General features: G+C 37.6%; 2 protein-coding genes and 1 long non-coding RNA gene across 8 annotated transcripts in view; 2 read left to right on the top strand and 1 right to left on the bottom strand.

Annotated features, from left to right (window-relative positions):
• Window positions 1-18,525, bottom strand: part of ATP13A4 (ATPase 13A4) — a 123,421-nt gene extending 104,896 nt beyond the window's left edge. For 2 of the 3 annotated variants that reach the window (XM_061412685.1, XM_061412678.1), the window contains exon 1: window positions 18,193-18,275. In XM_061412685.1, the coding sequence (XP_061268669.1) occupies window positions 18,193-18,255 (63 nt within the window). In that variant the 5' untranslated portion in view covers window positions 18,256-18,275. Of the gene's footprint in view, window positions 1-18,192 lie in introns of all 3 variants that reach the window. The other variant, XM_061412668.1, reaches the window with a different exon arrangement.
• Window positions 18,526-18,692: 167 nt separating this feature from the next.
• On the top strand, window positions 18,693-36,114 carry LOC133244916 (uncharacterized). The gene is made up of 3 exons (XR_009735550.1): window positions 18,693-18,776; window positions 24,397-24,492; window positions 35,767-36,114. It is a non-coding gene; the product is annotated as an uncharacterized LOC133244916 (long non-coding RNA).
• A 19,606-nt stretch (window positions 36,115-55,720) lies between these two features.
• Window positions 55,721-142,235, top strand: OPA1 (OPA1 mitochondrial dynamin like GTPase). Of its 4 annotated transcripts, XM_061412627.1 has the most exons (31): window positions 55,721-55,805; window positions 60,124-60,442; window positions 61,102-61,198; window positions 62,822-62,929; window positions 63,564-63,617; window positions 64,280-64,347; window positions 73,112-73,222; window positions 78,021-78,074; window positions 80,940-81,044; window positions 83,076-83,162; window positions 83,781-83,894; window positions 84,601-84,681; window positions 84,808-84,882; window positions 85,210-85,281; window positions 85,364-85,463; window positions 86,016-86,146; window positions 89,017-89,089; window positions 89,176-89,248; window positions 90,426-90,541; window positions 91,700-91,764; window positions 92,523-92,599; window positions 101,119-101,284; window positions 103,225-103,377; window positions 104,657-104,765; window positions 105,235-105,314; window positions 109,100-109,240; window positions 111,026-111,142; window positions 113,352-113,445; window positions 113,922-114,032; window positions 136,914-136,985; window positions 139,162-142,235. In XM_061412627.1, the coding sequence occupies exons 1-30, from the start codon at window positions 55,774-55,776 to the stop codon at window positions 136,976-136,978; spliced, it is 3,048 nt and encodes a 1,015-aa protein (XP_061268611.1). In that variant the 5' UTR covers window positions 55,721-55,773; the 3' UTR covers window positions 136,979-136,985; window positions 139,162-142,235. The 4 variants fall into 4 exon arrangements, with proteins under 4 accessions (XP_061268611.1, XP_061268620.1, XP_061268630.1 ...); XM_061412636.1 differs by lacking the exon at window positions 63,564-63,617; XM_061412646.1 differs by lacking the exon at window positions 73,112-73,222.
• Window positions 142,236-144,179: the final 1,944 nt, after the last annotated feature.

Here is a 144,179-nt window from a genome sequence, read left to right as displayed (position 1 = left end):
AAAGTCAATCTCAAAGTTTGTATATTGTATGACTACATTTATATAACAGTCTTGAGATGACAAAATTATTGAAATAAGGAACAGATTAGTGGTTGCCAGAAAATAAGGAGGGAGTGCAGATAAAAAAGAAATGGACGCGGCTATAAAAAGGCAAATGAAGGATCTCTTGGGTAATGGAAATATTCTGTACCTTGATCATATCAATGTCAATTTCCTGATGTGAGACTGTATTATAGTTTTACAAGATATTATCAATGGTACACAGAATTTCTCTGCATTATTTCTTACAACTTCATATGAACCTACAATTATCTTTACCAAAGGAAAAAAAAATTGCTTTAAATGACTATGTCAGACTAGAATATTTCTGAGTAATTTTCTATACTTGAAATTCCATGATTTGAGGGGTCTAAGGATCCATTTGACTCTTGGCTATAAATGGCTACACTATGTCCAGCAGGCAAATCTTACAGATCTGGGCCCCGTGTTCATGCTAGTAAGAGTCTAAGCAACCTCAAATGAGGACAGGTATGAAACTGAACCAGACAGATCTTACACATTTACATCTACCTAGAGATGGAAGAAACAGAGGCCAGACAAGGGACATTTCTCACACAAAATGAATGATTAATGGAAGTATTTGTATTAGAAAGATCCTGGACTTCTAAACAGGCCCTTTCAACTAGAACAGTTTGTAAATATCTACTGCTCTCACGGACAGCCTGTCCAAACCCTTAAACACCACCCAACCCCAGGCCTTTTGGAACTCTACTAAACCAGTACTGGTGGAAACCAGTATTGGTGGATAAAGAAAATGTGGGCAATCTTAACAAGTAACATTTTACTATGGCAGTGAAGGAAAAGTTGTTCTTTAAAAAAAAAAAAGAATAAGACCAGAAAAGAAAAGAAAGGAAAAGAGCTTTTCTGTAAAGTACCAGATAGAAAATATTTCCAGCTTTGTGGGCTATATGAACTCCCTCACAACTACTCTGTTCTGCTGAGTATGGCAAAAGCAGCTAGAGGCAATCTATAAACAAAAGCAGGAATCTGTTTTCCAACAAAACTCTATTTCTAAAACAATCAGTGAGCCAGATTTTACCCACAGTCCATAGTGTGGAGACCGCCGCCACAGCAGACCATCAGAAACATTTAATGGTTGCACCTGTAGAGACAGTACCTACCTAATAGGGTTTTTATAAATTCAAAATGAAGTATCACTTGAAAAAGTGCTTATGAAAGGACATAGGGCCAAGTACATAGTCAATAAATGCTACTGTTACAATTATTAGGCAAGAATTATAAGTACTTTTTTTTAACGCCTTTTCTGTTTGTCCATCTCTATTTCCCTCAGACTTTAATTGTAAAAATGAGATCACCAGGTAACATTTAACCTAACACATGTTTTATGCTCTACAGAATACACACAACGCTTTGTCTAACTTATTGCTTTCTTTCCTGGATTAAAAGGAGTAAGAATGACAACTTAAGTAGTTAAAGAATGACTGATTCTTCAAACAGAGAAGGAGAAATATCGTATGACATCATTTACATGTGGAATCTAAAAATAAATAATACAAATGAACTTACAAAACAGAAAGAGACTCACAGATTTCAAGAAGGAGCTTACAGTTGCCAGGTGTGAGGATGGGAAGGATAGAGCAAAGGATAATTAGGGAGCTTGGGATGAACATGTACACACTGTTATATTTAAAATGGATAACCAACAAGGACCTATTTTATAGTATGTGGAACTCTGCTCAGTGTTATGTGGCAGCCTGAATGGGATGGGAGATTGGGGGAGAATGGATACATGAAAATGTACGGCTGAGTTCCTTTGCTGTTCACCTGAAACTATCACAGCATTGTTTGTTAATAAGCTATACCTAATACAATATAAAAAGTTTAAATTAAAAGAAGAAAGAGTGACTTTAACCACAGCACTGTTGTTGTTCAGTTTCTAAGTTGTGTCCAGTTCTTTGCCACCCCGTGGACTGCAGCACATCAGGCTCAGCTGTCCTCCACTATTTCCCAGAATTTGCTCATATTCATGTCCACTGAGTCAGTGATGCTATCTAACCATCACGTCCTCTGCCGACCCCTTCTCCTTTTACCTTCAATCTTTTCCAGCATCAGAGTCTTTTCAAATGAGTCAGCTCTCCCCATCAAGTGGCTAAAGTACTGGACCTTCACCTTCAGCATCAGTGCTTCCCATCAATATTCAGGGTTGATTTCCTTTAGAATTGATTTGTTTGATCTCCTTGCAGTCCAAGAGACTCTCAAAAGTCTTCTCCAGCACAATTCAAAAGCATCGATTCTTCAGCTTCCCTGGTGGTTCAGACTGTAAAGAATCTGCCTGCAATGCAGGAGAACTGCTTTCAATCCCTGGGTAAAGAAGATCCCCTGGAGAAGGGAATGGCTACCCACTCCAATATTTTTGACTAGAGAATTTCATGGACAGAGGCTACAGTCCATGCAGTTGCAAAGAGTTAGACATGGCTGAGTGACTGACACTTTCAGATTTCTTTATGGTCCAACTCTCACATCTGTATGTGACTACTGGAAAAAGCATAGCTTTGATTACGTGGACCTTTGTCAGCAAAGTGACATCTCTGCTTTTTAATATATGTCTAGGTTTTTGATAGTTTTCATTCCAAGGAGAAGTGTCTTTTAATTACATGGCTGCAGTCACTGTCCATAGTGATTTTAGATCCCAAGAATATAAAATCTGTCACTGCTTCCACTTTTTCCCCACCTGTCTGCCATGAAGAGATGGGACCGGATGCCATGATCTTAGTTTTTTGAATGCTGAGTTTTAAGCAAGCTTTTTCACTCTCCTCTTTCACCCCCATCAAGAGGTTCTTTAGTTCCTCTTTGCTTTCTGTTGTTAGAATGGTATCATCTGCATATATGAGGCTGTTGATATTTCTCCTGGCAATCTTGACTCCAGCTTGTGATTCATCCATCCTAGCATGTCACATGATATACTCTCCAGATAAGTTAAATAAGCGGGGTGACAATATACAGCCTTGTCTTACTCCTTTCCCAGTTTGGAACAAGTCAGTTGTTACATGTCCGATTCTAACTGTTGCTTCTTGTCCTACATACAGGTTTTTCAGGAGGCAGGTAAGGTGGTCTGTTATTCTCATCTCTAAGAATTTTCCACAGTTTGTTGTGATCCACACAGTCAAAGGCCTTAATGTGGTCAATGAAGCAGAAGTAGATGTTTTTCTGGACTTCTTTTGCTTTCCCTATGATCCAGTGAATGTTGGCAATTTGATCTCTGGTTCCTCTGCCTCTTTGAAACACAGCTTGTACGTCTGGAAGTTCTCAGTTCATGTACAATTGAAGCCTAGCTTGGAGAATTTTGAGTATTACTTTGCTAGTGTGTGGGCTTCCCTGGTGGCTCAGAGGGTAAAGTGTCTGCCCGCAATGTGGGAGACCTGGGTTCAGTCCCTGGGTCAGGAAGATCTCCTGGAGAAGGAAAAGGCAATCCACTCCAGTACTCTTGCCTGGAAAATCCCATGGACAGATAAGCCTGGTAGGCTACAGTCCATAGGGTTGCAAAGAGTCAGACATGACTGAGTGACTTCACTTTCACTTTGCTAGTGTGTGAGATGAGTGCAATTGTACGGTAGTTGGAACATTCTTTTGCATTGCCTTTCTCTGTGATTGAAATGAAAACTGACCTTTTCCAGTTCTGTAGCCACTGCTGAGTTTTCCAAATTTGCTGACATATTGAGTGCAGCACTTTCACAGCATCATCTTTTAGGATTTGAAATAGCTCAGCTGAAATTCCATCGCCTCCACTAGCTTTGTTCCTAGTAATGCTTCCTAAGGCCCATTTGACTTCACATTCCAGGATGTCTGGCTCTTGGTAACCAATCATACCATCGTGATTATCTGGGTCATTGAAGTCGGACACGACTGAGCTACTGAACTGAACTGAACTGAACTGAAGACCCTTTTTATAGAGTTCTTCTGTGTATTCTCTCCACCTTTTCTTAATATCTTCTGCTTCTGATAAGTTCCTACTTTTTCTGTCCTTTATTGTGCCCATCCTTGCATGAAATGTTCCCTTGATATCTCCAGTTTTCTTGAAGAGATCTCCATTCTTTCCCATTGTGTTGTTTTTCTGTATTTCTTTGCATTGTTCATTTAAGATGACCTTGTTATCTGTCCTTGCTATTCTCTGGAAGTTGGCATTCAGCTGGTTATATATTTCATCCCCCTTAGCTAATCTGTAGGTAAGATAGCATCAAAAGAAAGCTCAGGGGGAGTCAGCAAAACTGCATGGAATGGAAACATGACAAAGAATCTGACCCCTTTAGTGATTAACTGAGATTGTTTTCCCCTTTTTCCTTTACTTGGAACAAGCAGAATCTTCCGTTGATTTGGGGGCACAAAAACCACCTTCCACCCTAATTGCCAACTTCATGAATAAACCAACCTTTCCTTTCCAACTAAGACTTGTCTCTTGAGTCTTGATTTTTCAAGTGGCAAGCAGAGGAACAGAAGTTGGTAACAGAATAAGCCTGTTCTAAGACCTGTCTGGATCTGAACAGGCTGCTCTGAACTCATTATCATCAACAACCTTAGTGACACAGTAAATGGCACTTCTGTGTTCCTCCTGGTAGATGCACCTTTACCCAAGAATCTCTGTTGATTTCAAAGAAAGAATTATGTAAGAGAAGGTAGCTTCTTCTAATTATCATTCCAAGATTTTCAAAGAACATGAAGAATGATTGAAGAAATTGTATAGACTGGAGAAGAGATACCTGGAAGGGTAGGGCAGGAGAAAAACAAGAACAATTTTTAAATACCTGACTTGTAGAACTGAAAACTGGTTTTTTTCCAGGAAGTCACCAAAAGCAAAAGAAGTAAGACTAATAAATTCAGATTAATAGAAACATATTTCAGTTCAACACAAGGAAGAGTTTTGGGTTTTTTTTTTTTAATAGTCAGCTCTGTCTTACAAGGAAATGATTTGTCTTATTATAAGTTTCCTTCTCTCTGAAGGCACTTAAAGAAAGGTTGGATGAATGAAGAGGCAGGAAAAGGTCAGATAAACTTTGAAGATTTTGGCCTGAGGTTCTGTGGAACAAGTAAAGTGAAGTGCAGTAAACCAGGCATCTATTTCTCTCAATTCTAATCATTTTTTATCTTTTAATTTGTATGCTATTTTATATTATTTTGGAATTTAACTGTAACAAGCTACATTCATCCATCATTCATTCATTTATGTCTTTCAAAAATACATATTGTTTAGTTATTATGTGCCAGGCATTTTTCTAAGCACTGAACATACAGCAGTGAATAGTTGATTAATTAGCTATGAGAAATTAAATAGAAAAGTATATCCTCCTTGGGATAATGAAAAAGTATTTTATTTGCATATTCTTTTATTTCAATTTGCTAATTAATTTATATACAGATCCTTTGTAGGCAATTATTTCAATGATGTTAACTAACATAATTTTTTTTTCCTGCTTTGTGATCTTTGTAAAATTTCAGAAGGAAGATAATTGTTTTTTTCTCCCAGTAGTTTGAAAGCCCTATAATCAAGCATTTATTAAAGAACAGATTCTATAGCTGTGGCAAAGGGATTGGAATTTGTTACCAAGATATTAAGGATTCTAGCTTTTATTTATTCCTCCTAGGGTAAAAAGAGCAGGGAGAAGCTAAAGAAAACTTCTCTGAAATAAAATATGAAGTTTCCCTAACCTGTTGCTCCAGCTCTGTTCACCCTTGCACCATGGGACACCTTGTGGTCAGAACTGACCCTTCATATGCACATGATGTCTTTTGCCTGAAAAGCCTTTGGATAAACAGAAGCATCACAACTTTCTATTACTCACTTCCTCTTTATAGTTTCCTGAGTGCAGAATGGCAAAAATGGCATTTCTGAGCATCAAAATCATATCCCTTCCTGCAGCTCCACTTGAGTCTAAATCTCTGCTACTGAGAGGGGTTAGCCAATCTGGCCTTACCAATGTGCAGACCCCCCAAAAAACATGATTTTAGGAACTAGGAAAGACTTGTCTTTAAAAATATTCCTTTAACATACAAAACACAGAGAAGATTTATATGCAGAGATATTCACTACAGTATTATTAGTAGTAGCAGTAGAAAGAAACCTATGTATATAAGAATAAGCTAATCATTAAATAATATTATATAGTCATTAAAATAATGCTTACCTACTTTTAATAACATGGAAAAAATACATGTAATAATATTAAGTGAAGAGAAACACCATAATTATGCAGTGTGATTTCAAATTTAACTGAAAAAAGGTGAAGCACAAACAAAAAAGTCTGAAATATAAATGCATAAAATAAAAATACTAGTGGTATTTGCCTTGGGTGATGGCATCATTGTGATTCTTCTTTTATTTTTATATTGTGCACATTTTAATTATTGAACACAATTAAATTAACTTTTTGATAACAAAAATTATTTTATCTTTAATTTTCATTTTATATTGGGGCATAGTTAATTAACAATGTTGTTGGTTTCAGGTGTACAGCGAAGTGATTCAGTTATGCATATATATATATACGTTTTCTTTTTCAATTTTTTTTCCATTTAAGTTATTAGAGAATACTGAGCAGAGTTCCCTGGTCTATGCAGCAGGTCCTTGTTGGCTATTTATTTTGAGTATACTAGTGTGTGCATGTCAATCCCGAACTTCCACTCTATCCTTCCTCCCCACCTTTCCCCCAGTAACCATAAATTCGTTCTCTAAGTCTGTGAATCTGTTTCTGTTTTGTAAATAAGTAAATATGTTTAAACAAACTTTTTTTTTTTTCCCATAAGCTAACATTTCTTTTATTTGTAACCCATTTACATTATTTTTTTAAATTTTATTTTATTTAACTTTACAATATTGTATTGGTTCTGCCATATATCAAAATGAATCCGCCACAGGTATACATGTGTTCCCCATCTTGAACCCTCCTCCCTCCTCCCTCCCCATACCATCCCTCTGGGTCATCCCAGTGCACCAGCCCCAAGCATCCAGTATCGTGCATCGAACCTGGACTGGCGACTCGTTTCATATATGATATTATACATATTTAAAATCAGAAAAATAGCAATAAAGATGGAGCTAAGGATTGTCATACTAATTGAAGTAATTCAAAGACAAATATTATATGATTCACTTATACATGGAATCTAAAAAAATAAAACAAATGAACTTATTTACAAAATAGAAACAGAATCACTGACATAGAGAACAAACTTACCCTTACCAAATGTCAAAGGGAGGATAAATTAGGAGTACAGGATTAACAGATACACATGGCCATATATAAAATAGTTAAATAAAAAGGATTTACTGTATAGTACAGGAAACTATATTCAATATAACAGCCTATAAAGAAAAGAATTGGGGAAAAGATACATATACAGAGAGAGGGAACATAATTACTTTGCTGTACACCTGAGACTAATACAATATTGCATATCGATTATACTTCAATTTAAATAACTTTTAAAAATAAAAATAAAATTGGAAAAACAAACATATTTTTAAAGTCCTTTTCCTCCTCTTCTTAGATATGTAAAATATCTTCAGAAAAGCTCTATATTTTACATTTACTCAGGCAAAAAAATCACAGGGGATCTAACCACTTTAAACTTTATTTGTTCAGTTCAGCTACACTACTATTTATTGGCTAGAAGGGAAATTCCATTTGTCCATTTGTACTTTTTTGTCTAGACCTTCCAATTCCCATTTATTTTACTCCAGGTAATAGCATCCAGTACTCCAATTTTCTTCTGTCAAACCTCCTCCTACCACCCTCTGCTGATGTGCTTCATGTAAAATTGCCTCTGACCCTGACTCTTGGACTGGGAATGTGATTAAAACCATGATATTCTCCTGTCCACACTAATAAGTTTGAAAAGAGGAGATGATCCGATCAGAGCCAATGAGAAAATATGAGTCTTTTTGCTCTTCTATTTTATTGAGAAAAGAGAAAAATTCTATATATTATTGAGAAATAATTTTATTTTTTCCATTGACTTAGTACCTGGAGATATATAATACTGGAGTTGTTAGAAAATCCCATACAAAGTCTGAGACTAAAACAAGCAGGACCAAATGAACAAAGATCACTTACTTGAAAGTAGGAAATCCTCTCTGACACAGCAAAAATGCACTGATGCTGGGTGGATCTTCTACCACTTACCAAGCATGGGTCTACAAAATCACACTCAGGCAACTGTGAAGGGAGGAGCAAGAAAATCCCACCTAAGGCCAATGACAGACAGAACTGGCTGCCATGGAAAGGACAAACAAGAATATTGACAAAGCATCATTCCCTGAAGCCCAAATACAAAAGGACTGGCTAGGATCACCCTCTGTGCCCCTACTAGAAGCCTAGCACCAAGCCAAGTAGTAAAAAGCCAAGGAAGCCACACTGGTGGAGGGACAAGAGCATCACCACTTCTGTGAAGCTGGCAGGCATGGATGGCTGGAAACTACAGGGGAATCTGGGTGACCTGATTCCACAGCCTGTGCCTCTGTTCACTTCTATGCCCAAAAGATCAGAAAGCTATGACTTTATAAAAGAGACCTGGAGGTTTTGTTTCTCACAAGTTCAAAATGAACACTAAGTGTGAAATAGCAGCTAAACTAGTACACACTACCTTGGGCTTATTTTCTAGTTGTAGTGGTGCTGGTGGTGGTGGTAGTGATAGTTATGGTTAGTGACAGCAGTAACCGAGGTGGTAACAGTAATGGCATCCAGGAAACTATTGGAGTTAGAGTGGGAGTTTGGGAATCAACCTGCGAAGTTTCAAGATCTGTTTTTACTGCTTCTTAGCTTCCAGATCTGGACAAATTATATATTCTCAGTACTTGCTTTTGTAAAATTCGGTGTAACAACTTAATTCAGTTAGGAAAGAAGGAAAAAACTTATAATATTTGCACAGTCTTCATCTTATCAGAAACATATTAAGCAATGTTGGTGTTCTATGTAAGATGTAGACATGAAATAAGATGCAGTACCTGCCCATACTAACTCACAATCTGTTGGAGGAGAAAGACAAACACATTATTACAAAATATAATAAAACACTCTATTACAAAACCCAGTGAAATTGCTATAGTAAGAGTTCAAACACATTCCAGGCAAGGAAGGGACCAACTGTGACCCAGGGACTCCCAGATGGCTTAAAGGAGGAAGTCAGATTTGGGATGAGTTCTGATGGATGGGCAGAACTCTGAAGACCAGATATTAGGGTGAAGACATCTTCCTGGCAAAGAAAGTATATAAAATATTCTGGGAAGAGCAAGAAGGCCATGTTAAGGTGATCAGAGAAAATGGAAAGTAAAAAACTGTCTCTTAGAAGTGACTAAGGGAAAGACCTGCACAGGGTAATGTGGCATCTAAGCTAAGAGATCCTTATCATGCTTGGTGATCAAGCCTGATCTTGAGACTCAAAGTTTCAAAAATCCAGAAATTCAAAATCCTGCAGCCATGGTTCCCCCAAGAAGCTAGCAAATTATGGAAATACTAAGGTGATTATGGTCTCAGCCAGAGCCCTGTGTGCACAACCACTACAAATCAGAAAGTGTCCTGGCCCGAGGGACATAACATTTCTCTGGAAAGCACATTTGGGCCTCCTTCTGCTCTTTATCTTGAAGGGATATCTAGGGCCTAACTGTGTTCATTGTCCATAAGAATAGCCTCAGGCTGAGGACAGATTTGAGGAGGCGATGTTCAACCCAGCCGTGATTTTCAGGCAATTCAGCGAGATTTTCATGATGGGCATCTAGAAATACGTGTAGCCCATTTAGGTAGGTGGTCTCACTCTGTCTAGTCTTCATAAGGCTTTGAAACAGACACAAAGCGTTGCAGCTGGCGCCTAGGGTGACTTTCCTCTGGACACAACGCCAGATCACCAACTCTTCTGAAGCCCAAGTCCCTGTGCTCTGTGTCTTCTGTGGCCCTGAGGAAGCTGTAGATTCAGCCTTGGTTAATTATTTACTGATAGTTTTACTCTTGATTCCTTTATTCATGAGTAATTCATAAAGCAACTGCCATAAATTTCCAGTTCCCACTTACTGTAACGTCTCCAGAAAAGTCCTTCTTTTCATGACTAAAAACAATTCACAGTACTTTTAAAAACTCAAGAATATCACTTAAATTTCTTAAGACATTTCACAGAGATTTTATCCACTTGTTTTAAAACTTTTTAAACCATATTTTTATGTGTGTTGGAAAGGACCCCAAGAAACCATCTGCATTGGTCCCTGGCTCAAATCAGTAAAGTATTATTATCTCCATCTTGTAAATGAAGTGACATCAAAGAGAGGTGCCCATGATCTACTGTAATAATGACAGAGCCAATACCACGGTGCTGGTCTCCAGATTCCTAATGTGGTGTTTCTTTAAACTATGCCCTGCTGTTTTGCAACCATTAACAACTAAAGTAGTGTGTCCAAAATTAAACAAAACCAGAGGCAGTAAGCTACATGTTTAAAGCAGGAACCCAGGCTATAGCCTTCTATTTCCTGAGCCAGATGAACCTAGACATGTCATTTAATTTCTCTGTGCCTGTTTCTTCATTTGTAGAAGAGAGATGCTCGTTCCTCCTAGGGTGTTGAGAGGGTTAAAGAAGTCATGACCTTGTAAAGTTCCCAGTCCAGATCAAACACCATGTAAGTATTTGCTACAGCTATTGCCATCCTCACTCCCAACCTGTTCCTATTTTTCCCTGTGGGATTAAGTGATGGCACCATCTTTCTCCCATTGGAAAAGTAGGAACTTTAAAGTCTTCCTTAGTAACTACTCATCCTGTTTACCCCTTCTCTCTTATCCCATGATCTATGGATCATGAAGTCTTTTTAATTCTAATTTCTAAATATCTCTTAAATCCGTTCTCCACTCAGCATCCTCTTTAACAAGCTATAGTTCCATCCTGAATCTCTTACCTGGACTGTTTCAAACACTCCTTCCTTGACTTTCCTCCTCCAACCAAACTTCCTAACCCCTGATGTAACATCGTTTGGAAAGGAAAATCCTACCATATGAATTCCCTGTTTCAAATTTTCCAGTGGCTTCCCCATTGTGCCCATCAGGCTGATATCACAATAAGTTCAGCTCGATCATCAAAGATTCTAATTTAGTAGGTCTGGAATGGGGACCTATGGATCAATTTTTTTAATGCACTCTCCAACTTTATTCTGGTATTTTTTTTTCATGGACCGATGTTTGGGAATCTGTGGAAAAGACAAAATGTACACTCATTAGGATGTCTCATAAAGTCCTTCACAATCTGGCCTTAATCTACCCCTCCAGAGAAAATGAATGCCCTCTTTTCCCTTTGGATTGCTCTTTGACTGAATTGTTCCTTCTTTGTGCTCCCACAGCTCTGTATGCATAAGTCTCACAACAATACCTATTTCAGCATAATTTCACTACATCTCACCCTTACTTGACCCAATTGTAGGACCAACTTCATGAGCATGTGGCTGGTGCAGTCACAAAAGGCCCTGCTCTTGGAAGGATGCTCTGCTAGAGTCATCCTAAAGTTCATAATAATTGTTGAGCCAGAGGTACCTCATTTTTATTTTGCACTGGGCCCCACAAATTACATACTTGGCCCTGCCCATTCATCTTTGAACTCCTTGAAAACAGAAACTGTTTGCTATTCACTTGAAATCCTCTTTAGTTAGCACAGAGGATGCTTGGCACAGAGGAAGGGTTTGGTAAATATTTGTTGAATTTATACATGAATGGATAAAAGAGTAGAATAAGGTATCTCATAGGAAAATAATGTAGTATGGCTAATTAACTCCAAAGAATAAGCTTTGTTTATGATTGATAGAGAGAGCAGTCGATTGATAAATTCACAAGATGACTGACAATCCCCAATAAACGACATAAATTTCCTAGGTTTCTCTTTATTCAAACCATCTCATCCTTTGAGCCCTGCTGCCTCCCTGTTCTTCTCAGAATACAAAATTGCAGGTTAAGGGAGCTTGGTCTTGTGCCATCAGCTATGCCCTGAGTGTTTGCGCCAAGCACTGTACTATATTCTGGGGACTGGGGAAAGGGGAGAAGGAGGCCATAGAAAGGTGAACCAAACAGGTCCTTATTATCAAGAAGCCATTAAATCTTCCTCTTCAAGAGTTTCAATCAAAGATGAGTTGACTTCATGGGAGTTCTACAGCAATGAATCAAGAATAAAGACACTAGACTTGGCCAGTGGCCCGGCTTCCTGAACACTTCAGCTGACAAAATGTCTCAGTCTGAACACAATTCCTCCACTATGAGACCGGTGGGTTTGCTAGTTAACATTGGCAACCAACTCGGAGGTGCTCAACGAGCATAATAAATAAGTGGCTATTGAGGTGGGGGAGGTGCTGTTGCTCCCTGGTGTTAGGGAAGAAAGGGCCAACATCAGCTATCAAAGTGAGCCCAATAATTGCTGAGGACAGATGCCCCTGACTCACGCTGAAGGCACGACAGGACTTCCAATGTGGCAAAGACCACACACCACCCTGCTGCCATATTATGTGCCTGTGGCACTAGCTTCTTGCTGCTCCCAATGACGTGGAAGTTCAGAAAGAGTTGCTCTTGCTTTTCCATATTCACTGGGAAAAGTTACCCAGTCTCCTAGGTTACCCAGTCTACCAGTCTACTGGAAAATTTATAGTTACCCAGTCTACTGGTTGATATAATATCAGTGATAACAGTAAGATAATCTAGTTAGAATAAATGCTGACAAACATATAGATGTGTGATAACTTTCAAATAAAGGAAATGAAAATATAATACGGCCACAAAATATCACTTTCACATTCCAGATGAGACAAAGGTTAAGACTGATAGTGCTCAACAGTGGCAAGTATGATAGAGAAAGTAAGCATTCTCAAAAAAGACTGCTAGTCAGAGTATAAACTGGTACAATCACAATCTTAGGGAGGGCAGTTTCGTATTAAAATCACGTATCAATCAAAACTTAGAATACACATCCCCTTTAAAGCAGCAGTACCTTTTTCTAGGACTTTTCCCTGAGGAAATGCTCTGATGAATATATAAAAATACACACACAAAATTGTCCGTCACAGCCAAAAAATATTTAGAAATGACCTAAGCGTGCAACATTAGAGATGTATTTGATTTAGTGCAGTCCATCCAAACATAATTTAAACATTAAAATGGCTATATGAAGCTGTAAATATCAAAAGGAAAATATGTCCCTAACATTTTAAGTGTAATGAAATGGCCAGCTTTAAAAAAGAGTATAAGTGGAATGACTCCATTTTTTTTTAATGTATTTATGATAATGTGTATATATTCTTTTAAGAGTAGATTGTGACTGTCTTTTGATTCAGCATGATAATAGTACAAAAAAATGGATGATATACAAATATAATATTCTTATTTATTTTATTTTATTTTTAAAAAATATTTATTTATTTGGCTGGGCCAGGTCTTAGTTGTGTCATGCAGGATCTTCAGTATTCACTGTGGCATGTGGGATCTAGTTCCCTGACCAGGGATTAAACCCCTGCCCCTGCCATAGAAGTGTGGAGTCTTAGCTACTGGACCACCAGGGGAATCTCAGTATTCTTATTTTATTCAGGCAGTCTCAGTGAACTCCGGGAGTTGGTGATGGACAGGGAGGCCTGGCATGCTGCGATTCATGGGGTCGCAAAGAGTCGGATACGACTGAGCAACTGATCTGATCTGATCTGATCTGATGGAGGAGGGAGAAAAGTCTTGAAGAAATAGTATGTGCCGTAGTGTATGGGTATAAAGTTAACAACCGGTCTTCAGGTGGGGCAGACAGAAGTTCTCTGCAGCACCTTTTGATTTCCATGGCATAAATACACCCAACATTACTAATTTCAAGCTACTAATGTGGCATCACTGAATGCAGAGTTGAGAAGAGATGCACAGTAGCATACCAATATGTTGTATTTCCATGATACAGATACAACAAATAAAAATAATTGCAAGAATATAGATAACATTAAAATGTAGTGAAATGCTAGCAAGTGATAAGTTTTGTATATGCATTTTTTATAAGTCTGGAAGGAGAGTCACCAATATAATAATATTGATCATGTCTGGTTGGGAAGTTCATGAATCATATTTACTTCATTCTTTACACCGTTTGTATGTCATTGCAACATATTTTACAATAAACATATGTTACCTTTATAATCAGAAAAAATTTTCAAGGCTTTTTTTTCTTTTTTAATTGCTAAAATCCAGGAAGGAAAAAAATCAGGGAACACAATTTTTAAAACAAGTCTCAGACTTCCTTGGTGATCCAGTGGCTAAGTCTCTGAGTTCCCAATCCAAGGGGCCCAGGCTTGATTCCTGGTCAGGGAACCAGGTCCCACAAGTCAGAACTAAAGAGTCCACATGCTGCAGTGAAGATGGAAGATCCTGCATGCCGCAACCAAGACCTAGCACAGCCAAGTAATTAAATAAACAAACAAAAATATTTATTTAAAAAAGTCTCACTGGAATAAAGCACTTCCCCATGAAGGAGTCTGATTTCACTAGAGTGTAACTAAATATGATAGGGAGTAAAGTTTGAATCAATTAAATCATATCTTTGTACAGTCATGGTATAAGGAAATGAGCACTCAGTGTTTCTAAGACCGTTCCAAATATAAATATGTAACATCTGCATTTGAGATCCCCGGCCATCTGATGCTCTCCTTTTACAAATAAGGAAACTGAGTCCTAAGACTGGTGGGTATTTTCCAAATTAAGCACTACAAAGCTGATTATTAATAAAGAAACTCGGCACCTCTCCATTTATAAATGGTTTCTATAACTTGTGAATAAAAGTATATATTCTTCACTTGTCATTTTTTAATGAGAAGAGATGACCTCATTCGGTGAGGAGGGAGGTGGCAGTATGCATTCAACTGGTTAACTGCTGAAGCCCTGACTTTTATCTTTGGATAGACACCAGCTTATGATTCTCCAGAATTTTATATTTCTTCAAACACTTCCACATAAGAACCCTGTGAGACAAGTAAGAAAAGGACTACACCCGTTTTACAGGCACAAAAACAGGCTAGAGCAGGCAAGTGGCTAGCCCAAGGCTAGTGAAAGCCTGATCTCTGGTCCCACTCAGGTGATGTCTGGGAGACCGTCTCCTTTCTGAGGCCTCTCAGAGGCAGTCATTTGGGGAAATCTTCTCTGAAGTTCACTTTTCCCCCTTTTCTGCCTTATCCTCCTAACAAGTGCTTTCTTCCATGGGCTTCTGTCTCAATTTACACTTGAGGATATTAATTTTAGGTCACCTAGAGTGTCTCTTTCGGAGAAGGCAATGGCAACCCACTCCAGTACTCTTGCCTGGAAAATCCCATGGACGGAGGAGCCTGGTAGGCTGCAGTCCATGGGGTGGCTAGCAGTTGGACACGACTGAGCGAGATCACTCTCACTTTTCACTTTCACGCATTGGAGAAGGAAATGGCAACCCACTCCAGTGTTGTTGCCTGGAGAATCCCAGGGATGGGGGAGCCTGGTGGGCTGCCGTCTATGGGGTCACACAGAGTCGGACACGACTGAAGTGACTTAGCAGCAGCAGCAGCAGCAGAGTGTCTCTTTAGTTTTTAGCTTATTAGTTCTAGAGTGGAAGATAGTCCCAGGCATCATTAGGCCTGGAAATATTCCGTTCTTCTTTATTTGACGTGAAGGCTAAACCCTAGAATGTTATTTTCCCTGGAAACTTGCAGTAATTAGAAAGCCAGAAACTATAAACACTTGGTGTGACACATTTCTAGACAATGCTGATTTGCTAAAAGGAACTAACATTGAGGCCAAAGGAGACAGACTGACTCAGGAAATACAAACCATATATAACAACAGATCCTGGAGAATCTAAGCAGATCAGATGCTCCTAAACTTTGTTCGGTTAAAGGAGGAAGTGTGTTCTCCTATTAAGAGTACCATATCCAGGACTTTCCTGGCTACAGTATTGGTCCAGCCAATACTCTGTGCTTCCACTGTAGGGAGTGCAGGTTTGATCCCTGGTCAGAGCACTCCAGTGTTCTTGCCTGGAGAATCCCAGGGACGGAGGAGCCTGGTAGGCTGCCGTCTATGGGGTCGCACAGAGTCGGACACGACTGAAGCAACTTAGCAGCAGCAGCAGAGAACTAAGACCCCACATGCCTTGCAGTACAACTTAAGAAAGAAAAGGAGTGCTATATCCTCTGCAAAAGCTGAAAAAGGCATCACAGGGTGTAGTGAAAACTAAGTTAGTTAGCGGGCAAAAAAACTATTTTGTAAACTAAAAATCACTCTTAAAATGTGTGGCATACATTATCTTGCTAATTTTTGATGCTTGCTGTTCTGGGTGAAGGGAGCGGGGTGGTGTGTTTAAAATGGACAGTGTCAGACACAGTAATAGGCAGGTGGCCAGGTTTCTCCAGGCTGAGCAGGCTAGAGAGCTCAAGAGTGCATACTAATTGCTGCACCTCCGCCGAGACTGGCGGCTAGATGACTCCTCTCCAGAAAACACAGTGTGCTTTCCACGTCAAAGGCCCTCTCCTAACCGGGCTTTCAGTTGCATGCAAAACTAAGCTGACACCCGAATGTGTTGACTGAGTGATACCATTGTGAAGGTGACCTACTGACAACATTGCTTCAGTAGACTAGGTAGGCTACGAAAGGGAGACTAGTTTCCCTGGAACTAGAAATGTCCCGCCAGCAAGTAGATAATTCTTCATGACTCTGGAATGACAAGCTGTGGAAGAGAAGAAATGAGTGTACAGGAAAAGAGTAGTTGTATTTCCAGCTGAGGATTTGAGGGAGAATAAAAAAAACCCTTAGAGGGAAGCAGACTTTGCCTTCTTGTGAATAATATTAAAAATGAGGATCAGATTTTCAAGTTAATATAGAGAATTTTCTCAAGTTTCTAAACATAGAGAAAACACTTTGGAGGGAAAGGGATGAATCAGAAAAAGGGATGGATCAAAAACATGGATCAGAAGGTCACTTCTGGTGACATTTGTGTAGGGCCTAAAGGCAATTGTTATTTGGTAGTCAAATCCAAAAGAACTAAGGAGACAGTTAAGAAAGCCATATAAACTTGGGAGACTTTGATTCACTTATAAATGTTTCAGCTTTGATAGTAGAAGGGATCTACTTTTGAAGTTCCAAAAAATGTTGTTGCTATAGGAACAGGTAAGCAGATTAGACTTGAAAGACCAGTTTAAGGAACAAAGAATTTAATAGTCAGGGCTAAAGCAATTAACCAAGAAAACAATTTTAAGTAAATATCTTTGGGGTTTGTTACTTATATATTTACTCCAGGAAAATAAAAATGCTACTGTAGAATGAGAATTTCACATTTTAACATTTTAATTACACCATTTCTGGCATAAAAGACTATGCTCACACAATTAGCAGAACGGCCTTATTAACAGAAGTACACATTTCTAACTCTCTCTTGATTAGATTGTAATTGAGAAATACAGCTTTAATTTCAGCAAGAGCATAAGAATCATCTTTGATTTTCCTACAGTTTCTCAGATGGGAACATACCTAAAATAAAAGAGACTGTGAACTCCGGAAAATTTTCTGTAACCAATCTGTATGAAGGGAACAACAAGTAAAATTCTAGAAGTAAAGAGAAACGTACGTAGGCTGATAATTGTTACTATTTTTATATGTTTTCTGCCCAGACATCTTTGTGAACACAGATATGTGAGCAGAGGAGGTCAGGACCCCATTGCCCTCTTACCTCTCTGAAGATGTGCTAGTCCTTCCTATCAGGACATATGCTGCTCCCAACATCAGGGATTTGCTAAAATTAGTAGGTTTTGGCCAGAACTGGCTATACTGATGAGACTCGAAACAAATCATAAAGTAGCATTGTATTTCTCTCCCTTTCAATTCTACTTCAAAACGTTCTTGATAAAATGAATACAATATTTTTAAGCCTACCAGATTTCTGGAGTCAGAGGTTACATTTATGGGAAAGGAAGGTTTCTTGTGCATTGTCTTTTCTCACATTGTGCCAAAATCAAATCGCACAAGTGTGTGTATGAGCATGTGTTTGTGTGCATGAGTGTATGTAAGCGTGTCAGCGTGTGAGTGTATATGTGTGTGAGTGTGTGTGTGTGTATGTGTGTGTGAGTGAGTGAGTGTTGGAGGCTGGGCAGTGGAAATGGAAAGAGGCGGAATGTGGCAGGAATCTTACCATCTCATTTTCTTCTCCTTCATTGAGCAAAGCGTGCTGGCCCTTCTCAAAGTGGTCCCCCATGGAAAAGCGATTCCACTCCTCCCCGACCTTCCAGAACAGATGCGTCCAGGTTGAGTTTGAACTCGCCCAGCCACCGCCGCTCTCCCTCTCCAGCTGACTGAAAGAGTTAATGCGTTAACAATCCTCCAGGTTAAAACTCGCTCTGGAGCACACACCTTCTCTCAGCAAATGACAGTACTTAGGAAACCGAACTCCTCCCACGAGCCACCCTGTGCTTGGAGGAATTTCTGCCGGCTCCTGGCTAACTGCATTCTCTCTCAGCCGCTGTCCCAGAGGAGGCTGCTCCCATGCTGGTCTTTTTGTACCCAACTTACAGGGAAAGAACTCATTGCCTGCACAGTGCCTGCCAGCCCAAGACATCTGACTGCAAATCCGGCGGGACAATGCAGAGTTGGCAGGACCTCTCCGAGGAGTGGGCAACAGGCAAAAGGACTCTAACAGAGCTGCAGATTTTATCTGATTCATGAAAGCCCCAATCCATCGACTTTTAATAGGATCTTCATTCATTTTGCTTACAAAAGGTAAAAATTGTGACTAATCCTCTTCAAAAGGTATTTGAAATCACATTTCTCTGTGTGTGTAAAAAATAGTCCACTCAACGTGTATGTGGAATTAAGTTTACTTTTTTGAGAAACTTGCAGGGAAAAGAAAGCATAATCAAACTATACCATGCAGTCTCCTCTCACTAAAATACTGGTGGTTGAACTCATAAGGAGTCTAGACTCATTTTTAAATTTTTTCACACATTCATTCAACATACATTATTTGAGCACAGAGACTACATATATAAATCAAGTCATATATTACACTCCAACTGATGTAAGTATTCAAATATACAAACAAATGTGGTAAAAGGTGTTTAGTTATTTTGAGAGCTGGACTAGGAGTCTAAGACAACTGTCAGAAGTCCCAGTACTGTGGAAGCAACACACATTCATGTCTGCTCTGAAAGAGAAAAAAAAAGCAATCTAGCTGCCCATCTGTGCCAGCCTCACTATAAGCATTTTACCTGCAGAAGCTGGCTCTTCTCAACCAATAACTGGAGGAATTGAATGGGGGCTTGGGGAAGCACGTTGTAGAGCTCTGATCAAGGACTGTCATCATAATTAAGCTAGACATCCAATTTAACAGCAGTCACTAGAGCACAGTGTTTAAGGGCAAGTACTCTGATTTTGGAGGTTCAGTCACTAAGTTATGATTCTTTGTGACCCCATGAACTGCAGCACACCAGATTTCCCTGTCCTTCACTATCTCCCAGAGTTTGCTCAAACTCATGTCCATTGAATCAGTGATGATGCCATCCAACCATCTCATTCTCTGCCACCCTCTTTGGAGGGCCTGGGTTCAAATTTGGCCTTTCCTAGTTATGCCATGTGGAGAAAACAAGTCTCATAAGCTCCAGAAGCCTCTATCTGCTCCCATGTAGAATAAAAAATGATAGCAATAGAACTTACCTCCTGTGTGAGGGGTAGTCCCTGGGAAACAGTGTGTGTTCAATAAAGGGGAGTTATTTTTACCTTCAGTGTGTCCACCCACTCTCCTTCAAGCTACCCACAAATGTTGGCATTGATCACCAACCTAATATGAAAAATCCTAGCAAGTCAAAGACTGAAGTGTGTGTGTGTGTGTGTGTGTAAAACATTGAACAAATGGTAAAGTATCATTAAGATAAGCATTCAAAAATAGCCTATTATAATATTAATTACTATATTTATACATACATGCAGCTCTCTGAATTTCTAAAAATTATTAGTGCAACTTAACCACATAAATAAAACATTTTATCACAAAATCAAAATATGAAGAGTATGAGATTTCTTTTTAGGAGGATGAAAATCTTCTGGAATTGGTGGTTATGGCAGCAAAACTTTGTGAAAATACTAAACTCACTAAATTGTACACTTTTTAAAGGGTAGACTTTATAAATGTGAATTGTTTCTCAACAACAACAAAAAAAATTATATCTCAAAAAAGGATAAGTGACTATTTTAGAGCTCTAGCAAGAGTCATGTAAATATTTAAGAGACTTCAAACTTCATCTCCACTTATGAGGATTGAGGAATGTTTCTGTGTGAAGTGGTAAAACTATACCCATGCTACTGGGCAAGTGAGAAACAAGGGTTTCATTCTGTTGTCTAGAACTGGCAATTCCTGCACTTCTTCCTTCTGACTGGGTTCCTGAATACATTTGGCAATTCATGTGCCACTGTGGGGTTAAGATGAGTGTGTAATTGATTAAGGGCTTCAGGAAAAACTGCACACGAACTTAACCTCATTAAACAGGTCTGATTATGCCATAGCAATATTTAAGGCGAACTTGAATAGCAAAATCAGTCCTTAAGAATGTAAAAAAAAAAAAATGTTATTGAAAACCAGAAGTCCGTGGAAAACCATTTCAACGACATGGTCCAGGAGAACTGAGGACTTTGAAATAATGAGTTTCCTCACATCCCTCCAGAAGTTCTAATGGTAAAATATCCAAGTGCCTCTACAGCCCACATGACTCATGGGCAGCCTCCTTCCTTGTCTAGAACTGTTGGTCTGTAAGCATTGAGTGTACCTAGAAACGGAGCTACATTCCATGAAAAGGAAACAGAATATTTACAGAACACTTCCATGTACCAGGCACTATTCTGAGCATTTTATGCACATATTTACAATCCTACAACCTCTGTAGTCATTACTACTCTAGACCTTCCCACTTAGCAGACTGGGAAATGCCAGCACAGAAAATAAATAGCGAATGCAAGTATTTGGATATGGCAATGCTGCTCTCCCAATCCACGTTCCTCATTGTTAGGTTAATACAGCTACTACAGGTTCATTTGGCATAATCGAAGTGCTTTCTGAGAGATATTAAATCGATATGACCAGGAGAGCCTCTTCGGGAAGGAAGTATTTGAGAAGGACCTTGAAGTCAGACAGGAAAAGCTTCAATAGGTGGAGATGCTGGGGCTTAGACTGGAAGTGGGTCATAGGAAAGAGCATCTAAAGCAAGGGAGCCATCAGGAGAAACACACAAGCTGGTCCAGAAGTAATCCATCGCCTTTGCTGCAATCAAGGAGTGAGTGAAAGAAAAAGGGAGATAGGGCAGGAAATAGAGATTAAGGTCATTACCTGAATGGCCTGAGTCTGAACTTCATACAGTAAGTAATGATGTCAGTGAAAATAAACTAGCATCACAAATAGGCATATTTTCCTTGATCAACCTGTACTTGACTGTTACAGGAATCACTGAATAAGCAAGTTCTAAAGTAACTCAGTCTTTCTAGACAATAGAAAGAGTTTTTGAACCCTCTAGGTTAAATGTACTTCCTTTTACAACATTGTTGGAAAATTAGTTATTATTTATTAAATAATTTTTAACTTAAATAAATTTCAATAGACTTTTTTGGAGCATTTTTTAGGTTTGTACTAAAGTTGAGCAGAAGGTACAGAGATTTTTCATATACTTTTTAAAAATATACATCCTTCCTCCCACATGAGCATTCCCCACCAGAATGGTACATTTGTTACCAATTAAACCTACTCTGACGCATCATTTTTACTCAAGGTCCACAGTTTACACTAGAATTCATTTTTGGCGTTGTCCGTTCTGTGAGTTTTAACTCCTGTAGTATCATATAGTTTCTCTGCCCTAAAAATTCTCCCTCCTCCCACTATTCATCCCTAACTTTCCAATGACCTCAGGCAATGGCTGATGTTTTACTGTCTCCATAGTGTTGCTTTTAGAATGTTACATAGTTGGAATCATACAATATGTTGCCTTTTCAAATTGATTTCTTTTGCTTAGTAATATGCATTTAAGTTCTCCTGGTCTTGTTTTGATGGCTCATTTCTTTTAGAGTTGGATATTATTCCACTGTCTGGATGCACCACAGTGCATTTATCTGCTCACCTACCAAAGGACATCTTGGTCGCTTCCAAGTTTTGGCTATGAGAATGGCAGCTATAAACATTTGTGTGCAGGTTTTTGTGGAGACATACGTTTAGGAACAAGGAATTTAATAATCAAGGCTAAACTAATTAACCAAGAAATAATTTAAGTAAATAACTTTTGTGTTTGTTATTTATAATCACCTCATTTGATTATGCCATCAGGGAACTGTAAATTCAAGCAACAAGGAACTATCCCTATACACCTATTAAAATGGCCAAAATCTGGAACATTGCCAACACCAGATACCAGCAAGGATGTGGAACAGAAGGTGTCATTGCTGCTGGGAATGCAAAATGGTGCTTTGGAAAACATTTTGGGAGTTTCTCACAAAATTAAACATCTTATCATATAATTCAGTTATTACACTCCCTAGAATTTACCCAAGGAGTTAAAAGTTTCATTATTTAAATCAGTCTCTCTCTTCCTTAATATCACCCATTTGAAATATATTCTCCACTGGATGTGCCTCACAGAGTATAGAGTGACATGGTGAGCGCAGCAGATGCGGGTTTGGCGTGATCTGAATTCAAATCTTGACACTTTTCTAGCAGAAACCATTCATTCATTTATTTAACACTTGTTTGATTCACTTCATTGTACCAACTTGTACTAGAAGGAGAATGTGAGTTAATATACCTTGGAAGAGCTAAGTCATTAAGAAGCAAGACAAACACCAAAATATGAATTTCAAAACAAGTGCTAATTACAAAAGAGTGGCAGAGAAAGTTGAGGTAGGATAAGGACAAAAAGACTTCATGGAGGTAGGAAGCTCCATGCCAACCTAGATAAATGGAGATGGAGAGATAGAGAAAACATTACTGACAAAGAAGACTGAAAGCAAAGGCCCACTGAAAAACACACATGTGAGCCCATTCTTAGGAATCTGAATAATACACACATATTTATATATTGATAGCTTAGAATTGAGAGGAATTCCCAAGAGAAAATGTTGCTTCAGCCATTCCCTCTCAAATACTCCATTTCAAATAAGAACGGAGAAGAAAAACAGAAGAAAACCAAAAATTAGCTGCCTCTTTGCTGATCTGGTGTTTCAGTTTGCTTTCATTTATCCCAGGAGCATGACCACTGCTCTATTTTTCAACCTTTTTGGGTGTTTATAATGGATGCAAAATAGAAATAATGACACTTCCAGTTTCTGCCAGGACTCTGGGCCTGTGTCTTCTTCACATCCTAACCCATTTAGATGGTGTGAAGATAAGTGGTAATCAGCATGTATTAACCTCCACCTTTCATCTGAGAACTCCACAGCAGTTACAAATATTATTCCTTGCAACATCTCTATGAAGTAAGTGGATGAGTAATATTACTGCCCCCACTTGAGAGCTGTAGGAGCTGAGTCACAAAGGGGTCACAAAGACCAGTTCAGGGTCATGTGTCCTCAACACAAAGTGGAAATCAAAATGAGCGTGATGTCTCTGCTTGTCATCATTGGCAATGAGCTGCCTCAAGCTTCGTCTCCAGTCTTCGTTCCTCCAGTCTGCTTATTTGCAAAGCACTTGAGACCTTTAACTCTAGAACTTCATCTAAACTCATCTCATTATTAGTTGTCCTAATCTGCACTACTGTATAATCTGCACATGACATCGTAGCAAGCAAAGATGTGATGTCCCACAGAGGAATTACCTACCTCAAGGTGGTGCTGTGAAGTTTAATTGAATTAATTTCATTTATGAAACATTTAGCAACCCTAGGAAAAAAGAGTCTAATACAAATATACAGGGACTCCCCATTAATTACAGTAGAAAAGAGCAGGTTACCACTGTCTCTACTTCTCAGAAGTATTGCTCTCAAATATCCCTGCTTGGCATCGGGTTCTGACCTTCCTTATGGTGACTTGGCCCATTGGTCCACCTTCAGAAGCAACCACCTGGCTTTCTGTTATTTTCAAAAATGAAAAACTCCTCTCTGGAGGTAAGGCAGCTTCTCTTCTGTGAAGTGCATCTCAGTTGGCAACTATTACAACAATACCAGGTCATTAAGGACAGTCTATAAAAATGGAAGCCAGAAGAGTAAATCCCCAGGCAGAAACTTCATGCCAGCGTACTTACTTTTGAGAACTTCTAACAGAAATTTTGAACATGCAAAATCATGCATGCTAAGGTAGAATTATTAAGAATCACGGATTGTTACAAGTAGACTGGATCTTAGAAATTACTACATTACCTTCATTTTTTTCTCAGATGAAGAAAAAGTTCCAAGAAGACTGTACAATGATTTTCTGAGGTCACAGTCTATGAAAAGTGGGCCTCAAATAAAGAACTCGAGTCTTATATAAGGTACTTTGTTATTGTTATTATCGTTTAGTCACTCAGTCGTGTCTGACTCTCTGCGACCCCAGGGACTGTAGCCCACCAGGCTCCTGTGTCCGTGGGATTTCCTAGGCAAGAATTCTGGAGTAGGTTGCCATTTCCTTCTCCAGAAGATCTCCAGAAGACAGTTCTCCAGAATACACGCCTAACCTGTGTCGCAAGAATTCTGGAGTAGGTTGCCATTTCCTTCTCCAGAAGACAGTTCTCCAGAATACACGCCTAACCTGTGTCGCAAGAATTCTGGAGTAGGTTGCCATTTCCTTCTCCAGAAGACAGTTCTCCAGAATACACGCCTAACCTGTGTCGCAAGAATTCTGGAGTAGGTTGCCATTTCCTTCTCCAGAAGACAGTTCTCCAGAATACACGCCTAACCTGTGTCTCGTTCATTGCAGGTGGGTTCTTTACCACTGAGCCACTAGGGAGGCCCATAACGTACTTTACGCTGCACCATATTGCTACCCACTTTTTTGCGAAGGAATCAGAATAGGATTCTTTGAACAGTCTCTCTAGTATATTTAAAAGAGGATTTCATTTGGAAAGTCCAATTTAAATAGAACAATTGCAGAATCCACTAACTGGGTAACTGCTGCTATTGCTAAGTCGCTTCAGTCATGTCCGACTCTGTGCGACCCCATAGGCAGCAGCCCACCAGGCTCCCCCGTCCCTGGGATTCTCCAGGCAAGAACACTGGAGTGGGTTGCCATTTCCTTCTTCAATGCAGGAAAGTGAAAAGTGAAAGTGAAGTCACTCAATCGTGTCCGACTCTTAGCAACCCCATGGAGGAGCCCACCAGGCTCCTCCGTCCATGGGATTTTCCAGGCAGGAGTACTGGAGTGGGGTGCCAAAGCTATGGCCATATCACAGAATTGTAGGATGTATCCAATTACAGATTTAGGCAGAATAGAAAGGATCGTGAACATATCCAATGGACTTGATATCTGTACATAGCAAACTGCTGAATTTGCAGGTGCTAACAAAGGAAGTTCAATCTAGCCAATTGTCTATGGCAATCTTTGCCTACAGCTCAGGAGAGCAGTTGGCCGTAGAAAGGAGGCCATAAGACAAAAGTGGAAATGTTTCCAAAAAGCAGCTAAGTCCAGCCATGAGGAACATGGGGCAGGTGATACTTGGAAATCCAAACAGGAAGCTGGCTCCAGGAGTCTATTCTCTAGTGGCCAAGCCCAGCCAGAGACTTTGAGCCTGGGGGAGTGTTCCAATTCTGGGTAGGAGCCTGGCAAGAGAAAGCCTAGTCCTTACTCCTAAGAAGGATCTAGGGCTTGAGGCAGGCTGCCAAACAGGAACTTGGGAACAGTAGTACCCACAGGAGATCTTACGTTTGGGAATGAGACAGAAGCCCAGTTAGCAGAATCAGAGTGAAACTGTTAGGTGTCATTTCCAGGGTTTCAAAGAGCTCTGGCCCCACAGTCTTGTATGTCTCAGTGCAGAAAAGAATTCAGCAAGAGACAAAGTAATAGGTAAGAAGTGATTTATTAGAATAGGATGCTTGACTCAATGGACGTGAGTCTGAGTGAACTCCAGGAGTTGGTGATGGACAGGGAGGCCTGGTGTGCTGCTATTCATGGGGTCGCAAAGAGTCGGACACGAATGAGCGACTGAACTGAACTGAACTGAACTGAAGGCTCATAAGTGGGAAGGCAAGTGTTGTGCTGCCCTGGGTACTCAGTGAGTTACATTTTTATAATCAGAGGAAGAGAGGGGAGGAGGAAAAGGTCTTCATTGTCTCTCTTGAGTAGACATCACATTTCCATCATCAGTTCCTCCACCATGTAGAGCAAGGAAAGTTTGCTAGTCCTTCCCTGTATGGTCAGGCCAGGTTTGTCATAGCACTTTGGAAAAAATATTTTCAAGTCTCAGTGCAATGAGAGTCTTTCATTTTGAAAAGTCACTTTCCCATAAGTGATTATTTTTTGTGTACACAGACCCTGTTTTGGGAGTCATTAACTTGATGACACCACTGGGCAGATCGTAGTCCTTATTTTCTGCTATTGTTTTATTGTTTTGGTTGCATGGTGCAAAGAACATGTCTTGGGGCCAAAGAACATGTTTAGGGTGTTACTAGCTCACTGAGCTCACTGAGGAAGATATAGGTCTCATGGCACCATAGTTTTTTTTGGGGGGGCGTCATGTCTCATGCTTCTGTTGCATGGTTTTGTTTTCAAAGCAAGTTAGCTTGATTTTACCATAAAGCAAGCCTATCTGACTGTGATACTAAGTGACTTATTTTGCTTTATGAGTCAAGCAAGCCCACATTGTTTCAGAATTTTTCCATTACTTTCTTGAGTGACCATTAGTCCTACTGTGGTCTCCCCAATCCCCTAAATTTCCCTCTCTATCTACAATTCCCTAATGGGGTTTCTAAGCTAACTATTTGACCATCCTATTCTGTCTCTACCAAGAGAACTGCCTCTGGTCAGACTGGAGGGGTGTGACTTGGAGCTCCTGGTGTAGAGTGAGGCTGGTCTGGGTTTGGTACCCCCGCTGTGGGATGACCCAGGAACAGGGCTGAGCCTCCTGGTGGGAATCCAAAACAGGTCCCTGCTGGAGATGGAGTTCAGTTCAGTTCAGTTCAGTCACTCAGTTGTGTCTGACTCTTTGCGACCCTATGGACTGCAGCATGCTAGGCCTTCCTGCCCATCACCAAATCCCAGAGTTTACTCAAACTCATGTCCGTTAAGCTGGTGATGCCATCCAACCATCTCATCTTCTGTTGTCCCCTTCTCCTCTTGCCTTCAATCTTTCCCAGCATCAGGATCTTTTCAAATGAGTCAGTTCTTTGCATCAGGTGGCCAAAGTATTGCAGTTTCACCTTCAACATCACTCCTTTCAATGATTATTCAGGACTGATTTCCTTTAGGATGGACTGGTGGGATCTCCTTGCAGTCCAAGGGACTCTCAAGAGTCTTCTCCAAACCACAGTTCAAAAGCATCAATTCTGCACTCAGCTTTCTTTATAGTCCAACTCTCACATCCATACATGACCACTGGAAAAACCATAGCCTTGACTACATGGACCTTTGTTGGCAAAGTAATGTCTCTGCTTTTTAATACACTGTCTAGATTGGTCATAACTTTTCTTCCAAGGAGCAAGCGTCTTTTAATTTCATGGCTGCAATCACCATCTGCAGTGATTTTGGAGCCCAAGAAAATAAAAGTCTGTCACTGTTTCCCCATCTATTTGCCATGAAGTGATGGGACCAGATGCCATGATCTTAGTTTACTGGATTTTGAGCTTTAAGTCACCTTTTTTACTCTCCTCTTTTGCATTCATCAAGAGGATATTTAGTTCTTCTTCACTTTCTGCCATAAGGGTGGTATCATCTGCATATCTGAGGTTATTGATATTTCTCCCAGCATTCTTGATTCCAGCTTGTGCTTCATCCAGGCTAGTGTTTCTTATGATATACTCTGCTGTCGCTGCTGCTGCTACGTTGCTTCAGTCATGTTCGACTCTGTGCAACCCCATAGACAGCAGCCCACCAGGCTTGCCTGTCCCTGGGATTCTCCAGGCAAGAACACCAGAGTGGATTGCCATTTCCTTCTCCAATGCATGAAAGTGAAGTTGCTCAGTTGTGTCCGACTCTTCGCCACCCCATGGACTGCAGCCTACCAGGCTCCTCCATCCATGGGAGTTTCCAGGCAAGAGTACTGGAATGGGTTGCCATTGCCTTCTCCAATGATGTACTCTGCATATAAGTTAAATAAGCAGGGTGACAATATACAGCCTTGACGTACTCCTTTTCCTATTCAGAACCAGTCTGTTGTTCCATGTCCAGTTCTAACTGTTGCTTCTTGACCTGCATACAGATTTCTCAGGAGGCAGGTCAAGTGGTCTGGTACTCCCATCTCTTTCAGAATTTTCCACAGTTTGTGGGGATCCAACCAGTCCAAGGATTTGGCATAGTCAATATACCAGAAATAGATATTTTTCTGAAACTCTCTTGCTTTTTCGATGATCCAACAGATGTTGGCAATTTGATTTCCAGTTCCTCTGACTTTTCTAAAACCAGCTTGAACATCTGGAATTTCATGGTTCATGTATCGTTGAAGCCTGGCTTGATGAATTTTGAGCATTACTTGCATGTGAGATGAGTGCAATTGTACGGTAGTTTGAGCAATCTTTGGCATTGTCTTTCTTTGGGATTGGAATGAAAACTGACCTTTTCCAGTCCTATGGCCACTGCTGAGTTTTCCAAATTTGCTGGCATATTGAGTGCAGCACTTTCACAGCATCATCTTTCAGGATTTGAAATAGCTCAACTGGAATTTCATCACCTCCACTAGCTTTGTTCATAGTGATGCTTCCTAAGGCCCACTTGACTTCAAATTCTGGGATGTCTGGCTCTCGGTGAGTGATCACACTATCATTATTATCTGGGTCATGAAGATCTTTTTTGTATAGTTCTTCTGTGTATTCTTGCCACCTCTTCTTAATATCTTCTGCTTCTGTTAGGTCCATACCATTTCTGTCCTTTATCAAGCCCATCTTTGCATGAAATGTCCCCTTGGTATCTCTAATTTTCTTGAAGAGATCTCTTGTCTTTCCCATTCTATTGTTCTCCTCTATTTCTTTGCACTGATCACTGAGGAAGGCTTTTTCTTTTATCTCTCCTTGCTATTCCTTGGAACTCTGCATTCAGATGCTTATATCTTTCCTTTGCTCCTTTGCTTTTTGCTTCTCTTCTTTTCACAGCTATTTGTAAGGCCTCCTCAGACATCCATTTTGCTTTTTTGGCATTTCTTTTTCTCGGTGATGGTCTTGATCCCTGTCTCCTGTACAATGTCGCAAACCCCCGTCCATAGTTCATCAGGCACTCTGTCTAGCAGATCTAGTCCGTTAAATCTATTTCTTACTTCCACTGTGTAATCATAAGGGATTTGATTTAGGTCATACCTGAATGGTCTAGTGGTTTTCCCTACTTTCTTCAATTTAAGTCTGAATTTGGCAATAAGGAGTTCATGATCTGAGCCACAGTCAGCTCCTAGTCTTGCTTTTGCTGACTGTATAGAGCTTCTCCACCTTTGGCTGCAAAGAATATAATCAATCTGATTTTGGTGTTGACCATCTGGTGATGTCCATGTGTAGAGTCTTCTCTTGTGTTGTTGGAACAGGGTGTTTGCTATGACCAGTGCATTCTCTTGGCAAAACTCTGTTAGCCTTTGCCCTGCTTCATTCTGTACTCCAAGGCCAAATTTGCCTGTTACTCCAGGTGTCTCTTGATTTCCTACTTTTGCATTCGTCTCCTATAATGAAAAGGACATCTTTTGGGGGTGTTAGTTCTAGAAGGTCTTGTAGGTCTTCATAGAATTATTCAACTTTAGCTTCTTCAGCATTGCTGGTCAGGGCATAGCCTTGGATTACCGTAATATTGAATGGTTTGCCTTGGAGACGAACAGAGATCATTGTGTCATTTTTGAGATTGCATCCAAGTACTGCATTTTGGACTCTTTTGTTGACCATGATGGCTACTCCATTTCTTCTAAGGGATTCCTGCCCACAGTAGTAGATATAATGGTCATCTGAGTTAAATACACCCATTCCAGTCCATTTTAGTTCGCTGATTCCTAGCGTGTCGACGCTCACTCTTGCCATCTCCTGTTTGACCACTTCCGATTTTCCTTGATTCATGGACCTGACATTCCAGGTTCCTATGCGATATTGCTCTTCACAGCATCGGACCTTGCTTCTATCACCAGTCACATCCACAACTGGGTGCTGCTTTTGCTTTGACTCTGTCTCTTCATTCTTTCTAGAGTTATTTCTCCACTGATCTCCAGTAGCATATTGGGCACCTACCAACCTGGGGAGTTCATCTTTCAGTGTCCTATCTTTTTACCTTTTCATACTGTTCATGGTGTTCTCAAGGCAAGAATACGGAAGTGGTTTGCCATCCCCTTCTCCAGTGGACCGCATTCTGTCAGAACTCTCCCCTATGGAGATGGAAAGAGAAAGGCAAAACTGGGAGTGGCTACTGGGCTCCTTGTTTGCCATTCTCCCTCACGTCCACTTTAGGATGACTTTTGCTAGTTATGGTTTTCATAATTCATCAGCAAGTGACACTGCACAGAAGGAAAGAGATTCTCAAGTGTATCAACCCATGATATTTGGGAAGGGAGAAGAAACTGCAGTGAATGCCTCATAAAGTTCAGAGCTTACAGGTGTCTCCCAATGCCTTAAGCAAATGGGAAGTGTTATTTCCTGATGGGAAACTGAGTGGAAATTGGAACTGAAGCACTTCTAGTACTCAAACCTGTCCCTCCATTGTGAGGTATCAAAGGGAGCTTGCTGAGGTCTTCGGCTTGCCCAGGCCCTCCACTAACTCTACTCAATCATCTTAGATTAATAATCTAAGGAAAAACTGAGTTTGTCATGCAAACGCAACTTCAAAACAAGTTCCCCTGCTTCCAGCTCAATCTCTGTTCTAATAGAGGTTTTTTGGGGGGCCTTCTCTGTCTTGCCACTGACCTCCTCTGCAAGGCTCCGTGAAACATTGCTTTCTTCCCGTGTCTGTCACAGGAATGTCCCTGTACTTCTCCTTGCACTGGGGCCTTAGCAGCTTACTACCCCTTTAGTCTTCCTCTGGTCCCAGGACACTTGTCATTGTCTGCCTACTTTGTGTCTCTGTTTGTTTATATCCCATTCACCCTATAGGGCATTAGTTCACTTTTTCATTTGTGAAATGGAATAATACTCATGCTCTACACTGTGAGGTGGTTGTAAGGATGAGTAAGATAGTGTATACATACATACATAGTGTCAAACAAATTATAAGAATATTTTTTAAAGGAAAAATTAGTGGAAGTTAAAGATAACTATACCTGGGAATTTTTTCTTCCCTAAAAATATTTTTATATGAAACAGATATATACATATAATATACATACATATACAAAGCACATATAAATACAAAGCATATTATAAATACTATTTGTATATTTATTCTACATAGACACAGAAAATGGGGAAAAAAGACAAATCTTTTTTATTCTAGCAGGGAGGGGCAAGATAGGGGTATGTGATCAGGAGATACAAACTACAATGTATAAAATAGATAAGCAACAAGGATATATTGCACAGCACAGGAAAATACAGCCATTATTCTGTAATAACTTTAAGGGAAGTATAATCTATAAAAATACTGAATCACTATGCTGTATACCTGAGATTAATACTGTAAATCAACCATACTTTGATAAAAATAAATAATAAGAAAAAATAATTTTATTAATCTTTTAAAATACACACACACACAAACCAATTGGTTGAAAGATGTCATCATTTGGAGTAGGCCAAGTTAAATCAAAGACATCCCAACCCTGGCCACTGAGCCTGCCTCACTAGGCCTTGCTCTGGGCACTGCAGCCTGCCACCCACAGGCCTGGCTGCACCCTGTGTGCTCTGTGACAATAGTTGCATGGCTTTTTGCAGATTGAAAAATCATCCAGATATTCAATTACCTGGGCAAAATCAGTGTGGGAGGGTTAACAAGCTGATAAGAGAAACTCAGTTATGTCCCATGAAGTGCTTTGGTAAGAACTCTCAAAGGTACTTGAGGAATAGAAAAACAGAAGATTTAGGAAGCACAGGTTGGTCATCTGACTGCTTGTCATATAGGATGGAACTGACACTGATCTGGTGAAGCCAAGAGAAGAATTAGGATTAATAGAGAGAAGCTGCTACCCAGTGTTGATGAGAAAGGGCTTCAGTCCTTTTGATTGTGGTGATCATCTCACAGGTATACACTTGACATATTTTATACTTTATATATTCTCAGTGTATTGTAGTCTATTTATATGTCAATAAAGTCAAAAAGCATATGAGCTTTTATGTCCAGTGTCTTGGGCTCCAATTATTACCTTGCCACTTAAATTCAGTGTGATCTAAAACAAATTCCTTAACCTCTAATAAATCTCTTGCATTTTGATAACAAGACAGGTGAGATAATGCATATAAAGTGCTTAGTGCAGAGTCAATGTGGCAAATATTTGCCTAGGAGCTTCTTTTGAACTTCACAGAAGGCCTCCTGCCAGGCCTACTAGGGGCCAGATTTGGAGTGGTAGATTTCCAGGGACTTTTGCAAGGCCATCAAAGAGCACCGCAAAGTGGGAGAATCCCAGCCAAGTTTTGTTAGCTTCACTATCCAAGGTGGGCAACCTCAGAGTCAGATAATCTTGCCATTAGAAGGAACTCTTGGGATTGCTGCTTGTGCAATTCCAATCTAGACGTCCCACTCTGTACATGAGGCGTCCCAGCCTGCCCCTCCTCTCTACTTCTGGTACATCTGCATGGGGTACCTTCCTTGTCAGCACTCTTCTGGCATCTGGCAATCAGGAGCTCACATACTAAGTGCCTATTAATAGTCAAGTATTTGGGACAGGAGGTGGGAAACACATTAACTTCCTGTCTCTTGTTCTCTTGCCACGTGATCTTGACAAGTCACTTCACTGCCGTGAGCCTCAGTTTCCTCGTCTGTTCGATGAAAGCTACAATTTGCCTCATCCTTGTGATCTTGTAAAGCACTTAGTCCTGCTCAGAATAAGATCAAGTACTCCATGAAGGGCAGATCACAAGACCACAGTGAATGAGCATCATGGGAAGTAATAAAGGTAAAATCCATGCAGAAGGGAGTGTCCAAGTCCTCAGTTCACAAACCTGTGTGGCTGTTGAAAGGAGCAAATCAAAGCACTTTCTTCCCCTCCAGGGGAAGAAACACAGACTCATTTTATTTTGTTTTTTTCCATTTTTATTGGAGTACAGTTGGAGTACAATGTTGTGTTTCATGCGTATAGCTAAGTGAATCAGTTATACATATATCCACTATTTTTTAGATGCTTTTCCTATAGAGGCCATCACAGAGTATTGAGTAGAGTTCCCTGTGCTATACATTAGGTCCTTATTAGTTATCTAGTTTATAAGTAGTGGTGGTGTTGGGTTTGAGCAGCACAAACCTACAAGGCCTGTGCTTGCCCAGCTTCAAGACTGAAGAAGTAGCCCAGAGTCAGCAAAGAACCAACAATGATTTAATGGATGGGGGCAGTTTACACGTCCAAAGCAAGGTCCTGGAGCAACACCCCACCATGTGTGGGGCACAGCAGGCAGGACATGGTGGCACTTTTTGTTCCCAGGGGGAAGGGGGTTGAGGAGAGGGGAGATTATCAGTTATAGGGGGAACTGAACTCAGATAGGCTCATTAGTTACCAGGGAAACCAGCAGAGGGGCATGCCCCTCATCACTGCATTGATAAGCCATCATTAGCTGGGGCCTGGGTTAAGTACACAGGAAAGTCAGTCGTGTGGGTAGAGTGCAAGTGAAGCAAGCCCTGGTTGGGCAAGGGATGCACAGAGAACAAAAGAACAGCCATCTTGGGTGGCCTGACCATACACTCCACCTCTAAATACCCTGTACAATCCTTACAATCTCGGACCGCCAACCCAGATGCATTTTAGACTGTGAGTCCCTAGAGGCAATGCTCCCACCCTTGTTGTCTTAACCTACTCTTTGATACCTTCCTAAATCCCAGTATCCTTTACTGAAATTTAATTCCTCAACAATCCTCCTTAGTTTAAGATCTCCCGGATTTTCCTTGCTGTGATCTTTTAACCTCTATGTTAGAACAGATGGTCCCCAGCTTATACCTTCTCCACAACTGAATATTCCATTCCGATCTGGACAACAGCTGGCCTGCCTCCTTCCTCAAAGGACTGACCCCATTTGGCTTGTTTTCTGCCTTCAATAATCTGTGACTGCTCCCGGGTGCACAGCCCCAAACCTGATCTGCTGGGGACCCCCAGCCCCAGGAAGATGTTAGGCATCACAAGAGCCTTGCATCTCTTTCCCTCAGGTGCCACAGTGTCACACACGCACACCCACACACATACCATTCCAGCATGAGCCCTGGTCACATTTCCATCAAGATGCAATGGGGACATTTGTCTCACGATTCCATTCCATGGTATTTCTCATCCCGTTAATCTAGTCTTGGAAGGCCTATTGCTAATTTCTTCAATTCCCTTTTGCCAAAACCGCATTTCTTACCCCAGATGTCATTCACAAAGCTTAGAATTCTGATTCACAGTATTTTCAATTACTATTAAAATATTTAATGATGTGCTTAATGTTAAGAATGACAAGGGGTCTTCTGGAAGGTTAGTTTTTAATATTGACCAAATGGAATATCCTTGCAGCAATTATACTTAACATTCATTGAATATTTGCCATGTACCAAACACTGTTGTGAGGGGTTTAATTTCTCTGCTCTCATTTTCCTGACATCAACTGTCTGGAACACATACTTTTGTTGTTGTTGTGTTGTTGTTCAGTCACTCAGTTGTGTCCGACTCTTTGTGACCCCATGGACTGCAGCACACCAGGCTTCCTTGTCCTTCACCATCTCCCGGAGTTTGCTCAAACCCATGTCCATGGAGTCAGTGAGGCCATCCAACCATCTCATCCTCTGTTGTCCCCTTCTCCTCCTGCCCTCAATCTTTCCTAGCATCAGGGTCTTTTTCAATGAGTTGGCTGTGTGCATCAGGTGGTCAAAGTATTGGAGCTCCAGCTTCATCATCAGTCCTTCCAATGAATATTCAGGGTTGATTTCCTTTAGGATGGACTGGTTCAATCTCCTTGCTGTCCAAAGGACTCTCAAGAGTCTTCTCTGGCACCACAGTTCGAAGGCATCAATTCTTTGGCACTGAGCCTTTTTTATTGTCCAGTTCTCACATCTGTACATGACTACTGGAAAAGCCATAGCTTTTGTTATAACCACTTTATTCCACTTCTAGAAATTTTTCCTAAGGTAATAATCTTGGCCATATTAAAAATGTACATATACAAAAAATTTAGCAGAGCATACTTAAAAGTGAATATATCCAATATGATGTAATATTATACATTTATTAGATATCAAAATTTTCACAAATATTTAATAAGATGAAAAGGTCGTCAAATACTAAGTGAAAAACAAGGTGTAGGGGACTTCCCTGGTGGTTCAGTTGTTAAGATTTCACCTTCCGGTGAAGAGGATGTGGGATCAATCCCTGGTCAGGGATCTAAGATCCCACATGCCCTGCAGCCAAAAAACCAAACCACAAAGCAGGAGCAATATTGTACAAATTCAATAAAGACTTTAAAAATGGTCCCCATTAAAACACCTATTTAAAAAATGCAAGATGTAAATTTTTACATGCAACATGAACCACATGTTCATGTTTTTTTATCCACAGATGCATAGACGAAGAAAAAAAGAAGAGGAAACACAGCAAAATTCTAAGAGTAAATACCTCTAATGGGAGAGTTTTTGTTTGTCTGCATCTTCTGGAAAAAAAATGGAAAGTGAAATTCTTCTAAATTTCCACAACAAACATGCCTTAAAGTCATAATCAGAAAAAAGTAAATGTTATTAAAAATATCTTTTGCTATAGCATAATTTCTTCAAGTTCTACTTCTACTAGACTAGAGCAAGTCTCTTACTTGCCTTCATTGAGAACTTTGCATTGTCAACGTCTTTGATGGGACCATCTGCTAGAAGTTAATATTATTACCAAAGATAAGGAGTTGGAAAGGTAATGCAAATTTATTCCAATTACACAGAAAATAATCCAAATAAAGAACCTGTGTACCTTACTCTGTGGCAGGCAGAAAATTTATCCTCTTTAAGGAGCCACTCAATCTCCTTAAGTGCCCAGAGAAATGGAAATTTAGCATTAGATTTTCTCTTTTCAGCCAGAATGTTTCCTCCTTCCAGGTTTTTCCTCTCAGTGATGTTCTTTGTTTCTTTCCTCCCTGCCATCCCCTGACCCTCCAAATCAGACTGGCCCAGGTCCTGTTCAAAGCCTACCAAGCATTCTCCAGAGAGACCATCTCCCTCTAATCTTGTAAGCCAGGTCAGCATAGCCTAACTGAGGTCCTTGGTCCATGATGGTGCCCTCAGTAAATTGGGGGTGCTAGAAATACCACTTTTCTTTAACTACCAGAAAGCTTCAGTGAACAATTAACTGCAAGACAAATTCTTTCTCTGGGTGGAGTAAAGAGAAAATCTTTCATCCAACTGCAGGGAATAATGTATACTCCTTTTCCACTTTAACCATTATTTCTGGGCATACTGAAAGGAATATGGGTTTGTAGTCACTTCACATCCGGACATGAGGTCAGGCTCTGCTATAAAAGCAGGGGGAGCTTTTGCATGGCTATGAAGAATGCTCATCTATATGCTAAGTCACTTTAGTCGTGTCTGACTCTGTGCGACCCCAGAGATGGCAGCCCAACAGGCTCCCCCGTCCCTGGGATTCTCCAGGCAAGAACACTGGAGTGGGCTGCCATTTCCTTCTCCAATGCATGAAAGTGAAAAGAGAAAGTGAAGTCGCTCAGTCGTGTCTGACTCCTAGCGACCCCATGGACTGCAGCCCACCACGCTCCTCCATCCATGGGATTTTCCAGGCAAGAGTACTGGAGTGGGGTGCCATTGCCTTCTCCAATGCTCATCTATAAAATAAGACTAATAACTTTATAAGTTGTCATTTAGTCACTAAATTATGTCTGATTCTGATTCTTTTGCAACCCCGTGGACTGTAGCCAGCCAGGCTCCTCTGTCCATGGGATTTTCCAAGCAAGAATACTGGAGTGGGGTTCCATATCCTTCTCCAGGGGGAACTTCCTGACCCAGGGATCGAACTTGTGCCTTCCGCATTGGCAGGCGGATTCTTTACAGCTGAGCCACCAGGAAAGCCACAGCTGGAAGAATAGAATTATACAAAATGTATAGCTAAGTGAACATAAATCTAGCACCCTGATTTTTGCTTCTAATACCATTCTCCAACAACAGGGACCAGGGCTTCATGGGAAGAAAAATGGCTGATTCCAGAACTAGGATTTCCCAGATGTTGCTAGTGGTAAAGAATCTGTCTGCCAATGCAGGAGATGCAAGAGGCATGGGTTCCATCCCTGGGTTGTGAAGATCCCCTGGAGTAGGAAAAGGAACCCACTCCAGTATTCTCACCTGGAACATTCCATGGGCAGAGGAACCTGGCGGGTTATAGTCCATGGGGCTGCAAAGAACCAGACACTACTGAGCACATAATCTTTCTTTTCCAGAACTAAGGCAGCAAATATACAAGGTGAACTGGGAGCCTCTTTTATGGTCAGGAAGTTATGAAGTGCTCACACAAAAACACACAACAAAGACAAAAAGAAAGATGATGGGTATATTGAAAGGGCACTGGAGAAACTGAAAGAGTTTTCAAGGGCCGAAACAATCTGAGAAACAAAATTTTTAAATTGGATTTGGATTATAACCCAAAGTATAAATTAACTACCCATGAGTCCACATTGATATAAACAAAGGATAAAGTAAATAAATAAATGGGGAAGAAGAGACAAATCTCTGAAACCGAAGAATCCACATACTGTGTGTAGATACTGCCTCCTTCAGGAGGGTTACACAGCTCCCTACTCCTTAAGTGTGGGCAGCTCATCGTGACTACCTTTCACAGTGACTGCAAAGTGAGGGAAGGAGTCAAAGAGCAACTTAGCAGTGGAGATGCTTGACAAATACTAGCCCAGTCAGGTGATCAAGGTTCAACATCAACAGTCCTAAATCATGTTCACAGTATGTACTCTTAATAAGATGAGATGAGAGTGATACTTTACCTCTGTGATATTCTTCTCTCAAATTCATAATAAAAGTCTAATAATGAGAAAAAAAATAGCCAAATCTCCATAGAGGGACAATGTACAAGATACTTGACCAGTATACCTCAAAAAGATCATCAAAACAAAGAAATTTCAAGAAATTGTCACAGCCACGAGGAACCTAAGGAGCCACGACAACTACGTGAAATGTGGTATTCTGGAACAAATACAGAACACCACTGACTCGATGGACATGGGTTTGGGTGAACTCCGGGAGTTGGTGATGGACAGGGAGGCCTGGCGTGCTGCGGTTCATGGGGTTGCAAAGAGTCGGACATGACTGAGCGACTGAACTGAACTGAAGGAGACTTCAATAAATTACAGACTTTGGTTAGTAATAATGTGTCAATACTGGTTCATTAATTGTGATAAGTGTACCATGCTAATGCCAGATGTTAGCAGTAGAGAACAATGGGTTTGGAACATATGGGAACTCTCTATACAATTTTCACAATTTTCCTGTAAATCTAAAACTGTTCTAAAATTAAAAGCTCATTCTTTAAAAAGTAATATGAATAAAAGTTTGAGTCACTGGAAACTGCTTATTTTAAATATATAGCAACTCAACCTTAATCATCTTGTTAAAGTAATTGAAGCCACCTTGGTGGCAATGTCAGGATTTAGATCTAAATTGATAGTATAAACTGGTTTCAGAAACAAATAGTACCTTAGTTTAGTGGGATAGCTCTGCCCTCTAGTGGCTTAATATAATGTCTACAATTTGTGTCAAAGGACAGCCTTCAGCTCCAGTTTTGAAGTTTCAAAGCCTAGACAAGCGTCAGAGCCCTTGACCTCCTGGAGCATATCTCCACTTCATTCATATACATAGATCTTTGCCCTTTGAGTGGTATCTGAAGAAAGGGACATGAATAAATCAGCTGATGGGAACATAAATAGCATGAATAGGCAAGAATTGTGTTAGTCACTCAGTTGTGTTCAGCTCTTTGCAATCCCACGGACCATAGCCCGCCAGGCTCCTCTATCCTTGTAATTCTCCAGGCAATAATACTGGAGTGGGTAGTCATTCCTTTCTCCAGGGGATCTTCCAGACCCAGGGACTGAATCCAGGTCTCCTGCATTGCAGGCAGATTCTTTGTCTTCTTTACACCATTGGACAATGTGAATAGAAAGTTTCAAAACTATTTCTATACCTTTACCCAGTCATTTCATTTTTGGAAATTGTTCCTCAGAAAGTAATACAAGTTATAGTAAAAGGCTTAAGCTATTTTAAGAAATGTTTCATATAACAGTGAAAAATTACAAACAAAGTAAATATCGAACAATCAGGGAAGTATGGAAGGAAGTAAAGAAGGAGGTGAGAGAGAAAGGAAGGAAGGAATGTAGGAAGGGGAAAGGAAACTATACCTACATGATAGTTTTATTACACAGTCAGTAAAAACATACCCAAGAATATTTAATGGCATGCTTAAACTGCTTGTGATAGAATGTTCAGTAAAACTCTATAAACAGTGTGATAAAAACTTTAGGGACTAGCATAGATGATCACACATACACATACATGCTATGCTATGCTATGCTAAGTCACTTCAGTTGTGTCCAACTCTGTGCGACCCCAGAGACGGCAGCCCACCAGGCTCCCCCGTCCCTGGGATTCTCCAGGCAAGAACACTGGAGTGGGTTGCCATTTCCTTCTCCAATGCATGAAAGTGAAAAGTCAAAGTGAAGTCGCTCAGTCGTGTCCGACTCCTAGCGACCCCACGGACTGCAGTCTACCAGGCTCCTCCGTCCATGGGATTTTCCAGGCAAAAGTACTGGAGTGGGGTGCCATTGCCTTCTCCGTACACACACACACACACACACACATATAAACAATGATACGTATTTCTTAGGTCACAGTGTGCAGGAAATGTAACTTTATGTTTTTATATCTCAACTTGATTTTTTCTTTTACTACCTCATTGTGCCTGATGGCAGGAAATGAATCTAGTCCACTATGAGTTAGCTAAGTCATGCCAGGATACTCCCAAGCACTTTGTGTTTAAACAGTCAATTAAGGATTTCCCCCTTTCCGCTTCCTTCCATCAGATTCCGTTCCCCAGATGTTCGTGTCCCAGAGCGGGGAAGACTGGTCTTTCACTGTCCTCCGTCCTTCACTGGCACAGGTTGAGCCATCGTTTGCATACACAGTCATTTGCATTTCTAGGCTTGCATCTTTTGAGACATCTGTGGCTCCACTGTGGGTTGTACCTCAGCCTTCCCTCAGCCCTTCTCCACACCCTTAGGCCAAATGAAACACTAGGGACTTTCCAAGCCTCCTGGACCACCGTTGATGTAGGGGCTGGGCCCCTGCTAGGCTTTTCCTGCCTCATTCGCTTCTTCACTTCTGCTGTGAACTCCGGACTTCTCTGTCAATGTCATTATCTTCTCAGACTTCCCCAGGGCTCAGGATCCAGTTCTCTGCTTGAGGTGCCCAGCCCCACTGCCCTGAGCCATCTGTCATTCCACAAGGTACAGGTGTGTCTCTGGGACTGACAACAGCACGAAACTCAGACTTCCCAAATCTCTCCTTCCTCAGCTGTGAAATGTTTGTCAAATCTGTGACCCAAAAACTAGACCTTACATCATTTGTTCTGCCAAAGTCTACTATTTATAGAGTAAAATTTAGCTTTTGTACAAAAAAATCAGACTCTAAGACACAGAAGGACTTCTCTGGTTGTCCAGTGGTTAAGACTCAATGATTCCACTGCAGGGGACACAGGTTCGATCCCAGGGCAGGGAACTAAGATTCTGTATGCTGTGCAGCATGGCCAAAAAGGAAAAAAAAAATCATTGCTTAAAAAAAGGGGGGAAAAATGACTCAGAAATCCTTTTTCTCTAAGTAAAGTGTCTTTCGGAAATGTCAAGTCTATTTCAAAAACCTAAGTACTGATGATTGTCTCGTTTCTTTCTCTTTGCTTTCCTATTGTAAACTTATACTGACTGCCCATGGAAAAGTCTCGCTGGTGATTAAGCAATTTGGGAAAGGAAAGGAGTAAAAAGAAGTGAATATATGTACACATACACAAACATTTATGGATGCTTAAACATATGTATTTATATAAAGAACAGGAAAATCAATTCAACAAAAGGTTTTGATGGTTACTTATACATGTATCCCCACATTTCCTAAATTCCTAGAAGGAATAGGTTTCGACTCATCAGAAAAAGAAAATGGTATATAAAATAGTATATAAAATGGTATATAAAAATAAATCAATGAACAAAGTCTCTGACTCCCAGCATCACCACTCGCAGTGGAGGAGGAAAAGGATGGTATCCAATCCATCTGTTGGCCTCACCCAAAGGCCTCTTCTCTTCAGTCTCTGTGTTACATGATCTTTGACCACTTTCTTCTTGAACCCTCTCTTTCCCTCAGCTTTCACAGCACCAAGGTCTCTTAGCTTTTTTCCTAGTTCTTTTATCCACCTCAATTCTGAGTCTCTTGCTGTAATAAAATGAGATACTTGCAGGTTCTTGGAGGGAAACAGGGCAATCTACCTGAGGGAGTACTGTCTAAATTTGTGGCCAGAGGCTGTACTATGGTAATAAAGAGGACTGCACATTTACTTGAATCGGACAGGCTCTGTGACTACTTTATCCAATATGCCAGACGTGACACTGACAAGGTCACACTTTAAGAGACTGGCAGCTTCTACCTCTGTCAGGAGGAATCTTTTCTCTAGGAGTTCTGAGCCACAACATGAAAGGTGAACTAGCCTGAGAATAAATACTCTGCTGCAAGGAGCCCAAGCTAACCATGTGATATGCCATTTGGAGACAGGTAGGGAAGATTGAAGCAAGAAGAGAAGGGGATGACAGAGGATGAGATGGTGGGATGACAGAGGATGAGATGGTTGGATGACATCACCAATTCAAAGGACATGAGTTTGAGCAAGCTCTGGGAGTTGGTGATGGACAGGGAAGCCTGGCATCCATGTGGTCACAAAGATTCGGATGAGACTGAGCAACTGAACTGACTGACTGACTGAGGATGAAAGGGTGGTTGTTTTAAGTCACTAAATTTTGGGTAGCGTCTATGCTGCAATGGATAATTAGAAAAGATTCCTTCCAATAAAAGGGGGCTAATACTATAGTAGCTCTAGGAGGAGCTGTGGTGAGAACTACCTTCACAATAGGTTCCAGAGTTTCTATGGGGGGCTTTTCTTTTTAGGAAATTACCTTGATAAGCCAAAATAAGTCCCTAAGAGGATGAGGTGGTACAGAGAAATAAAAAGATATAACTAAAACACCTTGAATTGAAAATGGACAGGAATTTGGAGACAGGGAAGAGCAAAAACAAAAAAAAAAGAGAGAGAGAGAGGAATGCAGTGATAAAGGAAGATAAATGGGAAAAGGGGCAAATAATGTGGTCAGAAGCTAGAAAGCAAGTTGCAGAAATGACCAAAAGATTTTTTGAAAACATGAGCATCTAACAAATTTGATTTATTTACATATTTGTGATGAAAATCTATTTCTCCAGAACTTCCATAAAATTCGGTATTAGCATTAGATTAGAAATTAAATTAAAGATTAAAAAAATTTTTTAATTTACATTAAAAAATTTTGATGGAAATTGAGAACAATGATAGCCGCATGTATACAGACTTGGTGAGAACAGAGACAACAGGTGGCAGTTCCTACATGGTATTAAGTTAGAATAGTGGTTCCCAACAGGGAGTGATTTTGCACCACCACCCCATGAACTACAGGGAACATTTAGTATTGTCTGGGTACACTTCTGTCATGACTGGGGAAACGGCAGTCATGACATTTGAACTGGCATTAAGTGGGTAGATACTGGGGATGCTGCCAAAAATTCCTTCAGTGTACTATACAGCCACCCACAATAAAGAACTGTACAGTCCAAAACATCAATAGTCCCAAGGTTGAGAAATCTTGATTTGGGAGGATACAAAAGTTCTGAGTCAGATGTGTCTGTGAGAACCCAAATCTCCGACAGAATTAATAAAAATCTTGGAGAAGGTGTTAGACTCTGCAATCCATGGAGTAGAATTGCAGTCAATCTTATCTAAATTATCAGGGAAGGGTTATTGTAGTCAACATCTGGGTTATGACATCAAATAAGAAAATTGATTTAGTTATGGTTCTAATTTGCAAGTAACTGAAACTAACTCTGGGAAAATTAAGCAGGAAAGGAATGTATCAAGCAATAGTGGGTAGCTCATAGAATCTCTGGAAGAGGTGGAGAATATGGCCCAGAGGCTATGCAGAAAAGAACAGTCATAAACGCATACTGCAGAACGGGTCTATGGAGACAGTGGTGCTCCCGTCACTAGCACCAACACTGCTGGGATGAAGGGAGAAAGTATGGAGGTACTAGCAATTGTGATAGAATGGATGCTTCAAAAGAGAAAAGGAAAAAGAAACATGACGTCAAAAGAGTCTATTACAAAATATACAAATTATACAAATATACAAAATATACAAATACTGGGACTTCCGTGGTTAAGATTTCACCTTCCAATGCAGGGGGTGTGGGTTCGATGCTTGGTTAGGGAGCTAAGATCCGACATGCCTCATATAAAAAAAAAAAAAAAAACAAAATATAGAACAGAAGCAATACTGCAACAAATAAAATGTTCCACATCAAAAAAAAAAAAAAAAAAACTTTAAAAAAAGCATACAACTATCTTTAAGCCTTCACATTAAAAAAAAACCTCAGCCATTTAGGCTAAAAGCTTCACTGTCACCTTTGACCTCATAATCCTAATCCAAGTCAGAACACATTGGATGATTAAAATATCCTCCTAAATGGGCTCTCTGCTTTTGTCTCCCACCTTTAACCAATACTACCAGCCACTGGCAGGTTAACCTCCACAGAGCATCATATGGATCATGGTGCTTCCCCACAAAGAAATTACAAATTCCTTTTGCCTAAAGAAAAATACCCAAACATAATTTGACATCTTCAAAACGCTCTTGTGTTTTGCTCTGAACCTGCTTTTCTGTTTTCTCTTCCATTACTCTTTTAGGCAAATGGTTTGCAAATGGAGCTGTAAATATATTAATACCATACTTGAACTTGAAAAAGTTCAAGTGTGAGCTTGAGAAAATGAACATATTTCTCTGAACCCATAAAAATAGAACACGGAAGTCATATAGTCTACAATGCTCCTTGGGAGACTAGAACGTGGAAATCATATGGTCTACACTGCTTATCGGTGTCACTGGTAGCCCTAAATCCAGTGTCCAACATAATAGGAAGGTGAACATTAGAGCACAGTCTTTCTCATGTCTTTTCAGCTGATGCAGTGGGATTCATTTCCAAGTCCAATCTCTTATCAAACGGATCTCTAAGTTGCAACCCAGCATGTAGACATCTACATCCCACATAAACCTTTCTGTTAGGACTCTTAAAAGAACTAGGATTTATTAACAATTCTGAAAGTTGAAAATGCTTCAGTCTCTTTCAATCTCTCTGCATACAGTGTGTATTTAATGGAGCAGGTATAAATCACAGACTGTAAACTCAGGTATGTGATAAATATTGTGTTTATTTAAATCAACTGAATTTTAATTATGAGCCTTCATGTATTTGGTTTCTGAGAAATTCAATCACTTTCAATATGATGGTCCTGTTACAGAAAGTACAATAAAACTAGACTATAGGACTTGCCCAGTTGTCAGTGGTTAAGACTCTGCCTTTCAACGCAGGGGGCACAGGTTCGATCCCTGGTCAGGGAACTAAGGTCCCACATGCTGCAGAGTGTGACCAAAAAAAAGTTTTTTAATAAAAAATAAAATTAGGTTATTCTCTCTTTATGGAGAATAAAAGTAATAAAAGTAATAAAAGTAGGTTTTAGAAACAGAAGGGCATGGGTTAAAAAGTAATCTAAAACTATAGGTTCAATGGAAATATAGATAGCAATACTTAGAAAAAATATCTCATTTTTGGAGAGCAATGAATGACACTATTGTTATTATAGCTAATGCTTATAACATGAAGCATTAGCAGAGATAGGCACTCTCTCTGTCCATGTTCTCCTCAGTAGTTTTGAGCTTTACTGGTGGTTAAGTTGGACAAGGGACTATGTTCTGGCCAACAGAATGTGAGCAGAAGTGAACTTTGCCCCTTTTATCCACTCACATAGTGGTCATACTATGAAATCATTTCTAGCCCTTAAAAATACCAGACAATGCTCCATGCTCACCAAAGTGGCCTTGAAGGCCGCATGTTTCAGATGGTATAGGGTCAGGTGGGAAGCCACTTGGGCATCCAGGTCACCTGCCTTCAGGAGACCCTCCCTGCCCAGGGCACATCAGACTATCGTGTAAGAAGGAAATAACTCTATTGGGATTAAGTCCTTGAAATTTGGAAGTTTATCTTCTAGAGCAGCACATCTCAACCTATCTCAACCTACAATTATTATGTGTTTGCTCTGTACCTGGCTTTGCTTTAAATGCCTCATATGTATTAACTTATTTTGTACTCAGATAGATATATCAGCATGTACTATAATGCCATAGTAACAGACTAATTTGTTGTTTGGTTGCTCAGTTACATCTGACTCTTTGAGACCCCATGGACTGCAGCACACCAGGCTTTCCTGTCCTTCACCATCTCACAGAGCTTGCTCAAACGCAAGTCCATTGAGTCGGTGATGCCAATCATCTCATTCTCTGTCATCCCCTTCTCCTCCTGCCTTCAGTCTTTCCCAGCATCAGGTCTTTTCTAATGAGTCAGCTCTTCGCATCAGGTAGCCAAAGTACTGGAACTTCAGAACGGTGCAGAAATACAAACCTAAAATGGTCATTGACCCCCAGATTCACCACACACACCCTTATCGCATTTCTTCCCCCCATCCTTTCTGCTTGTCTAAATCTCACCTATCCCCTAGGAGGGAACAAAATGGCAAGCTGGGTAAGGTAAAGGAAACAAAAGAAGGTATTCTAATTTGTGTTCATTTTATACAAACAGGTAAATCTAATTCTGATTTATTAAGAACTTCTTGGAGGCTATGCATTCCTATCATCTCTCCTACCAGTATAAGCTGATAAATGAATCACCTGCACACAGATTCAGTTTGCCTTCTTTAAATGTAAGTGCCATTGCTGCTACGATGGTCTCCTGACCACGGGATGGTGGATCTCACTCTTCTGGTGGTGTTTGTAAACTGGATCAGCATTGTTGTAGCAGGCCGCTGCCTCAACCACCCATTTTGGCCTTTCCTGCCATGAAGGAAAGTTAAGGCGAACCAAAGTATGAGAGAATGAGGAGGCCGTTGACAATAACAAGCATGTGGGAGCTTATCCCTTTGCAAGGCACACAGTTCAATCTACTTCTGCTGAGAAGGACACCAGAAAGCTGGAAAACGTGGTTTACCATGCAATGTTACTTAACAGCTAATATATTTCTTGAACAGCTGAGCTTGGAAATCGGGGGGACGTAGGGGATACGTTGTTCATACAAAAGACAAGAAAGGAGATGTTTCAAAGCGTAGAGAAAAAATATCTCTAAGCAGGAGGAAGAAAGCTCAGAATCCCAGGAATGGAGAAAGGAATATTCTGCAGGCTTTAGACATGACATTAGCCCAAAAGAGGACACAGCTGCATAAGTGGCCAGAGGTATAGGAAACTTCAAAACAAAGAAAAAAAACTAAATGGCACAATTTTTTGTCGATTTGTTTGGTGGGGGAGGGGATTGGCCACACCACATACCATGTGGGATACCAGTTTCCCAACCAGGGATTGAACTCATGCCCTGCCTTCAGAGGAACATGGAGTCTTAACCATTAGACAGCTGGGGAAGTCCCATAAGTGGCACAAGTTTTCAATGATGGAAAGGTGGAAGAAGAGTAGCCTGTTACCCAAGCCCACATGTGCACACCAGTGTTGTCCTGGGAAATGTTTAGCAATAGCTCTTCCAAAAAAGCATTCATCCATATGCATAAGGTCATTATAAACTTTACTAGGAATAAGTGCTTGATTATCTTTATTACTACTGATACTGAAGAACGTACTATCAATTACTAAATGTACTAAAGAAGTTGCTTATATCGCTGGCCTATGAGTTCAGATCCGACACGAATATAAGTTGATATTCTCTATTCACTAACAAGTAAGAGAAATGTGAAATGACAAAGGCATGTCAGGACTTAGATCATCCACGATGATGTGTAAGATTTCTTTCCTGGATCAGATAACAGATTTTAAATACTGGAAGAGTATTTCCTCAATATTCTGTGCTATTCATAATGGAACAGCCACAGACACAACACACTTTTAAATCGAACTTGCAGTATTGCCATTTCTCTATCACCTACTTAAGACTAAGCAGTCAACAAAACAATAAATCAAGTCTTGATTAATTTATAATAACTAATATAACTAATTTCAACCTCCCAGCAAAATGTCACTGAAAGAAGAGTTGGGGAAAGATACACAGTAGCACACTGCTGCTGCTGCTGCTAAGTCGCTTCGCTTCAGTCATGTCCGACTCTGTGCGACCCCAGAGACGGCAGCCCACCAGGCTCCCCCGTCCCTGCAATTCTCCAGGCAAGAATACTGGAGTGGGTTGCCATTTCCTTTTCCAATGCATGAAAGTGAAAAGTGAAAGTGAAGTCGCTCAGTCGTGTCCGACTCTTAGCAACCCCATGGACTGCAGCCTACCAGGCTCCTCCATCCATGGGATTTTCCAGGCAAGAGTATTGGAGTGAGGTGCCATTGCCTTCTCCAAGTAGCACACTATTATATAGTATTTCCATCAGACATAAATAATAGACATAATAAATAACCACATGTGTAGAAAATAACTTTTTTTTACAATAAGTGGTCATAGATAACTTCTGGAGTCCTCCAATTTCCTAATCTTCATCATGCCTTTGAATCTGATGGGTCTGCTGTTTCCAATCATGTTTTCTCACTGTTTTTGTTGTTTAGTCTCTAAGTCATGTCTGACTCTTTTGTGACCCCGTGGTCTCTAGCCCACCAGGCTCCTCTGTGCATGGGAATTTCCAGGCAAGAATATGGGAACGGGTTGCTATTTCCGTCTCCAGGGGTTCTTCCCAACCCAGGGATCAAACCCACGTCTCCTGCATTGGCAGGCAGATTCTTTACCACCAAACCACCAGGGAAGCCTATGTTGAATAATACATTCTTTGCAATAAAAAACACAGTAAACCTGCTAGCCTAGTAAAGCAAGGAAGAAAAAGTGAAGCCTGTGAAAAAAATGTACGAAAGAATGGAAGGAGGTATGTGTAAAGACAGAGCTTGGTGCCCAGTGCATTCAAAGAGCATCCGCTAGTGACTGTAATCACAACAGTCATAATAGATGCAGAGGAAGATGTATCCATGATTTTACTATCTATGAGATTATTTACGAAAAGGATAAGAAAAAAAATTTAGACATAATTTTCATCTTCAAGATAATGAAAAAACTTGACCTCTAAGGTACAGGCAGAGAAAGCAATAAACATAAGTAAGGGCAATATCTCAAGATTTACAAGGCAAAAGAATATTAAAAATGACTTAGAAAACAGGAAACACAACAGTACCATTGCAGAAAATGACATTTGTGACATGGAATGCACACTTGAGATTTCCTTTTAGACTGCAGGAAAAAATATGACAAATGTATACAAACATTAAAAATAAGAAAATGATAAATTTGTAAACAAAGATTAGAAGTACAAATTTAAAACTACAGATATTTCCAGGTGTAGCTGGGTGAACAGGTGGAGCATGATACTTCAGACACACACACACACACACACATACACACATACATCCCATAGTATCAGAGAAAGATCAGTCAAAAAATTTAAATGGAGCTGTGTTGTAGGCAGGAGAATGTCTCCCACAAAGTCCATCCTAATTCCTGGAATTTGTGACTATGGAAAGGTGAATTAAGGATGCAGTTGAAATTAAGGTTGTTATCAGTCAATTTTAAAATAGGAAGATAAATGTAGATTATCTGGGTGGGACCAATGTAATCACAAGGGTCCCTAAATGTGGAAGAGGGAGAAGAGTTAGCATCAGAGTGTTACCAAAAGAATGTGTGGGGTCTGTCTGCTTGCCGTCCAAAAAGCCAATAAACAGACTAGGTTGGTGGAAAAGAAAGTTTGCTTTACTTCAGATGCTGGCAACTGAGGGTGATGGGCGAAGGACATCTGTCCAAAGGCCAGCTCGTTCCACTGGCAACCAGTGGAGCAAGAGCTTTTATAGGCTGAACAAGGGGGCTACATGCAGAAACAGCAGTCAGCTCTAACAGTCATCATCAAATTGGTCATCGGTGGTCTGACCAGAGTCATCTTGATTATTTTAGGTACAGTTATTCTTCAGTTCCAAGGTCCATTTGTTCCATTTCTCTGAGGCCAATTCTCATAAATGTGCAGCTCGTGTCCTAGGTACAGTCTAGTCATCATGCAGTTGACTTCTCCACTGGTGTTTCAGTATCTACAAGGCAGCTCACAGGATATGGCTCAGAATATTATCTAGAACCCTTGGGAAAGAACTAAAGGTCCCTGACCATGCTTGATGACTACATTATTATTATTATTATTATTATTTAGTCTCCTTTGACTGTTTTCCTTTGTTTCCGCATTTCTCATTTCTCTGATTAAACTTATTCTTTGACTAAAGTTTTCCACATACAAAAGGCAGACAGATGACATGGTGAGGGTGCAAAGACCATAGGGTCCTGCTCCATTTCAGCTATATCACTTAACATTACCGTCAGCAGTGCCTGAGAGTTCTGGTTGCTGCACATCTTCATCAAATGCAGTATTGTAAGTCTTTAATTTTTGCAGCTTTAGTGGAAGCATAATCGGTATATTGTGGTTTTCACTTGCATTACTCTGATGAATATTAGGGAGTCCCTGGTGGCTCAGTGGCAAAGAATTTACCTCCAGTGCAGGAGACACAACAGATATGGGTTTGATCCCTGGGTCAGGAAGATCCACTGGAGGAGGGCATGGCAACCCACTCCAGCATTCTTGCCTAGAGAATTCCATGGACAGAGGAGCCTGGTGAGCTATAGTCCACAGGGTCACACAGAGTCGGACACGAATGAAGTGACTGAGCCTGATGACTAGTAACATTGAGCACTTCGTTTATGTGTTCTATGGTGTGTGCTGTAATTTTTGGATTAATGACTTCTTCCTTTATCTTATACTTTGAATAAGATACAGTTTGATCCTTTGGTTCAAATACTTTCAGGGCTGCGGGTTGGCACTCTCTTTAAGCAAATTCACTAAGGCCACACCCATGGCCATTGATTTCACATCAAATATGGGTAATAATTGAAGAAAGAAATGGCAACCCACTCCAATACTCTTGCCTAGAGAATCCCATGGACAGAGGAGCCTGGCAGGCTACAGTCCATGGGGTTGCAAGAGTCAGATATGACTTAGCAGCTAAACCGCCATGGTGTGTGTGTATATATACATATATACACACATACACACACACACACACACACACACACACACATATATATATCCTTTTATGTAGTGTTTGTTTGAATTTTTGCCCATTTTTAATTGGGTTGTGCCTTAGTCAATTAGGGCTGCTATAATAAAATGCCATACACTGGGTAGCTTAAAAAGAACATTTTTCACAGTTCTGCAGGCTAGAAAGTCCAAGATCATGGTTCCAGCATGGTCTCTTTCTAGTCGATTAGATCCTCCGCTCTCTGGTTCATCTTCACACTGCCTCCTCCTCTGTTTGTACGTGTGAGGTCTTACTCTTGTCAGGATACATGTAACGGCATTTAGGGCCCACCTGAATAATCTAAAATACTCTCCTCAGATCAAGATCCTTACTATAACATCTGCAAAGACCCTTTCCCCAATTAAGGTAACATTTACAAATTCCAAGAATTCGGACCTGATATGTACACAGGTGTCTTTGCAAGTATATAAAAACACAATAATTTTTTATATATACTTTTGGGGACTCAACTCATTGAATATTTCTACTGGCTTTTTTTTTTTTCTTAAGGTTTTCAATGTAAGCAATCAATTGAAAATGTTATGCCTTGTATTTCTTTTTCTTGCATTATTTCACTGAAGGTAATACTTTTAGCCCTAAAATAGAAACGTTATAAAATAATGTGGATTTAATAATTTATAAACAATTTCAAGTTCTTGCATGGTTTTACAAAGGTTAATGTGATTCAGTTTCATGTTTAGAAAGACAATTCTCAAATCTGTATTGCAAGCTTTACCTCCCTCTGGAATTCCGGGATTTGATTTCTAAGAGCTTCATAGATTTTTCCACTTAGATAACTCATTAATGCCTCAGCATTAATCGTCAATCCAAAAGCAGCATGATCGTCTCTATTCCAAATTAGCTTCCCAGTATCTGTGACTATCACTAGCACTGTTCATTTACTACAGATTGAAATACCAATCATCTTTGACTCCTGTCCTGAATTTATGCATTCAGCTTTCCATTGCTTTAAATACTCAGAAATATTCTTTTAGATAATCTTTCACCTCTATCCGCACTGTTGTACCGGGACCTCTCACACTTACATTTCTCCATAGCTTCTTATCTAGCCTTCCCAAAATTCAGTCTCTCTTTACAAATTCATCCTTTTCTGTTTTCTCCAGAATTATCTTTCTTTAGCCCACTTGCTTATGCTATAGTTCTGCCTGTAGCAGAACTTCCATTCCTTACTCGGTCCTCAGTGTCCACTTAACTCAATCTTTGTAAACACTCTTTATATTGTTTACCTTTTTAGGTATGGGTCTCCATAGCCTGACCATAGACACTTGAGAACAGGGTTGGGTTTTACTCTTTTTCAAAAACATATATCATTTTTCTTTAAATCCCCAAGTGAGGATTTGTAGAAAATATTTTATAAATGTTTGTTGATGAAGATTATGACATCCTTTTCTGAAGGGTGGGAATAGTTTGATAACCATAATGGTGCAGTTATGCATGACTTAGCTAGTTTCTCTCTCCAGGAAACCGCAGAGGAAGAGTGCAGTGCCAGGGAATTTGGGCATCTCCCAGGAAGAACCCCAGGAACAGGGGAGCCTGGTGGGCTGCCGTCTCTGGGGTCGCACAGAGTCAGACATGACTGAAGCGACTTCCTGCAGCAGCAGCAGCAGGAAGAACTTAAACTATCATAAAAATTTTAATATAAAACTTTTAAAAAATAAATGCAAACATTTCAGTTTCCATTAACATCTCCCTTTCTGAAGATCTCTGGGATTAAAAGATAAACTGAGTCATTAAAAATTTAAAGGGTTTATTTTTTAATGATGCTGATTCTAATCTTCTGCTATTTCATACAGTGCAGAAAGAAACATCATGCATACATCTTTGCACAGTTTGTAAGCAGATAAGCTAGAGGGTCTGGAAACAGAAAATCAGGTGTGGCTTTCTTGGCATGAGAAGTCATTTCTGGCCTAAGCTGTTTTGTGATCTAAGCCTGGCCACAACGCTTGTCCTCAGGTCTCAGGAATTAATGATCTTAAGGGAACAGAGAACTGGACCATAAAGAAGGCTGAGTGCCAAAGAAATGATGCTTTCAAATTGTGATGCTGGAGAAGACTCTTTAGAATCCCTTGGATTGCTAGCAGATCAAACCAGTCAATCCTAAAAGAAATCAAACAAGAATATTCATTGGAAGGGCTGATGCTGAAGCTGAAGCTCCAATACTTTGGCCACCTGATGTGAAAAGTCAACTCATTGGAAAAGACCCTGATGCTGGGAAAGACTGAAGGCAAATGGTTAGATAGCATCACTGATTCAATGGACATAAACCTGAACAATCTCCGGGAGATAATGAAGGACAGGGAGGTCTGGCGTGCTGCAGTCCATGGGCTCTTGAAGAGTCGGATATGACTTAGAGACTAGACAGCAATAACAACAAAAGGGAACAAAGCAAAAGAATGCAGAAACAAAACTGTTATCAGGCAAGAGAAGCAACAATGCATTAAGTGTAAAGACTTCCAGTTCTAGTTCACTGGTAAAGGTTAGCCTGAAGCCTCAACCATCAGATCAACTGGAACCTAAGGGATGATGATGTTGACCTTTTCTGACCCAAGTGACTCCAATCAACTAAAGCTTAGATTCTGTTAACTGGCCAAGCCCCTTTATGAATATGCATGTACCCTTAGCTTAAAAACTTCCCCAGCTTTTTAAGAAAGGATGCACTGCTTTGGAAAAGATTCCCAGGTGTCTCATCACATGCTGCAAGTAATAAATTCTCCCTTTTCCCCAGCTTTGGCTTGGTTGTGTCTTTTGGCTCAACATCCACCAAGAGGAGAACCTAATTGTTGGGGGAACAGATTCAGCAGGCTAAATGCCTAGAAGTAAAAAAACAAAACAAGAGTTTTGTAAGATGTAAAGATAACCCATACAGGAAAGGAGTTGCCATTATTTGGTTTCCATTTTTTTCCCATTAAAACAACTGGGACTTAACAGTAACAGGAATTTTTGCATAACTCCAGAGTTCTGCAAAAATAGTTTGTACAGATCAATACAGCAAGTTCCTATTTGCCCTTTTAACACAGTCACCACACTAAATATAATAAAGAAAATTCCCAGAGTCCTTCATGTGGGAAGTTTACTACCAAAAACTGGGTCTATACTTGGTGTCACTTTGAAGGAATGGATATTGACTTCAGTTCAGTTCAGTTCAGTCTCGAAGTCGTGTCCAACTCTTTGCGACCCCATGAACCACAGCATGCCAGGCCTCCCTATCCATCTCCAACTCCTGGAGTTTACCCAAACTCATGTCCACTGAGTCGGTGATGCCATCCAACCATCTCATCCTCTGTCATCGCCCTCTCCTCCTGCCCTTAATCTTTCCCAGCATCAGGGTCTTTTCAAATGAGTCAGCTCTTTGCATCAGGTGGCCAAAGTATTGGAGTTTCAGCTTCAACATCAGTCCTTCCAACGAACACCCAGGACTGATCTCTTTAGGATGGACTGGTTGGATCTCCTTGCAGTCCAAGCAACTCTTTAAGAGTCTTCTCCAACACCACAGTTCAAAAGAATCGATTCTTCTGTGCTCAGCTTTCTTTATAGTCCAACTCTCACTTCCATACATGACCACTGGAAAAACCATAACCTTGACTAGATGGACCTTTGTTGGCAAAGTAATGTCTCTGCTTTTTAATATTCTGTCTAGGTTGGTCATAACTTTCCTTCCAAGGAGTAAGCGTCTTTTAATTTCATGGCTGAAATCACCATCTGCTGTGATTTTGGAGCCCCCCAAAATAGTTAGCCATTGTGGGTTCTGATAATTAAGGGCAAAGGAATGTTCTTTGTGTATAGCATGTGTTGGGGCAGAGTCCTTAAAACTAAGGGTGCTCTTAGTTTTAAACCCAGCCCTTTGATTTTGGTTCTGGCTATACCACTAATCGACTTCACTACCTTTTACAGGCCATGTCCCTCGTATGGGCCTGTTTCCACATAAAACATAGAATGGTAAGAGGTGTAAGGGGAAAAAAGATATTTAAAGTTATAGAACTGCCTTAGACTACTGGCAGAGATAATGAAGACAGAGATGGGGTCCAGGATTTCTTGAGATCTGGAACCCTTCATTGAAATGCTGGGAGGAGGAAACAACAAAGGAGACTGAGGAGTAGCAGGTCCTGGAGAAAAAAGTTAATGTGGGTCCTGAAACCCAGGAGAGTGCTGAGTATCCATTATTCTGAGCTGAACGTGGAGCAGTCCAGTAATCACTGGCAATGTGGAATTGTTGGTGACTTTTGACAACAGCAATATCAACAAATTAGTGAGATTAAAAGCCAGATGACTGCCAGTAAAGGAGTGAATGAATAAAATTATTTTTGATACCTTTATAAACTGCACATGCATGTATCAAGCCTTCAGCTCGCCTAATTCATGAGCTTCTCTTGGATCTCCTTCAGATTCTAAAGCATTTAACCTGTCCAATACTCCTCTCAGCCTCCCGAGATTGCTCTAAACTTATGAAAGTTCTTCCTAAACAAAGACGTCATACAAAGGAGCAGGGCAAAGAGGCAGCAGTGGGTTTTCATTATTCTATTGCTCTATCCCTGTATTAACTCATCCCGTATTCCCTAGCCTCCTCTATGCTCAAGCAATATTAAATTTTCTTAAATTGGTAGCCACCCAGTGAGAATTTATCACCTGTATTTCACGCCTTTCATTCCCTACCCTACACCTTCACCCGTCCGCTCCTCATTTATTTAACTTGAGAGGCACAAGTTCCCAGTTCCACCCCGGAGGCACAAGCTCCCAGTTCCACCCCGGAAACAGAGGGCGGAGAGGGGCGAGGGGAGGGGGAAATAAAGTGGTTCCTACAGAGGCTTTGAGTGCATGAGCGAGTCCTCCGCCGGACCGTTTTTGCTGCCCTCCTGGAAGAGCGGGGTGGAGGTTTGGCCGACGGACCAAGTACGGGTGCCGAGCAGGCCCTTACGGAAGTCCATTCGCCATTGGGAGGGCCTCAGAGGCTGCTCTGTGCCCTTGTTGCTGCGGGCCTCTTCCTGGGTCATTCCCGGAGCAGGAGCTGGACTGGGGCTGATACCCGGGCTCCCCGCTGGCCGCCTCGGCGCCTGTGTGACCTCCTTGCCGGCGGAATGTGGCGAGTACGCCGGGCTGCCGTGGCCTGGTAAGTCCGGGCTCCGACCTGGCTCCGTTATTTCTGGGGCGTCCAGAAAACGGGGCTGCCCCATCACTACCTCCAGAGTGTGCAGATAACTCTCGGGCCAGGCGGAGGGCAGTTAGATGGTTCCGGGATATTTTAGAGGTCCCAGAGTCGCAGGAGCCCTGACTGGGTTTACCTGAGATGCTTGCCCCAGTACTGGCCCCTGTCCCTATTCCTCTCGGAAAATTCTGGGCCCATTTCAGTCTTGGCCTGTTTCTGTTGTCCTTTTGTGCCTGCCCCTTCACCCGTCTGTCCTCGCTGTTATCTCTGTCTCTGGTCGCCCCTGGTTTCTGTCCCCTCTCTCTCTGGGCTCTATGGTGCTTGCTATCCATGTGTCACCTTTTCCGCGTCTTTTTCTTCTACCTCCACGCTAGGTTTACATTGCCTTTGCAGGTACCTGAGCTGTTCTGTTCGGATAAAGAGGACTCTGTCTCTTTCCTTAGTCCGCTGAAGAACGTGAATGGAGTCAGATTTGGAGCAGTGACACATACAGTATCAGAGATGGTGATTAGAGATATTTTCTTAATAACAGCTTTCTTTTCAGTGTTCATGGAGGGAGAGTTGCTTTTTGGATGTGAGGTGGTGAATGTAGCGCCACTTTTCTAATCACCGTGTTATTGTTGACCTGGTCTGACTTAATCCTAAACCGAAAATGATAGAAGTATTTACATTTCTGTGGGTTACTATGTGCATTTTAATGAAATTAAATTTGGCTCTAATTTTTACACGTAGTTGTGTTCTAATGTTCTTAAATACTTTCAGATTTAACTCACTGTTGACAGGCATTTGATGAGAAGTAACATGTATCAAGCAAAGTTGGAAAAACCTGATTTCCTGAGTTAACTCAGTCTCTAAACACCTGTCCTGAAGATTTTTTTAGGAGTGTTTTAAGTGGTGTAATTTATAGTGTTTGTAAGCTGTGGAATCCATTTGCTTTATATAGATTAACCTTGAGTCTAAATTTAAAACTGAAAAACATACAATAGTTGTAGTTTTAGTCAAATAGAATACTTGGATAAGTTACTTCTGACCTCATGGAATTTTAATTTCTGAGTATATCCACAGCCTTTGGTACTAAACTAAGTTATTTACAACCTTTTTATTTCTACTTCTCAGTATATACTGGGGAAATATATTTAGTTTTCTTTAAATAAGAACAGGAAAGACTTTTCAGAAAATAGCACACTTTGTTGAATTGATTAAGATATTTAGGGAATGCTTTAAAAATTGAGTTTAGAAACTAGATATCAACTGATAATTATTGATTCAGTTGGATTCCGTCAGCTAAATTGTTTCTAAAGTTACTAATGACTCCATAGTCATGGTTTAAGATATCTTATGTTGACTGCACTGTTGAGCTGCCTGCCCAAGTAGAGATGAGGAAGGTCAGATGCCCCATGTTCTGGAGTTTAGGTTCTTACTCTTTAAACAAACATTCTTTGACAGGTATGTCTAAGTACATACTCAAAGACATGTAAGAAGACTAATGACCAACATTTATTTAGGTGCAATAAGTATTTGCATAAAATTGTTGAAAAAATAATTACATGCTAGGAAACAGTGCTTAGGTTAAAAGAAGATGGATAAATGAGAATAGATGGTTTCTGGAGTGAAGGTCGGGGAGCCTTGTTTTGCATCACATTTGATTTTTAGTTTAGCCTAAATATAGAAGTATATATTCAAATTCTTTTCCACTGTCACTAGTCATTCTACCTTAGGTGAGACACAGTTTAAAAAAGCAAATTGGAAAAATAAGGATCCTTACCAGGTTTTTCTGAGAGTTAACAGTAGCGTTTGTGCAAACATCTGCCATAATGCCTGTCAGTTACATACCCCTTTCCCGTGACTGTCCTTCTTCACAACATAATTTCAGTGTTCCTCGATTCCTTTTTCTTAAGATATTTCTAGTCCCATGTAATTAAATGAAATATTTTAATTCTTTAGAGCGGGGCCTGGCCCGTAGTAAGCACTATGACTGTGTATTGAATAAGATAATCAAGTGTGTGTTTGTTGGTAGGAGACTTTCGTTCTCTACCAGGAAGAACAAGAGGGAAGAGCTCAGATAGCAACATGTGCATTTAGATCCTTTTCTCTTTGGGGTGTTTTTTGTTCTCTTTCTGTTTCTGGGGAGCCTGGTACCTGAGGTGTTAATTTTTTCTTAATTTCCATCCCTGAACCATCTCTGGATTGTGAGACATGAGAAGGCAAAGAATAGATGTTGTAAGCTACTGAAACTTTTGTGATTAAAAGTAAAAGTTTATGTGCCCCTTTTTGTATAAGTGCATCCATAATTCACGTTTATTTTCTTTCTGTTTAAAGAAAATTTTAGTCATTGTATTTATGTCTGTGCTGGGTCTTTGTTGCCTCACAGGACTTCCTGTAGCTGCAGTGAGTGGGGTCTACTCTAGAGTCAGGGCCCTAGGGCACATGGGCTCAGTCGTTGTAGCGCTGGACTTAGTTGTCCCCCAACATGTGTGATCTTTCCAGACCAGGGATTGAACACATGTCTCCTGTATATGCAAGTGGGTTCGTGGCAACATTATTTTTTGCTATTTTAACACATCTTTTTTTCCAGTTTTATTGAGATATAATTGACATACGTCACTGTATAAGTTTAAGGTGAGCAGCATAGTGATTTAACTTAAATACATCATGAAGTGATTATGAAATAAATTTAGTGAACAGCTATAGTCTCATATAGACTCAAAATAGAAAAAACATTTTTGTGATGACAATTCTTAGGATTTACTGTCAACTTTCATATATAGCACATCAGCTGTGCTGATTATATTTATCATGTTGTACACTACAGTCTTAGTATTTATCTTCAGTTCAGTTCAGTCACTCAGTCGTGTCCAACTCTTTGCGACCCCATGAACCACAGTACACCAGGCCTCCCTACCCATCACCAACTCCAGGCAAACCCATGTCCATCGAGTCGATGATGCCATCCAACCATCTCATCCTTCGTCATCCCCTGCTCCTCCTGCCCTCAATCCCTCCCAGCATCAGGGTCTTTTCAGATGAGTTAGCTCTTCGCATCAGGTGGCCAAAGTATTGGAGTTTCAGCTTTAGCATCCGTCTTTCTAATGAACACCCAGGACTGATCTCCTTTAGGATGACTGGTTGGATCTCCTTGCAGTCCAAGGGAGTCTCAAGAGTCTTCTCCAACACCACAGTTCAAAAGCATCAGTTCTTCGGCACTCAGCTTTCTTCACAGTCCAACTCTCACATCCATACATGACCACTGGAAAAACCATAGCCTTGACTAGATGGACCTTTGTTGCCAAAGTAATGTCTCTGCTTTTTAATATGCTGTCTAGGTTGGTCATAACTTTCCTTCCAAGGAGTAAGCGTCTTTTAATTTCATGGCTGCAGTCACCATCTGCAGTGATTTTGGAGCCCAGAAAAATAAAGTCAGCCACTGTTTCCACTGTTTCCCCATCTATTTCCCATTAAGTGATGGGACCAGATGCCATGATCTTAATTTTCTGAATGTTGAGCTTTAAGCCAACATTTTTTCACTCTTCTCTTTCACTTTCATCAAGAGGCTCTTTAGTTCTTCACTTTCTGCCTTAGAACTATAAATTTGTGCCTTTTGACTGCCTTCATCCATTTCCCCCTTCTACCACCATGCCTGTAATAACCACAAATCTGATCTCTTTTCTAAGTGTGAATGTTTGGTTTTGAAGTATAATTGACCTACAATGCTGCATTGGGCCCTATTGCACAGCATAGTGATTTGGTATTTCTGTACCATTTCAAAATGATCACAGCGGTGAAGTCTAGGTCGGATATGTCACTAAATAAAGATATTTTGTTTTCAAATTTATTGACAGCAAGTAGATGTCAACAGCTAATAAAATAAGTCTCTTTTTTCCTTTAGTTTGGATTTTTTGGGCCATGATCATTACCCACATATAGTAAATCAAGGGACAGGCTCTGGAGTCCCTCTGTCTAGGTTTGAGTCCCTCCTTTACTTCTTACATCAGTGGGGACCTTAGTAACTTATTTATATCTGTCTGCCTTTTCCTTGTTGATAAAATGGGGATGATCCTTATACTTTTATCATAGGATTATCAGCAAGATTAGCTGAGTTAGCTCCCATTGCAGCAGTGTCTGGCACACAGTAAATGGTTAGTGCCTGTGTGCTATCGTGAGACAGGGTGTAATTGGTCAGGTGTGCCCTGTGTATTTTCCCTTTTGCATATTGTTTTGTTAATATCATTTCTTTACATTGTTTCCCTGTCTGATCTTTCTCCCACACCTACTTTTCTTTCAGTGAGGTCTGCCAGTCCTTAGTGAAACACAGCTCTGGAACAAAAGGAAGTTTACCACTACAAAAACTACATCTGGTTTCACGAAGTATTTATCATACACATCATCCTACCTTAAAGCTTCAGAGACCTCAATTGAGGATGTCATTGCAGCAGTTCTCCTCTCTAACTAGCCTTCCTTTACGTAAACTGAAACTTTCTCCAGTTAAATATGGCTACCAGCCCCACAGGAATTTTTGGCCAGCCAGATTAGCAGCAAGACTCTTGAAACTCCGGTATCTCATACTCGGATCTGCTGTCGGGGGTGGCTATACAGCCAAAAAGGTGAGTTTCACTTTGCTACTGCTTTTCCAGCTATTCCAGCAAATATTTTAAAGTTTCATAGCATATGTCATTTTTCTTTAGTGCAGTAGAATATAATGAGATGTTTAAACATTTATCGTGTGTCTCTGTCGTGTGCTAAACTGTTTTAATGGTGCTAATAGGAAAATGCTCTCAGAATCTTAGTTATTATAAGAGGTGAGAATGGCCTAATGGAAGGAGCACTGACCTGGGAGTGAGAATACCTTGGTTTGATTTGCAGCTCTGCCATTTAGTAGCCCAGGAAGGGAAGTTAGGTGGCATGCTCCTGCAACCACTTCGTGGCAACTCTGGGACCAGGCAGGGTCTCCAGATGCCTGGTTTGTTTTCCCTCTGTTCTTCGAATCATGTTTAAAGTCAAATCATGAAACCTATTTGAAATAAAAGTGTATTTTGAATTTTTCCATTTTTTGTATTTAGCAAAGAAACATTTACATGCTTTATACACTTGTCTGTTAATTTATTTTTAGAAGAGCAAAGGCCACTTTGTTTCTCAAAATTGTGAACATAATACATTACTCTTAGCAGCTTAGCAAGTTTTAACAAAATAAATTTAGCTAGTTTTTCTTTATATTTTATATGGCATTCAGATCATTTGACTGGCATACTTTCTTATCTTTTAGACTTTTGATCAGTGGAAAGACATGATACCTGACCTTAGTGATTATAAATGGATTGTGCCTGACATTGTGTGGGAGATTGATGAGTATATCGATTTGGGTTTGTATCAACATCAGAATACTTTTCTTGGTTGTCTCTTTAGGAAAGAAAAATAGTTGTATTGAGATAGCTCCTTAACTCTAAATTTAAGCTTGCAACAGTTTTATTTTCATAATGAAAGTGATAGACTAGCAGAGGAAAAATTGGTAAGAAACAAAAATAATCCACTGGTTCATCACTTTAATACAGCTGCCAGTGTAGTTTCTTTTAATTGTACCTATTTTGTGTATGTGGTTAATGTTTTACTTTCCTTTTTAAAAAAGGTATAGTCATAGTGAACAAACACTTTGCTATCTTGTCTTTTGTTAGCTAACACATTTGTCAGCATTTTCTACGCTGCCAAGCAGCCTTCTTGAACATCATTTTCAGTGTTGTATGTTACTCAGAACAGCTTCACCTAACTAACTCTCCTTGAGTACCTTGGTTACCTCTACTTTTTATTACCAAGTTCCTTAAAAGCCTGCTAGTGGCCAGAGTAATTTCTCCTGTTAGTCTGCTGTTGTTCCCTTTTTCTAGTAGTAGATGAGAAACAAGTATATTTGATAGTTGTGATTGCCAGTAAGTCATGGTGATCTTTAGGGGAAAAAAAAAATTGATGAAATTATTTTCCTCAGGTCTCTCTTTATAGACTTTGTGTAGACTTTTTTTAGACTTTAGCTTAGGTGTATGCAGGGATGGATTTAATCTCTGCATGCACTATTCACAACACTTTATTAAAGATTGTTGCACTGATAAAGATATATACAGGAAAAGCGCGCCTTCAAATTATTTTTCTAACATATATGAGGAGAGCTTTTTAACTTGATAAATTCAGCACACAGTAATGGCTATGAGCCTCGGATCTGAAGCTACACTACCTAGGCTTAAACTTGACTGCCTCACTTTGCTGGGTGCACAGGTCCTGTTACATCTCTGTGTTCCATTCCTTATCCGTAAAATGGGGCTGATGAGAACTGTTTTGTAGCATTTCCACGAAGATGGAACAAGTTAATGCTTTTATTGCATTTAGAATAAGACCTAATACATATTTTTATTTTGAGAAACTTTGTGTTTTATCTTCTCCAGAGAAAGTTAGAAAAGCCCTTCTTGAATCAGAAGACACTGTAAAGCTGTACCAAACTTGGACAGAATTGTTGAGTATTTGTAAACAAAAATAAATACTTGGTCACTTTATAAATAAGGCTAGCAAAAATAAAGGCTTGTCTTGGGTTCATACACAGGTTTTTCGAAATGGTAACATAAAAGGAGAAAGAGAAGTAATGAAATTCTGTTCTTGAGTTTAAACTGACATTACTTTTTTAGAATTTGGGCAAGGTGCTACAAAAGATTTTTAAAGTACTTCTGATTCCAGTCCAGTGTTAACATTTATATCTTGTTTCTGTCTCAAGGCATTTAACTTATGAATCAAAAATATCTAAGCCATATGTTTGAGTCTTTTTAAAAATTTTTCATGGCTTATAGAATGTCATCAGAATAACACATTGTTTCAGATACATGTAGCAGTTACAGTTGGAATAGAGAGAAAAATGGAAAACTATTTAAGTTTGTATATGATTATTTAAATTGTATAAATGGTTCAGTAGTCGCATTTTAATTTGGAGACTATCCTTTTCTTTTCTTCAGAGAAAATTAGAAAAGCCCTTCCTAATTCAGAGGACCTTGCAAAATTGGCACCTGACTTTGACAAGATTGCTGAAAGCCTCAGCTTACTAAAGGACTTTTTCACCACAGGTAAGGAAAGACCTGTGTTCGATCTCATTTAAAATATCAGGAAACACAGAGGAAAGATACTTAAGATACATTCATATTTTCCATCTTTTAAATGAAAATGTTTAGTACAAATAAAAGCCAGGTTTTTTTATTAGAAAGATAAAACAAAATTTTGTTGCTCCATAGTTTTAAATTTTTTTAATTTATTTATTTTTATTTTTTGGCCACATTGCACAGCATGTGGGATCTTAGTTCCCTGACCAGGGATTGAACCCACACCCCCTGCAATGAAAACAAAGTCTTATCACTGGACCACCAGGGAAGTTCCGTGGTTTTAATTTTTGTTTGGCCCAGCAAAATGAAGGTTTTCAAGAACTTAAACATCTTGGATTTAGTCAGTGAGGGGAAAGTAAGTCACTTGTTCTTGACAAGCAGATGAGACTTCCTATGTGTTTGCTTTTCGTAATTGATTAGAGCCGATTTTAAAACATTTAATTATAATGGACCATTATGAGTAGAATTTGCTAAGGTCAATCCTGGTGTATTTGCCCAATTCTGCCCTACCATAATATAAATCTGAGGTCTCAGACATCTTTGTTTGCTCATTTCTGTTAAATTTTACATTTCTATTTCCCCTTTTGCTGATTTTTCACAGGTCACAAATTGGTTAGTGAAGTCATAGAAGCTTCTGACCTACTTCTCTTGTTAGGTGTGTAAACAGATATTTTTGCTGATCTTAACATGTCTTTTAAATGCTTCTAATAAACTAGTTGCAAATAAAATTGCAGACCAAATTTATAATGCTGCTTGTGCTGAATTTTAAAATGTCAGAATTATATTGGGCAAATTCATTATCCTAAATTTAGGTGGAAATAATAAAATAATTATTTTGTGATAAAACTAAAATTCCTAAGTATGTATCTATATTATAAGGTTAAAACTGTTAAAAAGAAAGTTTGCTTAATCAAACTATTTTCTTGAACCAGATCTGGTTGTTTCTCATAATTGAAATGAAGTCATTTTAGTTTGTCTCATCTGTCTGGTCACAGTTGACATTTTTACTTTTTTTTTACTGTATGTGGTCTCTTATGGCAGTAGTGTATGGCCAAACTGTAAGTACTCTCATGTAAAATAATCTTATCAAAGATTCTTATTTTTTAATTGTACTTTTCAGTGACATTTTTAAAAATCAGTTAAACAGGTCCTATAATGGTTTTGAAAAATTTTTTTCTTAGGTTACCACTTTGTTTCTTAAAATTATTTTTGCTCTAAAAATCCACTTACCTTTCAACTGACTAAATATAATATGGAATTTAATTTAGACTTTTGGCTTCACTGGAGAATTTATAAGACTGAATATTTATCTTTAAGGTTCACCTGGAGAAACGGCCTTTAGAGCGACAGATCCCGGATCTGAAAGTGACAAGCGTTATAGAAAGGTAAGTATAAAGGAGCACTCTTCACATAGATAGTCTTGAAAGATTTTTTTTAAGTTTTTACCTACCCTGGAAGATTTTAAAATGGTAACATATGAGAAGCAAACATAAAATTATTCAGTGGAGGTATTGTTACTATTCTTGGTACAAAATGCAAGGCATTTATGCAACAGTTCTGGAAATATAATTGGATAATCCAGTTTCCCTCAAATATATTTGAGAAATATTAGTTTCCAGGGTTTCTGCAACAAAGGGTTTTGTTGTTAAATATGTGTGGGGGGAAACGTATAAATAAAACAAGCAGGCTTCTTTTCTCTGGGATTTCTCAGACTTTGATATATGCATGTGCATTGTGAAGCTATAAGAGATTCGTCAAAATATGCAGAGTTTTCTAAATATATTTACCAACAAAACCCCTTTTTCCATGAAATATCTTCTAGATACCAATGTTTCATGATATATACTTAAGGGAAATCTTAAGGAAATAACAAGTTTGTTACTGGGGGATATAGATTTCTATTACATTAGTAGTCAACAAAATTAACGTATGGAGTTATTTAGGATATGCTAATTTCCATACATGCTTTAAAATCCATATAAAGTTTTAGGAGATTTGCTGATATAGAATAACATGCATTGTTATGTATTTATATTCATGTTAGCCTGATACTGTCTTAATCTTCACTTTTTTTATCTTTTCAAAATTGTAATATAAGTGATTCCTTGAAAGCTTTTTTCAAAATAATACCTAGATAAATAGATATCTGGAAAATACTCTATGAACATTTAAAAATTAAGTGCAAACATTTAACAATTAAATAATGAAGGTTATTGTTTTAATGCATTGAGGTAAATAATTTCACGGCTTTTGGGGGAAGCAGGAAGAAAATAATTCCTTTGTGTAGATTTCCATCTGGTTTCCTATCCTTCAGCTTTGAACTTTTTACATGATATTCCACGTGTCAATTATATTTCAAAAGATTTTTTTTTTTTTTGTCTTTTAACTTGATCTTTTGGAGAAAACATTTTTCAAGATGTGTTTATATATGTGTGTGTGTATTTTTTTAACTTGATCATTTTTTATATCCTTTTCCATTTCCTTTTCCTTTACCCTTGGTGTTATTTTGACCAGGGACACCCTTGACTATGCATGCTACTGGGAAGAAAAATCTGAATAGAAATTAGCCTTTGATGATCAACTTTTTTTTGAGCCAAAGGCTTGACCCTTGATGCAGGTAGATTTAATGTGCAGAGAGAAACGAATGTATCTGGGGAGAAGGAACCTCTGTTAACAGAGGTGGTAGTATGATTTTCAAGTGACAAGATTTCTTGTTGCCTAGATCAGTTAGGTGAGGCCTGCATCTCTGTTCTTTTCTGACATGGCCTATGATTGTTTTGGTTCATGAGAATCCTGCCTGTTTTGGACCTGACAGATAATTCCCTTATAATCCTGCTAAAGTGATAAATGAGTAGTAGTAATTGATAAATGGTCAGGAGCTCCGCAGTATAGAAGAAACAAGAGAACTAATCTCTGAAAATTTATATTTACAGATTTTATTTTATACAGTAGACATGAGAGCAAATTTATTGCTTTATTTTATAATTCACTTTGCTTGAAGATAAATACTGCTGTAGACTATTTCTTTTAAACTTTTCCATAGTTTATGGTGATTATCTTTCCATTAAAAACTCATCAGTTATTTCCCACTATTTGTTATAAATACTACATCGAGTTCTAGTTAATCCATTTTCATAGGTTAAATCAGATAGTATTAAATGTAGTATAAATATTTACTATATAGAGAAAGTATTGTCAGCATCAACTGGTGGTTTTGAATTTTATTAATATGCAGCATTTTTTCAAGGCTTAACTGTGTACCTGTGATGTTTGAAAATAATGAACTATTCAGACAAGATGCAGATACATGGATTGTAAGAAACTTGTCTGTAAATGGATGGTTGAATGTAAGCATGGACAGGGAGACCTTAGCAGAAACCTCTTTGAAATTACTCTAAAATATCAAATTTGAAAATTTGGGCAATAATCAGAGGTGATAGGATGGAAGCCAGGCAACCCACTCCAGTGTTCTTGCCTGGAGAATCCCAGGGACGGGGGAGCCTGTTGGGCTGCTGTCTATGGGGTTGCAGAGAGTCGGACAGGACTGAAGCGACTTAGCAGCAGCAGGATGGTAGCCAGAGTTCAGGTGGTGCCTTTTTGATTGGTTTAGTCTAGTGTCTGAGAGCCCCAAGATTTAAAAGCGAAGTCATGACTTAGCATAATGATCGACTGGTTTATACCAAAGTTTCTAGCTAGACTTATCTTAGAAATGTAAATGTGAATTGGATTTTTTTTAATGTAATAAAAAACATTTCTATGAATAGAACTAAAAAGAAAAACTTGTTCTTTTTAATAAGAGAACACATCTGGAAAAATACTGGTGAGTAGAAGGATAGTTAGGAGCCTTTGTAAGTCAGCTTAAGTGAAAGTGACAGGGAGTTGCAGGAATACAGAGGTTGATTGACTTGAGTCAACAGAATGAAAACAAAATAGATTACCTGTGGTTCCCAGTCTGGAGTTGTTAGACTTTAGGTGTTCTGAAAAATTGTAATTGAGGTCTTCAGAAAGTCAAAAAGCATATTTTTCCACATAATGCTGCACAGGGTAACTAAACATCAATCAAATTTCTTTGACTTTGCCTGGGTTTATATCTATTCAGTTTGTGGGCAGTAATTATGTCAATCAAAAGTTCTTTATGTATTTTTGATAAATAAAAAATGGAAAAGTACTGAAACTACATTTTAGTAAATGCTTTTAATCAGAATATTTTAAACTTGTGTCCACTATAGAAAAATACTGGAAAGAGCCCTTAGTGTGAACTTAATAATGTTTTTGAGACCTGGATATCTGAAGGCAAATTCAGAATTGGAGTGGCAAGCCTTCTTTAGTGTTAACGGACTCGCCTGGTTTGTAAATCCCCAGATTTCTGTATTCAGTCATAATATGCATAGTAACGGGACCACATAGTGTATCTCCTCTTTTTAGATTCAGTAACATTGTTGTATTCTAGTGAAAATTTGTTAAATGAGACATTATCTGTGCTTTTATTCTATCATGTTTCTGATTGGTCATAAACATCTCACAGAAGTAGGGAATATTATTCTGAGGGTTATAAGTACATTTATAATTTATAGAAACTATTTGAAGTCCAAATCATAAAGTGTTGTTACCATTTTAAAAATAATCATTAAATAGTAATGTTCTTCCTTCCCACACGTTACTGTAATTCTTATGTGTGGCTTTACTTACTTTGTACCCCCCCACTTCTCTATTCCCTTTTCTGTGCCTAATTTTCCCTCATCCTCAAAGTCCAGCTTCATGAAGCCTTGTGTAACCATTTTAGTCCCAATAATTATACTCTTAACATTTAAGGCGTTAGACAGATGAAACACTATTTACTTTGGGTTCCATTCTTAGTATTTAAGGGGCTGTTTCTGTCGCAAAATCTCTGTTCTCAAAGCATGTAGGATATTGCTGAACTCTTAAAAAAAAAATCTGTCAATTGATTTAACTCGGTAAAAGGCTAATTTAAAGTAAGTAAATTTGGCTAATGCTAACAAAAGTGGGCCCAGATTTTTATGTAATGTGTGTTTTTGCTCTGGTTACCTGTGAATTTCTCTTGGCCTTCAATATTTGAACAACTATTGAGGAGAGTAAGAATGTGAAGGAGCACATGTACTTGGATTTCTGAATTGTAACAAAGCAGTATTGCTTAAGTGGGATTTACATTTCTGGAAATCCTCATGCAACAAATGATGTAAACTGGCAAAATGAAATTCTCAGAACCAGCACCATCAAGAAGCAACAGATTCAGGAAGCTTAAGTTTTCTGAGCAGCTAACGGCTAGCAACTGTACATGATTAGATACTTATTTTATTCCTTAATAATAAGCATATTGCATTTTTATGTTTTTTTTACATTAAATATATACTGTGTACATAACACTGTCTTTAGGTGTAATAATTTAGAACAAAGGGGATTTGGTAGAAATTGTAATTTTGATAAAAACTATTGGTAATAGACTGATTTGTCCATCTTCTAAAATTATCATTTGTAGAAATTGTCCAAATAGTGAAATAGGACATGGTATTTCTGATTGGGGCAAGTTAAATAATTCAAGTTGAAAGACTTATTTTCTTCTGATATCCAATATTAAACATATTGTGATTGGCTCTGAATATCTTGAGAAGAATTATATATTACTAGGAGGGAGAAAGGAGAAGGCAATGGCGCCCCACTCCAGTACTCTTGCCTGGAAAATTCCATGGGCGGAGGAGCCTGGTGGGTTGCAGTCCCTGGGGTTGCCAAGAGTCGGACACAACTGAGCGACTTCACTTTCATTTTTCACTTTCATGCTCTGGAGAAGGAAATGGCAACCCACTCCAGTGTTCTTGCCTGGAGAATCCCAGGGACGGGGGAGCCTGGTGGGCTGCCGGACCCGCACAGAGTTGGGCACGACTGAAGCGACTTAGCAGCAGCAGGAGGGAGAAAAATAGGAAAATAGATCTTTATAGCTAATAGCAGAATTATTCAAACTTTGAAAAGTAGATTAGTGCCTAGAAATATTTTTTAAATGGAACGGAAAAGTTTTTACTTTGACAGAGTTGTTTTCTGGACCCCAAACTAATAAAACAGAATTTGGCAAGCTTTTTCTTAGAGGTCCAGGTTGGAAATATTTTAGGTTTGCAAGCCCTATGGGCTCAGCAAGCCCACTGTAGTTTGCCAGCTCCTTCTCTAAAGAGTAATTTACATGTGTCCTCTGAAGTGTTGTAGTTTTACCATTTTCCTTATTTATGTGTGGATTGAACCTGAAGGGTCAAAGACACTGAAACCAGTGAGACTGTAGAGCTCACAGGATGCTATCTGGTGCAGGCGTTGGGGTCACACTGCCTGTGTTCAGACCCTGCCCTTCCGGTTTTCTGAGGTGTATGACCTTGGATAAGTTCCTTAGTTTCTCCAAGTTTTTGGTTTCCTCTTCAGTAATAGGGGGCATGCTACCTGATAATGGTTAGTGTGGGCATTTCGTAAAGCCCTTCAGCACAAGATCTGGCACATAATAAAACTCAATAAATATTTATATGATGATATTATTATCTTATACTTTGAATTGTTGCATAAGTTAACAGCATATTAATGTTATTTGATTAATTTCTTCTTCTTTTCTTATTTCCTGTTGAATGTGTTCTGGGAATTGTGATAAGTGGGAAAAATGGATTGTAGGGTTGATGTTTAGCTTATTTACAGAGTAAGCAATTTTTAGGAAACCCAATTTGGATTTTATGCTATAAACTTTGTGTATTTTTGCAACAAACATGTGCCAAGCCCTAACCTATGTGCTGGCCATAACACACCTGAAGTGTCAAGACCTTATTCTATGTGCTAGGTATAAAAACAAACAAGGTATAGACCCTGCTCTGCTATTAATATTTAGAATACTGTTAAAGATAAGTATTTTTATTTTTTTGGCCATGCCTTGTGGCTTACAGGATCTTAGCTCTCTGACCATCAAGGATCAAACCTAGGCCTTAGCAGTGACAGCTCCAAGTCCTAACTACTGGACAGCCAGGGAATTACCAAAATGCAGTATTTTAAATGTATTCACATAAAAATGAGTCACAATTTCAAGGTTTTAAAAAATAACCATCAACATTTAGAGGTCTTTTAGCACTTTCAGTTTGTGTCTTGGTTTTTGGAGTTGATTTTCTTGGTCTGACACTATACTTTTTTAAAAACCCGAAAACATTGTACATACAATATGGGACCATGAGAGCAGCAGTGTCAAACTGATAGTAACCAAGAGATGTTTTGAGAGTGTATCACATGTGGTTGTTTACAATAACTATTTTTATAGACCACAATTACTGCATTTTTAATATATATCATTTAAAAATTATGTGCTGTTTCTTGAGATTAAAATGTCTGACCTTGGGAAAATATTTATTAAATGTTTTGTTCATATAAGGATGTATCTTACACAGGAGGCACACACATTTTTCTTCCTCCTTATTCAACATGGCCTTGGCTTTAAAAGCTAGCCTAGCAGTGCTTAGATAAGTGAGATGTGATGCCTAAAATAAAAGTAACCATTTATAGTTGTATAGTATAGTGTAAGTAGTTTTTTTCTGTGTCTAATTCTTGTTTTCTTCCTACTTTTTCCAGGAGGTAACAGTTAATTTCAACTACCTTCACATAACAGTGCTTCAGTAACAGACTTGGAAGGAAAGTGAGGTGTCACTAGGAGGAGGATGTTTTTCTTATAATTAAATAGCTGTTAGAGTATTTACCGTACAGTTTGTATATACATGTAAGCAATGGATTAGAGAGGGGTGTTTAAGTTATCAATAAATAAGAAACCTGTGCGTGAGAGACCAGCACAGTTTAGAAGTGTGGAATACTTTCATACTGCTTTGGCATTTTATAAACTATAATAATGGGGATTATGTTCATTAAAGCACAGGCACATTAATGTGTAAGCCAACATGGGATGCCTTCTTTAAAAGACAACTATTTTGAGAAATCTAAACACTTAGATGAGTAGAAGCTATTATGATAAATGACTGAATAAAAATGAGCTGGGTAATTTCTTTCTGCCTGATGAAAGGCAGGGATACATGAAATGAAAGAAAAGGACATAAAAAGTTATGCAAATGATGAGGCTAGTGAGTTGACGTTGCATTTCTTTTAGATTTATCAATGACCATAAAAATGTTTATTTAAAGAATATGTCAAAAAAAATATATATCTAAAAGAGAACTGCAGTTTTTTATAAGTATATTTTGTACTATTGAATTTGGAAACAAATGTCGAAATTTCAGTTATGTTACTTGCCACTTTGATGTTCTCTTACTTGTCATGCAGAAATATCAACTAGTTTCATCCTTTGATTTATAGTAAGTCAACCAGTTTCATTATATTGGTACATCTTAATGTATTAAACCTAAGAATCAAGGTAAAAATTCCCCTAATTGTTTAATATTTCCCTTAAAGTGCTGTACTATAATACAGCTTTTCTTTTTGTATTTATTTCTTTTCTGCTAAACTTTTTTATTTATATAAATGTTTGGATTATATAAACTAACTTATTAAGCTTCCGGGTGAGTCTGCTAATTAAAATGTAAATGTAACATTAATTAGTATTTCATTTTAAGAAGCTTTATGATTATATTAAAGAAAATAAAATATTTTTGGCAGTTGTTTATAAAGCTCTGAGGCTGTTTGAAACTCCTAACTTAGATTATTTTAATGAGTGTTAATTTTCCTAACTTTTAATTTTTATGACTTGGTAAAAATTGAGCCCATTGTTCTCCCAGGTAAACTATTCTTATGAAGATTAAAGGGTGACTTCATTGCAACTTTACCTTTTAAGGGTTTCTAATTGAGAAAATACAAGGTTCATAGCATTGTCAATTCCCAATTGTTACTTCTCCTACATTTCTTGAGGTTGATTATCTAATAGACCAGCAATTAAAAACACTGTATAGAAAATGACATGTATTTTAGTTTCATTCCACAAGTGAATGCACTGCATTAGATGAACATTTCATTATTATAAATGGAATGAGATTTTAGCATAGAAATAGTGATTACTTTGTACATAGGTCCAAACTGAGTTTTTTTTCTTTTTTGTTTTTGCAGCAACTGTATTATCTCCATATTTTAATTATGTTCTTTAATGGAACTTGTGCTTTAGTAATTAATGTACCCTTGGTTATATTCTCAGAGGCTGTTTTTACTTAATGTTAGAACAGCTCATAAAAAGTGAAAATTCAGTCACACTTCTTAATTTGTTGTTGTATAAAACTAAAACAATACCTCAAACATTTTTTAATTAAAAAAACTCTTAAATTTTAATCAAATAAGATTATGTGTTTAGGCATGTAAAATTTTGAATTAATGTAAAACCTTGATTAACTTGATGCTCAAAACTAAGTTTTCAGGGATATTTATTGATTTATTTACTTTTTGGCCATGCCACATGGCTTGCAGAAATCTTAGTTCCTGGACCAGGGATTGAACCCACGCCCCCTGCAATAGAAGCAGGCAGAGTCTTAACCACTAGACCACCAGGGAAGTTCCTTAAGGGATCTTTACTTGAAGACATTAGATATCAAGGAAAAATACTTACTTAAAAATAATGATTTAATACGTAATTAAGCTATTATATATTCTCCGTTTAGTCTTAAGAAACTTTAACAGTTGAGAATTAGATTCAGGACCGCATATCAACGCTTGAAAAATCAGTTTGGGTTTTTTTTGCCCCCTATGTATCAAGTCGGGAACATAACACTGGTTCATATTGGCAGTTCAAAAATACGGGTCACAGTATCTGTTTTCTCAGTGTTCCTGGTACTCATTTAGTTAACTGTAGTGCCACCTTCCTTGAGCATTCCAGTTAGTCTAGGTTTTACTGTATGTTGGTATTATATCTGGCTCATTTTATTCACCAAACAGTCACTTACTGCATTTTCCTTTTCACTTTTTAGACTATGGTGTTTTATATTTGAGACATAATTTTACTGAGGGGAAAAGTGGAAATGTGGTACAGAGCCCAGTTATATAGTGGCTCTAAAGGTACATAACTGAGTTTCCATTTTTGTTACAAGCTATCCATTCCTCTCTAACTTACATCTGTTCCTTTTTTGTACCCTTTGGTTTAACATTGTTCTCCTCCCCAATTTTCCTCTTCTCCTGGCTGTAAACTCATGGCAGGGTCTGCTTGGTGAGCTCATTCTCTTACAACAGCAAATTCAAGAGCATGAAGAGGAAGCACGCAGAGCTGCTGGCCAGTATAGCACGAGCTATGCCCAACAGAAGCGCAAGGTGATGGATGGTTTAAGGGGGCTACTGATTTGTTTACACTAATCAGCCATTTCTGCCAATATCACGTCACCTTAATCCATTCATGGACTAGAATTATGAGAAATTAGTTTTGACAAGATAAAAATATGAAAGATAATACAGATATGCAACTTTCTGGAGTATGCAAACAAACCCAAAATATTAAACATAGTAATTTATTTTCTGAAAACTAGATTATCTGTGAGGGTTCATGGACTTGTACTTAGATAATTGTGAATTGTGGTTTACTTGGCCCAGTTATTGAGTTACCCTAAATCTGTGGCCAACTTGTCTATTCTCTTAAGTTTTCACTTCTAAAATGAAAAGGGTTCCTGTGAATGACCATGTTAAATTAAAGAATGAAATGGTTTTGTTTTAGTTAAAATGATTCAGCAGAGAATTCTTTTTCCTACAAAAGAAAACTATTTTGACTTAACTTTCGGACAGTTATTCTTAAATACTTTGATTAACTTGTAATAAGACTTTTGACATTTATTAACAAAGTCAGCACAGATTTTCACCTTGTCCACTGAAAAATTGAACATTGGAAATTTGATATAATTCTAGTCACTAAAGGACAGATTCTAATAAAACTCAGTGTAACACTGTACAAATATTTGCTTATCACCAAGAAATCCTTAAAAGTAATGCTTTTGGCTTTAGATGATCCTATAATGTAGATCCACAGTTTAATGTCCTAAAGAGACTAGAGTCAAATGAAGTGTTTAAAATGATTTTTAAAATTTTATTGTAAAATCTTGACATCAGCTAGTTACATATATTAGAAAAGTTTTACAGTTAGGTACAAATCTTAAGAAAAATGATCCAGTCATATAATTAGTTTCCTGTACATTCTGATATTGAAATCAACCAATACTACAGATAATTAGTGAAATGATCCTGCTGGCTAACCCTGTCGCATTTGGTGGTGGTTAGTACAGTACTAATTATAGTTTATTTTTTCAGTGTCGCTTCCTGGCTTTTCTCAATTCCATGGCTGTGAAATCAACTGCTATATGTCATTTAGCTTTCAGTAAATGAATAATATAGGTGGAAATAGAAAACAAATTATTTTCCTACTTGTGTTAAATCACAGGAGGACTTAGTGTAAATGGTGCTTTAGCATTCTCTGTTCCTCATGCTGTTCAGAGTACCACTTAAATATACTAACAAAGTTGGATGCTCAGGCTAAGCTTCTGTCCTTAACTTCATTACAAAAAAGAGGGAAAGAAACTGTTATGTTTTGGTGTGTTAGTTAGAAATATGAATATAGCTCTTGTTTTCAAGACCAGTAGATCTTGTTTTTTTCTTAATGGTAAAATAATTTACAGTGAGCCCCATAGATCTGCTATTTTAAGATTCTAAGATACAGTTTAAGATTATAAATATCCTATTGAATCTGACAATTTAAATGAAAGCAATAGTGAATACTGTTATTTTCTACACTGCCAAGGGTTAGTGTTCATTTGGGGCCTTTTTTCAGACCTAGAGTTATCCTTCCTCTTCCTAATAGTCATTGGATTATCCATATATAACCCTTTTATTCCTCACTCTCCATGTTTGTGAAAGAGCTACTGATAGGGCTGTACCTCTGTCTGTTTTGTTTATTAAGATGTACTTAGAAGGGCACAAAACGGGGCTTGTTCCTGCCCACTTACCTTGTGTGAAAGTTAATGAGACGAAAAACAATTTGTGCACCTCTATAATAGTATCATTCTTTCACTGTCCTTAAAGATGATTTCCTTACTGTATCTTCCCTCCTTTCCCCTTATAGTTACACTGGTGACTTCAGCCTTACATTGTCATAATGACCAAAGTGCTAATTTGATGAGACTTCTATCTTTCCAGGCATTTGAGGTTTACTTGAGGTACAAAACCGCAGCTACTTTTTGTCATTTTTTGATGCTTCTTTCCTACTACATATTGTAAATATTAGTAGGCCTTTTTTTTTTTAATGCTTTTTTTTTTTTTTGTAATACTGTGCAGCATGTGAGATCTTAGCTCCCTGACCAGGGATCAAACCCGCACCCTCTCCAAGGATCATAACTGCTGGACCTCCAGGGAAGTCCCTATTTATATCTTATTGGTAGCAGCTAGTAGATTTTCCCTGTATCATCCAAGCAGAGCAGCTCATGCAGAGATAGTAGATTAAAACTGCCATTGGTAGATTTGCCTCCTGTGAATGTATGTACGCATACATAGAAACTTTTGCGAGTCTTATACTCCATATTTCAGAATGGCTACAATTGCTTAGTAGGAAGAAATGCTTAAAATTTAAAAATCAGGCTTGGTTTTGTTAGGAGCTAGTAAAGGTTTTTCTTTTTCAGCTTTAGCTTGTTTCTGCAGAGGGTTCCGCTCTTTCTCCATCAGTTTTACAGCCCTGGAATTGTAGGAAAGCTCTGGTTTCAAGACTATTGATACCCATTTCTGTCAGGGTGAGTTTTGAACTAATTTCATAATAAAAACTAAATATATTAAACAATAGGACAAGGACTTACTGTAAGTAGCTGAATTTTACTAGTAAAGTGCATCAAAGTAAAATACATCCCAGGTTGCTAGTTAAGACTTCAAATAAGTGATAGACTAACAATAGCATGTATTATTCTCTCAAAATATGTCAAAGTATCTTATCACTAATCTTTAAGATTTATTTTGTGAACCTAAAGGTTTTAATCTTGTTTCCTGTAAAATCTTAGATCTAATTCTTGACTCATCATCAACTTGTCTTTTATATAATATAGTATTAACCTTTTAATTTAACGTTAAGCAGATAGGAAGTGTATTGTTGAAACTATGCATGAGTTATTCCTAACAGTCACACCAGAAGGGCACATGATAAATTTAAATACTCCTAAAAAGTTGTTACTAAATACTAATATTAGCATAAAAATTGTGTTTGTAATATTTTAATAACCTTATATCATTTTAATTCTTTATATATCTTTTTTATTTTACCAAATTGTCAAGGTTAGTCCTTTATAGTCCTTGGCTTGTATAAACATTCTGTTTTGTTTAATTATATTGCTTTCTTAATTATTGCCCCAGTTGTAGAGATATGTTGGATTTTCTACTGTAACTTAGATTATATTGCATGATATCATTAAGTATTCACATCCTATACTAATGCTGTTTATATATTTCATACCACTTTAACTTCAGTTGGATGAATATTTAATGGAACAGTAAATCAGAGTAACTTTCCAGATGAATTGGGATTATAATCTGCATAACAATTTTTGTGATCACATTATTACAGTGTGATGTCATGCCATATGATCAAAATATGGAATTAATTTCTTCATTGGCCTTCAGGAGTTTGTTCTTTGGGTTGTGGGCTCCTCAACATGCTTGTTTTGTCACATTTTAGGAGATGATTAATAATTCTTGTCCATTTTACACAAACACATAGTCACATGAAAAATGCTTCTATCCACAAGTTGCTGCTTGCTGTACTGGAGTGAGAAGCAGTAATACAAAGTTTGTTTTATGTTGCATTTTTCTCATTTGCAAAATAAAATTTGAAATTTTTAGACATAGGCTTTTTAGGAAAAAGCAATTGTGGATTATGTACCTATCATTTCTAGCAAGTATTGTCATTTTTATTTAAAAGAAGTTTGAGGGGAATTTTGAGAAAGCATTTGGAAACAGGAATTAAAATCTCAAAATAACATTTTATTGCATGGATAAGAGTTATTAATGTCCACTTCAATAAGCAAATCATTTAGAATATTTTCATGTGTATTTGCTACCATGAGGTCTTGGCTGCTTAAGCAGCCAGTGAAATCAGGATGAATAAAGATTTACCTGAGTTTTAACTTGATTTTTGTCTCCTATGGAATAAAATCATGTTTAAAAATTTTGAGTACAGAAATTAGATAATTATTTTAAGATTGAGAATGGCAACTTTGGTATCTCACTAAGGAGTCAAAGCAGTTATATAGATTTGTCATAAATGACATCATTTTAATTGCAATTGATTATTGTGTTTTATATTTAGAATTGTGATTACTTTAAAGCTTGTCGTAGAATAAAGTTCTTTATTTTAAATATCTTATCTTAGAACTATTAGCATTACTAATAATTAGAAGTAGTTTCCCTAATACCTGTGGCTTTTATCCTACTTTTGTTTTATTTTCAAATCAATTGTTTGCTTTACTCAACTTCACTGCCTCTGATGCATTCGCTTTATTATGGGTTAGAAGATCTTGCAGTGGAACTAAATTTAAAAAGCAAGCATCTGGCTCCACTTAAAGCTCTGAAAATGCAATTGTTCTTTGCATATATTAAACACTTTCCTACTTACGGAATGAAAATGGATAAGTGTTTGCTTAAAAGATAAACTAGGACCAATAAATTTTTTCAGTAGCTGTACATTATAACGCGTCTGACTTCTGAAAACATTATTGTAAGGATTTCAGTGCCTTATTTCTCAAGCATCCAAGTCCCTGTGCTTGAGTACAAAACAACCTGTCAAGGACCTAGTAAATGTATGTGTCAATCTATTTTTCTAACAAGCCAGTCATAAGAAATGACTAGAACGGCAATAAGAAGATGATTTCTTTTTAAGGTTTTCATTTATATAAACTTTTCCTGAGCTGTTTTTGTTGATGAATAAGATTACTTTTTAAAATAAGCATTTGATTTAAAATTTCCTTTTATTAAATATCCATGTAAAGTGTATAGTTTTTACTCTTAAAAATGGTTTATTTAAAAAGTTAACTTACTGTATATTCTATATAAACATAATTCTACTCAAAAAAATTTTATTTTAAATATTTAGGTGTCAGACAAAGAGAAAATTGACCAACTTCAAGAAGAGCTTCTGCATACTCAGGTAATACTAATATAATTCATAGTCAGGTAAAAAGAACCAAAGAGTTTGTCTTATACTCTAAATTTGGTGATGTGGGAATTTATCTTTTTAACTGAGCAAAGTTTTTAGTGATTTAATGATAGAACCTTATTATTATCAATAGATGCCCCCACAAATGCAAAAGCTAATTGAGAAATAAGGAATAATGAAGGAACTTGATAAGTTTAATTAACTCATTTATGTGTAAAACCTATTGTTGAGTGAATCCTATGCTTTTAATTTTAGAGGAAGACTATGGCAGAAAAGACTGGGGAAAGTGACTTGTTCTTGTATAAACCTGTGCTTGTATTTTTACATTAATTGGCTAATTAGAGGAACAGTTAAAAGAAATTGGAGTGAAATCTATCACAGTTCTCTAAAGTCCAAACCCAATCAGATAATAATCTTTCCAAAGGTATTAATATTTCTGACACTAAAGAGTTATTCTCTTATAGTTGATGATACAATTATTATTTTAAAGACTTGTTCTGTGCAATGTAATTGAGTAGAGAACATTCTCCTGAAAAATTGCCACGTTATCCACTCTATCATTAATTATTCTCTATAGATACAATGATATGTGGTAATTCCGTTTAAATTAAAAAGACTCATCAGGTCTCTTTTTAGAGAAAAGTACGACAAAGCAATTTAAATGAAATTAGGAACCAGTGTATGTTGAGTCTCAGGTTTTCTTAATATCTATGTATTGATTCATATACTCAACTATATGTTAGAATCAAGTGTGCTCTGAGCAACGCTAATATTGTCATGGCTTCACAGCTGGGTGATTATAGTCTGCAGCCAGAGATTAAGAATCACTGGCCTCAGAATGTGATCTCTGGAGAATTAGCATCAGTAATACTCTTTGGGAACTTGTTGGAAATGCAGATTATTGGTCCTATCCCAAATGCACTGAAACAGAAACTCTGGATGTGGAACTTAGCAGTCTTTGTTCTTAAAAACCCTCAAGTGATGTTGATGAGTTCTTAAGTTTGAGAATTATTGGCCTAGAATTTTGCATGATGGCCCATAGCACATCTCTGTAGGAAGCCTGCAGATTGACATATACTAAAGAGTGTTTCCAGTCCCAGAAAATGTAGCCCCCATATTTGATTCGGTATTTACCAAGTGAACCAGTAGAAATCCTACCACCATTATATATACCTATTGATATCAATCTTTCTATTTGTTGGAAGGTGCTAGGCATTGATGAAAGTACTTTATGGAGAATTCATGATATAATAATGACATTACCTATATTAATAGTGTCCAGTTGAAATAAAATGCAAGCTATATGTACTTTAAAATTTTTGCATTAAAATAAGGGTAAAAAGAAATAGGTAAAATTTTAATGTTAATAATATATTTAACAAAGTAGATCTAAAATAGTTATAGATCTAGTTAGTATAAAAATATTAATGTGGTATTTGTGTATTTGTACTGAATTATAGAAATCTGATGTGTATTTTATTCTTAACACACACCTTAGTGCAGACTTGCCACATTTCAAGTGCTAATTATCCATATGTGGCCAGTGGCTACCATCTGTATTAGACAGCATAGGTCTAATTCTTAGATAACTACCAGAAGTTTGTTGTGTGTACTGTTACTGAATATAAATGAACAAGTTCTGTAAAAATATATTTATAATATAAACCAGCCTATAGTTCTACCTGTCTCATACTATATAATTTCTTAAATTTATCTTAAGTTGGACATTCTCTGAGGATAAAGCCATGATCTCTTGTTATTTACTTTGTGCTTGGAAGATTGTAACAGCCTAACATATTTTCCAAGAAAAATTTTCCATTTCTTTCTTTCCATTAACAAAAGACATGTTACTGTAAAGTTGGACAAAAACATCCAGTTGGTGGGATGGGGAGGGAGGTTGTGGAGGGAGGGGATATGTGTATACCAGTCACTGATTCATGTTGATGTATGGCAGAAACCAACACAATATTGTAAAGTAATTGTCCTCCAATTGAAAATAAAATTTAAAAAAATCCAGTTGGTTGTAAGAAAGAGTAATTCTTAATAATTTTCTGAACTTGGTTAATGTTTATAGAAGAAATAATCGAGTATAAACAGACCAGTTAGAAAAGGATCACATTTATTGGTGTAGCCAAGCATCTAATTTGACAAAAAAGCTTGTATAAACATATTAGTCTTTTAAATTGTTCTTATGTCAGTATTTTAAAAATTATAATGTGTAATCTCTGGTCATAGAAGCTTACCAAAACTTAAAAGAGTTTGGGCCCTCAACTCAGACCTATATTCAAAACTATGTGACCTTGGATAGGCTCCTAAGCATCTCTAACCTCTGATTCCTAACCTGTATAACCTTGGCCTCACATGAAGCCTTAAAGGAGTTAAATACAGGTGAAACACTGAGTAAAGGGCCTGTCGTGTAACGCATGGTCAGGTACTGTTAGCTATTTTTATTTTATACCATTTTAATAAAATAATATAGGGGCATAAACAAAATTTGAATTTTTGTCAAATGTGCCTTAACTGAAGATTTAAAATTTTGATGCAGGAAATAGTGCTTCATAGAGTATACTTAAGAGCTTGCCTTTTCAACTCCTTTTATTTTTAGTATTTTTATTAATTTCTTCAACATAAACAGCAAATAATTTTCCAATAAGATGCCAATTATAACAGAAAACTATGAAGTTCATTGTTTGAGATAATATTCATCATTATTTTGTTCAACATTTTCATAGTTAACTTTTAAATAAAATAATTCATTTTAAGTGCTTCAGGATCAAGGAAGATTTTAATTTGTACTTAATGTTATTTTTTAACCGATTGGTTTCTTATGAAGTTACTTGTATTACTGTGTTGCAGTTAAAGTACCAGAGAATCTTGGAACGGCTAGAAAAGGAGAACAAAGAATTGAGAAAATTAGTATTACAGAAAGATGACAAAGGCATCCATCATAGAAAGCTTAAGGTATTTTAAGTGTGTCTTAACTTGTTAGCTCTCAAAACTGCCACTTCACATTGTGTCTTCATCAATACCAGTTTTTAAGGAACTGCAAAGGGTTCTATCATCCTTTTCTTTCTAATCTTATGCCCTTGGGGGAAAGGGAGGTCTCGTCTTTTGTTAAAGACTTTGTAGATTATAGTCTCCGAACATTTGTTTTTTTATTAGATCCATAAATTCTTCATACTTGTGAATCAGTGAATCAGTTTATTTTTTTATGAAATATTAAACTTCCCTAGTGGCTCAGGTGGTAAAGAATCTGCCTGCAATGCAGGAGACCTGGGTTCAATCCCTGGGTGGGGAAGATCCCCTGGAGAAGGGAATGACAACCCACTCCAATATTCTTGTCTGGAGAACTCCATGGAGAGAGGAGCCTGGCAGGCTACAGCCCGTGGGGTTGCAGAGAGCTGGACACGACTGAGTGACTAACACTTTACTTCTAGGCTTACTTCATTTCTGCAGCTGTAAAATCAGTAAGTTAATAGAAAATTACATGTGTCCTCTTTATTGCCTTACTTGTAGTGCCACTGCATGAAGAGCCCATTTTCTTCAGTTTTACAATAGTTAACATTTTCTTCTGGAAGGTTCCGTAGGCATTTTAAAGAATTTTTGAATACACATGCTGGTATTGTTATCAGCACATTGATAATTACCATTATCAGTAAATTAAATATTATTATTCCCCACTAAACAACCTGTATGTGCTACATTAAATTGAAGTAATTGTTTTTTTTTAACTTAAATGTCATATAAGTAAACAGAAGGTATATGTAGCAAAACTTCAATAAATCATGACACATGCATTTTGTGGCCAAGGTCCAAGGATATACAGTTCTGGTTTAACCAACATGTATTAGTAGTTCTGACTCCAAATTACAACTGCATAATACTAGCATGACTTTATTTATAAGCCAATATGTGGCAGTTGGAAAAGTCACATCCAAGTGTTAATAAATACTGAGAATTTACCTGAGCAGTTGTATTTTCTCTCATTAAGTGAAATAGTAATGAAGATTTGAAAAGTTTGTTGTTTATCTTTAGGTCCAAGGGATAATAGTTGCTTTCCTTTTAATTACTTGTAGGTGTTTAGAGATGAAAGGAACTTCAGGCCCTCATTTTGTTCCTACTTTGGTATTAAAACTCACCTTTAATTATTAAATGCTTGGTAGTAGCCTTTTTCCCAGGCCTGTTTATATGTTCAGTCATTCCTCAAATACTTGAAGTTTGTTATTTTCCAGAAAACTTGTTTGACCCTGGTTTTACTGAGAGAACAATACAGGATGTCTGCTCCTGGTGCTCTCATGTTTTAGTCTGCCCAGTTATCAGTATACACTACTCGTCCTTACTGATTTAACAATAATTTTGGTGATTCTTTCTCTACTTTACCTTTTCTTCAGTCTCTCTCTCCCTCTCTGAGAGGGAAACACCAAACATTCCTTTCAGTTGGTACCTGGCTTATTGAGTGTTAATGGTCTTTCTTTGTTGGGCACTTAATATTAGCTCTTCAGTATTTTTTTTTTTAATATTTATTTATTTGTCTGCCCTGGGTCCTTAGTTTTGTCATGTGGATCCTTAGTTGTTCTTAAGTTGCAGCGTGAAGGATATTTAGTTGTGGTGTGCGGATTCTTAGTTGCAGGCGTGTGGGACCTAGTTCCCGGCTCTGGGATCCATCCAGGGCACCTAGCATTGGACGCTGGGAGTCTTAGCCACCAGACCACCAGGGAAGCCCCTAGCTCTTCAATGTTAAACAGTAACTTCCCTCTTTTAGTGTTTAATTGGAAGATTAGGAAATCCTGAATTAACATACTGTGTTAAATCAGTGTCTCTTGAAATAAATTGGATAAGAAGCTATGGAATTTTATTCTATACTGTTTTACATTTACTCAGAATATAATTATGGGAACTCTTTGAATTTATCAGCTTTTTTATCCTGACACATCTGTGGGTTTTTAAAAATGTTTTCTGTATTTTATAATATTGATTTTTTGAATTTTATAGAAATCTTTGATTGATATGTATTCTGAAGTTCTTGATGTTCTGTCTGATTATGATGCCAGTTATAATACACAAGATCATCTGCCGAGGGTAAGTGAAAAATTAGTACACAGTGAAATTGCCCATTAGCAGAAAAGCACATTAGTTTTTTAAAAAGTTACGTGTGTGTGTATACATAGACAAAGACAAAATTTTCTCTATAATATTCATGTGTTCTAGGTGATGTCTCAAGCATTGAATGTTGTTTGACTGTTTTGGTCCTTTAGTTTACTTGTATTTATGCATAATGAAGGAGGGCTTTCAGATATTTGGCATTATATATACATGATGTCTATGATATTAAAATTCCTGCTTGGTAGATAAAATTAGGTACATAGGAGAAATATAACCTCACAGAATTGAAAATGTCTTTATAAAAAGTAAACTAGCTATGGAAGAGATTTATGCAATAGTAATGTTAATCTGGTTTTAAAACTAGTAGTTTAGCATTAGTAATAAAAATTTGGCTATAAATAATGGATCCAATTGATGTTTTATTGTTTATTTTCAGTACACATCCACGTATAAACTATCATTTTTTTTTTCTGGATATTTTAAAATCATTTAACTGGACAGTTTTTAAAGACTAATTCCCAGCAGCATTCCAAATGTATTGAATTTAAGTTTGTATCAAAAAATTTGAATATGTGGTATTTATTTTGTGGTAAGGTTGTTGTGGTTGGAGATCAAAGTGCTGGAAAAACTAGTGTGTTGGAAATGATTGCTCAGGCACGAATATTTCCTAGAGGGTCTGGGGAGATGATGACACGTTCTCCAGTTAAGGTAAGAAAATAGGCCCTCTGGGTCAATAGACTTATTGTGGTGATCATTGTCTAATGTATTTAAATGTTGAATCACTGTTTTGTACACCAAAACTAACATAATATTGTTTGTTAACCATATTTCAGTTAAAAGAAAAAGGTAGGCCAAACGAAGTTCTTCAGGGAAGTAATCACTTTAACGAAGTTTGTCCATTGTGTTGAAATGAAGAATTTTGACGAAAGAATTGATATGTAGCATTTGGAATTATTCCTAGTGTAGAAATTAGTAGAAGTCATCCCTCAGACAAGAACAAAGATCAGGAGTTTGGGGCTTGCCTTTGGGATGTTAACAAAGCAGCAGCTGGATGTGCAAGTTTGGAGGGCGATCTGGACTAGAGATGGAAATGGAGGAGTCATAATCAAACATCTAAAGGTGGTAGTTAACTCCCTAATGGATAAGATCACCTAGGGAGTGAGTGGAGATGGAGAACACCTACAACCTCTGAAACATTTAACTCTCAGTAAATAGATGTTAAAGAAATGAATTGTTACCTAAATTTACTGTTGATGTGCAATGCAAAATTTCCTTTTAGTTTTTCAAGTTTTGAGATTGATGGTTTTGTGCTTGGTACTCTGTACAACATTGACTGGGAAATGGAACCATGTAAGTACTGTGGGAATTAATAGAAATTGTAAATACAGTCTTCTCAATTTTCTGTTAATTTCAGGTGACTCTCAGTGAAGGCCCTCATCACGTGGCCTTATTTAAAGATAGTTCTCGGGAGTTTGATCTTACTAAAGAGGAAGATGTAAGTAGGTTTCGTATGAGGTTTATATGTGTAATTTTTTATAATCTGTGTAAACTTATAAAAGACAACTAAATGGAATATTTAACTGACAGTTTTCTTAGGATTTTGTTGTTTTTCCATTGATAGCTTGCCGCATTAAGACATGAAATAGAACTCCGAATGCGGAAAAATGTGAAAGAAGGCTGTACTGTTAGCCCTGAGGTAAGTCCTGCAATTCATTTCAACCATGTTTTATGGAAATCCAGTATTTTATGATTTGAAATCATGATATTAGCATTGATATTTAGATTGAAGCAGTTCGAAGATAGTCTTTTTTTTTTTTTTAATATTCCAAAGAATGTTTCATTTTGTGGGAAAGTTTTATGAAATAATTATTCCCATGATCAGAAAAAGCATAACTTTTTTTCTGAACCACATATCTAAATGAATGAGATAAAGAATTTTCAGGATATGTGTCAACAAAAAAATTGCTAACAAGCTGTCTTTCAGTTAGTTTTTTGGCTTTTGGATTTTTTTTTCCCTGAACAGACCATATCCTTAAATGTAAAAGGTCCTGGACTACAGAGGATGGTGCTTGTTGACCTACCAGGTGTGATTAATGTAAGTGTATACAAAACATGTATCTTATCTTATTCTGTTGTGGCAGACATTTATAATGACCTTTAAAACCTTTTTCTTCAAGACTGTGACATCAGGGATGGCTCCTGACACAAAGGAAACTATTTTCAGTATCAGCAAAGCTTACATGCAGAACCCTAATGCCATCATACTATGTATTCAAGGTAAATCTTATTGAAAGGTTTTAATTGCACTAGTATTCTTCCTTATTTAGCAATGAAGGTTTGTTTTACATATGTGTTACATAAACATGGGCTTCCCTGGTGGCTCAGATGGTAAAGTGTCTGCGTATAACATGGAAGACCCGGGTTTGATCCCTGGGTCAGGAAGATCCCTTGGAGAAGGAAATGGCAACCCACTCCAGTTCTCTTGCCTGGAAAATCCTATGGATGGAGGAGCCTGGTAGGCTACAGTCCATGGGGTCACAAAGAGTTGGACGCGACTGAGCAACTTCACTTTACATAAACATATAAAACAAATGTTTTATTTTCTCCTCCTGTTCATTTTATAAGTAGAATTGAGGTTGGTGATATTTTGATGAATTTCCCTGTGTAGACATCATAGAAATTCTTATTGGCTAGAATTTCTTTTCACAACTAAGATAAAATATTAAGAAAGATGATTTTACTATAGTGTTAGACACAAGATGTAGCTTCTTGAAGTTTTTAAAACCCACTTTGTAGCCATTACAGTGTCATTTTTCAATTTATTTTCAGATGGATCTGTGGATGCTGAACGCAGCATTGTTACAGACTTGGTCAGTCAAATGGATCCTCATGGAAGAAGGACAATATTTGTTTTGACCAAAGTAGACCTGGCAGAGAAAAATGTGACTAGTCCAAGCAGGGTGAGGGTAAATTCTTTATGCAAGCTTTAGTTATGACAGAAACTGAATGGGGGGAAAAAGATTTCCTTGTGAAATAAAAGTAGTAATGGGATTTTTCTTGGTTTTCATTAAAAAAGCAAAGTATTGTAAAGTTATAGTAAATTATGTAAGTGCAGAATTGAGGTTTAAGTGTAATTCTACAGTTATAACTAGTTTGATTCAAATTCTTAAAACTAATGTTGCTTACTCTAAATTTTGTAGGCTGACATAGTCATTAACCTCATTGCAGTATTTTTTAACATTAGTTAATATTCATAAATTAGTGTAAAACTAGTGATGGTTTAAATTCCTTCTGGACATTACTTATGTTATTCTTTGTTTTAAATTTTTTTATTTTTTATTCAGATAAACATTACCTTTCTTAACTGATTAAAGAGCGTGTGGCAGATGTTCATAATAAAGAAGGCATTGGATGGGGTGTCTAGGCTCAGCATTCTTATCCATGCTCTACCAACAGCTGGCTACATGTCCTTGGGCAAATCTTGTTAATTTGTTCTGCATCCAGGAAGAGCACAATCCAGTCTATTAGGCTAGTTTATCTCTAGGGTTATTTTCATTTCTGATATTCTTGTGACTTCTATATGAGCTTCCCTGATGGCTCAGTGATAAAAGAATCCACCTGCCAATGCAGGAGACACGGGTTCAATTCCTAGGTTGCGAAGATCCCCTGAAGAAGGATCTTGCCTGAAAAATTCCATGGACAAGAGGAGCCTGGTAGGCTACAGTCCATGAGGTCACAAAGAGTCAGACGACTTAGCCCCTGAGCATACACACAAACACACACACATGACATCTGTGCATGGTGTTCCGTGTCCATTTTCTCCTCCTCCCTTAACAAGGAAAGAACTTTGTTCCAAGGTACCATTGTGTGCAAGTTTTACTAGGGCATGCGCTCTTCTTAATTGTGAAGGCATAATGTAAAAGTGGGTGAAAGTGCACAAACTAAGCCAGATTGCCTTAGTTTCCCATCTGCTCTGCTGTTGCTATGTAACACTGGGTAAGTTATTTCACTTTTTCAGTGCTTTAGGCTTTGTCACCTGTTGGAAATGAAAATATTAATGGTACTAAAATTCTGCAGCACAGGAGACCTGAGTTCCATCCCTGGGTTGGGATGATCCCCTGGAGAAGGGAATGGCAACCCACTCTAATATTCTTTGCTGGAGAATCCCATGAACAGAGGAGCCTGGCGGGCTGCAGTCTGTGGGGTCATAGAGAGTCTGATACACCTGAGCAGCTAAGCACAAGCACATCTCATAGGTTATGAAGATTTATTGAGTTAAATGTTTGTTGTAAAGTGGTTGAGCTTAGCATGAGAGTGTTACGTAAATTGTGGCTATCATCCATTGTTGTTATTATAACTTCATCCCCCATGGAACAAGAGCTTGAAATAATAGCCATCCCTTGTGCTTCTGTTTAGACCTTCTCTTTTTCTCACAAATCTGAAAATTTGTGGGACTATGCCTCTGTGGTAAGAATTCCCAAGAGAGACCACCCCTAGGTTCACTGATTGTCTGGAAAGACTCATAGGACTCAGTACATAGTCATACTTATACCTAAGAAGAAGATGCAAGAGATGATGTCTGAAGGAAACCAGGCTCAATTTTCCAAGAGTCCTTTCCCAGTAGAGTCACACAAGAAATGCTTAAGCCTCCACCAACGAGGTACTAACTAGAGACTCAGCACCTAAGGTTTTTATTGAGGGCTGGTCACATAGGCACCCACAAATACCAAAATTCCAGACGCCCAAAGGAAAGCAGATGTTCATAAACCACATTGATTGCACAATAAGCCACTGTTACTTAGGGAAAGTTCTGTAACAATGTAGGGGATTGTTTGCCGGTTAAGTTCACAGATGCCAGCCAAGGACAAGCAGGCCTTTCTGAGGACAGCAATCTCAGCCTGCTGTGTTAACTCTTTTCTGCAGTCTCCATGACCTTAGCTTTGCCCTGTTTTCAAGGAGAAGGCCTGCCATGGCAGTATTGGTCCTGATATGGAAAAGGGAAAATGAGGTAGAAGCAAACTTCTGTGCTTCCTTCCCATTTCCCATCTTTTCTTTCATTTTCTTCTCTTCTCTAGGGTAATGAGCTTGTATTTCCTTTGAATACAGTTGAAGCTTGTATCAGTCTTTTCTTTTTACACTAAAGATTTAGCATTAGCTTAAGAATGTTACTTAGAAGAGGGATTCTTACCTCAATGTTTATCTGAATGAGTTTCTGAAAGTAGGAATTCTTTTATATTATGTGTGAATGATAGATCTGTGCAAATGTTTGTTTTTCTGGGGACAGAGTCTGCAGTTTTTATTACATTTAGAAAAAGAGATTTGACCCAAAAGAGTTAAGGACCAATGGATCCAATTTTTTTTTTCAGAATTAATTAAAAAAGACCATCCAACTTTGTTAGAATTTAGATACTGGGGAAATAATAATAGTAGCTACCATTTACTGATTGCGTCTGCATGCCTGGCACTGTGTTAAATATCATGTACTCTTTTCAACTACCATTATGAAAAGTTAAGGAGCTTACTTAAGGCCACATACCTAGTTAGTGACAGAGCAGAAATTCAAACTAAGGCCTGACTCTAAGCCACTGTACATCATTCCAAGTTCTAATGTTGATACTTATGTTTAATAATACATTTTTAATATAACAAAATGTGTTTTATTTTTTGCTCAAATAGCATTTGAAATACATTTCAGCACTTGTATAGACATACATTTACCTAAACATATACATATACAGCATTGTTAAATTTGCTTTCTAAATAGCATATTATGCTTTGAAATTATGTAAACTCACATGTCATGTTTATTTTTTCCTACTTTTAAAAATAGATTCAGCAGATAATTGAAGGAAAACTCTTCCCAATGAAAGCTCTAGGTTATTTTGCTGTTGTAACAGGAAAAGGTATGCAAAGATGGATCATTAGTTTTTTGTTTTTTTCAAATAATAAAAATGAACTTAGTGAGAACTTTACCACCATCTTTCCATAGGAAACAGCTCTGAAAGCATTGAAGCTATAAGAGACTATGAAGAAGAATTTTTTCAGAATTCAAAACTCCTAAAGTAAGTATCTTATTGAAATATTTAAAGAATTGATAGTGAGGGAGTAACTTCAGCTGTTTCCAATTTAAAAGTTTCTCTTATAGCTGTCAGTTTAACGTTGACTTTTCAGAGATGAATTCTCAAACAGTCATCTGTATCTAGTAAGCAAGTCCTCAGACTACTGGGACACAGTTGGGAGCAGTTTATCACATAGTACAAAACATTGTGTCGTAATCAACTGCCCCTTGGCATATGGGCACCAGGGACAACACCAGTGCCTCTTAAGTTGTTTCCCTTACAAGGTGATTTTTAAAAAATCAACACTTATTTTTAAATACGTATCCATCGCTTCTCGGCCTTTTGGCTAAGATCAAGTGTAAATACGTATCCAGATTTCTCAGAGTGTTGGGGAAACTTGGGAGTGAGAGGTGGCAGTGTCAAAGAGATATCCTTAAATAGATACTGACAGATGTTAACAGAAAATAAGATACTAACAGAAAAGCAAAAAGGAAATGCTAAAGAGCAACTGAATTTTAAAACATTGTAACATGTAGAGAGTCTTGAGCTAGAAGAGTGTGTTTTCCTCTCTATTAGTATAGTAAGTCAAGGCAGACCTTTCACCCATAGTCTTGAGAATTATCTTTTGGGATGTGGGTAGAACTGTGCTAGGGCTTGCCTGGTGGCTCAGTGGTAAGGAATTCTGCATGCCAAGCAGGAGATGTGGGTTCAATCCCTGGGTCAGGAAGAATCCCTGGAGAGGGAAATGGCAAGCCACTCTAGTATTCTTGCCTGCAGAATTCAGTGGACAGAGGAGCCTGGTGGGCTCCAGTACATGAAGTCTCAAAGAGCTGGACACTACTTAGTGACTAAACAACAACAATAACTAAGCTATTCATTACAGTAGTCACTAACCCTGTGTGCTTGTTTGAATTCAGATTAACATTAAAGGAACACTGAAGTTTCTCAGTCACAGTAGCCACACATTTCAAGGCGTCAGTAACCCATGTGTCTAGTAGCTGCTGTATTGAACAGCACAGATATAGATTACTTTATCGTGGAAAGTTCATTGGACAGCCCTAGTATAAAGCAATTAAGTGGTTGTTCTCATTAGGTTATAACAAGCACATTCTCAAACTTGGTGATAGTATTGTCCTTTCTGCCACTTTAATGTACTTTAACTCTGGTTATTGTTTTGTAGGACAAGCATGCTAAAGGCACACCAGGTGACTACAAGAAATCTAAGCCTTGCTGTATCAGACTGCTTTTGGAAAATGGTACGAGAGTCAGTTGAACAACAGGCTGATAGTTTCAAAGGTACGTTGGGTTTTTAAAATAAGCTCTCAAATTTATGTATTTTATTACCTGACAGACTTAGGCATCCATCAGATTCTTGACTTCCTTTTTGTTCATTTACTATAATAGTATATGGGAAATGGAAAAATACCAATCTTCAGTTGTATGAGAGCAGGATTTTTCCTTTCAGAGGAACAATTGCTAGGAGCACATTACAGAGTTTAAACAGAAAGCTTGCAGTAATGTTTGAGAGAAAGAGCCTAGAAAACTATAGAGAACTCAGATTCCGCCTTGTTAGAGGAATGAGAGGAAATGTGTTGGGAGGCAGAGCAGCCAGTGTACTTTCAGGTATATTGTACTGGTTCCTGAACTCCAGGCCTTCCTTTTGCATGGTTTTGCTTGCTTCCATAGTTTCATTTGGCAAGAGTATACCCTCCCGTTTTCTCAGTAGGAAATCCTACCTATTTAGCCCATTAGTCCCTCAGCAATCTTGTATTATTCTCATTTTACCAAAGAGCAGACTGAGGCAGAGAATAACTTGCCTGAATAATAACGCACCCAGCATCACACAGTAACAGAAAATAGACCTGGGATTTGAATGGAGTTCAAAATCAGAGTTGAGTTGGTGACTTGACTTCAGAGTCCCATGCTCTTAGCAACTGTACTAAATTGTGTCAGCTGTGTGATCTGTGGATTGAAAATGGAAAAACTAAAGTCAAAAGGATTACTTTGGAAAACTGTTTCAATAATGCAGATTCTGAGATATTGAGATGGAGAAGGACATGGCAAACCACTCCAGTATTCTTGCCTAGAGAATCCCATGGACAGAGGAGCCTGGTGGACTGCTGTCCATTGGGTCGCACAGAGTCGGACATGACTGAAGCAACTTAGCATGCATATGTGTGTTGGAGAAGGAAATGGCAACCCACTCCAGTATTCTTGCCTGGAGAATCCCAGGGATGGAGGAGCCTGCTGGGCTGCCATCTGTGGGGTCGCACAGAGTCGGACACAACTGAAGCAACTTAGCAGCAGCAGACATTGAAAGCCCAGAGTACTCAGGAACTATCAATGCACATTCAGAAATTCAGTTAATATACCGGATATGTGAGATAGCCTTTAACCACTGTGTCTGGAACGAAGGAGATTCCTCAAACCTGAGCATCTTTCCTTCTTCCTCAGCAACACGTTTTAACCTTGAAACTGAGTGGAAGAATAACTATCCTCGCCTGCGAGAACTTGACCGGGTAATGTTTGTGTGCCTTATGGATTTTGTGTATATCTAATTTAATATTGTGCTCTAACAGAATTTAAGTTAATGAGTAAAATCTGGTAAGCTAAATTGTTTTTAACCATGATTACTAATTTTAGAGTTACAGGAATACATTTGGAGGAACAGTTGTCACTTCTACAATAATTTAAATCATTTATTACATAATATTAAAAATCCATTAGGGATTCTAGCATATGCAAACAAGTATTTAAAAAATTTTTTTCTAAGAAGTTGAAGACTATTCTTTCAAGGTCATAAATTAACATGTTTATATAATATAAACTTTTAAAAATGATACATCAGCTTTTTAACCTTTTTAACTATTCTAAGTTAATAGGACTTAAGTATTGGTTTTCCTTTATTTTAAAATGCCATCAGTTGTAAAATAGCATTAGATACTGTCACTACTATATTAAAATTAATATGTGTTGACAGCTGTCACATAACATTACATGAAAAACTTACCTAAACAAATGTTACATGAAAAGCTACATTCAGAATTGAGTGAATAAGGTGGCCATTTGTGTCCATTTTTGTGTCCTTATCTGGTTATTGGCATTCCTGAAAAGAGTGTAGAAGAGAAGAGCATTACTTGCAGGTCATGGATACTTCAGACCTAAGCCCAGCCAGGAGCCTGTCACAGGCTTTCCTTTTAGTTATCTCTGAAAATCATGGCAGGGCAAATTGACTGTTCTTATGAAAATCTTACTTACTTGTATCTATGTTGCCTAGAATGAACTATTTGAAAAAGCTAAAAATGAAATCCTCGATGAAGTTATCAGTCTGAGCCAGGTTACCCCAAAACATTGGTGAGTATTTGACCTTTTCTCAAAGACTTTACTATGTGAATTATAATGGAATACTAAAATTTAGATCGATAAGGCAGTGATTTATTGTAGCCTTGGCTCATCCCCCAAGCACTTAGTACTAACAGACAAGAACATAAAAATGTCTTTTTATAAAATAAAACCACTATTTTAGTCTAACCAATTAAATATTTTAATTATAATGAATTAGGTATTTATTAAGTATTTCTGAGAAGAGATATTCTGAAAGATAGCTTTCTCCTTGCTCTTTTGAAATCTTAATTCATCTTAGGTTTTTCCTTACTTATACTTAAAAAATACATAATTTTGATTTCTGTAAAATCTTTTAGGTAAAAGTTATGTTAAATCATGCTTTAGCTAAGTATCAGTCTGTCAAAAACTAGTTGTTCTTGTTTGGTCACACATAAAGAACAAAACTACAGAGAAAATTGATTTGTAAAAGGAGAAGAGTATATTATTTTAAAATTCTCATATCTACATAAGAACACTGGTGCTTTTGTAATGTGTCTAATATGTTTTGTGCAAATCACATTTGAAAATGAATCCTATTTGAGATTTTTTTAAAATAGCAAGTAAGTGTACTCTTTTGAAAAATACTCATGCAAATTGCTCTTAAGGCCAACTGTCATCTTCAATTTATGTTTTATGTCAATATGTTGGAATGGCACTGTAACCAAACTAGGGTCAATGTATCTCAAGCAAGCTATATATAAATATCCTTTAAGTTTTTATAATCTGCATTTTAATTAATAAATAACATATAAAAATTACCTTCACAATTAAATCTGTAGTATTTTAAGAATTTATTAACTTCAGAACTGTCTTTACTGCCGTTTATTATAAATATTTTTTTCTGTAACTTTTATATGCTCAGTTGGAGATTATCAAAATTGAACACAGACAGTAGTATCCGTTCCTGAAGTTTATATTCTGTGCTAGTTTCCCGATGTTGGTGCCCTTTCTTCCTCAGTAATCTCTTAAAGTAATCAAAATTTGATTTTGATTTTAAAGTAAAATCTCTCTTCTCTCTTAATCAAAATTTGCCTATTTTTAATCTTTTCTTGTTGTCCAAAAAAGAATTCTGATCTTACCTCTATTTGTTGATTAATCTGAGCCATCAGGAAAGTGCACACACACACATACACACACAACAAATTTGTTATCTTTATTGGAGATGCAAGTTCCATCCTTGGGTTGGGAAGATCCCCTAGAGAAGAAATGGCAACCCACTCCAGTATTCTTACCTGGGAAATCCCATGGACAGAAGAGCCTGGCAGGCTGTAGTCCACGGGGTCGCAAAAAAGTCAGACGCAACTTAGCAATTAAACAGCAATGCTTTTCTGTAAGTCATCCAGCTTTGGAAGTTTGCCAGAGATAGATATGTGTGTGTCTGCATGTAAACATATACATATATACATACAGAATGAATAATACTATTGACCTTACTAGATTGTATGAGGATAATATACCAAAAAAAGTGATTTGTAAAACTATAATAACTGTAATACTATGGAGAAAAATGTGCCTTTGTAAATTTCTGGCATCATCAAATGGAATGGTTAGTTTTGTTTGGACAGAGGAGTTTGAAATCAAAGTATACCTACACTTAAGTGAGCCGAGAAGATAAACGCATGGGTGGCGAAGTGAATTGTGGAGGCACAAGAAAACTATATTGTCAGATTGCCTATTGAGCCAGCAAGGAGAAAACTAGGACATCTGGTTGCTAGAGATTTATTCTTTGAGTTGCTGGATCTTTTCATCACCACCCCTCTTTTTCCCCAGACTCTATAGATTAACACAAACATTGATCAAAATAGCAGGTCCTAATCTTAGCTGTTTGTGCCACATTGATATCAACTGCATTGTACCCAAAATGTTTTATTTTTGTGACATAGTTTATGTTGTATTAGGTAGTATCTTTTTGCTACTTAATGTCTTATGTGACATTTTAGGATACACCTTTATAATGTTTATTATTATTTGAGTCAGAAGACTATTTGATCTGTATTTGGTGATCCAGAAGCACTCTTACAAGTTTTTTGTCTACTGTACTTCAGTTATATTTTAAGAAAGTTATTGGCAGTTTAGATTTGACTTATGATTCACTTTGCTTTCACTTTTCACTTTCATGCATTGGAGAAGGCAATGGCAACCCACTCCAGTATTCTTGCCTGGAGAATCCCAGGGATGGAGGAGCCTGGTGGGCTGCCATCTGTGGGGTTGCACAGAGTTGGACACGACTGAAGCGACTTAGCAGCAGCAGCAAACTCTCAGCATTTTCACATAGTATACATCACTTGATCATTAGGAGTTGATTATGTACACTAGCAGGAGATAATTATCCTTATTTAGAAGGATAACTGGCTGGATTTATAGAAATACACTTAAAAAATGGTATCATGGTAAAATGCATACATTTTTCGGTGAGAAGTATGAAGTTTATTTTGTTGAAGTTAAAAGAATGAAAGGAAAATAGGAATGCATAGTTAAGCACCCTAACTCAGGTGTAAATAATCAAAAAATGTTCTTATAATCTGAGATTTAAAGAATATATAGGTGCTAGGTAAGCCAGTGACCAGAATATTTCAGAGGCCAAGAGATAAGAGCAAGAAAAATGACATGGGTAACTTAAGGCAGTTACTTATGGTTTTAACATAGAGAAGCAAGAGGCAGAAGATGAAATAAATGTAGGTATAAACAAAATATAGATGATTAAGGGCCTTAGAAACCATGTTCAGAAAGTTGGAATTTATCCTACAAGCAGTGAAAGCCAGTGAGGAGTTTAGGTCAGATTTGCATTTTAGAAAGATTTTTGTAGTAGGAGGAGTGGAATACAGGTGGAGAAAACTGAGCAAGGAGACAGTTGGCTATTGAGATAGTCTAGATGAGAAGAGAATAGTGACTTGAATAGTAGTTGTGCAGATGGAGAAGAGATTACACTTTTGAGATATTTGAGAGGTTACCTAGAGGATAGAAGTGATAGTATAAGTGTAAAAAAATTGAAAACTAGGTTTTTATTTGGGATTACATAATATTTGATTTATCTGTAGAGTGGATTGCTCTGCAGCCATTGAAAAATATAGGATGTTAACATGGAAAACCATGTACTCTACAGCTTTATACTGTATTAATTAAGCAGTATGTGTAATATCACCTGCATCAACACACAAATAGTAATGTAGGCATTAAATTTTTTTAAATGATAAATTAAGCTGTGAATAGTGATCATCTGGCGGCTTAGACGGTAAAGAATCTGCCTGCAGTGTAGGAGACCAGGGTTTGATCCCTGGGTTGGGAAGATCCCCTGGAGGAGAGCATGGCAACCCACTCCAGTATTCTTGTGTGGAGAACTCCATGGACAGCAGGGCCTGATGGGCTGCAGTCCATGGGGTCACAAAGAGGCAAACACGATTGAGTGACTAACACTTTTACTTTCAGTGAAAGAGAAATTATGGAGGACTTCTTTTTCTGTATTGATTTTAAATTATTTTATGGAGTAAGTCCTATGCTTTAAAAGAAGAAAGAAAAAAATTTTAATTAAAAGAAAGAATATATAGGTAAAGTTTGGGAGATGAAGAGGGTAATAAATAGAACTATAATGGTAACTGTATTTTGTGTTTTAGTGGTACATGGGGTTGCGAAGGGTTGGACACGACTGAGCGACTGAACTAAACTGAATCAAATCCCTGGATGATTGCAAAACTTAAGAGTAGAGAAGAAGCCTACAGTTACCTAGAACATTCACTGGGGAATTGGCCAATGTAAGCTGAGGACTAATGATTTGGAAGAGAGGTTGTGGGATTGGGAGAATGTAGCTTCCTCTTCCTGACACTGAAGCACGTTCAGCTAATGAGGAGCTTCAAGCAGCAGAATTTGAAGATAATCATTGAGGGTCCTTTGCAAAAAGTTACCTAAGTTTTGTCAGAATTTGATGGTCTGGAATTTTGTTACGATCTCCTTGAAAAGGTATATGGGTTGTAGAGTCTTGTCACAGACTGCAGCAGGAGCAGCGAAAGGCCTTCGTGGTCAGAGGATGACTCGTGATTTTTTGTTCATCTTTCAGAAGTCTTGAGTTTGTGTTTAAAGTTGCCTGAATAGATGACCCTGATAAGCTTCTTTTCTTCCATCTTGCTCTTAAAATTCTCCCGTTATCTGTCATTATCGCCATGACTAAATGGACTTTATCCTTCTGACCCTCAGTGTGCATCCTCTCCTCACACTCTTTCTGTCTCCTTTCTCCCTTCCTCCCTCCCTTCTGTTTTTATTGAAATATAGTTGACGTACAGTATTATGTTAGTTTCAGTGTACCACATAGTGATTTGACATTTGCATACATAATGGAACAATCACTGTAAGTCTAGTAACCATCTGTCCCTATGCAAAGTTACTACATCATTATTGGTCATATTCTCCATGCTGTATATTATATCCCTGTGACTTATTTTACAACTGGATGTGTATATACCTTTTCATCTTCACCTGTTTGGGCCTCCCTTGCATACTTTTGTTTTCTGGTCGTAATGGAAAAAAGACCTGAAAATTAGCAAAGGAAAACCAGCAGCTAAGCTCATTGACCCAATAGACTTAATGTTACACAAAATGTTGAGTGAATATGAGTCAACTTGCACAGTAGGGAGTGTTGACTCTCCTCAACCAAGAAAAGTACAGTTTGGCTTTTGGACAGAAGAGGGTGTTCCTGTTACCCTGAGCTTTGTAACAGTACCCTAAAAAGTGAGATTACTTTTAAAACTGATCACTCGATAAGCAGTTTGCTTTTGTATGTTGTAGCACTATTTTACAGTAGAGATTAATTTTGGAGAATTTGAATAAATATTTTCTAGCGATAACATTTTTTCTTGATTAAAATAATTTTCTTTTTTCTATTTAGAGAACTGTGTTCTTGTAAGGTGTCTTTTAAGATACAATTTTCAGCTTGATTATTCATCCTTTATATTATCTTGAAATGTTGAGCAATTTTACTTAGCAATATTCCATAACATCTTTGTGCTCTGTGCTGATAAATTATTAAAATTGTACCAAGAAGTGTACAGTCTTGGACTCCACAGTCAACACATATAAAGTATGTATTAATATTAGGTAAATGAGTACGTAAAAAGATACTTAGAATTACTAGTCATTCAGTTCATTTCAGTCGCTCAATCGTGTCCAACTCTGCGACTCCATAAACTGCAGCACGCCAGGCCTCCATGTCCTACACCAACTCCCAGAGTTCACTCTGACTCACATCCATCGAGTCAGTGATGCCATCCAGCCATCTCATCCTCTGTCGTCCCCTTCTCCTCCTGCCCCCAATCCCTCCCAGCATCAGAGTCTTTTCCAATGAGTCAACTCTTCGCATGAGGTGGCCAAAGTACTGGTGTTTCAGCTTTAAAATCATTCCCGCCAAAGAAATCCCAGGGCTGATCTCCTTCAGAATGGACTGGTTGGATCTCCTTGCAGTCCAAGGGACTCTCAAGAGTCTTTTCCAACACCACAGTTCAAAAGCATCAATTCTTCGGCGCTCAGTCTTCTTCACAGTCCAACTCTCACATCCATACATGACCACTGAAAAATCCATAGCCTTGACTAGACGGACCTTAGTTGGCAAAGTAATGTCTCTGCTTTTGAATATGCTATCTAGGTTGGTCATAACTTTCCTTCCAAGGAGTAAGCGTCTTTTAATTTCATGGCTGCAATCACCACCTGCAGTGATTTTGGAGCCCCCCAAAATAAAGTCTGACACTGTTTCCACTGTTTCCCTATCTGTTTGCCATGAAGTGATGGGACTGGATGCCATGATCTTTGTCTTCTGAATGTTGAGCTTTAAGCCAACTTTTTCACTCTCCACTTTGACTTTCATCAAGAGGCTTTTTAGTTCCTCTTCACTTTCTGCCATAAGGGTGGTGTCATCTGCATATCTGAGGTTATTAATATTTCTCCCGGCAATCTTGATTCCAGCTTGTGCTTCTTCCAGTCCAGCGTTTCTCATGATGTACTCTGCATATAAGTTAAATAAGCAGGGTGACCACATACAGCCTTGACGTACTCCTTTTCCTATTTAGAACCAGTTTGTTGTTCCATGTCCAGTTCTAACTGTTGCTTCCTGACCTGCATATAGATTTCTCAAGAGGTAGGTCAGGTGGTCTGGTATTCCCATCTCTTTCAGAATTTTCCACAGTTCATTGTGGTCCACACAGTCAAAGGCTTTGGCATAGTCAGTAAAGCAGAAATAGATGTTTTTCTGGAACTGTCTCACTTTTTCGATGATCCAGCAGATGTTGGCAATTTGATCTCTGGTTCCTCTGCCTTTTCTAAAACCAGCTTGAACATCTGGAAGTTCACGGTTCAGGTATTGCTGAAGCCTGGCTTGGAGAATTTTGAGCATTACTTTACTAGCATGTGAGATGAGTGCAATTGTGCGGTAGTTTGGGCATTCTTTGGTATTGCCTTTCTTTGGGATTGAAATGAAAACGGACCTTTTCCAGTCCTATGGCCAGTGCTGAGTTTTCCAAATTTGCTGGCATATTGAGTGCAGCACTTTCACAGCATCATCTTTCACGATTTGAAAGAGCTCAACTGGAATTCCATCACCTCCACTAGCTTTGTTCATAGTGATGCTTTCTAAGGCCCACTTGACTTCACATTCCAGGATGTCTGGCTCTAAGTGAGTGATCACACCATCGTAATTATCTGGGTCGTGAAGATCTTTTTTGTACAGTTCTCTGTGTATTCTTGCCACCTCTTCTTAATATCTTCTGCTCCTGTTAGGTCCATACCATTTCTGTCCTTCATTAAGCCCATATTTGCATGAAATGTTCCCTTGGTATCTCTAATTTTCTTGAAGAGATCTCTAGTCTTTCCCATTCTGTTGTTTTCCTCTATTTCTTTGCATTGATCGCTGAGGAAGGCTTTCTTATCTCTTCTTGCTATTCTTTGGAACTCTGCATTCAGATGCTTATATCTCTCCTTTTCTACTTTGCTTTTTGCTTCTCTTCTTTTCACAGCTATTTGTAAGGCCTCCCCAGACAGCCATTTTGCTTTTTTGCATTTCGTTTCCATGGAGATTGTCTTGATCCCTGTCTCCTGTACAATGTCACGAACCTCAGTCCATAGTTCATCAGGCATTCTATCTATCAGATCTAGGCCCTTAAATCTATTTCTCACTTCCGCTGTGTAATCATAAGGGATTTGATTTAGGTCATACCTGTATGGTCTAGTGGTTTTCCCTAGTTTCTTCAATTTAAGTCTGAATTTGGCAATAAGGAGTTCATGATCTGAGCCACAGTCAGCTCCTGGTCTTGTTTTTGCTGACTGTATAGAGCTTCTCCATCATTGGCTGCAAAGAATATAATCAGTCTGATTTTGGTGTTGACCATCTGGTGATGTCCATGTGTAGAGTCTTCTCTTGTGTTGTTGGAAGAGGGTGTTTGCTATGACCAGTGCATTTTCTTGGCAAAACTCTATTAGTCTTTGCCCTGCTTCATTCCGTATTCCAAGGCCAAATTTGCCTTTTACTCTAGGTGTTTCTTGACTTCCTACTTCTGCATTCCAGTCCCCTATAATGAAAAGGACATCTTTTTTGGGTGTTAGTTCTAAAAGGTCTTGTAGGTCTTCATAGTACCGTTCAAGTCATTAGGGAAATGCAAATTGAAACCATACTGAGATACCACTGTACACCTATTACAATGCAAAATGAAAATGACTAATGATACCAAATGTTGGCAAGATGTAGAGTATCTAGAACTTTCATACCCCTCTGCTGAGAATGTAAAGTGGTTCAGTCAGTTTGGAAAATGGTTTGACAGTATCTTATAAAGTTAAATATATAATTACTGTATGATTCAGACATTCCACTCCTAGCTATTTGTCCAAGAGAAATAATAGTCTGTGTCATACACAAACTTGTATTTGTGATAGCCAACAACTGGTAACAACCCAAATGTTCATCAGAAGGTGAATAAGTAAACAGATTCATGTAATGGAATATTCAGTTCAGTTCAGTAGCTCAGTCGTGTCTGACTCTTTGCGACCCCATGAACCGCAGCACGCCAGGCCTCCCTATCCATCACCAATTCTCGCAGTCTACCCAAACCCATGTCCATCGAGTCAGTGATGCCATCTAACCATCTATTACTCAGCAAAAAAGGAAATGAAATACTAATATATGCAATGTAATGGATAAATCTCAAAATAATTATGCTGATGCAAGAAGACAGACAAAATAAGAGTATATGATATATGATTGCATTTACATTAAGCTATGGAAAATACAATCTGTAGTGACAGAAAGTAAATCTAGTGGTTACAACTTTTGCAAATGATGAATATGTTATCTCGGTTACTGTGATGCACAGACATGTATGTATGTCAAAACTTTAAATACATGCAACTTATTGTAAGTCAGTGATAACTTTAATGATACTTCAGTGAAGCTCTTTATAAAAACTTGATACTATGTTTGAATTTGGTGTTCTTAGAACTTTTTTTTTTTTTAATTTCAGGGAAGAAATCCTTCAGCAGTCTTTGTGGGAAAGAGTTTCAACTCATGTGATTGAAAACATCTATCTTCCAGCTGCACAGACCATGAACTCTGGGACTTTTAATACGACAGTGGATATCAAGCTTAAACAGTGGACTGATAAGCAGCTTCCTAATAAAGCAGTCGAGGTTAGGATATAATTTAATTAAATGGGTAAGAAGCATTATCTGAAGAGAGTAGGAGCTGTGACTTTTATGATTTATTCCCATCACAGCCTCTATAGTTCCTTTGCTTCTTAAGCTCCTTTTATTCTTTATTCCTGATCTCTGTGTTGGGATTAACCTTAATGCTGCTATCAGTTACCACTATTAAAAAATTTGCTAATTGCTATGGTGTTGGTGTGAGGGTATTGGTTCTCCTTCCAAAGGTGGCATTTAACAAAACCAGCAAAATTTGCTTGAGTGTGAAATATTTTTAACTTCTTCTGTGGTTAGATATGCCACAAGGAAAGGGTTTAACTTTGTTTTCTGCAGGGTTCAATTTTAATGAAATAGTTTCCTTAGTTAAGACCCTGCCAAAAGGTTAGACTAGGAATATAAGAAAGTTACACTTTCCTCTTAGAGAATGCATTTCTGATACCTGTGTACCTTGGTTCTAGCACTTTCAGGCTATTTGCTTAGTAATGTTTCTGTTTTCTCATCTCTAAAATAAGGGTGAAAACCTGGCCTACATAAAACATTGTTATAAGGAGTCAAGAGTTAACATATGTAGAATACATAGACAGTGTATGGTCCATGGTAATCACTCAGTAAATGCCAACTGCTTTACAATGATGACCATCATCATCCAAATTGATCTTGCCACGCACGTTATCTGAAGAGTGATTGTAGATCAGAGTCAGTGTGTTCTCTGCCTCTGTGTGAAAATTAGAATCCATGTTAAAAATAATTTTGTTTTTCATACTTACTAGAAACAAAATGTCAGTGTCCACTTATTCAAGTGTATTTTACCCTCTCCTGTCCTGCCAGTCTTTGCTTCTTTATCTCTGCTCAATTTCCTCAAGTCTCTTTTTCTAAGAACTCTTGCAGCCATTCTGCCTTCAGGTGTTCCTGACCCCTGGTGTCAACACATTTCCCCCTAAAGTAATTAGAGAGCTGCTGCCACCTCTTCTCACAAATGGCCCTGACATGGGCCATGTCCCATGATAGAGTATTTTCATATCCTAAGGTCCAAGCAGTGGAAGCAGTCATAAAAATGGCAAGTGACTCTCTTTTTTGCTACTTTCTCCCTTCACACACCTAGGTGTGGTAGAAAGACGTGAACCTGCTGAAGGTCAGGAAACAGATTTTAATACCTCACTCTGTATTCTTGGACAGTCACCTTCTTTATGCCATCCTTTCTTCATGTTTAAAATGAAGAGGGCAGAATATTAAGTGCAACAGTAACTAGCCCACATAGTCCTAAATAGGTTTAGTTCTTAATTGCTTTTGACACTGTGCTCTCATTTCACTGTTCAGATCATTGGGAGTTAGCAGTAGTACAAAACTCAATAGTACTCACCTTTGTTTGAAAGTGTTGACACATTGCTTCATATATTTGCATAAGGGCAAAGATGTGAAAAAGACTAAATCATTAAGAAATTTAAAACTTTTTACAGTATGAAAGAGGCAGGCAAACTCAGATGTTGTGGAGAGTGAAATAAGTAAGTGAACTGAGTCTGGTGGCTGATGGGGGCTGCGTGCTTTCTCTGCTGCAGTGGGCAGAGGTGTGTAGAACGTGGGCCCAGTGTTGCTAGACAGTTCAAGTGAGACTGGGAACAGATTTTATATGAAGTTTCTCAGTTTTTAAATGTTGGTTACTAATTTTTTAAAATTTAGGAGGCCATATATGTGTTGTAGCTTTCAAAACATATCGGTAGGCCAAATCTATCCCACCAGCTATTAGTATAAGGTCTTTAGGGCCGAGTTTATATTTGCTATCTTTTTTAAAAATGTGATTTCATAATGTATTTTCTGATAGACTGATTTATCACAGCTACCTGGTTTACATTCATGTGTTTATTTTTCCTGTTATACATTAAATGAAAGTATGAATATAAATACAGCTTTTTTCTTTTAAATCATTCTAGGTAGCTTGGGAGACCCTACAAGAAGAATTTTCCCGCTTCATGACAGAACCAAAAGGAAAAGAACATGATGACATATTTGATAAACTCAAAGAGGCTGTTAAGGAAGAAAGTATTAAACGTCACAAGTGGAATGATTTTGCAGAGGACAGCTTGGTATGTCATTTGTATATTAGGGTGCAAGTCTCATATTTTTGTGTGATTTCTCAAATTGATATTCTTTTGTAGGAGACTATTTTTATATGGTTTTAAATTTAAATTAGGTTCTGAAAATACTGAAAATAGTGAAGGGAAGAACTAGATTTATAGAATGCAATCGGCCTTTTGACATTTCTCTGCCCTTCTAAAGTCACCCTCTGCTATTTCTTCCTTGGCTTTCATTTCAGAAAAAAAAAAAATCAAACCTTGCAGTAAACAGGTTTCTATAAACTTCCACAAAATTTGCATGGGCCTGAACTATAGATAGCTGCTTCTCATTTTACCCTCAGTGATAACAAAAGGAATTAGATGCATTGGTTTTCAGTGGAACTGAGTCAAAATGTTAAGACTCCTAAAATCATAACGTGTTGGATGCTCACATGGTACCAGAAGCTCGGCTGTGTATTTTGTAAACATTTTATTTCATTCTTAAGCATATCTATTATTGTCACTGGCAAAGCTGGGATACACACTCCCACTCTGTCTTAGCTATAAAGAAAGGTCTGGCTCCTGACCTTCATCACCTGATAAATCTTTTGTTATGTAGAATGTTCTCATCACCATAGTCAAACCTTCGTTAAGCACCAGTTCTACTCAGTTATGAGACAAACTGTTGGTAAGATTGCTCTGTTTTTTGGAAATGCATATCTCACTGTGGGCTAATCCTAATTATAAGGTGTTTTTGTTTTTAAGAAATGTTTGTCTTCATATTTGAAAGCCATGTTCATTCTTGTTAAGCATCTTAATAAGATTGGTTTTCTGAGAGAGAATCGTGCCATTTTCATTCATTCAGTAATTTAAAAAGTATAAGATTTGAAAGCCAACTTTTTATAAGTAGCTCACATTTACTTAAGATTGTGTAGACCTTTTAAGCCTCCTTCCATTACATTTTCCACTGCTGGTAACAGTGAGATAATGTTTATTGCTTTCTTTCTTCTTTTCCTTTTTTTTTTTTTTTTGAAAATGCTAACACGTAGGTCATACGGCAAAAAGAAGCAGTAGATGTGATCTGAACCATTAGCTCCTGAGTACCAGGATTCTAGGGTGTAGCTTGAAACATACAGGATGCTGACGCAGGCAGATAATGGGACCCTCTGCATTTGCATGGGAGGGACATACTTTTACATTATTGTAGATACATCTCTTAGTTTGGATATTTGCTGAGCTGTTGGTTAGAAAAAAGTTACTAAGATGACAAGACATAAATCAAAGTAGTTGTTTTTCTTTGTTATTTCAGAGGGTTATTCAACACAATGCTTTAGAAGATCGATCCATATCTGATAAACAGCAATGGGATGCAGCTATTTATTTTATGGAAGAGGCTCTTCAGGCTCGTCTCAAGGATAGTAAGTAGGAATGTGGATTATTAAATTCTTAGTATTCTCAGTGGAAAGTCATCTAACTTTAGTGAACATTGGTTAAAAAAACTTTAACATCTCAAGATCTTTGTCAGTACTACTCTAGTTGAATATTATTTGTGCAGTTTTTCAGTCAGCTGCTTGTAACTACTAAAATGTTAAAGTGGACACATGTTTATGTGTAATTATATTCTAAAAAGCTGTAATTCAGACTATTTTAGTATTTGCTACTATACTTATGGAAACTTCTTAAGCAATTATAGTTTTCATAGATTCTAAACATATAAAATTAAATTCTTTAGCTTCTATATGCACCATATCAATCATATAATTTTTTTCTTTATTTCAACTGACTATATTGACCCAGTGTTTTGAAGTAGTTAAGAAAGCAAGATAGTTACATTTTATGTGCCTGGTAAATGATAATTTTTTTTTTTTTTTTTTTTAATTTTTCTAGCTGAAAATGCAATTGAAAATATGGTAGGTCCAGATTGGAAAAAGAGGTGGTTATACTGGAAGAATCGAACTCAAGAACAGGTAAAAACAAACAAATCTTTAGCATTTTAATTCAGGCATTAAAATATAATCTCTGAATGCCTCTAGAGCAAACTTAATAATTTCAAATATTTTATATCAGCCTTTCTAAAATATAATAAATCTTTAGAATAAACAATAAGCTACAAAAGAAAGTTTTTTGAAAAGTGAGGTAGCTGTTATTAAAAAGAGTGATTGATTATTTTGTTCATTTGAGGTGTTTGAGGTAAAGAAAAGACTCAAGTTTAAACAGAAGAAAAAAATGATAAAGATTTCAGAGGATGTAGAATAAATGTGATTAGAATAAAAGATATGATAACTTTTTATTCTGTTATCACTGAAATTTTCTGTTGTCTATTCAAGTTATTTTATTCTTTTGCATTTTTGCTCCTGTGTTCACAAAATAAGTATAAAAATTCAGACAGGAAGTAGAATTATATAATTCATTCATTTTATAAACATTTAATGAGCACTTTAACAAAATGGTAAGGCACATATAAGTAACTTTATAAGTGAATAAATAGGAAAATGTGTAGTCATTAAAATCCTCCCTCTACCCATTTTTATTCCTTCCTTGTTATGGTTTCTTTTCCTATTAGCATTGAATCTTACACCACTATCTCTTTCTTATGTCAATTCCTTAAATAAAGATTGTAAATAGAATAGAGAATCAAAATATATAGATGAAGAAAGTAATGCATAAGAAAAAGGTGGCGTACAATTCATTTCCTTTCTTCCTTTCTTGAATCCATATAATTAGCAAAATGAGACCATCAAATGTGGAAATACTGAAAGAGCAGATAAAGAGAATAAAAGGTTACCAAATGATATATCACATATTTTTTTCTTTATTTTTTGTTTTCATTTTAAAAAGAATTATATATATTAATTATATGATCAGCACCCTATTATTTTTTCTGGTTTACACATTTCTTGTTTCATAAGCTGACTATCTTGAGTCCCAGTTGTCTTAAAATAGTGAAAAGACAGTCTTCCGCCTGTCTTTCTTTCTAATTTGATTTTTTTTGGGAAAATGAGTCATGAAGAGACTGAAGAGAACCTGATGAAGTTGACGGAATTACGGTTGGGTCTGGCCTCTGTTCCCCTGGAGAAGGAAGTGGCAACCCACTCCAGTATACTTGCCTGGAATATCCCATGGATGTAGCCGGGCTGGCTACAGTCCATGGGGTCACAAAGAGTCAGACACGACTGAGCAACTTCACTCACTCACTCACTCACTTGCCTGTGTTCAGAGTACATCAGTTAGTTACCTCTGCTCTCCAGATGGACTGAGGGGAGGCAGTCTTTCAAAAAAGAATTTCAAGGATATCCATCAAATATTTCTGACTTTGAGACAGGAAGAGACATTGATTAGAAAGAACTGGTGTAAGGCAGATAAACTCCAGGGAAAGTGGTGTCTGACCCTTAAGGCTTCAGTTCAGTTCAGTTCAGTTGCTCAGTTGTGTCCGACTCTTTGCGACCCCATGAATCGCAGCACGCCAGGCCTCCCTGTCCATCACCAACTACCGGAGTTCACCCAGACTCACGTCCATCGAGTCAGTGATGCCATCCAGCCATCTCATCCTCTGTTGTCCCCTTCTCCTCCTGCCCCCAATCCCTCCCAGCATCAGAGTCTTTTCCAGTGAGTCAACTCTTCACATGAGGTGGCCAAAGTACTGAAGTTTCAGCTTTAAAATCATTCCTTCCAAAGAAATCCCAGGGCTGATCTCCTTCAGAATGGACTGGTTGGATCTCCTTGCAGTCCAAGGGACTCTCAAGAGTCTTTTCCAACACCACAGTTCAAAAGCATCAATTCTTCGGCGCTCAGCTTTCTTCACAGTCCAACTCTCACATCCATACATGACCACTGGAAAAACCATAGCCTTGACTAGATGGACCTTAGTTGGCAAAGTAATGTCTCTGCTTTTCAATATGCTATCTAGGTTGGTCATAACTTTTCTTCCAAGGAGTAAGGCTTAGTTAGGCTTAATTAGGTCTAGAACAACCAATGATGGCAGAACTTAATTCAGCAACTAGTTGTAAATATGCTTTAGCCAAACATTCTCAGAGAAAAATGGTTCCTGGTTGTATGTTACTTTCTCAGGAACTTGAACTTAAAAGGAATCCCTTAAAGAGAAGCAGGGGAATTACTGGATTGACCAAAAAGTTCGTTCAGGTTTTTCCATAAAAAAACAACAACAGGAAAAACCTGAACAAACCTTTTGGCCAACCCAGTAGTTTTAAGGTCAAAGCAAGGATCTGTAGAGGAAACTTTCTTCTAGGGTTTCAGGGCAGCGTGCATAAGATCCATAGATGAATGGAGGCCATCCTTTGGAGAGGGGAGTGACAGGAGAATCACAGGGGAGGTGTTTGTATAGGTATGTTTTGTTTTCTCTTTCAAAACAAAGCTTCATGTCAGAATCATTGAATTAAGTTCTCTAATCTCTCTAACCCTCCCACTCCCAGTTGAAAACCACTGGTCTAGGCTTCATAAATGGATGTTTTATTGAGAAACAGATTCTAGAAGAGATTGAGAATATTCCTAAAGTCTCATACTGCAAATTTAGATAGCTGTGTAACAGTTTCATTTCTTTTTGAATTGGCAGGACTTAGGAAAAGAAACTTAATTTTGTCCTGTGTTGAAGAGGAGAAATCCATGTTCTGAAAATTATTTTTTGCTTTTATATTGTTACTTTTACTTAATCGGGGGGGGGGGGGGGGTGCGGGGCGGGATCCAGTCCTTTGAAGCATTGTCACATTGAGCTAAACTAATGGAAATCTTGGTCAGGATAGACAGAGTAGTGGTCTCCTGGACACCCAGTGTGATGGGGACAGGTGGACAAGTGGAAGTGAAACAGGACAGGAAGAGTGGGAGGATGTCATGATTAGAGATTTCCTTCCTCTCTCAGACCAGATAGCAGAAGTTTAAGAAAACAGTGAAATTTCTCTTTATTAAATGTCTTTTAATGTGTCATGTTTTCAGAGAATAGTATTTAATAGTTTCATTTACAAGCCATTTCTTTGTGTTTAAGTGTTGTTCTTATGGGCAAGATGCTATGGCAGTAACTTGTTTCGTGTAATTCAGTGAATTTGAAGCTAGTTTCCTGTACCATGCAATTTGGAAAGAATGAAAAACTGAAAATATAAAGTTAGTTTGACACCATACACTAGTTTTGCTTTCAAAGTTATCACTAGTGTGTGTGTTTTCCTCATTTGGTGAAGAGATTATAAGCAATGTAATTGTTTAGAAGAGACTTGAAGTGAATTTAAGAATGATAGATACCTCACAGAAGCAGTCTAATAATGATTTTTAATGAAAAGACTTAAAAAAAAAACTATGACTTTCATATTTAATTTATGAGAAAAGGACTATGTCAACAGGCACAGGGCCTTATAGTCATCCAGTTCTTAGATATAAGGCATTCATAGAACATTATCTCTTCCCATGTATACAGGGTACTTTTTCCTAGATTGAACTCATACCCTAAGGTCAAGAAACGAAGTGCATAGTAAGGTGTCTGGTTCTGTAATTTGGACAGTAAAACATTTCAGCCAAAGTAAAATACAGTAAATAGGGCTAATCCCCTTCCCCCTGTGGCCCTTCATATGTCCAGGTTGTTTTGCATTCATAAGCCGTGCTGTTCTGGTCTTCCTTGTTTGTTATGATTGAGCGTGTGTCACCGGTCATGCCAAAGTAATATATTTATTAAAATTGGGACTCTCTTTTTATAATTATGCCAAGTCATGAACTATCTAATAAACACAGTCCTCTTTTAAACATTTCAAAGTGTGTTCACAATGAAACCAAGAATGAACTGGAGAAGATGCTGAAGTGTAATGAGGAGCACCCAGCTTACCTTGCGAGTGATGAGATAACGACAGTCCGAAAGAACCTTGAATCACGAGGAGTAGAAGTAGACCCGAGCTTGGTAATAAACGTTGCTGAAAAGCATGAGTTTGCTTCCTAAGTCTTTGTTTCTTGTAGTAAAATGTTTTTACTTCTAATATATTACCTAGATACTTAAGTACTTAATTTGATTTTGATCATGGGTGCTTTTGCTGACAAAAAGAACTCAGTGATTTTGAGTGTGGAAAAAATTTGAAATTTTATTCTCAGTATTATTTTTTTAAGTGTAATGCTTTAGTTTGTAAATGGGGAACCTGAGACCTAGAAAAGGGAAGTATCTGGGCAAATTTAGCAGTTAGTTCTGGCAAAAGGGGATGAAACACATTCAGATCTCTACACCACATTACACTGGGTCAGATTACAAAATAAAATTTTTGCTTGAATATAGTTCATTTATATGTATGTTTTTTCAGTCATATGTATCTTAATCATACTTAATATGTATGAGTAAATTGGATAATGTCTTTGAGTTCTATCTCTTTTTCCTTTCTTAAAATAAATATGATGCTATGTAATTATAGTTTAGAGTAGTACTTTTTCACTTTCATGATGCTTATTTGGAGAAAGTCTTTAAGAAGCAATTGTGTTTCTGGATCTATATTCCCTAGTTAGGGTGTAAAGGATCAACTTCATTTTAATATTAGCTTAAGTGAATTCCATTTAGAAAAGTAATTCTAGTGGGTAAAATAATCATTAAGAAATTTCAAAGCCACACATAAATTCTTTTTAAAAGTATTTGCTATTTACGTCTCTGCACTTGAGAAAAGAGTATACTTATTTAAAAAATTAACCAGAGATCAGAACAAGAAAAGAAAACTGATGAAAAGAAACAGATAAAGCTGTTATATATCTCATTGTTTATAAATTGAAAATGAAGTTAAAGCTAGTGATTACATGCAGTTATTAGTTGAATATAGATGTAATTTATCCACATTAGTCCTAGTTCTCACTAACAATAAATTGTGTTTGGTTGGGTACTTTTGAACTTTATAAATGGTTAATACAGTAGGAGGGACTTTGTCCATATCTTAGGATGTGGATTGGCTATGTATCTTAATTACTTTCTGTGAGTAAGAAAACACCAGTTTTTTCCCCAAGAGAAACTGTGTTCACTGAGCAAAGTACTGTAATCTAGATGGGCTAGATGTCAAGAGATGTGACTTCTGGTACATTTCCACTCCATTAGCTAGTAATACTGCCTCTAACAATTGGTATAAACTCAGCCCCCTTCCCAACCGCCAGATGGTGTTGGTGACGCTTGTTTACTTTCTCAACATTATCGTTGTCGTGCTCAAGAAAAGACAGTGGTGTAAGAGAACCTTGGACACTCTGACAGACTATATAGTAATAAAACGATGGGGTATCATATTGCTGAGGTAACAATGAAATTTAATAATGAGAAAGGAAATCTTGTTGGGTTGATGGACATGGTCTAGGACCAGCTTCCTAGTCTAGCCCTGATCTCAGTCAAGGCTCACAACCTCATTTGCCTCAGACACCTTAATTCTAACTAGGGGAAAATAATCCCCACCCTGTCTACTCTACTGGATTATTAACAATAATGCTTGTTAGAAACAGTACAAATTTTGAAGTACAAAGACTGTTAAGGAGTCAGATTAGTAGTAATCTAATCTTTATCTTGAAACAAAATTTTTAATGGATATAAACAGTTGACAGAATAACAACATTGCTGTTGTTTTTAATTTTTTATAAATAAACTTTGTATATGACTTTTCAAAATGTGTTTGATCAACCTGGAGGGTATACAGTAACGTTTTGGCCTTGGTTTTCTTCGTGTTTATTTTAGATTAAGGATACTTGGCACCAAGTTTATAGAAGACATTTCTTAAAAACAGCTCTAAACCATTGTAACCTTTGTCGAAGAGGCTTCTATTATTACCAGAGGCATTTTGTTGATTCTGAGGTAAGGTTTCCGAAAGCTAGGAGAAATGTTTTTAGTGATAGTTGTTTAAGTGCTTAAAAGTAACCTTGAGGTTTGGCATTAAAGTCTTTTGATCTTCTGAGAAAAGAAGTATGCATTATTTAGAAAGAATAGCCTAATTCATATTTTTTTCAAAGATATTTGCCACTTTGGTAGTAATTGCATTTTACGTGCTATCATTCCAGTGCTTGTAAAACTGTGTGTGTATAATAGGCACTATGCTACTTTTGAAAGACTTTTAAGGATTAACTTTATATTAGAAAGATAAACTTTTCTATTTTGGAAAGTAAATGGAATAGGTAAATGTAAAACATACAAAAGTAAACGATAATTTATAATCCCCTTGAAAGTGAAAGTTGCTCAGTTGTATCCCACTTTTTGTGACCCCACAGACTGTATAGTCCATGGAATTCTCCAGGCCAAAGTATTAGAGTGGGTAGCTTTTCCCTTCTCCAGGAGACCTTCCCAACCCAGGGATCAAACCCAGGTCTCCCAGATTGCAGGCAGTTTCTTTACCAACTGAGCTATGAGGGAAGCCTATAATCCCCTTGGTGAGGTGAGGTGAAGTCGCTAAGTCGTGTCCAACTCTTTGCAACCCTGCGGACTGTAGCCCACCAGGCTCCTCTGTCCATGGCATTCTCCAGGCAAGAATACTGGAGTGGGCTGCCATTTCCTTCTCCAGGGGATCTTCCCAACCCAGGGATCGAACCCGGGTCTCCCACATTGCAGGCAGATGCTTTATCCCCTGAGCTACCACATGTTGTATGTGTGTATATTTATAACATAATCATCCATTTCATAGTGGAAATAATAATATAATACATTTTTATCATGCTTTTTCTCCATTTTATAATTCTTTCTTTATATCATGAAAATTTTGCATTAACTAATTCTTTAAAGAACTGTATAAAGTTCTTAAAATGGACAATTGCGCAGTTTAATGTCACATTTTACCGAGTAACCCCTAGGTGGCAGTGTGCGTGTTAGTTGTTCAGTTATATGACTCTGCGACTCCATAGACCTAGGATAGCCCCTAGGTGGCAGTAGGCTAATGTATTTGAGCATTTTCATGCAAGCAGAAATGCTTTTCAAAGTATACTGAAAGAGCTCTGCTAATCAGCAGTCCTATTTGAGATCCATAAAATGTTTTTCTTTTGAGCAGCTTAAAAGAAAATTTTTGTTTAAATGTGACAATGTAAAAATTGACAAGTTTTTTTTGTCATTTTAATTGTTGGAATGTGGCTTCCCCAGTGGCTTAGTGGTACGGAATCTGCCTACAGTGCAAGAGACACAGGAGACACGGGTTTGATCCCTGCGTTGGGAATATCCCCTAGAGGAGGAAATGACAGCCCACTCCAGTATTCTTGCCTGGAAAATCCATGGACAGGAGCTTGGCGGGCTACAGTCCATGGGGCCACAAAGAGTCAGACACAACTGAGCAACTGAGCACGCATGCAGCTAACACACAATTGTTGGAAAGACCTCTTTGTATAGAATAAGCTTTATGTCTCCCTCTTTTGAGAAGCAGCATGCTAGCTTTTTTTTTTTGAAGTATAATTGATTTTACAAGATTATATTAGTTTCAGGTACACAGTATAGGGATTCAGTATTTTTATAGATTGTGTTCCATTTAAAGTTGTTATAAAATACTGCTATGTTTCCCTGTGCTGTACAATATATTCTTGTAGTTTACTTATTTTATACATAGTTGTTGGTACTTCTTAATCCCTGTTCCTCTTTTACTCCTCACCCAGAGGATAAGCTTCTTTTTTAAAATATCACTAATTTATTTTCATATGCATGTGAATTTCAAAAATGGCTTGAGTGCACATTCAAAGAAAAGAGGTTAGCCTGAGGACATATTTAAGATAATGTGATTGTTAGCTGAAAGTAAATGCTAATTAAAGATATATTTTGTGGACTTCTACTTGTATAGAATGTAACGAAATGCTCTACCTCCCAAGTTTACTTTGCTTTGTCATTGAAATCAAAACTATGTAGCTGTGCAGCGGATAAAACCCAAATCATGCAGAACTTCATAGACCTATACAGAAAAAAATCACTAGGTTCTCTCTATAAGAGGAATATGTATATTAGGTAAATCTGAATATTTTTAGTAGTTGTATGGGTTCATGATTGTGGTTTTCATTTTTAAATTGCATCTGGTAATCTTAACCACCTCATATTTCAGTTGGAATGCAATGATGTTGTCCTGTTTTGGCGAATACAGCGTATGCTTGCTATCACCGCAAATACTTTAAGACAGCAACTTACAAACACTGAAGGTAAGCCACAGAGGCACCGCTTTCTAATTTGACATCAAAAAACAGTAATGTTCATTTTAAATAGAAGGATGCCAGAATACTTCCTGAAAATTAGATTTATTAAAAAAAAAAACAAAACATAATTTGCCTTTAAAATATTAATGAAAATAAAATCATAATTGAGAATTATGGGAAATAAACATACCAGGAGTCTTTATTACCCAAAAACTCTGGTATGAAAGGGGTGCTAAGCATCATTTAGGATTTGGGGGAATCTGTACTTCCATAAAAATATTAGGGCTTAAGATTAAGACTATCTCTGAGAATATATAAAGTAGTGTATATCAGGTAGAGATTCTCCCTATAACTGAGAAATCTGAACTTAACAACAGATATACCATGGTGAGAAAAATAAGAATTTGCTTTCTATATATATTGTTACCTTTGTCATTCTTGTACGTTCATAAAAATGGTGCTTCTTTATTTGCTTTAAACAGTCAGGCGATTAGAGAAAAATGTTAAAGAGGTATTGGAAGATTTTGCTGAAGACAGTGAGAAGAAGGTAAAATTGCTTACTGGCAAACGAGTTCAACTGGCCGAAGACCTCAGTAAGTAATCCTGCCTGCCCTCCATCTCACTGCCTTTTCCTTTCACCTTCCCCATGTCCATTTATTTCTCCATTTCATTGTAAACTTACAGAAAAGTGTATGCAAAAAGCTCTTTTCCCTTGAACTGTTTGAAAGTTGCTGTCCTAAAGTTCCATCAGTTCCAAGTATTTTAATGTGTACTTTTTAGAAACAAGAATTTTCTCCTAGCAGCCGTCAAAATCAAGATTTTAACAACAAGGATAAATTACTACATCTAATTTTTAGACTCAATTCAAGTTTCACCTGTTGTCCTTATAGCGTCCTTCCATATCACAAGATATTCCATATGCATCTTTTATTTTCCCTGACCCAGCTTCCCTTTTTAGTAGAATGATATTTAGAAATCGCAAAGAGCCAGACACAACTGAACGACTAAGCACAGCACAACCTTTAGAAATCAAGAGCTGGGAACTAGATACATTTATTGTTACTGAAATATCACTGCTCCCAGAAGTGCTCAGTGGAGCAAGGGAACAAATATGCATGTGTGTGCATATTTGTGTATGTGCACATATACACATATTTATAACTGTATTCCTAATCAAATACTGAGCTCATTCTAATTTTCTATTTTTCTGTAATTTTAAAAAATATTTATTGATTTGGCTGTATCAGGTCTTAGTTGTGGCACATGGGCATGCAGGACCTCTTGCTCTGGCTTGCGGGCTCAGCAGTTGTGCCATGGAGGCTTAGTTGCCCCACAGCACATGAGATCTTAGTTCCCCAGTTAGGGAACAAACCCACATTCCCTGCCTTGGAAGGCAGATTCTTAACCACTGGACCATCCAGAGAAATCTCCCCTTTTCCGTATTTATAATTCGTTTTTCTGATAATGAGAAATCTGGCTCTTAGTGTCCTTAATATATTTACTTATTTTGATCAGTCCTCTTACATTTAACTAAACTTGTCACTGTCCCCTTCATTGTTCAAATGTCCTCACCCAGCTCAGGTTCTCTTCACCTGACTCCAGGCCATCACCACAGTTCCTCCCCCTGTGTTAATACCCTTTCCACCTCATCTCAGTTGTGACATTCTGTGCCAGGATGCCCTTCCTGAGGGAGTCCTTTTAACTGATCTCATGCTCTGACACTGCCAGGCGTCTCTCCTCCTCCCTATCCAAGTACACAAGGACTCTTCCTCACCTGAATCCTGACCATGCTGTTGTAGAGATACCATTTTTGTCTGCCTGTGCTTTGGCACTTTGCACTGCCTGCCTGCCCTCCTCCATGTATCCTCTCCTCACTACTGGGCAGGTCACCACACCCTAATGTGAATGGCCTCTTAAACTTGGTCTGGCTTTAACACATATACCAGAATGCTGTGGCTCCCTACCCTCAGCCCTCAATCTCGCTGGGCCTTATTCGTCACTTTGTCACTTTGTTTTCAGGGTATAGGGGTCAGGGGGTTCTTTCCTGGGTGCTAGTGAATCCCTCACTTTAAGCTGTTTGGATTTCATGTTAAGATTTACTTAGATACTTCTGAATCTAAGGAAATCCGTGAAAGATTTATATTATTAAATAAAAATACTAGTGGTCATTGCTTCTGTTTGCGTTAACCTTATAATAAGTTTCCCTTATTTTAGCTTCACGAAACAGTAGTTTTTCCTTTCAATGTATACTTAGCTTTACTGTCTATGAATTTTCTGATGTCCAAAAGATAGCACATGCTCGACAGAAAGCAGTTACTTAAATCTGAAAACAGTTTTTAAGCTGATAAGTACATCCAAGAAAAACCAGGCAGTTTTCCGGTCTTCCACCCTGTGCCAGAGCAGCGTGTTCTCCTCCACTGTTTGTCCTCTCCTCTCTCCTCCCAGCTTACCTCAGCTTCTTATTTCTTTCTCCTTGCCTTTTCCTTCTTTTCTTTAGGTAATCTTTCTTTGAAACATACCTCACTCTAACTTTTGTTTCCATCTTCTGTTGCTCTTCTTTCAGTTTTTCATGCCACTTTGGCAGTATAGTTAAGTTTGTGCTAACTCACAGGTCTGTACTTAAATCTGAGCTACCATTTACTTTGTTGTCATCGTTCAGTTGCTCAGTGGTATTCTGATTCTTTGCAACCCCATGGACTGCAGCGAGCCAGGCTTCCCTGTCCTTCACTATCTCCTGGAGTTTGCTCAAACTCATGTCCATTGAGTCGATGTTCCATTGTTCGATGGTGATGCCATCGAACCATCTCATGCTCTGTCTCCCCCTTCTTAGGCAGGCTATCTCCCACAGCCTTAACTTCCTGTGAAAGAGTGGTACTACAATAGTTCTTTTTTTATAGGATTGTTAGGGAAATTGGTTCAAAAAATATTTGTAAGTTCCTGGTTCATAATTTTAAGCTGAATTAGTACTGTTCAGGAAGAGATGTATCAGTTTCACAGTGTATACAGACTATTTCTTTCGTATCTCTTAAGAAATAGTTATCAGACAGTGAAGTACTTCCATGTGTTTTACCTGAAGATGCATTTTTAAGTGATTAGAAAATGATGTGTCTTTTCTCAAGTTTTAGAATAGTCTTCTTTTTAAAAAATATTTATTTACTTGGGTGTGCTGCGGCTCAGTTGCAGCACGTGGGCTCTTTAGTTGGGGCATGCGAACTTTTAGTTGGAGCGTGGGATCTAGTTACCTGACCAGTGTAACCTAGGCCCCTTGCATTGGGAGCTGGGAGTCTTAGCCAATGGACCACCAGGGAAGTCCCTTTAATAGAGTCTTGTGTAACCCCATCACTTTTCACTCCCAATTTGATTATTTAAAGAAAGCATATTTCTAACACAAATTTGTGTACTGTTAAGCCAATTCTTATGTTTTCCTGCTGTTTTTCCTGAAAAAGTACTCATATGACTCCCTTGAAATGACTTACCACTTTTGTGTGTGTGTATAAATATATAATTATCATCATGTTTCTGTACCAGATAATGTCCTTGGAAGCAAGTGTTTGACCAGTGACTCAGCCTCATCAGTCACACTAAAGGAGATGAGACATGACTTTGTCCATTAGTTGAAAAAGAATCTTGAGAGTACCTTTTCCGTACTGTTTATCTTCAGTCTAACAGTTGGGAATATGGTCATGGATACTTTCAGCCAGAAAACTTTCAGAGTTTAATGGTTACTACTGTATTACACAGATCAAAGTTCCTAGTATAACATATTCAATTAGAATATGTTAAATTGGTTAATGAAATTTAGAGAAAGGGAAGCAGATAGGGCTCTATTTTGGTTTGCTTTTTACAATTTGAAATGAATACAGGATGAAATATTATAGAAATTGGTACAAGTTGGATGCATCATGTATTTTGCCACTCTTAAGCTTGCCCATTTTCAAATCATTTCACCGCTTTACTTTGGAGGTTCAGCAACTGATGATACTTTAAGATGATTACATAAAAAATACTGTGATGTTCTTTCATTTTAAGAAGAGGTACCATGTTCAATATTGAAATGAAGCCACAAAACTAGAATTAGAAAGATGAAAGAAGAATTTACCTCTTCTAGTCCTAGAAGGCTCATCGGTTGAGGAGTCATACAAGGAACCCAGACTCTAGAAGCACAGTGGATTCCATCGGTGGAACAGGGAAAGGTCAGGAGGACCCTGGGGCGTCTTGAGGATGTAGAAAGTAAGGAAGTAGTTGAAGGATGATAGGGACATGTCAACAAGATACAGAAGCCAACGTGCAAAGGCTCCTGCTAGCCAACACTAGGACAATTTGGGCATCAAAGTAAAGAAGGACAGCGTAAGGAAAAAAGAGTAACTGTATGTTGGAAAAGACTGGTAATAGCCACCTTAATCAAGTGGTTAAAATAATATCAGTAATGGTCAGATCAGAACTATGTGATACCTTAGAGAATTCAGTGAGAGGAACCCAGTGTCACTTCTGTGATTTTCTTACCAAAGATGTATAACTTAAATTCAATCATGAAGATGCATCAGAAAAACCCAAGTTAAAGCACAGTCTACAAAGTAGCTGGCCTGTAATCTCTAAGTGTATCAAGATCGTGAGTGACAAGGAAAGACTGAGGAACTGTTCCAGCTGAGGGAGACCAAGAACAGGAAAACAAAATACAATGTATGTGATCCTGAACTGAATCTTTCTGCTCTGAAGGATGTTAATGGGACAGTTGGTGGGGATCTGAGGGTTACATGGTAGTCATATGTCAATATTATCAATTTTAAAAGTTTGATTGTTAGATTGAGATTGTTTAGGGAAATAATCTTATTTGTAGCTAACACACAATACAATTGGGGCTTGTGAGGCATAATGACAGTAAATGATTCAGGAAAATTATGCTCTTTGTGGTATTCTTAAAACTGTTTCCTAAGTCTGAGAAAAGGATTAAAAAGGATATATCCTGATACAGGATCAGGGATCATTTTAAAATAATTTAGAGAAAATGAGACTTTTGAAAACATCATCTCTGAAGATGTTGAAAGACTGGGTCACCTCATGGACAATTTAATAAAATACATAACTGATCTTTCCACCTCAATCCCTTTTTTGCAATGTCTACTCATATTCACAACTGCCTGGTATCTGCTGTGACATTGATGAAATTCTTTTGATTTTGTGGTGAATATTTTCTCAGGATTTCTTTTTTATAGATATTTAAGTACAACATTAATTTAGATAAAATCCATTTGGATTCCCAGCATAATTTTTAATAATGTGTCCCATCTATTTATTGAAATAGACTGCAATTTTAAAATGCCTTCTTTGGAGAGAGAAAAATCAGCATGTTATATAGCTCAATTCAAAATTTTTGTATAATCTGTTTAGGATTTATAAGATCTATTTTATGATTGTCATTATATAAAATAATATTGCTAAAACCTCGTAGACTTTTTTTTCAGAATTTATTCTCCACTTCAGCCCAGAAACTGAGTGTCTGGGCACTGGTAACAGTCGCTGGTAGTGTTGCTCAGCTGAGTTTCATCAGTACAGCATGGGATTCTTTTGTTGTTTGCTCTATGAATATTGTATCAACAGTTAACTAGATTATTGTGAGTTTTTGGACCTTGATATCAGTTGCAAGGAGTTTAGAGCTTAGGTTTCTTTTTCAACTCTTATTCACTAAAGTCTGAGTTATACTTTTCATTCTTTGTGTAAATAATCAAAGAATCACTGATTCCCAATAATTAAAGGGGTATTAGCAGTCATTTAGATTTTCCTCTCCTTATTTTACAATAAATTCCTTTTCATTTTTGTATCAGAACTTGATTCTGCTTGTGAAAATGAATTAATATTTAAATACATTTCCTATGCCAGATATTAGGTTATGTGTTTAAAATGCATTTTCATATTCTCATAGGTACAGTCATTTTTTATCATTTATATATAATAAAGAAATAGAGTCCTAAAAACACCCACATCGTGGTAAAGCCAGGATTTGAGCTCAGGTTTTTTACTGTGCTGAACTATTTTTTTGAGGGGAGAAAAAAACCTCAAGGCATTAGGCAATATAATTATATGAAATGGTCTTGTGTATTTGGAAACTTCCATAGTTTACAGGTCCCTTATGGAGTGGGTCAGAAAGATGTACATACTAGTTACGATCATGATCATGGTCATCCCGCGTACTTCCTGTAGCACAAAAGCATTGCAGCTTAAACTTTCAAACAGTGTGAAACCTTTCACAGAATTAGGAAGTCTGGGTAGAAGAACACTAAAGTGTGAACAGTACCAGTAAACATTGAAGGAAGTTAATTTTCCTTATATGACTTGTAGACCTGTCTCTAAGTGCACTCAATCAGATTCCGCCATAGGTAAGTAGTATCTAAGTTGCCCAAAATCTAGACACAGCTTTTCAGTCTGTTGTGTTTATACTTAGAGACTTAAGACCCAACTGTAACAGGTACAGAACCTTTACTTGAGCATAATGGCTGTTATTCTTAGTTGAACTTTTTTGTTGAGCTTGTCTAGGAGTGGGAGTGTTGAGATGTTTTATAATAAGCTTCAGTATATTTCTTCATATTTCTTGTATTTTACATGAAGAGAAGATAAGCTTCAGTCAAAGCCAAATATTTCATATTTACATCTCATTTACTAATGAAATATGAAAACAATCATACAGTTTTTACTTGGGCTACCATTGCACAGGCTTATTTTAATGATAATTTTGATGCCCTTAATGTTAAAAACAGGATAGATTAAAGAGGCTGGTAAATTAGAATTTTCCAATATCCGCAGCTTTTCTCTCCCATAGTTAATTTGCTCTGCTGACTCCCTACGCGAGGTGGCAACAGCTGGCCTTTTTACTAGAGCCCTGGGGATTAGAGTAGCAGTCGCAGCAGCATGCTCGGCCGCTTGCCTCTGTTGACTGTTCTTTATTGTTTGATGCCTGAGCATCTCCCAGACAGCCAGCAATTGTTTCTTGAATCCTAAAGTTTGTTTCTCTTGGGAGTATACAATGCTGGTGGGGCTCGTCTTTGTATCTCCTCTCTTTCCCAGTCTCCTCTTATCCTTTCTGTGCTTTCTCTTGATAATTAGAATGGGGTAAAGATACAAGTTTTGTATCTTAGTGTGCAGGAGATTCAGTTTTGATGCTAAAAACTTAGAAATATAGATGACAGATGGAAATTTCTTTTTTTCTCTGAGCGATCAGATAGTAATGAATTTTTTTTTTTTAATGAAAACTTTGTTCTTCATGATTGGTATACTAGTGGCTTTATAATTTAATTTTATAAATTACATAAAAAGGGAGCAACAGCAGAATGATCCAGTGCTACATTTAAAAGCTAAGATTGGAAGAGAAATGCTCTTTAGCTGTTCCAGTTTAAGAAGTACCTTCATTATCTCTAAAATATAATTCTAATTTATAAGAGTTAAGTTTCTTCACACCGTGTTAAAACTTGGGTAAAAAGTAGTCAGAAAATATAAAGATGAGAAAAGCTTCAGCAAGAATAATTTTGTTCTTCATTTAGAAAAAAGAAATAGGTACCTCTTGAATTTAATTTTCATTGGTTCCTCCACATTCCTAAACTTCTGCCATACCTACAGAATCTTTGAGGCCCTTTGTGGATGAAAATAGCGGCCACACGGCAGTGTGAGACTAAAAATTATCCTTGAAAGATTATACTCAGAATCTGAAACTTAAAACTGTAGAAAAGGGCAGTCATGTTTAAACTACCTTTCCCAGAGCCAGGGCTCTGGCATGCGTATTTTGCCAAGTCTCCATAGGTGATTCTTGCCATGCATCACAATAGCTATTCATGCCATGCCCTCAAACCAGTACTTTAGAGAGTTCTTCATGTTTACAGCAGTACAATCTGCCAAGTTAGTAACATGTATCTTCTTTTAGTAGAGTGTGATAAATCATGTCACTACTGAAAATTTGTTATTTGAACCATCATCTGTAGTAGCATGTCCATTTTGTTTCTGTAAGCATAACCAAAGAAAATTAATTTTGAAGGGATTTGATTTAAAGGATAAGAGGATAGTATTGAGTTGTAGAATTCTAGGTACCTAGACAATCTTGTGGCATCATTTATATATAAATACTATTATTGTGAGTTTTGGCCAATAATTATAGAACCTCAGTACTGGTTTCTCATCTCTGCTGGCTTCTAGCATGCTTCTAAGCATTCTTTTCCTTTGTCTCTCTCTTTCTAATCTCTCTCACTGTTCCTTTTTCTATGTCATTATTCTCTCTTGGTCCTGAGCTAGTGTTTCCTCCTCTCTGCTTTTTTACCTTCCTTCAGTGGTTAGAAACCTTACTGAGGTAACTGCCAGTGTTGTTTAATTGAGCATAAGGCAGGCTTCCCACTATAGACAACTGTAGATCAACCAAAATAACCAATTTAAGAGAGTCTTTTCATGTCTGTTATGTATGATCTCTTCTGCCCAAGTGATAAGCTTCTTTCGTAAATTCACCTTACTTTGTAAATCATACATTGTATATGTTTGCTGAATGTTGAATCATGTTGCTTCAATACAGACTCTTCATTAGCCCACTTCTCTTAACTTAAAAGAGAGGGAAAAGGAAGCTTTCTCATCCTAAGGAAGCGTTCCTCTGTGTTGCCAGGAAACTGCCATCTCATTTCTCTTGTGGAACAGCTCACATGTCCTGCATTCAGCTCTGTATCCACACATTCCTTTGCTCACATTTTGTGATCTAGCTTTCATCCCTAACAAAACACCTGCTTTCTAGGTCACCTGTGATGTCTAATCACTGGCCCACCCAATTCACCAAAGCGTTTTCATTTTTGTGTGTGTTTATTAGGAAGTCTTAAGTCAATTGGAGTATTTTTATTCTCTCTGATATTTAGTACTTTTTGGAATGGTTAGTAGATGTGAATATATTTGAAAAAGATTGGAATTTTTTTCTTCACTGCAGAATAAATAACTACTTCCTGTGTTATGTTATCAGTGTTTGAGGTCTTTCAGGCATCTTCTCAGGGTAAAAGTGGTTGAGTTTCTAAATCCTGCCTTTGTGAAATATTTTTCCTAGTAAAATGAAATTGACAAAGCAGCTAAGAAAGAGAGTGAAGAGTTATTTTTACCTTGAGTCTGCAGAGATGAAGTAGAGTCTGCCTTTGTGTTGTAGCCCAAAAAAGGGAAAGAGAGAGTGTGTGTGAGCTGACACAAAGAATAAAGTAATCCTCAGGGAGAGTCCTCTGTGTTAAGAGAAGTAGTTATTTACAGGCATGATTCCACACGATGAGTCCAAATTGTGTGCTTTCCAGGTTATTGATGAGAAAATTTAGACTCAAAATGGGGCTTTTAGAATCAAGCACATTTTTCATGCACTAAGTCTGTCTTTTAAGGACAGCATTGAAGGATATTGATAAATTGGTACAAGATTAAAAGGATATTTACTTCTCTAAAATCTTAAACAGGCTACTGGTACTCAATGCTTTACTAGCAAGTGTGTTCGTTTTGCTTAAAAGCCACATTTTTAACTGATAAAAGTCAGAATAAGGATAGGAAAGGACTCTTTAGTAATTTATGAATTGAATTTTGGTTATCATTTTAAAGTGGATTCTATTTATGTGTTACTGTGTTATGTGTTTATGTGTATATTAATATGTATAAAAAAGCCAGTGCTCATATTTAAAACTAGAAATTAGGCTGTTTCCCCCCTTGTTATTAATGCTTACCACTCCCTCAGAGTTTAGAATGAAATAATATCTTTATATTTGGGATTTAACTTTGATTTGTTTTATTTTTAAATAATGTCTTTTGTACTATTCTCTCCATTCTGAGATGGAGAGAAAAATGGAATCTAGTCATTGAAAACTAAATCAGACTATGAAACAATCCATTGACATGTGTAACAGTATATTAAAAAATAAAATTAAGCAGAAATGAATAATTTTTTTCAAAAATTGTCTTGAAGGACAAATTGATGGATACTGGTAATCTTTATAAAATACGGTTCTCAGAATAGTTGTTGGGGGAGGGCGTTAAGGGCAAAAGGAATTTTAATTTCTTTACCATTTTATACATTCCTTAACTACTTCTTTGCCCAAATGAGCATAATTCAGAATTACCTTAGAAATTTCATATTCTTAACTGTCATGTTCATAGAAATGATAAAAGCTGGTTTGTGATATGATAAATCTTAAGAGTGACTGATCAGATCAGATCAGTCGCTCAGTCGTGTCCGACTCTTTGCGACCCCATGAATCGCAGCACGCCAGGCCTCCCTGTCCATCACCAATTCCGGGAGTGCACTGAGACTCACGTCCATCGAGTCAGTGATGCCATCCAGCCATCTCATCCGCTGTCGTCCCCTTCTCCTCTTGCCCCCAATCCCTCCCAGCATCAGAGTCTTTTCCAGTGAGTCAACTCTTCGCATGAGGTGGCCAAAGATACCTTCCCAAATAACCTCTTGGTGATTGTGACACCAAGAGACATTTCACGGGCCCACATAAGTGATCATTAATGTATCATCCTTTGTGGTGGGAAATTCACATTGAATTCTTCTCATTTCCTTCATGGATCTGTCATCTGTGAATGAATTGAAACCTTTCTTGTTGAACTAGTGAAGTTTTTAAGCTTGTGCAGCCTATTAAAGATAACAGATTTTGTCTGCTTCTTGTTAGCTGGTGTATGGAAATGGTCTGTTTTAATTCCTCTTAGAATTCTTTCAGCCTATTCCTTTAGTTTTAGTGCTGTAAGTTAGATCTTTTTTGCTGGGTCAAGGAATTAGTTAGTTAGTCTCTCTCTTTAATGGCACCACCGCATGGTACCAGTTCTGAGTCATACGTACCTGTTTTCACCCAGTACAACTGTCAGAATTTTGGGTGTTTTTGTTTTCATCTTTTTTTAAATCAGAGAACTAGTGCATATGCATTGTGTAAAATTAGAAAATATAGATGGCAGAACTTTTTAAGCTATTGCCACTGCCCAGAAATAACCACTGTAGCTCTATTCTAATAAAGTTTTTAATGTGATCTTAGGGCTATAATTTGTGTCACACATCTGGAACACACTTTTCATGAAGAGATCTTGGATTAGCTTCCATCTATACCCTGAGTCTTCAGTTTGTTGTCATTGCTCCTATTTCTGGTTTCTCATCTATCAGAGTAGGCTAAATTTCTTTTTCTTTTCTTCATATAAACTTACTTCAGAAAGATTCATTGAGACGAATAAGGAGCATTAGTAAAAATAAAAACTATGATGCTCATTACTTCAAATAGATGAGGTATTCCAGAGGCTATCTTATAACAAAACATATACTAAAAATTACTGTTTTAAAGTTAATCTCCATCTGTATTTAGGACCCTGGCACTTCCTGTACATGCTTTTGCCTTCACTATGTCTCCCCTTCCTTCAGAGATGCTTGAAGTATTTGCTTCTTAAAACTGTGGGGTCAATTCATGATTCTCTTTCAAACAGGAAAGGATTTGAATGTTTGGCTGCTGCTGCTAAGTCAATTCAGTCGTGTACAACTTTGTGCGACCCCATAGACGGCAGCCCACCAGGCTCCCCTGTCCCTGGGATTCTCCAGGCAAGAACACTGGAGTGGGTTACCATTTCCTTCTCCAATGCATGAAAGTGAAAAGTGAAAGTGAAGTCGCTCAGTCGTGTCCGACCCTCAGCGACCCTATGGACTGCAGCCTTCCAGGCTCCTCCGTCCATGGGATTTTCCAGGCAGGAGTACTGGAGTGGGTTTGGCTGCTACCTCCACTTTAAACCATCCACTCTCTTCTTAACTTTGTAACCTTTTATTCTCACTGAGACTGCTGACAATCAAGAAAGCAATGAGCCAGGCAAGCTTTAGGAAAAGAAAGTATTCTCGAGTAGCTGCATCATTAGGTACTTTGGAATCCCAGTCAAATCCTGCTTGGAACTTTTTATATATCCCTTAAATGTGTACAGAGCTTTACACTTTACACAGTTTCTTACGTTTGCCTTGTAAAGGCATATAAGGCTTATAAGTTATTATCCCCATTGTTCAAATGGGAAAATTTATGTTCATTGAGGAAAATGGTTTAGCCAAACACAAAAATCTTTATGGCAAAGCTGGGACTAACAACGTGTATTAGAGATAGTATGTTTTTAGATTTGTTTTGGGATTCTGTTCCTCTGGTCTGGGATTATGCTAGTGGGTGACTGTATATAACCAAGTTCATATAGTTTGGCTTCCTTTTTTATATTATTTTTCAATGTGTTGGTTTCCGACCCTGCTCTTCTAGTTAAACTAATCGCTAACTCTAGAACAATAAGTTTGTCTCCTAAAGACATGTAATGATTTCATTCTTCAAAAAAAAAATAACTCAGGCATATAAATCTATGCATGCTTATTGCTTTTTCATGATTATTCCTTTTCTGTAGAAGAAATTATGATTATAATTTAAAGGTGATTTTCTAAGTTAGTGAATGCATGAAATTAACTCTGAAGTTATTTTTGTTTTTGAGCTTTATTCTGACTTATGAAACCAATATCAGTAATGATACCTCTTTATAGGGTTATAGTGAGAAATAACTGAAAGCTTATGAAATCAGCCTAAAAAAAAAATGAATGCCTATTAGTTCTCCTTGTGATAAAATTAATAATACTTTGTTCTAATGCAGTATTTTATTTAAGATAAAATTATATTTCATTTTTGTTTTTCATCTCACTTAATTCATAACTTTGTTAAAGTCTACAATTTTTAATTCCATACTTTACATTCTGCAAACTTTAGTTTGGTTCATAAATCAGAATTGCATTCTCCCTTCTTGTATTTTTTTCTTTTACTTTTAAAATTACATTAATGAGCTGACTGTTTAAGAATCATTCTCATGATTCATTCATCTGTTACTCCTCCCTTTTAAACCTTCAGAACTGAAGGTCTTTTGACAAACCAATATTTATAACAGTTTGACAGCAGGATGAGGAACAGCGTTTGTCTTTGTAACAGCTTGAAGAAAGACCCTTTCCAGGATCCAGTCATGCAGTTACAATCTTGACCTCTTTCTTATGCTGGGAACATACATAGAGCAGCACCTCCCATGTGTTTTCTTGTCCCATTGACTGTCCATTCACTTCCCATCTGTTTGGCAGTCTTAAAGGAACAGAAGGGGCCCTCTTCTTATAAATCTGTCTTTGCAAGTGATAAATGATGTTCTGTCTCTTTAAGAGCTGCCTGGGTGGTTTTCCTTTTCTTAAAATGTTTCAACGTCTCTCCTAACAAAATTCAGAGTAAAATACACTTTTAAGAATAAGAAGAAAATAGGAAAGAAAGAAATGATGAATTATTTTTATACTTTCTTAATTATTTGGGCCTGAATATCTTACTGGTCTTAAGGCTAGTGCTTTTTCAGCTTTCCCAATTAATTACCTATATCATAGTTGTTAAATTGTATTGATTTTTAGGCTTTCCTGTGGGCAAAAAAAAGAAATTATTTACTTTGAAATACTGTATTTAAGCTTTTTTGAGGGAAAAAAATCAATATATTGTTAATGAGTTAGCATATAAAATAACTTCTAAATATTTTTTCATCATAATTTTGAGTTGATAGTTGTATGAATATGAAATATTTTATTACTGGATACAGAATTAAATAACTCACAGGAGATGATTATAATCTTATGGTAGAATCTTAACTTTTAAAAAAATAATCATGAATCGTATAGAAATGTATGATTTTTTTCTATTGCTGAAAATAATGACTTTAAGTATAGATATTTATATCTTTGAGTTTTCTGAGAATTGAGCAGAAATGAAAATACTTTATTTTTTCTCTCACATAGAGATTGTTCATTTCAGTTCAGTTCAGTCGCTCAGTCGTGTCCGACTCTTTGCGACCCCATGAATCGCAGCACACCAGGCCTCCCTGTCCATCACCAACTCCCGGAGTTCACCCAGACTCACGTCCACTGAGTCAGTGATGCCATCCAGCCATCTCATCCTCTGTTGTCCCCTTCTCCTCCTGCCCCCAATCCCTCCCAGCATCAGAGTCTTTTCCAATGAGTCAACTCTGCGCATGAGGTGGCCAAAGTACTGGAGTTTCAGCTTTAGCATCATTCCTTCCAAAGAAATCCCAGGGCTGATCTCCTTCAGAATGGACTGTTGGATCTCCTTGCAGTCCAAGGGACTCTCAAGAGTCTTCTCCAACACCAAAGCTCAAAAGCATCAATTCTTCAGCGCTCAGCTTTCTTCACAGTCCAAGTCTCACATCCATACATGACCACTGGAAAAACTATAGCCTTGACTAGACGGACCTTAGTTGGCAAAGTAATGTCTCTGCTTTTGAATATGCTATCTAGGTTGGTCATAACTTTCCTTCCAAGGAGTAAGCGTCTTTTAATTTCATGGCTGCAGTCACCATCTGCAGTGATTTTGGAGCCCAAAAAAATAGTCTGACACTGTTTCCCCATCTATTTCCCATGAAGTGATGGGACCAGATGCCATAATCTTCGTTTTCTGAATGTTGAGCTTTAAGCCAACCTTTTCACTCTTCACTTTCACTTTCATCAAGAGGCTTTTTAGTTCCTCTTCACTTTCTGCCATAAGGGTGGTGTCATCTGCATATCTGAGGTTATTGATATTTCTCCCAGCAGTCTTGATTCCAGCTTGTGCTTCTTCCAGCCCAGCATTTCTCATGATGTACTCTGCATAAAAGTTAAATAAGCAGGGTGACAGTATGTGATATTGTTTCCCAAAAATGTTCTTAAATTACTGATTTTAAAAGCGCTGCTGGTATAAAAAGATCATTTTTAGAGTATTATAATATATTGCATGAATCAGCTTCCTGTGGTGTATCTTCTACAAACTAGCTTGTTAGTTTACTAATTCCCTGCCTTATTCCTGAAATAATTTGATGCAGCTTATAAAGATCTACCCTGTGCAAAAGGTAAGTATACTTAAATGATAAGGGTGGAAGGGAAGAGAAAATGCAGGCAATGGAATAATGTGAAACTTAGGATGTGATTGGTGCTCTTGAGGGTTCTGCATACTTTGCTATAAACAAGCTGTCAATTTAGTCTTGAGCTTCCTACTGGTGTTTACGAATTGGTCTCTGATCCCTTAGCCCTGTGTACAGCAAAGCCAATCAACTGACACTGGGTTGTGGTGAAGAAATGTTGTTGTTGTTCTGTCACTAAGTCATATCCAACTCTTTGCAACCCCCATGACTGTAGCACGTCAGGCTCCTCTGTCTTCACCTGCTTCTCTGTCCTCCACTGTCTCCTGGAGTTTGCTGAGGTTCGTGTTCATTGAGTCATTGATGCTGTCTAACCATCTCATCCTCTGCCACCGCCTTCTCCTCCTGCCTTCTGTCTTTCCTGGCATCAGGATCTTTTCCAGTGAGTTGGTTTTTCACATTAAGTGGCCAAAGTGTTGGAGCTTCAGCATCAGTCCTTCCAATGAATATTCAGGGTTGATTTCATTTAGGATTGGCAGTTTGAACTGGCAGTACAGGAGACTCTCAAGAGTCTTCTCTAACAATTCAAAAGCATCGATTTTTCATTACTCGATCTTCTTTATGGATCATCTCTCACATCTATACGTGACTACTGGAAAAACCATAGCTTTGACTATACAGACCTGTTGGCAAAGTGATGTCTCTGGTTTTTAATACGCTGTCTAGGTCTGTCATAACTTTTCTTCAAGGAGCAAGCATCTTTTAATTTCATGGCTGCAGTCATCATCCACAATGATTTTGGAGCCCAAGAAAATAAAATCTGCCACTGTCTGCCACTGTTTCCACTTTTTCCCCTTCTATTTGCCATGAAGTGATGGGACTAGATGCCATGATTTTAGTTTTCTGAATGTTGAGTTTTAAGCCAGCTTTTTCCATTCTCTTTCACCCTCATCAAGAGACTCTTTAGTTCCTCTTCACTTTATGCCATTAGAGTGGTATCATTTACATATCTGAGTTGTTGATATTTCTCCCAGCAATATTGCTTCCAGCTTGAGCTTCATCCAGCTCAGCATTTCACATGATGTACTCTGCATGTAAGTTGAATAAGCAGGGTGACAATATGCAGCCTTGTCATACTCCTTTCCCAATTTTGAATCACTTAGTTAATTGTTCCATGTCTGATTCTAACCGTTGCTTCTTGACCTGCATACAGGTTTCTCGGGAGACAGGTGAGATGGTCTGATACTCCCATCTGTTTAAGAATTTTCCACAGTTTGTTGTGGTCTGCACAGTCAAAGGCTTCAGTGTAGTCAGTGAAGCAGAACATAAATTATAATTTACTTCACAGACTTTCCTTATGGCAGCTTTCTTTCTAAATCATATTGTTTTGGGGTCTGACATAAACTTTTAAAATCATCTTTTAAAAAAATATATATTTATTTATTGGCTGCACTGGGTCCTAGCTGTGGCATGTGAACTCTTGGTTGCAGCATGTGGGATCTAGTTCCCTGACTAGGGATCGAACCTGGGTCCCCTGCATTGGGAGCATGGAGTCTTAGCCACCGGACCACCAGGAAAGTCCCTAAAATAATCTTTAATGTTTAGATTAAGTATTGCTTAAGTCAGATCACTCACCTGTCAATAAATGAGTGAACAATGAATGAATATTCATGGGCATCTATTACATAGCAAGTGTAGCACTTGCTGAGTGATTTTAAATGACAGGCTTCTTTGTAAGTAGATAATTCATATAAGCAGTCCTATTCCTGGGTGGAGGACGGGGTGGGGACAATATAAAATGCATCTTTCTAAAATAAACTCTGCAGTCCTTTGAGAATAATATCATTTGTGGTTGCAGTTTTTGCTAGTAGCTTCAGTTCAGTTCAGTCACTCAGTCGTGTCCGACTCTTTGTGACCCCATGAATCACAGCACACCAGGCCTCCCTGTCCATCACCAACTCCCAGAGTTCACCCAGACTCAATCCATCGAGTCAGTGATGCCATCCAGCCATCTCATCCTCTGTCGTCCCCTTCTCCTCCTGCCCCCAATCCCTCCCAGCATCAGAGTCTTTTCCAATGAGTCAACTCTGCGCATGAGGTGGCCAAAGTACTGGAGTTTCAGCTTTAGCATCATTCCTTCCAAAGAAATCCCAGGGCTGATCTCCTTCAGAATGGACTGGTTGGATCTCCTTGCAGTCCAGGGGACTCTCAAGAGTCTTCTCCAACACCACAGTTCAAAGGCATCAATTCTTCAGTGCTCAGCCTTCTTCACAGTCCAACTCTCACATCCATACATGACCACCAGAAAAACCATAGCCTTGACTAGACAGACCTTTGTTGGCAAAGTAATGTCTCTGCTTTTGAATATGCTGTCTAGGTTGGTCATAACTTTCCTTCCAAGGAGTAAGCGTCTTTTAATTTCATGGCTGCAGTCACCATCTGCAGTGATTTTGGAGCCCCAAAAATAAAGTCTGCCACTGTTTCCACTGTTTCCCCATCTATTTCCCATGAAGTGATGGGACCAGACGCCATGATCTTTGTTTTTTGAATGTTGAGCTTTAAGCCAACCTTTTCACTCTCCACTTTCACTTTCATCAAGAGGCTTTTTAGTTCCTCTTCACTTTTTGCCATAAGGGTGGTGTCATCTGCATATCTGAGGTTATCAGATTAAAAGATACTAAAGAACAAAAGACCACGAATAAGTTTTAAAAGGTGCAATTATTAATAACATCAGAATAGTACATTTCAGTCCTGAGTTTTAAAGTACAATAATATATAGACTTTGAATTTTTTAAGACATATTCCCTCCTTTTATAGATAAAGAAACTAGGACTGTGATTTGTCCACAATACTAAGGTTAAAGGCAAAGCCAGGACTAGAAACTTAGTTCTCCTGATCATACTATCATACACCTGTTAGTACAGTACGGTCTCATTTATATAAAAATCATATGAAATAACCCATTGATTATTAGGAGCCTTTGACCAGGGATTCCTAACACTGTTTTTTGTCAGACACTCGTTTCATTTTTGTATACTTCATTTTGTGAAGTCTATGTTTTATAAAATTTGTCTATAATATGCTTTTATTTTTAATTTGAAACATAGAATTGCAGTTATATATCTCTTAATCAGCCCAAACAGATAATTGTTACAAGAGTAGATGTAATTCTAGCCCAAACAAAGATTTCCATTTGAACTTTTGAAGCAATAGAAATAACCCAGAGAACTCTATTTCTATCTCACAGACCCCTGGAAGTCTGGACCCCTCCCAGCTTTGAAATTACTGTCCCAGTCTCAAACAGCTTTCCCCAGGACACAAGGGATGATGCCTCCCTCTTCTGTAACAAACACGTCTACTGTTTGTCTTTATTAATGAATATGTTTAAAAATAATCATACCTATTTGTAGGGAAGAGAAAAAAATAAACTAAGGGCCAGGACTCAGAAGATAAGTGTTAGATTTAAATGTGCATCTTTGTATCTCTTTGGCTCTTCCTTTCAGCTGTCAAAGGTATACATGTTTCCTGGTGCTAACTCTAAGATTTTGAGTGTAGTTTTGAGAATCTTGAATCTGGTCTGGATTCACTTGTTCTTGGTTGGTGTTCTTTCCTTGTTTCCCTAAATGATTCCTTTAAACACTGAATTTCTAAAGAGCACTTACAGTGTAATTGTCTAATAAAAAGCAAGCCTGTACAGGAACAGCATATGTAACATAGTAAGAAGTGTTCCTTTAATTTTCAGTCCCGTAGTGAACAGCTTTTTATAGCAAAATTTCACCTACAAGGTGTCCCCAAGCTTGGTAGAACATGTGCATGCAGCGTGTTATGAAACAGTTCTCTTAAGGAGCATTTGGGTCTTTGGATGTGTGCTTGTATAAAATACACTGCATCCGTAAGTTTGCAGCTCATTTCTCTACGCTTTCTCTAAAAACATCAGAAGTTGTCAAAGGTTTATTTCAGTTCATGTGTAGAGTTTTGTGCGTGATTCTTTGTTCCTGTTCTAAACTGTTACTAACCACTGAAGTGAGCCTTCTCCCGGGTTTGGCCTTTTGGATTCACAGTGTATTCAAAACCTAATTACAGATTAGTGTGGTTTTGAGACTTTTAGAACAACTATCAGAAGACTCAAAAGGAAAATGAGAGTAGTGGTATCATTTCACGTAGAGATAAAGAGACCCTAAACATGAATGGGTGTCAAGTCATCTAAAGAAAAGAAAAAAGAGAAGGAACTTCATTCACTGAGACTGATGGTTTATGAGTTGGGGATTATGGGAATATTCATGACTCAATCAAGAAGCACAATGAATTGATGTTTGAAATTGTTCATCTTTTAAGTAAACATTGGATAAATGGAAAGTAGACTCCGTATTCACTACATGTGGAATTGGCTGTTTCAGTGTACAGAAATAGCAGTTTGTTAATCTCTTCCTGAGTTGGTTTAGTTTATCAAGTAAATCACAAATTTATAAGAATTCTCTAGCTATGTAAATATTTAATGCAAATATTTAATAGAAAAAGGAGTTTGCTCTATAATTAGCCTTGCTAATATATACACATTTTTCCGTGGGAAAGTAAGTTCTAATGTTGATAAATTAAATACTGTTAAGATTTGGGGATTTGAAAACACTGTAATAGTGAGACATTAATTTGAAGGATCAGAAAGTGGAAAGTGTTAGTTGCTAACATTCCAACTTGATTTTTATGCATAACTCAGTTTTCTGTGCAGCCAGATACAAGACATTGTTGGAACTTTACATCAGAATTTAAAATTAATTCAAATATGGAAAATAATGTTGCTTATTATTTGTAATATAACTTCCTTGCAAAGCTTGAAATCATGCATGTGTGTGCTTATATAGTCATCATATTTTAGCCTTCTTAAGTAAGGTGTAATAATTAAGTCCTCCCTCCACTCCCCCACCAATTGCTATTGTATTCTAAGACCTGAGTATTCTCTGTTCCGTGTTGTTGGGAGCCTACCAGCTTTTCTTGATCTTCATTGTCAACATGTACCCTGCCTCTTGTTCACAGACTTGCTCTAGCTCTTGTGATCCTGACATAACATCCTGGAAGCATGTTAAGTGCTTCTTTCCCCCTTCTTGATAACCTGTAGCCATCATTCTCCATGCCATACTTGTGGTAACTTCATTTATCAAATATTTATTGAGCATGTATAGTAAGTCAGACATTGTTGTAGACACTGAAGACGCTGAGCTTTTTTGGTCCAGTTTCCTGCTCTAATATTGTTCTCCAAGGGTCTCTCCAAATGTGTATAGATCTAATCTCAAGAGGAAGAAGTAATAATAATACTCATCTTACCATAATATTCATATTATGATACCATAATATACATTTTTTAGACACTCCTAGACACAGAATTACTTACGTTCTCAGTTAACTATCTTATTTTCTATTTTTATTATCAAAATATCTTGTTTCACAGAAGGCAAAACTTGCAACAAATACACTTGCAATAATAGCATTTGTTTTGTTACCATTTAGAATCTGCATATGGTAGTAGATCTGGTATGTGTCTATGAATTGGAGGAAGGTGGACAAGGCTAACTCTCCAGGCTTAATAGCCTCGTCTTTGGCAGTGAAACGTGTGGGGTTATATGAGGACCGAATGAAATGTGGGATCTGAAATCACACAAAGCATAGTAGACACTTACAGACTTAGAGAGAGGTAGAAGGTAAGCAAGGAATTCTTCGTAAAGGCAGGGTATCATATGTCCCCATGTCACTTCAGTAAGTACATTATATAAGTGAAGGAACAAATGGAGAAATGAGTTTTCCAGTTTAGTATTAAAACATTTATCACAGTTATTCTTTTTTCTTTTAACTTTTACCTCCATCCTCTTCTCTCTCATCTCCTCCCATTAATTCCTAGTTCCTTACTAGTGTGCTTTGTGTTATTCTTGAGGTTTCAGGGCACAGAGGTACAGTGTCTTGATGTTCCAGTGGTAAAATATTTTGTAAAAACAACTTTTTAAAGGGATAATTGGTAGTTTTTTATTCTGTGGTTTTCATATATAATTAGTTTTTTAAAAACTTTATGAGGAACATCACTTATCTTGAATTTTAGAAGAATTTGAATTTGATTCAGATTCCAGTGTTAGGCACACACATCAGAGTGGCTCTTGGTCTCTGTCAATACAAGTAGATCTTTCTGTGAACAGTGTCTTGTGAGTGATGCTACTGTCCCACACACTCACAGATAGTCTGTCCAGCTGAGCATAGAGGTCATTGACGGGGCAAAGGATGGATAGAGCTGGCCCTTCAGCTGCCTGATTGTACTCAGATGATGGAGCAGATAGATTGTGATTTACTTCCTTCATACAATACAGTTTTCCCACGTAGAAGTAGTTCTCAGTACAGTGTTTAGAGAGCTGCTAAGGCTCTGAACACTTGTTTGAGATTTCCATGTTTTGTGCTATTTAAGCTAGATGATTTTTTAAAGACCTCATCCATTTCCAAAATTCTGTGAGATGCTTTAGAAAACTTTTTTCGCCCTATTTCCCAGCCTCCTCTAAAGAAGGTCGTCAACTGAACTATAGTATCTGAAACTCTGTAAATGTTCAGTGAAGAAGATAGGTGAACTGTTCTAAGTAACTATATGAAATAATTTTTAAAATAAAAATATGGCCTTTTTTTGTGAAAGGAAGGATGTTTACTGGTTTGACTGCTAGTTAAAAAAACAAACAAACAAAAAAACAAAAAAAACAGACTACAAAAAGTATGAACTAAATTTCCAGGAATCTGATTTTTTTTAGATAGAAGCAAGGAATTCTTGCTTACATTTAACTGTAGCATATTTTCTCAGTAAATACTTTGTTTAAAATAATAGGGGATCCCTCTGCCCTGGATTTTTTTGGTGTGTATTCATCTCAGTCTAATACCAAGAATTAGAAGTTCTAAATTACTGGAAGAAGAAAATGAAAACATTCCATTCTTTATATACCACTCTGGTGGGCTATGCTGAGTTCCTGCAGTGCTAACAAAAACTTACCAAAAGAGCAGTTCTTTTTATTGGCTACTCATCACAAATGCTGTCTCATTGATAAAAAAGGATACTTATATCTTCGATTGCAGATTATTTATTTTTAAATGTAAAAGATGCAAATGTTGTAAATCAATTCTATTTCAGTTTTTAAAAAATAGAAAAGCTGAAAAAAAGAATAAACACTGTAAGAGTAAGAATAGAAGGTAGAAGGCTTTGCAGTTTTGCCTTTAGGTCACCAACTTTGAACCAGTCATTTCACTTTAATTGATAATTGACTCACTAACATATTATGTTAACAGGATAAAAGTACTTGTTATCATGCTTACTGTTGTTGTTCAGTCACTAAGTCATGTCCAACTCTTTGCGACACCATGGACTGCAGCACGCCAAGCTTCCCTGTCTTTCACTATCTCCTGGAGTTTGCTCAAACCCACATCCATTGAGTCAGTGATGCCATCCAACCATCTCATCCTCTATCGCCCCCTTCTCCTTTTGCCCTCAATCTTTCCTAGCATCAGGGTCTTTGCTAATGAGTCACATCAGGTGGCCAAAGTATTGGAGCTTCAGCTTCAGCCATCAGTCCTTCTAAAGAATATTCATGGTTGATTTCCTTTAGGATTGACTGGTTTGATCTCCTTGTTGTTTAAGGGACTCTCAGGAGTCTTCTCCAGCACCACAGTTCAATAGCATGCCTAACCTGTGTTTTAAAATAGGAGCTACCTGATTAAGTTAGTAGTGAAGTAGAATAAATCATGACTCTTTCTGCTTTTAATATTAGGAGATTGGCATGCCATGTGAACACATTTTGAAGGAAATTTTTATATTTCAGGGAGAATTTGTAGATTTTATTTGAACACCTAAAGTGAAAACCTGAAATCAAATAAAATAAATCTGTCTTCAGTGGCCCAGGTGTTTTTAAATTTTCCTTCCTCATTCACAGAAAGAAAAGTACATTTTTATTATTTTTTAAGTGTTATTGCCTTTTTCATTTTTGTTGAAGGTACTTCCTATAGTTTCTTTTTTGTCTTCAGTGTTAGGACATTTTGACATGTAAAGTGTACATTTTAATGTGGTCATATTGGTTGATCTTTGTAACTCTTCCTATTACTTCACACCTAGAAAGTCATTTTCTAGTTGAAGGCCAGTTATATACTCACCTGTATTCTCTTCTAATTTTAAAAAGTTTGGTTTCATTATTTTATATTTTCCTCTGTTCCAGATAATGCTAACTGTGAGTACTTGGTTAGACCCCAGAGAATCTTAACAACTCCTTAAAATTATACACATAATTGTATGTGTATCTATATCTATATTTGCCTTTTTCTGTGTAAGAATCTGCAACATTTATTAGATTCTCAAAAGGATCTGTCCCCTACACTCCTCCCCTTTCCAAAAAATTATTAGAAGGGCTACTGCTATAATCTCTTTGAACTTTATTTGGATATCAGATGGTATGTCATGTGAAGGTAATTTTTCCCCTTTTCCTAAGTAGTTCAAGTATCCCAAACCATTGCCGTCAAGAAATAAATTTGTTTTTAATTAATCTGTTATCTTTTTATTTCTACAGAAAAAGTTAGAGAAATCCAAGAAAAACTTGATGCATTTATTGAAGCTCTTCATCAGGAGAAATAAATTATAAGTGAGTAAAAAAATCTCTTACTGCATTGGTACTGACTAAACACAAAATTTATATTTAAAACTTACTTTAACAGTTTACCATTCTACTTAACTATATCCTACTTACTCCTTAATAATAATCTTAATGTAATTAAATAATTTAAAAAGCAGGAATTTCCAAAACTAGATTCTACAGTTTTTATGTATGATGTTCCTTTGAATAACTTGATCGCCTTGTGGCTGAACTAAAAATATCCCCTAGAACTCATTTTGAACATAAAAAAAGGTGAACAAAGCTAAAATATTTCATGATATGCTGGTGGCTCATAGATTTTCTGTTTATAAAGAATTGAACTGTTGCACTCATTTTCTCATTGTTCGTATTCAATGAATAATCACATATATGTTCACTTGCAAAGCTTTTTATTTTGGGGTGACTAAAAATTTTCATAATTGCTCTTAATCTTATTTTCAGTATTTAAAAACATTTGAATAAACTTTTTCAATTTAAAATAACTCGACAGCTATAGAATTTAGGACTCTTCTGAATGTATGGGCTCTTGTCTAATTCTGTAGTGTGGCATTATAAGCAGTGCTTAATAAAATATTATATTTGAAGACTTCCCTTAATAGCAGAGTTAATTGCTAATTATTGCTGAAAAAATATAATTAGGAAGTATTTTATTGAAGAAGAGAAAGGGAAAGTGCTATAATTAAGACCTTATCACTTATTTAAAATATTTAATTACTTTATTTGTGAGTCCTTGCTCTGTAAACAGCTTGCAACACAGAAGTTAACGGAGTAGAAATGTGAAAGTTTTTCTCCCTAGCTGCACTGTGTTCAGAAAAGGCCCTTAAATCAGACTGCCTACTTTCTTGTACTGTCGAGGCAATATATTTGAGAAAGCAAGCTAGAAAAAGGAAGCACAGCTCAGAGCCAGCATCACATAAAAGGGTACACCAGCAATGAATGAGAGAGGAAGGAGTAGAAAGCTTTAGAATAATGCTTTGTTACTTTGTTTCTCTTTCATAAGCTAAGACAGGTATATGGATGTATACAAAAATGTGTCTAGAAACTAAATATTAATCATCTTTCACACAGGCCAAAAATAATTCAGTATTTTTAAGTGTCTGTGCTCATAAACGTTTTATACAATTTCAGTGTACGAGGATTTTCTTTTAAAACCATGAAATGTTATGATGTCTTCCTCATTGTCGTAGTTCCTTACTATCAGTAGTTAATGTTAGAAACATTTGAGAATCTTCTGGATTTGGAGATTCTCTTCATAAGCATCAGAGTTTGCTTGATACTTTTGTTTACAAATATAGTTTTTTTGGGGGGTGGAATTCACAGAAACCCAATTAAAAATATCAGGTGCATTTCCATCTCTTTAATGAAATAAGGAAGCCCAGAGCCAACCAGGTCAGTGTCACTTACCTAAGCTGGTCACTGTGACATCTGGAGTGGTTGTTGCTGCCAGGAACATGCCTTTTCCTACCAAAGTGTTTGTCCCAGGTGAAGGCCGAGACAGTCCTACGAGGCAGGTTGTGTACCGGAAAACAGTCCCAGCTTTTTTTGTTCCCTACTTGTCTCTGCTCTCTAGGGCACTTCCCACCCCTTGGGATTCATAGCTCTGTGAACTGTTATATTCATCTGTGAGTTGGAGAGATGATCTATTTTGTATCCTGCACATCCACTTAAAAGAATAAATCTGGGACTTCTCTCGTGGTCCAGTGGTTAAGACTGTTCTCCCAGTGCAGGGAGCCTAGTTCTATAGGTTCCATGGTTGGGAAACTGATCTCAGATGCCACGGGTGAGGCTAGAAAAAAAAAGTAAAAGAACAAATCTGGCAAAACTGTAGCCTTGCTTCATTTTGACCATTTAATAAAAGTTGCCAGGCATCTTAAGGAATTTGTATTCCTCTCAGTGAGTTTTGAGATGCGTGTAGTTACTCAGCCTGATCATTTTGAATAACTGATACTTGGCGAAGATGAATTCCAATATTTTTTGATTCATACATCATATTTGATAAAACTTTTATTGTTCTGGTGGATATTTCAAATTTATTAAAGCTAGCAAATTAGGCAGTTAAGCTTCAATATTTTTATGATCATACAATAGTAAAATTTACTTAGAAATTTTACATTTGTCTCCCCAGACCTAAATTTACCAATGAAAATTCTGTTTATTTTTACAGAATCCTACTCATCATATAATCACCTCAGCATACATCTGAAGAAAGAAAACTCAAAAGTCTTTTGTCTTGCCTTTTTTTTCCTTCTGCTATTCTGCCTTTCTAAACATAAAATAAAGTCATGGAATAAAAATAATTTATGTGTGTTAGAGGCACTTTAACAGTCAGCTGCCTTTTGAATGGAAGAACAGTGGAAATGCCATTAACATTCTGTTTTATTGTATTTAAGTGACAAATTGGGATAATTTAAGTGCTGTGGCCATTAGGCTGTCCTTGAAGATAAGAAACTTGCACTCCTGCTTGTTGTCTCATTTCTAGTGGCATGAGTTCAACTAACTCTTTAGCCATCGTTACTCAATGTCATTTCTTTTGCAGAGAAAGAATGTTAGGTGTTTTGAAATAAAACTTACGGCAATTTTCTAAAGGCTATCAATTGTATATAAAATGATGGTAACCTGCTGAGTTGTTGTCTGTATCTGCAGTGTTCTGTGTACAGAAGCTATTTGACCAGGATAGCTCAGTTTATATTTACTTGAAAGAAAGTGAGTTAACAGAAAAACTCTTCAAATAGGTTAATTTGTATTACAATTCTGTGTGCATTCAGTGAAAGATTTCGGCCCTTCATTGACAGCTTAGAAGTTGCTTTAGAAGCTAAGAGTAGCAGCTTACCTGTTTGTTTCAGTTGATGTTTTTGTACTGAATTCATTCATTTTGGATGTTTTATACTTGAGCTAGGCTTTCTTGTTGACAGTGGTTTTGTTTTTGTTTTTTTTTACCTGTTGACTGAGCTGTTGGATTGTGATGGGGAAGATTAAGAATCATCAATTGACTAATTCATTTAGACTATTGTCGAACATTTCATTGAGGCCTCAGGAAAAGCCTTCTTTCATAAAACTGTGTTTTAAATGGAATTACGTTTCATTTAAATTATTTCAACAATTAGAATTATGTTGACCATTCCCTTCTTCTCTGGATGTTTAAAGAAAAATATAAAGTTTAATTCATTGCAGTTCAATTACGGTAATATCCTCACATCATTTTCATGTTTTTTTTAAATAAATATTTTGTAATGGCTACAAGACTTTAAAGCAAAGAAATAGGCCATTTTTGACTTTCAGTGTTTTTGCCATTTAACTCTGCTTCTTGCTGCCATTTCATTACACCTTTAGTATTCTAACAAAAGTGTCCATTTGTGACAGTTTTTATTTTACTTAATCTTTAAGTTTCTTGGAATTACATTTTGGTAACAGTTCCCACATTTTTTAAAATTTAACATCAGTACATTCTTTATTGTGATCTCTATCAAGATCTGACACAATATGCAAGGTTAAAGGATACCACAAAATGTTTCAGAAATTGAAAATTCAGGAATTATTTTTTGTATACTGTTTGATAGGATGTAGATGCAGTTTTAAGCAGAGAGTAGCAATGTATTTTACTTGGGAGCTGAGTCATCGAGAACATTTCTGTGTCCTTCAGACCTAGGGACAGTGAGTGAGTGGGTGGGCGAATGGAGAGGGAACAGAGTGCCCTGATGTTCTGTACAGAGGTTAAGAAGTGACCGTACTGGTTAACTCCCTCCAACTAGTGCTGGCCAGTGGGTATATACCCTCACTGAAGCAGACATCATTCAGTTAGTAATTAATATTTTTGCAGTTGTAAAACACAGCAACTTTACAACTACAAATGTATTGCTAAAAAAAGAAAAAAAAAAAGGAAAAGGACCGTGTTTATTTCTGTGAGCTATGGATAGGGAAAAATGCACTCAGCTGTGTTTCTACAGATTTCCCCCAAGCAAAAGGCTGATGTTAAGTCAGTGCTTTTATCGCATCTTTCTATAAATTTAAGAAGGGGTGGTTAAAGGAGATGTCTCCATTTCTTTGAGATCAGTATTTGTGATTTAAATATATAAATAATAAAATGTTATTAAAAATCCCATTTTAGAGTCCAGACATTTCCCTGTCCTACTCAGTAATATGACTTCTTTCATGGATTGTATATTGTTTTCCTTTATGGCTGATCTCACACTAAGCATGCTTCCCTCCCCACCCAAAAGCTATTTCTTAAAATCGGATGTTTTAAAAGAAAAAAAAACCCCTCAGATTCTCAACAGTAAACAGTAAACTGTTGTGTCAGTAGTTCAGAAATCACAAATGATTCAAATGTAAACAAATCACTATGCAAAAGTATAAAAATGTAACAAATAGAAACAAATTCTATGTACAGAAGTTAAATTCTAATGAGACCAGGAATCATTTTGTTTTTCACCACAGAATTTGCAAGGAATAGAATGAACAAAGCTCTGTACTGAAGACTGAACAACTGTAAATAGATTTAAAAGGTACTCGATCCAGGTATCAATTTAAGAAATGAAGCTATGCAGGCAGTGAATGATGGGAAACGAGCGGTTCCTGCAGCTTCACGGTTGAACCATAGTTCAGCTGAGCTGTGGTTACAAGTGGAGCAGTCAGCCTTTCTTAGCTGCTTAATTATGTCCTCTTTTCTCTGTATTATCCCCTTTCCAGGCTTGACTCTGACACACTCCTTCCCACAAATTATTTAGCCTCCAGATACAAATGAATAGTGTAATAATGAATAGGGATCATTGCAGAGAGTGGTATTTCCTGACCTTATAATTTGGGAATTTTGCATATGATATTAAGATTCAGAGTGTAGGTTTAAAAGGTAAATCCCTTAGTCAATAATTTTATTTTTATTTATTTTAGATGTATTTATGTGCTAAAAGAAATATATTTTAGTTTTCCAATAAAGGGGATCAAAGTTTTGTGTTTTTTTTTTTTTTTACAGTTTTGATTCTCTAAGCTGGTATATGCTATAGTTTCAGGAACTTCAGCAATATAGAAATGTGCTTATAAATATGCTTACCTTTTGAATAATCATGGCTTTGTGTTTAAATATTTAAAACTTAGCCTTGTTTTTACTTGTGCACTATGAATGAACTTTGTATTATTTTTTAAAACGTTCACACTATATGTAGATGTTACTGCAATTTATATTTTGCCTGTGCTTGATCTAAAATCATTGGTGTAGATGAGTAATTAAAGACACTGAAATCATGTTATTGGAGATCATCTTTTAAGTTGTCTCTGTTATAATGAGGGGGAGAGAGAGAGAAACTTATGCACCCAGGATGATAATTGACTCCACAGTATAACCAAATTTATGGTCTAATAAGCCTCTTAACATGTGGCTCTTCTTGGAATGCTTGACTTTCACATGCCTCACATTGCATAGTTGTAATTCATGATCTAACCATGCTTTTTCATGTCTTGATATTTGTCAATACACTTTGGTATTTTCTTTGGTGAAATATATTTTTTAAATGTTTTTAATTGCATTTTGCTACCATGGCCATCATTTTCATTGATGATGCTAACCTGTTTAGTCATTTATGAGGCTGCCTAAGAAGGCATCATTAAGTCTTAGAACCAGAAGGAACCTTAAAGATCACTGCATTCCATCCACCACCCAATTAACGAACTCCCTTTTTTTTTTTTTTAAATAGAATTTTTCCCAGAACTTTGCTCATGTGTGTGTTTAGTTGCTCAGTCGTGTCCGACTCTTGGCGACCATATGGGCTATAGCCCAGCAGGCTCTTCTGTCCATGGGGGTTCTCCAGGCAAGAATACTGAAGTGAGTTGCCATGCCCTTCTCTAGGGGATCTTCCCAACCCAGGGATCGAACTCAGGTCTCCCGCATTGCAGGCAGATTATTTACCATCTGAGCCACGAGGAAAGCCCAAGAATACTGAAGTGGGTAGCTTATCCCTTTTCCAGGGAAACTTTCCGACTCAGGAATCAAACAGAGGTCTCTTGCCTTGCAGGTGGATTCTTTACCAGCTGACCTTAAGATTTGGTGACCATTAGATACATAAAATAAGACAGTGTGTGGATGTATCTTTTCCCTGATTCACACGGTTAGGTAAAGCCAAAACCAGGAAGAGTCTGTAAAGTCACGATTGCTTCCATAAGCGGCACACAGTCGCTGGAGTGTGGTATATTTTCTGGTGAATAGATGTTAAGACAGTTTTAAATTCCTTTAGAAAATTTAGAGGGAAGGACATATTTCAATCATATTAACAGTTATTTCACTTATCAGTGGTATTCATCCTTTGTGTACTTCAAGATCTTCCTACGTCAAAGTTTGAAGAGTTTGCTTCCTGAAGATTTAATAGGGTAATTTATCTGTTTTCTGCCAATACTTTCAGCTGAAGAATTAGCATCTTGGTCAAAGTGAAGTAGCTACCATGTGCCTATAAATAATAGAGATGTATTTAATTACGTTACAAAGTGTGTTTTAAAATAATAATTGCTGTTTAAATTTAAACAATAAAATATTCAACTTCTGATAACAAGTCATAAATAATTTCTACACATATTAGACTAAGTTGATAGATGTAGAAAACTTAAGAGTTAAGACAGGTACTATAAAAGTTGTCAGAGATTAAAAAGCAGAGTAGTATCCAGAGTTTAAGTGTGAGTGATACTTAGCCTAAAGACACTTTTATAAAATAAGCTGAGAAAAGATGTACATCATAAGGCAGTGGGTTAAGTGTGTATCTTGAAATGAGAGTTGAGTTACCAGCTTGACAGAGAATGTGTATATGATCACCCTGTGAAGCCTTCATGTGGGTTTTGTTCACATTCTACGGATCAGTGTTAAGGTTTATTTGGGGTCAAGTCACTGACCGGGGTAACTACAGCTTTTAAATGTTTTTGTAAACCAGTTCCTTATTCTGTGTGGTAAAGAATTCGTATCATTTGTTTTGTTTTTAACTAATTAACTTATGTGTAGCATGGTTCCTACCCAAGTATTTGAGAAATTGCAAAAAGTCATTTAAAAAATTGTAGGCCAGAGACCCCAATGAAGATCCAATGAAAACTGCCAGCAGCCTCTACAGAGGCATGTCTTATGGTTGAGTTAGAATATAGGTTTCTCTCCTTAAGAGTTCAAAGAAGAATGTCCATTTTGAAACTGTCTCTTGGAATAACTAAATCATA

This window comes from Bos javanicus, chromosome 1 (genome assembly GCF_032452875.1).
Source record: "Bos javanicus breed banteng chromosome 1, ARS-OSU_banteng_1.0, whole genome shotgun sequence".
NCBI lineage: Eukaryota > Metazoa > Chordata > Mammalia > Artiodactyla > Bovidae > Bos > Bos javanicus.
This window is presented reverse-complemented; position numbering and strand designations above follow the sequence as displayed.

Excerpts from the sequence above, each read along its gene's own strand:
- OPA1 (XM_061412627.1), top strand. The coding sequence starts at position 55,774 with ATGTGGCGAGTACGCCGGGCTGCCGTGGCCTG. Across the intron at positions 60,443-61,101 it reads GTGGCTATACAGCCAAAAAG|ACTTTTGATCAGTGGAAAGA; the intron begins GTGAGTTTCACT and ends CTTATCTTTTAG. Across the intron at positions 92,600-101,118 it reads CAGGTTACCCCAAAACATTG|GGAAGAAATCCTTCAGCAGT; the intron begins GTGAGTATTTGA and ends TTTTAATTTCAG.